Source organism: Pleuronectes platessa, chromosome 11 (genome assembly GCF_947347685.1).
Source record: "Pleuronectes platessa chromosome 11, fPlePla1.1, whole genome shotgun sequence".
NCBI classification, from domain to species: Eukaryota; Metazoa; Chordata; class Actinopteri; order Pleuronectiformes; family Pleuronectidae; genus Pleuronectes; species Pleuronectes platessa.
In genome coordinates this window covers 12,069,291-12,213,469 of record NC_070636.1, presented here as the reverse complement: position 1 = coordinate 12,213,469, position 144,179 = coordinate 12,069,291, and the positions used below count along the sequence as shown (strand labels likewise).

The window sequence follows — 144,179 nt, the reverse complement described above, 5'->3', positions numbered from 1 at the left end:
GACAGATGTCAGAGTGAGGTTTAGTAGCTGAGCAGTTTGAGGATTTCAAGCTGGTCGGCCTTGACACTGCCTGACTCACCGATAAGTCTGATGCGTCCAGAGGAGAGCAATTCTGGCTCGTCAGCCTGCACGTTTTTTATCGACATTTGAATCAGTTCATCTATGTGCTCGATACCAACCACTCTTCCACTGGGTCCTATCTACACACATAGAAACAATTTGAAAAATGAAGTAGTTGCACTCAGTCATATATTTTGTGTCAACTCATGTGATGGCAAATCGATTAAATAATACACTGAATTTAACAAACATGTCACGTTTCGGTAGCACTCACCATTCTTGCAAAGCAGGCAGTGAGGTATCCACTTCCTGATCCCACATCCAGAGCTGACGCCCCTTCTGTTAGTTTGTCACTTAACAGCTCTAAAGCGTGAGCGTGCTGTCAAACCAGGACCAATGGGAAATATTCAATTATTCATGTCTGGGTTTAAGGGAATTATTTTGTCATCTTAATTTTCTTCTGAGACTGTTTGACTCACCATGTGTGGTGCACTGATAGTCGCTCTGTAACCTGTGATAATAAAAAACACCATAACACAGTCACATCTGTGCTCATTACTTTACAGCACAATGCAGCAACTCATACAGTCCAGCAGGAGTGTTTCTGTGTTTACAGAGTGATTTGAATTGTTACCTATGGACTGAGGGGAGTCTGCATAAGGATAGTCCCGAGAGTAGAGTCCTCTGTCTGTGGCCAGCATGGCATCAAACACTCTGTCGCTGCGGATCACACCGTGATCTACAGGAGAGAAGAAGAGGAAACGACACTGAACATAAACAAATTTAAAAAAAGACACATCTCTGCACTTTTAAGATGAAAAAAAATGTACAATAATTTGAATCAGACGTGTGAAATCCAAGCTGACGTCCTGAGTCCTTTACCCCTGAGCCTGCTGATGAGCTCTGGATGCGTCTTGCCGCTGGACATCCACGCCATGGTCCGGGACAGCAGCAGCCCCATAGGGAAAGCCACGACTGCCAGGCGCAGGGCCAGTCGCATCTCCTACCCTGGGTCTACCTGCAGCGATATGATGGTCAGATTTTTTCGTTTGTGCAGGACATGACATTTAATAATCTGACTATTTCCTCCATGTGATGATGCCAGAGACAGATCTGATCGTTTGTAACAGGGTTGTTGCTCGTTTACCAGCAGGCTGAAGCAGAATTATTGAAATGGTTCAGGTAGCCAACTTTTAAAAACAAGTTCTAAACCAATTCAAATCTCTGAACGGCTACAGATGCACACATCGCTTCTTAAAACACTCGTGAACAATGTAATTCTGCAGAGGTCAGGGAGCGTGTTTACCTTCGCCACCGCTTCTTCCTTCCCGCTGACACTTCCTGGTCCCATCCTCAGCAACCGACCAATAAAATGCTAACGTTTTCGTAGTAATGCGTTCTGAGCCAATCATATCGCAATGCTTGTTGACAGACGGATGTAATGTTCAATCACGTGCATCCTAAATACGGAACTGGGCTGTCGCTCCGTGAAGCTTGTGTATGATGGACTCAGTTAGCTAGCGAGGCTAAATCTTCGACTCCATACATCAGTGGATTTAACAGTTTATCCCTCGATTGTTTTACTCAGGTGAGATGGGGAGAAAATGAAAGGTGGAGATGAGAAGATGTGTTTTTAATTAACTGCAGTGAGCGATCGTGAATAACATGTGAAATGCATAAACCATTGTACAAAGCAGACTGGACACCAGTTAGCTACAGTCTGTTGATGTAGCCTGAATTAAGCTCAGGTCCTGGTTTCTCTTGTTGTTGTGAAATATGCATAGTTTCCATTCCCGTCTTTTTTATCAAAACATTTGGAGATCGTGGCTGTTTTTAATGCTACTGGGAGGCTGCAGATGGAAACATGCTAACGCTAAGCTGATGTTGACATCTGTGTTTCCCAGAATGAGCGACGTCTTCGAAAGTCAGGAGGTCCGGTCCAGCGGGGAGCTGTGGACCGAGATCTGCTCCACTCTGCTGGGGCAGCAGCCGGAGGCCGCTCCGGAGGACGAGAGGAACAACAACATCGAGTTCAATGACTCCTTCCAGCCAGCTGCAACAGTCCCAGGGCAGGGCAATGGTCACATAAACGGGACAGGCATCAGCTCCTCCGGTGCCATATGGGAACCCATGGAGGATTCTGAGATCTACATAGCTAGTTTAGGTAATGTCCTGCTTCCCCCTGTATCTTTGAATGGCTTTATTACATCCATCCACCCGATCAGGGCATCCCTCATACATCCTTCATCATTCAAGATGGGAGATGATTCTTCAATAGCAGCAGATCTGCACCAATACACCACGTTTTCTCCCTTATTTTACATGAGCAGTTTTTATGCCCTCATAAGAGGTTATTCTCAGTTTACCCACATGCAGTTCCAATTGTTAATGTTATATATTGACGTATTTAAACTCAGCACAAATAGTAGTCAAACAAAACAACAATTGTAGTTTTTTTAAATGAAATTCAACTTCAATTCTCACCGTATTAAATATACAACTAAACATATATATTATATATATGTGCTAAATAACATCTTGCAACTTAACTTAATCTTTTTTTATTTTAACACTAACGATTGTTGACCTTACATCTGTTGTAATTCATATATCACATTGTAATTGCAACCTCCCATATCACTGTATTAGAGGCCGAATAGTAGAAAATGTTGAAAGCAACATTTTATATTGTGGCATGTGTTATTAATATCTGTGCCTTTTGATGGATTTGTGTTGAACTGCTTTGCACCTTGTTGTGCTTGCACTCTGAATGTTGGAAATGAGTTATTGCTCATTCAACGATGTGAAGAAAGAAAGAAGTGTAATTTTATTGTCAAATATTAAAAAGTTTTGCCGTGTCCACATTTTGCTGCAGAGAATCGTCTGAAGAAGTTAAAGGGCCAATCCAGTGACGTGACCTCCAGGGACATGTTGCGCTCGTTGTCTCAGGCTAAGAAAGAATGTTGGGATAGATTCCTGCACGACGCCCAGACATCAGAGCTTTTTCAAGGTGGTGACTTGGATCAGAAGTAAGACATTGACTTTATGAGTATTTTGCTATGTGACTTTCTACTGCTCTATTAAATCCAATAAACTGCATGATAAATACTGTAATGCAGCTGCTCACTGGTCTAGATGACATAAGTAGTTCATATTTTTTTTGTTGAAAGGATAATAAAGTCCTTCCAGGCAGTAGAGAGGTTTAGATAGACCTCCAGTCTTCTTAACACCCTTGACTTTTTGTGCACCTCCCTTCTCCAGTGCCCTTGAACACTTTAAGAGGTGGTTGGTCCCTGAGAAAGTGGCCATCAGCGCAGAGGAGCTGGAATATCTTCTTAGACCATCCCATAATAACGAGCCAGCCGGACCAAACCCAACTCAAAACGCAGAGGAGACAGAGGAGGAGACACACAACTCTGAGGAAGATGACGCTCATAGTCCAGAGAAATGAGTGCTTTCCAAACAGAAGAACTAATCTGGATTGTATAAAGCAAGGATGAGCCTGTGTTATGTCATATTGCTGTTTTTGGCCCAGGCTTTTATTTGTGGCCAAAGAGGTAATTACAGACATTTATCATCCTCTGTATCCCCAGCAACTGTATTATACAGTCATGTCCTTTCTTTTCTTTTCTATTCATCCCTTCGACTTGTAATCAAGCAGCACATTTAACATCTCGTCTGTGTAATGACTCTACTACTTTACTTCTCACAGGAATAGCTCGCTACCTGAAACAGACATGCAAACATTTCAGTATCATGTTGTAAATAAGACTCGTGTGACAGAAGCAGTGCATTATCTTCCAGCGACAATATTTTCTGTGTCTAAACTGTGACAGCTAAAGTAGGAATACTCTTGTGATATGATCCTGAATCTATTGTAACATATCGTGTAACATTTTTGCCATTGATTTTACATAATGACGTTTTACCCATGCCTCAATAAAAACAAGTACAACTGATTAGTTTGTCTGTTTGATTGTTGTGAGCATGAACAAGGGCACTGTTATATTTACCCCAATGGCTCAAGTACAGCTGAAATGCAAAAAAACTAGAATATTCTTAGACACAGAATTTTGTGTGTGCATGTGTGTACTTATCTATTCTAGTGAGGCCCAAATTGAGATTGAGACTACGTGGATAAGGACATGTTGGCCATGTATGAACAGTTGGATAGATAATGAGACTGAGGTGGTTCAGAGTCAGAATCAGAAATACCTTATTGAGGTGGCAGCAAAGAACCCTATTTTATTCACCTACAGTGTTGTAGATAACTATCCCACAAATTGGTCAGAAAATAATGTAAATACCCTCCAAAAAAGAATAACCCATTAAATGTAATACTTCATGTAATACACTCTTTCAAAGGCTGAAAATATTGACAATAAAATGAGAAGGATGTGCTAGTTGGGAAGTGAATTTCCAATTCCCTCATTGAAATGTCATTGATTTGCTGTTTTTAGTGATACTGATTTAAAAAGAGGATGGCCAAAATATTAGTACCCTGCCTCCTGCTTATTGTCAGCTGGGATTGGCTCCAGCTCCCCCGACAACCCTCAAAGGATAATTGGTACGGATAATGAATGCAGGACACCCCTCTGTATGATGTGATACAGTTCAATACAATCACAAACTAAAACATTGAATTGACATCTCATTCTAACAGTTTTAACAAGAAAAGGCAACATTTATTGCACAGTTGTTGTATTGGGCTCCAATAGTTGTAACTGAATGTAACTCATGAATTGGCGTGTATAATTGGAGTGTTTGAATTGAATGTAATAATGAAATCAATTTGGTGCAGCCAAATCATCTCAGTTCAGGCTTATATGAATCACAGCAGCCACGGCTTCATTGTGTTCATCAATTTTAATTGCGGTCCTTGACATGAAGACCTCTGGAGACCTTCTGATTAACGTCCTGTCGATCTATCGGTACAAGGACTTTTAGCGTGAAATCAAATTAGTGCAGCGAAACGGAAAGTGTTCGTCATTTTCCCTTCTAGTGGACAACACATTCTACCAGACTCTATACAGAGGGCCGTTTTTCTATATATTCTGTCTTGATTACAGTTACTATTTCTGCCAGAGTAGTAATTGATTTGCCATCTCTCTCTCTCACACACAGAGCCCTGCCTTGTGATAATAGATTGGACTGGGATCACAGATAATAGTGTGAGACCCTGAATGACAGGAAATTAAAATTTGATTGGCACTGATTCTCGTTTAACATTTAATCCCCATCTCCGGAAGGTGTTAATGAAGAAATCCACCAGTGATGTCCCCTGATAAAAAAAAAATCATCTCTCAGGGAAAAAAAGATAAATTATTTAACTTAAAATCATAATAGAATATTACCAAGTGACTCCTTCTAATTTAGCATCTTTTTGTATTTATGGAGTTCCAAAAATAAATGATATATTTATCAATACTTTCAACAAAAAATTATAAATAAGAGCACTAAGACTGGTTCCCTTTACAAGCAGGCAGGCAGGAAAGAAGAGAGAATGAAAGAGAGAAAGGAGAAAAGACATCCATGTTAATGGTTGTGGGCGGGAACCTAACCAAAAATGTAAAGTTGAAAATTTATTTATGCTATAAAAACTGTTGAAAATGTCATGATTGACAGCTGAGACTGATTCGTGATGGTTGAGTGTATATCTGTGAAACCTCGATATTGTGGCTCCAGTCCACAATCTCTATATTATGCAATCAAAGGCACAAAATGGCAGCCCCAGTATCAGGACATTTTGGCTCCATTTTGGTACGATGGGAGGAAGTAGAGACATGTTTACATACAGGCTATATTTAATGCATTGACGCGACTATTATTTGTTTTAAACTTGAACTGTGAATATAAACTTATGATAAAATAGTTTTATTATCCTTAAATATTTGCTACCAAGTTCATGCAAATCTGTATTACCCTAACTTCCCATTGGGTAACCCTATGCTGATGAATCTTGCCCTGGTTCCACATTTGCAGACACTCAATTGATGAATCACATGGACACTCTGCTTTTGGGCAGGTCTGGCAACAAGACTGAACATTTCCAAATTAAGGGTATCTCTATGAATATTCAAGATGTGTACCGCTGGAGAACGAACATGGCTCGTCCCTTAATAGCTCAATTTCTGCTCCGCTCCCTGGTGCTGGTTTCTTGGTGTGTTTGTAAACAAAGTCGATGCAATGTGAAAAACCTCACAGCAGGAAATGTGACATTCAAAACAATTCAGAGAAGGTGAGGAAACACGCACTTCAAGATAATCGCTTGGGATATTTCTCCCGCATCATTTGACATTTTGTCAAAGTCACTTGAGAGACCTGCTTTAAGATGAATTTGGAGAGATAATATCATAAAATGTGTCAGCATTACTATAAATTGACTACATTAAACCACAGTCTCATTACAAGTCCCAACAGGGGAATTACAGTGAGTCCAGCCATAAAACAGGACAAGGTCTTTATCAATTCACTATTTATTACCAGAGAGTCACTGAAGTGCCCAAGAGGATTATCATGGGAGATGATAATGATTGTTCATTGGGGAGATACGTGAGACTGACATGACAAGACAGACCAGGTTACTTTCTTTTTGGCTAACTGTACTGGAGGTGACTCACTCATACATGTGGTGTTCGAGAGAGGGAGGGGGAGAGAGAGAGAGAGAGAGAGACAGAGAGAGAGAGAGAGAGAGAGAGAGCACATCTCTTTATTCTGAAGCAGAGCGAGCTGTTGTGAAGACGTGAGGCTGCACATCAGTCAGGCTCCTTGTGGACAGTAGACATTAACAGGGGCTTGACTGTCTGGCAATTTGCGAAAATCGAAGAGACGTCTGATTCCCGTAAGAGGTACTTTTTTTTCCAATGATACTTGATAATTTATAACTAAAAACTAGCATTTGACAATTTTGCATGATATTCATTCGAGACCAAAACTGTTCCTGTAATAAGTTTAAATTTGGAAAATATAATTGTCAGGGAATTTGTTACTTATACAGGGTTTAATGCCTTTAATATAGTAATACACAATATCAAATGTATCAAAGGGGAGTAACTAACAAATTCACTCACAATATTAGAACCTATTTTTTTACCTCAGTGGATGAGTCGTAGTTGTTTGAGGTTTTTAATTTCCTCATTGGTGTGGATTCCAAGTATAATTTCACTGAATCAACAAGTCGGTTTATTCTCAGATAATTTATTAAAAGAAATAACATAATGACAAATAATGAGGTCGGGAGGTCCCGTTTAGCTGAAGTAATTAATTATTAAGCAGCTACTCTACAATAGGTCAAGGACCCTTTTCATTTTGAGGGGAATTTGGCTAATCAGGCTGAATATTTCATGTATATACCGATTACTTTCCTCTTGCTGTGTGTTTTTTTAATTTGATAGTTTTGTAGACACAGTGTGATTCATTGCTTTTTTATGAATGAAACGGACAAAACGAGAATACACTGTAGCCATGAGTGATTAAATGATGCCAACAATAATAATAATTATTATTATTATCCTCTTATTTCTTGCAAATTTAGAGAGCCGTTCAAGTGCTCTCGCTGCTTTGAGCTTTTTCAATTAATGAATGAAATGTTCAGAGTCACAAAGGCCGTGGGGAAAACAAAACTCTTTAAAACCTCTCAGCAAAATGTGGAGTGATTCCCTTTTTTCTGATCATATGTTTGTACAGTTCCAGCCAAAAAACCAAGATCAGTGGAGATTACATGCACAGATATGTAGAATAGACCCTAAAAATATTGCTGTTTATGAATGTACGTCAAAGTGAATCTCAGTGGATCTGTTGTTAAGCAGTAAACAAACCAGAAACCAACATGAGGGAGTCATGACAAATCATTATTAATCTCCAGCGGTACACATCGTTTATATTCATGACACTAAATACAAAGATGAGACAGAGAACAGATGAGACGGATGAAAGTGGATGTGTTTGTACTGAGAGCGAGACACTCGCCCGTCATCACCTTTTTAATCAGACTGATTCACTGTTGACAGTTTTGAAGCTGGTCACTAATTGGTCAGTTCAGATGGGACTCACCTTTTCGGTCTTAATCTAGGTCATCGTGTTAATACCACTTTGGACTCATCAAACTTTGTTCAGTGAAGGATGCGAACGTGCCCTTATCTATGATGGAACATTTGGTATGACATATTTGAATTATGCAGCAGGTAATTTGATACGATGTCATAACAAATTGTTATCTCTTCTGATTTCTGCAGCTATGGACTGGGTGAAGTTCCTGAACCAATCCACGGATACCTCACCTACCCCTTCTTCATCCCCAGCCATGCCTGACACCTCTTCCTCCTCTTGCTGCAACTCCTCCAGACCCCTCTTCTCCACCTCCCTGTTCTCACCTCCTATCTTTTCCGGCCTGGACTTCCTGTTCAACCTGAAGCTCCTCTTCATCCCGCTCTACTCTGCTGTGGTCCTGATCGCCTTTACCGGCAACCTCCTCCTTCTATTCCTCATGTGGCACAACAAGAAAAGGCACAACACCACAAACTTCCTAATCAGCAACCTGGCCTTCGTGGACCTGGTCATGTGCATCTTCTGTGTCCCTTTGACGGCATCCTATGCTTTTGACAAGCGTGGATGGGTATTTGGACCGTGCATGTGTCATTTTGTTACCATCATGCAGTCTGTAGCAGTCTACGCAGCGGTCTTGTCCCTCATGGCCATTGCAGTCGATAGATACGTTGTTGTGGCTTACCCCATTCGCAGAAGAGCAGGTGGCCTGTTCTGCTGGGGTCTGGTGGTCCTAATCTGGCTGTCCTCTCTGGCTTTATCAATACCTACAGCGCTGCACGTCGTCTACCTGGACCTGCGGGCTGCAGGCCTGCAGATGGCCGTGTGTGAGGAATTCTGGGATGGCCAGGAGAGAGGTCGCCTTATCTACTCCTGTTTCAGTCTCTTCTTCTCCTACTTTGTCCCACTGGCTGCTGTTTCTACTTCTTACTGTGCCATATCCTATCAGCTTAAGCGGAGGACCACATCTAGCTTGACAGCATGTCCCGAGCTGAGATCTGCGCGGGCAGCATGGAGTAAACGTCGAAGGAAGACCTTCTGCCTGCTGCTGGTGTCCGTCCTCTGTTTCGCCTTTTCATGGCTCCCATTACAGGTACACCAGTTGAATGAGAGATTTACACCCACTCACTTTTCTGCCAAGAGTTAGAAGAAAACATTTATACCACTCACATATCTGTAGCTAAATATGCACCACTAACTCGAACCAGCACTGAATTAGCATAGCTTAGCATTAACATGGGTAGCCTTGTTTTGTCCAGAGGTACCAGCCTATCCGCAGCTCTTAAGCTCACAAATTAACATGTTTTATGTCTTTGTCTTCTTGGTCAGACCGTGGTATCGAGGTCCCACCGATACATGTGCTGAACCAATCAGAAGTCAGTCTCAACTGTCACTTATGCTGTTTCACCCCATTTTTATAACATTAAATAACTAACTGTGTGGAACAATGGCATCTTATCTGTGTGATAAGAACTACCTCAAATGACAGAAACCATGAGTCTTTAGTGTGGTCCATGTCCCATCCACTGACATGGAGGAGGCAGGACTTATCCCCTGTGCAGCAGACAGCCAACAGGTGTCGATCAAGACATTTTGCCTCCACTTTAGAGGAGCTGGCTAGTCATCTATAGAGTTTATGGTGGAAACAACCAGCCCGGCTATTAGACCTTTAATTTATTGTTCTGATTTCTTCATGTCCTTTAGGAATGAATCTTAAATAATAAAACTTCACAGTGAACTAACTATACCAACTCACCACTGTTACTGACTTAATTAGTAGCTTTTCACTAACTTTAGCATTGTTGTTAGCTCATATGTTATTATAGCTTAAACAATGAAACCACAAAAAACTATTGCAAATCCGGATTTATGAGTGCGGTAACACAGATGATCTTTGCAGGTGGTGAATCTGATCCGTGACCTGGACACAGACTTCTCCATTTTGGGGAAGAACTACGTAAACGTCATCCAGGTGTCGAGTCACCTGTTTGCCATGAGCTCCGCCTGCTACAATCCTTTTATTTACGCCTCACTACACGACAAGTTCCTGTCGTACCTGTGTAGCCACTTCCTTTTCTGGAGGAGGGGTTATGGAAATGAGCAGGGTCAAGGGTCGAGCATCCTGAAAATGTCTAAAGTTCCACGTCTTCACACCTCCACCATTGTGGCAGATTTACCATGTGCAAGTAACATTGTTCCTCAAGACAACTACGCTTAAGAATCTACTTCACTTGAAATTTAATATGAATGTGGCCAATCGTCTTTTCGACAGATAAGTGGAGGGAAAAGATCATTTATCTAAAGTGAAATTCTGAAAAGCACACGTGGAGTTGCAAATCCTCACATGTGGCTCTCTCTGAGGCGTCTATGTTAAATTATTGTACATATTCATATTCTTTCCATTTGTAATTCCCTGTGTCAACTGTCTGTATATAAAATGTGCCCTTTTTATGTACTGTTTACTCCAATTTCCTTACACTTTTACTGACAGAGTATTTAGTTAATTGTTCATCATGTCTAATATAAGATCTATCTTGTTGCATTCCACTTCATATACGAATTCATAATAATAATTTGAATTCACTTTACCAATAAGGGTGCACGGATTAAAATGTGTTTCTGTTTTTCATTTTGGCATTTGCTTATGAAATGATATCTTTCTGCTGCAGCTGTGACATTCGATAAAACAATACAAGTCTGCAGAGTTGTGTGTCAAATGTCAACCAATCATAATCATCAAAACCCATCATCTGTACTATTTAATATGTAAAAATGGAGTGAATAAACCTGAGAGGAAGTTTAATGCATAAATAAATAAAAAGGTTTATGACCCCAATGACTTCAAGGGGCTTGTGTTGAATTTTAATTGCAGATTTGCAGTAAGAGAGGCAGAAGTTTGCAAACAAAACTTCAAAAGTTAGGTTTAAAAATTCTGCTGATAGACTTTTTCAAATGGATTGATTCAATCTTTTTTCTGGTCAACTAAAATGAGAAGTTTTAATTTGTATTTATCATGCACAAGTTAGAACACAGGGTCAAGGGGACATTGAAAGGTGTTGGACGAGAGGTAACAGATCAGCTCAATAGTGAAATAATTTAATAAATAAATAAATGAAAGTAAGGTAGAAAGAGCTTAAAATACAAATACAATAGGTCAGATACAATACAATATTTAAAACTGTTTATATTCAGAGGTGCAGTGTGACATTCAAGGAAACAAATGTAGCAATAACTTTTTAATGATGTTGTGTGCCTTCCGCAGACAGAGGACCTCACTAGTAAAACTATAGTCAAGATTATGAATGAAACTAGTCAGGTCAATAATGCAGCACTAGTGTGACTAGTGGATATTTTGTCCTTTTCTTTAAAAATACGATATAATAGAAAATGTATTACTAACTGAAGTAAAACCATATATGATTTTGAACAAATAGACTGAAATCAAAGCTGACAAAATATAAAATCAGGGTGTGCTGGTTGAGATTTTGTCCATAAACTCACTATTATTGATTCAACATGAGAGATAAAGAGATTATGATTTCACCTCTGTCCGTTTGTTTGTTTGTTTGCTTGTAAGCACGATTGCATAAAACCACTGAATGGATTTCCGAAAAACTTGGTGGAAGTATGGGACATGTGCTGAGGAAGAATCCATAAAATGTTGGTGCAAATCCTAGATCTGCACCAAACTAGAATCTAAAATCAGGCATGTTTAGTGGGGCTAATATTTAGGAGTGTGCAATTTGGTGCAGCCTTCAAGTTAAATCCCGCATTTAAAATCCCAGGAATATCATACAGCCTTATACATTTCCCAAAGTCCTGCATATCAGGCAAACCCTCATGGAGTTAACATCATCAAGGTTGAAAAACACTAGTCTTACTCATCAGCTCAATCGTTTTTCAAGTAATTACTATTGCTTATGAAAGATGACAAGCGTTTAAAATACATCTTTCATTGGGGCTCCGGGGGAAAAAGAACAACCAGACTATTCAATCTGTTGATGCACCACTGATTCCCATTAATGTGCAATTACATCAAAGTATGTTGCAGTTAATTACATGGGTTGATATCTGCAAAAGGAACACTTGATCAAGAAAGCCTCTTTGTTTGTGTGCAGAGATGTCAATTTGTTTACTTTTAATCAAGAAGTTAAAAAGCTAAGTGGTGTCTTTTGAGAGTTTTCCGCTGCTTCCCATTAAGAATTGTTTTCCTTGATCTAATTTTCTCAGACTTAACCTCACAAGAAAGTTGCATCTGAAAGGCTGCTCATATTTTACAAACCTAAAACTCACAGAGAGTAAAGCACATTATTATAGCCTTTGGACGAGCTGCAGTGTGAATACTTACGATAAGGAGAGACTGCTTGTTGAATATCATATCAGGGGGGCACCATTATTTTCACTGCTGCTAATGAGAGCATGGAATAATACAAAGACATTATATCGTACACACTTCTACTCATGCATCCCGCTGCTCTCATGTCTGATTGTGTCGCAAACGTCCTTTATGAAAATGAAAATGCAAATTCAGACGGGCTTATCAAAGTCTTCAGATGCAAATGTCAGTAATCTCTACATAGTGAGCGGCGGTAGGTGCGTGCTGTGTTTGTAGATTCAGCAGAGATGATGGTCCTCTTTAATTCTGAAGATGTTCAGAGTACTGCTCCGAACGCTGTATGGTGTTGTTGTGATGTCAATTCTAAATGTCTGACGATATATACAAAAAATCAAGTAACAGATAAGGATTGTCTTTCAGGTAACTTTTAGTTGAAGATAACAATTCACAGGCGACTATTTTGCTGTTATTCACTATTGTACAGTCTTTTTCTCTCTCTATGCTCGCAAGGCAATTAGAAATAATAATTAAAAACTCCCATGGAGTCGTAACTTTACCCACAGGGCTGACTATTGCTTCTTCTACCTGCATGAAAATAGCGAGTGCGGTGAGGTGTATTCATTTGGTTCCAGCATGCTACTTTAACACTAAATACTACACACTGTACTTTTAAATTGAGCAGAAAAAAAACCTTACTTTGAATCACTTCAGTAATTTGAAACTTCCCAAATGATTGAGCCACTGCATCTGTGATCCTGTGCATTTCTGTATGCAGCCACACTGGGGACAGGAGAAGTTAATAAGAGAGGAGAATGGTGCAAAATTGGACTGAGTCAGTCCGTGAAAAGTCTTGCAAGTGTGTAATTGCAGCACCTCAGGACCTCTGCTGAAATACACGTTTCTCAGCAGAACTTGTGCAGCTGTCTTGTACGACAAGAGAGAGTCCCATTTGAGGCCGTTCTGACACATTCTCTTTGGTCAGAGAGGCAGCTGGTTAGAAGAGCAGTTCTTTGAAGCAGACAATCATTTGATGGCTTCTTTTTACCCGTGAAAGGATAATAAAACGCAGCGGTTGCCTGACATATGTCTATCAAATACCCATTTCCATGTTAGAAATATGTTTTACTTTATTTGTTTTACCATTTATATAAAACTAATACTTACAACTTTTTCAACTCCAACCCTCAAAGTCTTTGTATATATATAAATAAAAATAAAATAAACAACATGTACCTGTGAATGTCATTCTGAATATAGATACAAGATGCATGGCTCTGATCGATTGCTACAGAATTGGATTTTAAATATGTCACTTGTTTTCTACTTAACATCATTGTGAATCATCGAGTGTGTGAATTATTTTGGTGATGAAAATAGTCTTGACGCTTTGGGTCTGTACACATCACCGACAACTGAGAGGGACAAAAATAAAATGTTATTAGATTTCAATTAAATTTCAACTGCTGCCTGTTATTATCCATCAATACTTACATAACCCCTGGTGTGTAACACATAAATCCTGCACTGAGTCTCATCGCAGAAAACGTTTTCATAAACACACTTCACGGTTCAATCATTGAGCATGCACCCATGCATTGTCACACGACTAAATACTTAGGAGCAGCTGAATACTCTCTCATCCCGCACCATGGTCGCTGTCTCAGATGCAAATGATTTACCTGCTCATGCCACTAAAATCATCATAATATTATTGAGTAGTGCTAGAGGCCTCATACATTTTCATTAGAGGCCTGATTATTGATGTTGGATGATTAAATCTCCTGCTTTCAAGATGCTCTTGTCTCTCCTGTCATGATCCACCCACTGCCCCTGATAAATTATCATTTCAGGTGTAAAGAGTTGAATGAATTATTAAAGCAGGAACAAGAGGGGAAAGGCTGGAGGAGATGAAAAGAAAACAGGGATTTTGATTGATGCAGACCCATCTTTGTTTTCCTCTTTAAATTCATATAAAAATCTAAATAAAATATAAAAGGTTGTTTTTATTTAGCAGGAAATTATTGTTTCTTTAAATTCCTGCAGGAAAAAGGGTTATTGTCAGCACAGGAATGACAAAAATTGTATTTGATTATCCACGTAAAATCAACAGACAATAAGCATTTCCCTAACTGAGGGAAACAGTTAAAATCAATTTTGTTTTATTGTTGATTGACTGAATCGATTCAGCTTTCTGCTTTTCTGCCTGTTTCCTGAAAGCCTGTAGTCGATTATTATTGACTACAAATGTCAATATTGTCTTTTAAATATAGTCTTTCCGGTGCTGCATGAAGCTTTTCCGTAAAGAAACTGTGCTCATACAATACTTAACACATCAATATGGAGATAATTCTTCAAAAACACCTCTCAGAGCTGCGATCTCTGTGTTTGATGAAAGCAGATCAGATACAAATATTGGCAGAGAGAGCCACCACCTGGGCAGCAACCATTACTACAGTCAACAATGTCCGCCATAAAGAAATCTCTCAAACACATGTTCAAACTCATATATTATTTATTACAATTAAATATTTTTTCTTATATTACAGAGGTCCATTTGAAACCATACAAATAATCTGTGCTGTGATTAATAGTTCCAAGATTTCCAAAACGCCATGCAAAGAATACGAACATAAAATTCACATAAGAACTAAAGTTTAGGTTTTTGTACACCTGGGAATGAAGTTAAATTCATGTATCCCTCCTCTTTCACCCTCTCTTTCACCCTCTCTCTCTCTCGCTCTCTCTCTCTCTCTCTGTTTTTGGTGAAGACATTTCTTTGTGGTGATTCAAGATCAGACCAGTATCATCATCTGACAAAAATGAAAGGCATTCGTAAGGTGAATAAAAACGACAGCAAATGCTCGTCCTTCTCTTCATGGAAAACGCTTGGAATATATTTATATATACGGGTTAATGGGAACAGGCACAGAGGACCAGCTAAGACATAAGTATCACACATCTTGATTAAACCTCATTAGTTTGCTGAATGATTCCTGTAAGGCCATAATACACAGATCAGCAGATCAACATGTTTTTTAACGTAGTCGAGCCAAACAATTGAAACCTGAACATAAGTTTTAAATCATAAATTAGTGATGGCTCCTATTTAACTCTTTCAAATCAGTCCATGATATACACTGATGTGCCATCAAAGTAAAGCCAGTTATTTGTATAAATACTGTGACTGAGTGCTGTATTGTGCATGGTTCCTAACCCTGATCCTGGAACACAGAGTGGGACTTAAAAACTAAAATGGAACCCAATATAGTTTGGTTTGTATAATTGTGCCATGTGGGCTTGAATATGTCCATTAAAAAGGAATATTCAGTCAAATCTTGTGCCCAGTGGAGAGGTCTTTAAAACACACTGATTCCCTGTGGTTTATCCTGAAAAGCAGATTGAAACACCAGGTTCAGTTCGCTCCGTTTGAGCCCGCTGAATTTAATTAACCAATAATTATAATTTAATTCAAGGCAACTTGTTTGAAAGTCAAATACTAATCCATTAAATAATTATAGCGAATAATATTTTTGTAAAATTAACACACAAAATGAATCTATGCCACCGGATGTACAGGGACTACAGCACCGCCCACATCCAGTCTAGTTTTGTGCTCTCTGGCACCAGCTAGCAACACGTTGGATACTACAGTAAGTATTTAAATGCTGACAAGTGCAAAGCAGAGCAAAAGACTGAAACGTCTCAAATACTCCTGTATTATATATCATCAGTGTTGTGCTAACACCATCCAATGAGCTTGGCCAAATAGTCTTTGTTAATATATCAAAAAATGGGACTGTTTGGAACATGAGCATCCAGATGGACAGATAAGAGCTGGATTATGTAGAAGGGAGTCGCGGATTTTCTTTGGACGTTTTGATGCTTTTTTGTTTTTACCAAACTGAGGAAAATTAACTGTTACAAATCAAACTACAACCAAAGAAAGGAAACGTTTGACATCTCTGGGAGAAAAAATGCCTTCTTGTAGAGAATTAGATGAAAAGATCAAGACCACCCTTATCTCTCTAATGCTGCTTTCACACTGAACTCCATACATGTCCCTCATTTTACATGAGAACGGAAATGTCCGAGACATTTTATGGTTCTTTATTTGAGAAAGTTCGCAAATAATCCGGAGGCTCTCACTTGGACATTTACGTTCACACAAGAACCTCGTCCAGAGAAAATACGAAGGTTTTGTGAAGTTCATGTCTGAAAGCAGCATTATCTTCGTGCGAAGACAGGAAGCAGTAGTCTCTATTTTTACAGATAATGAAGATATAACAAGTTTATTAGTGAGGTTTGTAGGTGCTGGTTGGTGGATTTAGTTGCCTTGTCTGACAGGATCAAGCCTCTGTCTTCCCCTGCTGAGCTAATGCTAAGCTAAGCGAGTGCTAGCTATATCTTCATACTTATTGTAAACATAGGAGAGTGGCATCAATCCTCCCAACACTCTGCAAGAATTCACGTTTTTTCAAGATGTCAAACTATTCTTTTAACAACCATTTTGTCCTCAGGAGAGATTAAATAAAACATATGCAGACATGTGTTAGAGTGAGAATTGATTAAGGGTCAGTTTTACGTTTCTGATCAGATGTATGAGACGGACCTGAGATGCCTTTCAAGCATCGAGGAATCAAGATCAGCACACTAACAGGTTTCATAACCCCAAGCTGAGATTGGTACACACTTCTAAATGAAAGGCTGGGAATGTTCTATAAGGCAGCAGGATCAAGGGCACAGGCTAATGGCAGGGTACGTTTTAAATCAACGTAGCATTCAGCAATTTAAAGGTGAGGAGGCAAAGCTTCATCATCAGAGGAGACGTGAAAAGGAGACTATGACAGGAAGCTGGGACAGGGGCAAACATAAAGGTTTTTGGTCCTGCATGTTTGAGCATCAAACATCACATGTTAACAGGTGTCCTTCAAACTGTATCTGATATCCTTCCAGATCCTCCAGGTGTGTCCTTGAATCTGCCTGGAGGACCTTAAACATCTCTACGCAACATTTCACAGGCTTCTATTGGGAGAGCAATCAGTCGCAGGAACTCTACTGCGAACGACATACACGCTTTTCATCTTCGACAGTGCAGCTAATGACGAGACGACCTTGACCTGCTCTCTATCAGGAATGAAAGCCACTCCTCTAAAACTCTATTCTTTAAAATTATCTTCTGAAAATAATTTATATTTTCTCAGTACAGAAATAAATACATATCTTCTCTCAAACATAGGAATGAATCATCATCACAGATCTAAATGCTACACTGAATTCATTACTGAGCATCTCATCGGTGAAGAAACGAGAATATAGGTGACTAACTGTTGCCATCTGCCAGAAACAAGCGCTCTTCCAAACGTATAAATGCAAATATACAGTTCGCTGACACCAGAGTCAAATCACAAAGTAAAGTATTCCTCAGCATTGGCATAACACGAACCCCCTCAATGCTCGGCTCGTTGGACGTCTTCACACCGCGAGACCGAACAAACTCACCTGTGCGTTCTTTGTAGAGTGCACGTCTGTGTTACAGTGACAACTCACCCCAACTCACCATTTCAGGGCTACAGATATGTCATAAAACCTATAATTATCTTAGAGACTCACAACCGATGTCGCCAAACTGCTTCCACTTTTCATTTGTGGCCGTGCACAAAACTGATCAGTGAGTATATTTAACCGAATCGCCTTTCTTCGCAGCTTTGTCCGGAGTTCACTATATAGACCTACAAGTCAATCACACTCACATGAAAATGGAAATGTTAGATAAAAGATTATTTGAAACTGTGGGAGATACGCTAAGCTACTTTCTCGCTGAGATTTATGTCTGCCTGAGCAAACAGCTAAATATCTTAGCTCAACATAAAGACTGGAAATAGGGGAACAGCTAGCCCGGCTCTTTCCAAAAAAAGACTGTAGATAAATATAAAAGACCTAACTGTTTCACAAAAATGAAGCCAAAATGTCTCGTTTGCTGGCTGCGGTAAAGGTATAAGGAGGCAGGATAATAAAAAGTATCCTTCCTCCTCCATGTTATTGGATGGGACATGGACCAAAATAATACAGGTAAACATCAAATAAAATGGTAAAAGATAGTTTATGTTAATAGGTAGTTCTTATCACACTAATGTTTGTTCAAGGGTTCATTTTCCGATAGGCTTGGTACGATAAAAACGGGATGAAACGATGATTTAAAGCTGACACTGTGATTGGTCGAGTGCATCGACGGGACCTCGCTACTGATGGTCAATCCCCCAATTGTTTCCAGTATTTATGCTGAGCTTTGCTAAATGCTGCCGGCAGCAGCTTTATATTCACTGACCTCAGATTGGATCAACTCAAAGAATTTCTGGCAACAAAGTGAATCGATACATTTACCCAAACTTTAAGACACAAGTTTGCGTCTTACTCTGAAACCTCGGTCTGAATTGTCTCTGGGAAAAGGGAATTCTAATGATGAGCATGATCTTTATCTATGACGTATAACTGATACTTTGTGTGTCTGATATCTGCAGGCAGATGGTAACATGGTTCACATGTAACATCAACTTCTCCTTATATATATATCAAGTGTCACATTTCTAAGAGCTACAGTAGCATTTTCTACAGCAGAGTACATTCCAGGGTTTTCACACAGCTGCTACAACACCAGAGAGCCATGTATGATGAAGCCCAATTACACTGCCATAACGACTCTTCTACAACACCGTATGTCAGACCAGGACTCTCACTAAATAAACATGTGGCGCGTTGAGTATGAATTTCAAATAAAGATAAGCTTGTGTCTCCTTCATCCTAAATGTCCAGTTCCTCTCTCACAGAGGCAGCAGGTAGTTTTGTAGTTAAACAAAGTTGTAGAGGATGAAACCAGAGAAACATTAGCTCGAGTCCCACAGTCATGGCATACATCACATGCTACTGCAGGTTTTTGAGCAGGCGACCGAAGCGGAAGTCGTAGACGTGTCGGCTGAAGAACACCAGTTCTGGGTTGATGTCATCGGGCACACAGTGGTGGGTGGGCATGGCGTTGCCAGCAATGGGTGGCACCACGAGGGAGGCGGCACTGTCGTGTACACCTTCCCTTCGGCGTGTTACCAAGGCACAAAATCTGAACACAGCACAGATCACAGGACATCAAGTTCAATCAGTTTCCAAATAAAATTCAGTAAAACAATAAAAATGTTTAAGTGAAATTGCTTTCTTTCTTACCGACAATACTGTGCCAATGTTAGGACATAGCATTTGTCTTCAATACAGGCCACACTGTTCACATCCTGGTGACGAGACGCAAAGATCTCATTCTGGAAGAAAAAGAGTTGTATTTTATTCATTGGCTCGAAACAAAAGGTGCCATCTGAGCCTCATCAGGATTTGCAGCTCGTACACATAACCCGAGATTGAATTGGAGCTCAAACATCTGTCTGTGTTGTACACAAACACTCCAGTCTAACCTTCACTTGTAAAGACGGATTCATAAAAGAAAGATGTTTCACTTCTTCCTCTGAGCCAGAGCCGTGTTACTGTCCTCCCGCGGCTGCTCTGAAGTGTCGGCTGTGTGCAGCCAGTGCAGCTGGGAAATGACAGACTTTATGTGGGTCATTGTTTCTGGAGATTGAATAAAAAGGCAATTTGTTCCTTTTGGGAGATTAGCGACGACAGGAAGTGAGCACAAACAGAAGCTGTGCGTTTGTGTCCGCCTGTGTGTGTTGCGCTGTCTTCCCTTTGAAACACATTAGCAGTGACTGTAGAAATCCAGCCTTTTCTTGAATCCTGATTGGTTCATTTTCACGACCAAGAGGCATTAAAACCCTAAAATGTGCTTCCAAAGTTTGAAGCATAGAAAACCTTGTGATCTTTAAAATTATAGTAATTTACAAGACAAATGGTCAAGATCAATGTGGAAAAACACCAGTGACTACGTTTACTTGGACAATAATATTCCGACTACTGATGTTCTTCTGATTAAGACATTTCACTAAGATGTTTACATGAGTTGCTAATTGCTAATTACATTAATATTCCTGTTTAAATAGCCCAATTATAACACGTCATTACGTCCAATGTTATTCCGCAAGTTTTAAAATCATTTCATGTATAATGCTACCGATACCATTTTGCGTGTTTTCGCTCTCATCTTGCAAAAGCTTCAGCTCTCCATGTGAACATAGTCATGTTCTTACAAAGAAATTATACCTTTAACTGTGTTAATATTCTAAGATTTTCTAGTTAACATATTAAGAACCCTGGAAAAGTCCATAATCCCCACGTCCCAACTCCATTTTTGTCATTTAAAAATCTGTTTGAGACACAAATTTTAGATAAAGGGTAAGTGATTTAAGAAGGTGTAGTTTCACTGCAGCTTTCATCAAATGTTACTCATAAGGAAACCCGACGAGCCAGATGGTTTGTTACACAGAACAATCTGGGAAGGCTTTCTTGGAAACTGGGCTTGGCAGATGATTGGATGAGCCATCTGTCCATCACCATCAATCATGGTTCCTGACGTTAGTGAGGAGAAGCAGGAAAACACCTTTTCCATCAAGAGAAGCGTTTAGTGCTTTATTTGCTTTTCTTTCACACTGACGCTGATTGGTCCAAACCAGGAGCGAAGAGCTTGAAGCCTGGCAAGATGGATTCTCCTCGTGAGAAATCCAGCTGCCTCGCAAGGTTATAAAAGAAGAACCAATTGTGCCCTTTTAGGGGATTTATTCATATTTGCTGCTCTATTAAGTATTTACCTCAGCAGGACTTACTCTACGACGCACGCAGACACATGTGGAGAGTGTAGGCACAGATGCATGCGTGTGCTTATATGCATATGTCAATCAAGGCATGTTCCACACGGGCGCACTAGAAAACATGACTGCTACCTCCCGACAGCAGGAAGTGCAGCTCCTATGTTCTACATATTTCGATTTGTTCATTAATGCTGATTTTACATATGAAAAGTTTCAGTTTCAAACGATTTTAACGTACCCGCCCACATACTTACATGCACCCTTTACGTTGCCATGGTGGTTAAGCAATACATCCACTAGAGTCGAGAGGTTCTGAACAACAGACATGGCAACGGTGGAGGAGGTTGTGATAATATACCTCTTAAGAAAGAGGGTAAAGAGAAGTTTTTGGATCAGTGATGATCTGTGAGGCCATCAAATGTTGATGGAGAATTTTTTTCACTGATAAATTTCTTCTCCGACGTGTCGCCCCACGATTTCTGGTGGTACTGTTCGCTGTCATCTGTCAGTCCCTATCAATAAGCTTTCAGGTGATGTTCACAAATACGGACCTAAGAGTCAGTTTCCTTATACGCATCTAATGTTGAGCATAAATAAGCCTTAAGAGGTTGTGCATGAATACTCGGGCGCACTGATTTACATACAATTTGCACATTTGATTGGAGCTACAGGATGTTAACAAGCCTCTGCTGAAACAAAACCATTTTATTCCTGGAGCCATGGTTTCAAAGGATTTGTTCCTCACCTCACAATGTAAGCTGGGGTTGCGTCCCCCCTGCGTGTGTTCTGGACGGTAGTACCAAAACAAACTCATCATCAGCTCTCCTGAGGAGAAGAAACACACAGATCACGTCAGTGCTGGAGGCAGTTATTACGGCATTACCACAGCTTCTCCTGTGGTGTAAATAAACACTGTGTATAGTGGGTGTCCTACCTGACTCTGGCTCTTCCCACAGTGCTGAGATCTTGGCCACGTAAGGCAGAGACTTCTTCTTGGGCCCAGATTTCAGCAGAACAGTGTCTCTGACCCGAATCAGCTCCCCGTCCCTCTGGATGCCCTCAAAGCACTTCCTCAGCACAGGAGCCTCCTCTCCCTGGGAACACAGGCAGCAGGAAAATACTGACTCTTCCAGCAGTTACACACTGATAAGCTGCAAGAGCCTGTGGAGTAAAATGCTGTAGGATGCATTTTGTACTGAATGATTCTGTGTCTTGGAAGAAATGTGGAGGATGAACTACAGAGTGAATGGGCATGAAGCATGTGTGATAAATCATCCTGAAGTCTCTTTGTAAAAGCTAAATTACACCAGATTTAATTACAAATGGCCCCATAATGGCTGCATCAAAAGGCACCAGCAGGACGTTCTCTACATACCACAGAGAAAACCTCCCTCTGAAAGGGCAGGCCAACTGCCCGCCAGCCGTTGGTGGTTTTCTGGCGGCAGTTCTTCGGCTGCTTGGCAACCGACCGCTCTTTGACACTGGGAGAGCTGGGCTTCTGTTTCTTGTCCCTGTTGAGAGGGCAGACAGCTGAGCCGATGGTGCCGTTGCCGCGACCGCCAGACCTCGACCCGCTAGGCGGCTTGGCACTCTGCGGACACTCCTTTGCCACCTGCAGCGGTGGCTGGGGTTGGCTGGGGTCGGACAGCGGAGTCTGAACGTGGGCCACTGATTGGCCGGCTGGAGGCACAGTGGGAACGGGGCAGCCAGTGAGAATTCTGGGGCTGGGGGAGATGGGGATGGAGGAGGGGCTGTGATGGTCGTTGAGGGTTGATGAGTAGTCTTCTGAGGAAGGAGCAGAGATAATGGAGTAGAGTGACAGAGGGAAACATGTGCACACGGAGCAGATACGTTGATCAACAACCTTTAACAAGGTTTTATAATAGAGACATGGACTGCACTCAGTTTTTATTAGTTCCGCTGAAGCAGCAGAAAAAACAAACAGAGGCTCAATTAAGGTAAATTACAGCCTTTAACAGAGCAAACACACACACACACGCACAGACACTTGGCGTCACCATAAAACTGTGCACACTCCAGCTGTGGTGATGACATTAAGGCAAATTAATGGTCAATTTATTTCAGCTTTTATTTGCTCCAGGGAGGAAACATTAACATTTGAATGCGTTTTAAAATCCACGCTTTCACTTTTGAGACGCATAAATTACGACATCATTTCAAAGATTGTTTTCTATCCTCACCCACAAGGCATAATGATTATCTAAGAAAAAACTAGGGCACCTGCATGAAATTTCAAACCTCCTGGCCTGACCCTGCGGGAGATATAGACTTGAAAAGCACAAGTTCTTGTCTTCGAGTGAGAATTATTGACCCAGCCAATAGCAGATAACTGCACATGATACGACTAATTAAAAAGCATCATCGGCTTCTTGGAAAACGTGTGCTCGCTGTCCTCACTCCACCTTCCCGGGGTGAGAACTCAACAGATCATCATGGGGAATACGTCCAATTTGTAGGCATCAAGCGGATGAAAACAAAAGGGTACCAAGTGTCCCACAGGAAAAAACATTTGGTTGGTGGAGTCGCCATTGTTTAGTTTCTTGTTGGTGTACGATGCCTGTAGATCTGAATGAATTACACTGAACTTTTGTGCTCAAGGTTTCTTTAAAATGAGAAGTTGACTTGTGGAGAGTCTTCTCAGGTAAATTTATTTACAGATTGAGTTTAAGATTTTAGCGTAAGGATTAATTTAGCCTACAGTACAGTTCATAAAGTTGTAAAATATAACAAGCATATAGCATTAAATGGATAAGATTTAACATGAAACTGCTGATTTATTGACCAGCTGGGGGCAGCAAAAACATGACATTATATTTATTCATTTGGCAGAAGCTTGATTTATCCTAAGTGACTTACTTGAGCACAATATTTACACACAACGACAGACAGTGTCAACAGTGTCTTGCTCAAGGACACTTCAACACACTCTGGAGGAACCTGGGATTATATCAGGATCCTCCTGGTCACTTCACGATTACTCTACCTCCTGAGCCGTGCTGCTCCTGATGAAACAACGTGTAATACATACACAGTTCTGGCAGTTATTGACACCCATGCTTCTCTTGTCTAATGTGACATGTCAAACTGTCCTCAGTGAAAAAGATCTGTTTGTAAAAAGATGACAAGATTCTCAACTCTCATGCTGACCTGGATTTATCTGCTGGAGACCACAGAGAGAGCGAGAAAGAGAGACACGTGAAGAGACAGAGAGCGAGAGAGAGAGAAAGAGAGCGAGAGAGAGGGTCAGAGAGACAAGTGAAGAGACAGAGAGAAAGGGAGAGGTGGAGAGAGAGAGAGATAGATGTTTAGAGAGAGGTTGAGAGGTTGAGAGAGAGAGAGAGAGGGGTGTAGAGAGAGAGAGAGATAGAGAGAGGTGTAGAGACAGAGAGAGACGGGTGTAGTGACAGAGAGAGACAGGGAGAGACACACGCACACACTCACGCACACACTCACACACACACTAGTTTTCCTGTCCTGATTCATGTCTCTGACTTTACATTTAGCTCATTAGTATTTTAACCGCTCAGGCTTCATGTTCCCTGTCCAGTGACAAACTGAGACAAAATAGGTCAGGCCCTATTACTTGTTACCTCCCACTTAAGAGACATTTCAAAATAGGAAACGAGAAATAAAGCTATTCTCCGCACATTGATCTGTGTAGGCAGCCAGATTAAAGAGGACAGTGTGAACAACATAATCTTAGAACCAAAGAAAGTAATAAACTCTTATTAGGAAAACCTGCTATGTTTCCTTAAGCAACCTCTGATTGAACACATGAAGTTCAGTTTGCTCATCATGGGGAGAACTAATCAACCTGTGGAAGTAAGCCTGATGAGGGATTATATAAATTCAAACTTATTAAACTATAAATTTGTTTAGAAAAAAAATCATTGTTATAAACTGAGGGTATGACGTTTGAAAAACGTGGGTATTTATTGGCGTGGGGAAGTCTAACAAAAGATACCACTGAGTTGCATGATGGGAAATACATACAATAGAATCTGGTACTTTTGAACTTGACTTCTTTTAGGGAATAATAACAATAATTTTGAACATTATTGGTTTATAATCTGTCTCTTGCAAACCTCCGGAACGGCTCAACACTAAATTTGCACCATTCAATCAGATCTCTGTTCTACACCAGCGAACATAACCATTTGTACATAATTTGCACTTACGATAAAATCACACCTTGTTTCATAAGATGACACAAATCTTACCCCCAACAAGCTTTTTTTTTTCTTCATTTATACCGATCAGAATGGATACCTGTGTATTAAATCCACTGCTCTGCCAGAAACAATCAAAAAGAAAAACCTTGTCCTATAATCCTCCTGTCCACTCACCTCTCTTGATGCCACGGTTACAGTTTGTGCAGTCTGCGGGGCCAAAGGAGCACCCCCCTCTGGTGATAGCTGGAATCACACTGCTGTACGCTGCGTAGCTGTTGATCCTGCAGGGCTCTCCGTAGCAAGCTTCCACCGAGGTGCAGCAGTACACCGGATGGCTGATCCCTGAGGGCTGCGGACTTGTGCTTGGGCGTAACTTGGGTCTCTTGCCACTCCTTGGGCATAAAGTGAGGGGCGTCCCGGGTGAGGGGGAGGGGTCCGGGTGGCTGAAGTGGACGTAGTAGCCAGGGAAACAGGTGTAAGTGTGCGGGCTGATGGTTATGGGTGCTGGGTGGGCGACAGAATGAGGAGGCTGCAGATGGTGATGGTGGTGATGATGGTGGTGATGATGGTGGTGGAACACGTCGGCCAGCGAGCCGTCCTCGGGTTCCTTGAAGGTCTTGTCCTCCAGGAAGAGGGCCAGTCTGTGACAGTACTCGACACACCTCTCCTGGGAGCAGCAGTAGCAGGAGGACACCTTTGTCTCCACCTGCTCCTCTTTGATTGTTTTTAAGGAAAATCCCAGAGCGGAGCCACAATGGAGTGCGTGCCTGAGACACTCCTGCCCCCCTGTGGCGTCTTTCCACTCGGGATCCAAAGCTTCTGTCTTACATAAACTGCAGCATCCCTGGATGTTGGGGTCCAGCTGGGAATGAACCGGATCCCCTGTACCCTGTTGTCTGTGCTTTAGTTGCTCCTCATGCTCGGGATGCATTGTTCTTTTGGTCTGCGTTGCCCCTTTACACAACGGTTTACCGCTAACCTCAACCTGAGTCGTAGCTGCTGCGGCTTTAACGCCACTCCCTGGCTTGGCCTCTGACTTCTTCTGCCGTTTGGTTCCGTAATGGGCACTAGTGAGTTTGAGCAGAGTTGCGGCGGTGAGACCTGCTTTACGCCGAGGGGTTGGCGTGAGCAAGCTCAGCCAGTCAATGTCAAGCGCTTCCAATGACGACCGCTTCTGTTTTTTAGGTTTTTCTTTTAGTGTCGCTTTCCCTCCTGATGAAACCTTTTTGGTTTTATGATCTCTGTGTTCAGTTTTAGCGAGACTATCTCTAGCTGGATCTTCAGTAGAAGCCTGCGGTTTCTTCATGACATTTGACGTTGCAGGGCTGCCTCTGTAGAGCAGCAGGCTGTTGACAGCCTCGGCATTGAGAGAGGCCATCCTCCGCCTGCGGGGCTCAAGGACAGATGTGGGCAACATGAATAAGGCGTCAGATTGGTTGCTTTTTGGTTCCAGTGCTTGTTGATTGGCTGTGGATGTTTTCTTTAGTCCAGATTTGGTCCTTCTTTGAATGGAGCTGGAGTGCAGCTTCTTCATGCTTTTATCGCTCCTTTGTTTCCCAGATTTTGGTGCATACTTTTCTTTGCCCACAACTGCTTTCTCCTCCAGACGGGTGAGCAGGACGCAACAGTCCAGTGCATCTCCATCGCCTACAACCAGCGTCTTCCTCCTACTCCTGTGAGACTCTTTCTTATCGTTCTTTTTCTTCCCTTTCAGCTCAATCTTTCTTTCTTTCCCCTTCGGCACACCACCTCCCTTTACCTTGCGTCCCTTCTCCTTCTGGCGCTGTCCGCATTTCAATGACTGGCTCCGCTGAGCTTTCACCATGGTCTCAGCGTCCGTGAGCAGATACACTGCCTTCTCCTCTTCATCCACAGGGTCCTGCGACGGTGTGCTTCAGCTCAGAAAAGGCCTTCACTGAACCTCATCATGGATCATCAGATGAGTCCATACAATCTCTAGGGAGGGAGACATAGATCAGACCTTGAACCACACAGATTTCACTTTTGCAGAATCTGAGAGTGACTTAATGTAAAAGACAGGATCTTCTGATGCATTATTTAACAACCGGTTTTACTTAGTTTGCTGTCAATTTCCAGATCCCCCGAGAATAAGACCAGTTAGACAACCCTTCTCCTTAACATGCAAAGTAGACACAGGAAGCAAGAGAAACTCTGTTAAAGAGCACATTATAGTTTTTTATGTTGTAGACTATAGGATCACATGCACTTCAGCTTCTTTCTCATTTTGAATGACTGTCTTAGATCCTGAAAAAATGATTTGTGCTGTAGCTTCTCCATGCTTTGATTTAAGATTGCAACAAAAAATATAAAAAACCTATAGATTTTCCATCCTTTGTATCAATAAAGACAATTGTCAGCTTCTTGAACCCATGGAGAAGCACATCACTGACTCATACAATCCACCACGAGCCAAACATTACAACCCACTCACAGCAAAAACACACAGGCACCAAACAAGAACGGGCATTCAGGTCATTTTATCATGCCTGATATGATGAATTCTTTCAGAACAGATTTGAATCTCAAATTCACAATGCCACACCAGTTTCATTTTTACCAAAGGCTTCAATGCCGCCTGCAGCTAATTTCCACAAGTACTGCTGAGCTTCGCAAAGAGATGGCAATTAGATTAAACATGACAAGACTGAAGACCGTTTGACCTCAAGGGAGAAAATACTGTGTCTTCACAAGGTATTTAGACAGTATTGCTATGTAGTATTTTAGAGAGAAAAAACCTACATGATAGTCATTCAAAAATAATCCATTTCAATCAACAATTATGACAAAGTGGAAACCCGTCGCTAAGTCATTGACTTGTTTGTGGACTGAGTTTGCCATTTTGTCCAGCGACTTGAAACTAGCGGTTGAGACCACAAACTCCTAATGAACATATTTACAGACACTTTCGCAAGGGCTTCATCTTCCAGACCCGGAGTCTACGTCCATTTTTATATAAAGTCTTTTCTTAAGACCAATTATAAATGAGTGGCAGGGAATTTTTTCTGCAGAGAATATGTCTGTATCTTCTCAGTTTCTCCTTATTTTGCTGTCTTAGGGACATGTTTGAGCTACAGCCTTTGGGCAGTGGGCGTGAAGTTCCCAGGCAATAATAGTGCATAGGCTTGTGACTTTTTAATACCAGGTTATGTTATAGGGCCATTATTGTAGCAAAACTATTGACAAATGTGAGTCTCAATCCGTATGTGTGTAATCTCCAAATGTGTATTGAGATCTATAAATGTGTATTCTGAATACCTATTTTTAGATATTTATTTACACATGTACACATACAATAACGCACACACAGACTCTGTAAACATATTTGGGGATTTGCTTTGTACATATTTGAAAATCTGATAACGCTCACATACACACACAGATTTTAAGATTTGGGATTTTTATACATTTTAAAATCTATTTAGACACACACACATTCTAAATACAGATTTGCAGATCCATGTACACCTTCACAAATCTCATTACACATTTGGAGATTATTTTACACATTCACAATTCTGATTACTAACAGACGGATTGGAAAAAATGGCCCCATAGTAATATTGCTGCCTGTGACTTTCCTCTGCTCTGTCATGGATGTAAAAAGATGTTCAAAGGAGGGCAGGGCTCAGTTATACACACACTCACACACACACACACACACACGAAGAAGTGTGCACTTTGGCTGCATTCACACAAAATCCTGCACCTTTGGCGCCTTCCTAAAGGGTTGTGTGAAGGTTCAGGAGGTGTACGTTCCTCTGATTCACTGCTTTGTTCTTGCTTACGCCGCAACCTCTCGTCAGCCGGGGAGAAGGTGAAATGAATGGATGGTGTCTTTATAAGCCATCCTGCATGGTGTACATTTAATTTGAGATGGATAAAGTCGTCCTTTTTGGCCCATCGATCTAAAATAAAAGATGTTGTTCGAAATTTTTGCTAATGTATTAAAAGCTAAAAACAGACTCTCATTTATAACAGTATTCAGCCCTCTTGCTTGTGGCAACTTGGGTCAGGTGCATCCTGCTTCACCTGGGACCAACTGAATTGATTAGACGGAGTTTAGGAAGGCACACACCTGTGCAACGAAATTTTCGTAATTCACACTGGACGTCTGCAAAAAGTAAGCCATGAAGAAAAAAGAAACTCTCTGTAGACCTCAGTGATAAATGGGGAAGAGGCTTAGATCAGGGCAAAGGCATAAGGAGAGGTCCTTGAAGAAAACCTGCTCTGACATCCAAACGACATGAAATTGAGGCAGCACGGCGACGACATGAAGCATACATAGACTTGGGGACAAGTCATCGACCTTATTAATACCAGCTACTGAATCAAGTGTGGTAATATTGAACACTTTTGTTTGTCAATTAAAGATTTAAATGTTTGATTGTTGAAAAAAAAAAAAATCATAAACATGTCTAGAGTGTTGATCATAAAGATGGACGACGCATCTCTACTTCCTCCAACTATCCAGAAATGAAGCCATGGTATCCTGAAAACGAGTGCTGCCATCTTGTATATTTTGAGACAGACTCTACACAACAGAGATCGGGGGAAGGAGCCGTGGTAGGAAGCTCCCACTGATACACAAGCCTTTAAATCCAAACTTACCAACAACATTAACCCTGTGAACAAACATCCCTTGATTAGAATTACCTGAAATGACAGCCAATTTATTTGACTTGTACTTTTTTGTTTGGTCTATGCTGAATCCATCAACATGGGGGAGGCAGGAATCATGACCTGTACTGCAGCCAGCGACCAGCGACTTAGACGTTTTGGCTTCACTTTTAAAAAGCTGTCTTGTCGTCCATCTTTATATACAGTATATGGAAAATGCTAGTTTTATGCTATTTCTTAATTATGTGTTTTTTAATTAATTAAATGTGCAAAAAATATAAAGGGGTCTTAAGCTTATATTCGTTTGTCTATGAGGTCGAAGAGGCAACAGACATTTTAAAATGAGCTGACTTCTAATCTGATCTGGGTTTCACCGTAACTAGAGGCAGAAACAAACCATGTCAACAAGCTGGCACAGAGTGAATCAACAGCATCCATATCATAAGAGAAGTAAATAAGATTGACCGTCTGCACTTCACAGGTGTCCACTTCTCCGCACTCTCAACACAGAAAACCCACCTCACTGAGAGAAAAAACCTTTAGAGGAACTGATGAATCAACTGCCCGTGACCTTTATGCAATGACACTCCTGCGTAGAGCATGAAAAGATGGATCATCGTCCTTCTCGCTGCAGCTCGACTGAAACACAATTACGCCACTTGACCTCCAAGAAATAAGTGAACACGAGCCATTTTTATATATTAAGTACCTCTTGAGCCGGAAAAAACCCTCCAGCTTTCACAAGCACTCCCTCAAATATTAGTTGGTTGCAATAATGACTGATGCAAAATGTGCAAGATCAATAAGGTAACTAATTCCTTTAACGCACTGCTTACATGTATATTCCTATCTGCCCAGGTTGGTATAATAATATCTCTTTGTCCATTTTCAAGGGAAAAACTTCCAGCCTCTCATGGCTTATTTTTGTCAAATCTTTCTACTACAGCAAATGGCTCCACTTTAAGTCTATGAAGCAATCCATACAACTCCTGACGCTGTTGTAGGCAATATTACAATATAATGCAAACAGCATTTAGTGTGTTATTTAAATATTGTTTAAGCTGCAAATTGTTGCATCTAGCTTTTAATTGTCGAAAAATTGTGCAAATGACTCTCACACTTTCTTAGAGCCTTGAAGTTACATGTTTAAATGTTTTGTTTAGTCCATGTTAAGGTCAAGTCATCCAGTACTCAACTGCTTTAAGACACTGACTCAAGTACACAGTATACATATAAGACAATAGGAAGGTAACACCACAGAAATAAATGATACGATCCACAAGTGCAGAGCTTTAGCGGGAAGAGTTTGTGGGAACCATTCACCAGTTCTATGGTTTTATTTTGAAGGAAATGCAATAGTATTTTGATCCATGGGAGTCCTGATAGTGAGAAACATACAGTTATATATTCCATGGGTTAGGGTTAGGAGTTGATTGCAACATGTGACACATCCACCCACCCAACTAACCACCCAACCATACATCCATCCATCCATCCATCCACACATCCATCCAGGATGTTTATCCTGTCAGCGTTGTGGGAGGGACAGAGTCAATCCCGTCTGACTTTGAGTGAGAGAAACCTGCGCATGGAAGCAAAAAACATACCATACAAAAACACACAGAAGCCACAGCAGACCATCAGGTTCAAACCTTTAACGCCTGCTCATATATACCTATAACACAAATGATGTTCTTGCCCTTACCGATTCTTCTTTTTATAAATCACATCACGTCATGTGTAAATGTCATCTGTGTTTATCAGTGAGCCACTTATAGCTGCGACTGGGCTTTAGGTGATTATAGACGAGCAGTAAATGGGAGTGTATGTACATGTCTACCTGTGTAGATGTGTGTGTTTGTTCTAATTTTGGTAGCATCTTTAGGACATGTTCCAACACAAACACTGACCCTGTCAAGACCAGTAGACCTCATGGGGACCAACACTTTTTGGTCATTTCTGAGGTCTCGGTTTAGATTGTGGTAAGATGTGAATTGTGGTTAGGCTAAGGTTAGAGTTAGGCGTTAATTGATTATGGTTAAGTTTAGGGATATGGATTTGGTTACAAGGCCACAATGAATGGAAGTCAATGCAAAGTCCTGATAGTTTGGCTGTGCAACCCTGTGTGTGTGCATAATTTTGCGTAAAATCTTTTTACACTCTATCATAAGTTGCCTCTATCCCCACAGTGTGATACTGTTAACAGTCATAAAACTGTATTTTAAATAAGTCAAGAGACAATGATAAATAGTTATGACTCAATAAAACACACAATCTCAAGTATAATATTTAGCACAGTTAAATAACAGATTCACTAAACAGCTATGACAACCTGTTATGATGTAACATTTAATGAGGGGCTGTAAAACCAAAACTTACTGTGGGTTTTCTTACAGTGCTTCAACTACTAGGAGCAAACAGAGCCAGTTTTATTTTCTTACATTTTTCCTGTCTTTCAGTAACAATAATTGAATCTGCCTAAAGTAAAATGACTGTGAAGCTTGTCCAGGATATTTCTAAAGCCTGAATATAACTATGTGTCTCTATTGAAGCATTTTAATGCGCTCTTAAAACAACTGAGAACACAGCGGGAGTTGAATGGAACTAAAAATACAAACGCAGCTCGACTCTGGAGTGGACGCAGCGATCTGACTGGACATTTTCAAACCATCTCAGTCTGCCCTAACTGCCGAAGGACTCGGTGAACCTTGAAATGCAATCCATGAGAGAGAAATTTAATTTCCAGATAACGAGAGGACAGAAGGAGCCTCACATTGAGCTCCTGTCTGCAGATATCAAATCAAGTTGCTTCATTTGAATAAGACAAGCATGCAGGACGGAAAAGACAAGAGCTCGTTGAGGAGCGTCATGATTTCCACGCGGCTGGACACTCACCACGATGAGACCACAAACTCAGGAGGGATTTTTTGGTTAAAATTCATTGTTAAGAAAATCAACTGTAAACAGGGCTCTAGTTCAGGAGCACTACACCCTTATGCAAAGCCGCACACACACCAGCACAAATACAGGTTCTTAAAAGCTCCAACATTTATTGTATATTTAAACATTTGTATCATGAGTGAATAAAACTTCTAGGGACAACCTCTGATTACTGGTTAAAAGCATAATTTGACTGATTATTTTTTAGATGATAAAGCTCAAAAAGTGGAACTTGGCTCATATATATATGTTCACTGTACTTAAACTTAAAGAGCAGCTCCAGCACAGGCGTGTTAAAGAATGGTAAAAGATGTCATCTCTGAGGCATCATTTTGTTTGTAGATGGTTAAGTGTTGAAATCGTTGCATCACAAAACTCTTTCTGATAAGACAGAATCAGAAGCATGTTTCTCCCTTTCAGACTTTTGCTGAATAATTCACTTTGCCCTTCTGAAATACTTGATGAATTAACTTTTTCGGGCCTTCAGGAGCTGTACATGTGCACACGGGCAACAGGACCTGCTTGTGTTTCTTGACGTTTCCCAGAAGCCTCTTGTATGAGAGGTGAATGGACTTTAAGCAACACAAGTCCAGTTAGTTATGTGCTCATGTGAAACTCCTGAAGGTTTCATGACCTGAATGACTGAGACACTGACATCACATAATCTTCTGTTATTTATCACTGATCCTGTTAGCAGCATTTATTTCTTACAGCTTGTTAGCCTGGAGCTAATTTGAGTTATTTCATACACTATACAATAATGAATCAAATTTTGAAAGTGTATTAAATGTATTGTGTCGAATCTTAGTCTGCAAAGTAACTATAGCTAAATATAACTAAATATATATAAAATACGTAAACACAATTTTGTTTAACAGGTTTGTTCTTCGGGCTGAGAGGATGGTTAAAAATATAAAGCTTAAAAACGAAGGACAAGAAAGACAAACACTAGATTATTGTTAATGTGTTAAATAATGAATAAACCTCTTAAACAATGAATAAGCAATATATCCATGGATTTAAAACTAACTCCAAAACATGTGTAGAGCATATAAACAACATTGAATTGTTCGCACTTAGTTAAATTAACCAGAACTATATACAATCGTTTGAATGATATCCATGTCAACCAGAAAAAACATTGAACGGCTGTTCCTCTGTTAATATATAATATTAAACACATAATATCAGATGACATGAGCTGTAAAGACCGACAAGGCATATTGTTTTATTGCCCAGTAGTTGCTCTTTTTTCTGATGTGTGCTTTTAATTATCCCTTCTTAGTGCCGTGACACTCGTGTTGGGAACCAATGAGAAGATAATTCTTGTCCTTAATTTACAGGGAGTAAAAACACACTTACTTAAACGTAATGCAAAGTAAATGGAGCAGAACTGACACATAAAAGCTACTTGGTGATAATTCGGGCAGTCTCTGTCTCTTCTCCTGATGGCACCTTAACTGACTGCAGTTCCGTATGCATCAGGCCTTATATGGACATTTATATCAAGATTTTAAAATTTCATATTAGTCTATATCGATAATTTTCATGATAAATGTCAACTTAATGTTTCTTTTGAGTTACAAAAACCCCGTTGTTTTGCTCCTGGGTAAAGTTTATGGTTTCACACTCTTCTTTATGAACAGAGAAAGACAAACAACCAAGAATTTACGAAATTTGAGGTAGATCAATCATGTATTATACCTCCTCACAATAAGCATTAAATCAATATATTGCTTGTATTTGCTAAAGAAGAAAATTATACTGTGATAGTTATTAGTTTTATTGTCCAACGCAATTATTTGTAGGCTTTAAATATTCATGTGAGGCTTCAGATTTATCCTGTGACCCGTTCAAGGGTCCTGACACTCACGGTGGGAGCTGGGGAGAAGATGAAATGGAAAGACGTGTTGTAAACGTAATGCAACCCAAAGTAAATGGAGCTGACTGACACACAAAAGCTACTTAGAGAGAGATTAATCCATGACCCAAAATTATCACCCTCTCCTGCTGATGGCATGTTAACTGACTGTGGCGTGTATGAGGAGCAGGACAGAGGAAGAGGAGGAGGAAGAGGGGGAGGTTGCCTGACTGTCACACACACGCACACAAACACACACTTATCGAGAAGAAGGACATGGTGTGGAGCTGTCATCATGACACACACACACACCAGGGGAAGTAAGCCCTGAGGCAGCTGGTGTGCAGCTTCAGATAATAGTGCATATCACCAACTCCACTTTCCTGGAGCAAACCAGCAGCTCAACAGTCCTAACACCACCAACACCAACCATCATCCACCACCAACACCACCTCCCTGCTCCACCTCCATGCACACACAAGCGCAAACACACACGCACTCCTCTGGATGTGGAGGATTTCAGATATAAACGCAGTTAAAGGCAGATGTGTGTGTGTGGAAGCAGGCGTGTGGTGGAGCTTGTAGTTGGCCATGGTGGTGGCGGTGGTGGAGGAGGACAGTGTGGATGTGACAGCGCGCAGCCTGCGATACACGAGAAGTGGAGGAAAAGCTCCACAGCGGGGAAACGAGTCTGAAACACCCGGACATCCTCGATCAATGTCGGCGTGCGTGTCCGCGCGGAGCCGCTGGTTGATATCAATAACAACCATCGTGGATCATTATTGTGATCATCATTATTTTTGAGTAAAGGCTACAGCCCGAGTAGTTACACGCAGGCTACACGCACCGACCCCCCCACCCTCCTTCCCGTCTCTCCAACTGTGACGGGAGCCACAGCCGCGGATCGTCGTTACCTTTCCGTGCGGGTCCGAATCCGGGGGGCGGGGGGGGGAGAGAAAAGCATCGGCGTCCGCGTCCTGAGTCGCTTCCCTCGGTCAGTTTCCACGCGGCGGGGCGGCGGAGCTGCAGAGGGATCCGCGGAGCGAGGAGCCCACGGTAGCTGGAGACATGGTGAACAAATCGGTGAGCGGTGACCTACTTCCGAAGTGGCATGCTGGAGATAATATCCATGCGCTGCCTGCATTCACATGCACCGGGACATCCCTGCGTGATACTCCTGCAGGGACTAAACTCGGTCTCTACTCGAACACTTCGCAGGATTCGTGAATATCCAGCGTTTCCTGCAGCGTGTCCTAAAATATCGATATATGATCAATTATTGGAATATCTGGGGTTTATTTTGGCAGCCAGGGGCCAAAAACAAACTCCTCCCAATAAGACCACTTCTTCAAAATAGAGACATCAACTGAACCTTACAGTGATAGAGTGAGGAAGATGTATTTTCTACGGATTTTATCCTAAAATATGTTCAGAACTTAACAGACCCAAGGAGAAATGGGTGTGAGATGATCAACAACACATCGGTTGCCTTCTATAAAATGTAGAGCTATATTGTATTAGGATACAACTGTAAAATAAATTTAAACCGTCCAATTACTATGAGCCCATACAGTAGCATTCACAACCATAGACTAAAGTACTTCATTATTTTCATCTTAATAAAGAGGCAAACAAGGAGAGAATATAGAAAATAAGCTGAAACTATGATGAAATATAGAAACACAGGTTGTCTACTGTATAAAGTAGAGCTACATTATATCAAAAATACTACAGTAAAATAACATTAATCACTCCATATTGACACATAACAGAAGTAACACCAGTCACTGTGCATACAATGAGCCTTGTATAGAAAATAAGCTGTACACTAAGATGAATAATACACTTGTTGCCTGCTATACAAAGTAGAGCTCCTGTGGGAGTCATATTACGGTAAACTAACTTTAAACTCCTTGAATTCCTTGTTGAAATATAACAGAAGTATGTCTGTGCATAAAACACACTCTAATGAGCCATAACAGTCAACCCTCTAATGACTGAATTATAAAAACAATCAAAGGATAAATAACATCATATTCTTCTCTTAATAGAGAGGAAAATAAATAAACTAAGCATCAAACTCCTATGAATAAAACACAGATAACTTAGATGAAGGGAAGCCAACCGGGTCCTTGGGGACAATTATAGCAGGCGATTGCACGCCCACTTAGACTCACTATATTATAATCCATATGGTGATATTGCAGTAATAAGATCATTATAAATTCACTGTGTAATAGCACACTTAAGTCCCTCTATGTGCAGTCAACACTATCATTGGCACTATTATGATATTACACTGAATATCTTTCGATTTTGGACACGCAAAGATGTCTCATTGGTCTTTTGTTACTACTTGATGACATTTTAATCAAGAAACCTATAGATTAATCAATAGTGAAAATGGAAGCTGTAGCCCTAGAATTAACACTATAAAATGTGATTGACTACATCATAAAGTCATGGAGCACACGGAGTCCCATTGCAACAGCCACATAAATGTTATTAAGTATACGATCACTGTCAAGTCACTAATGAGCCCTATATCAAATATATGAATCCCTAAAGGAATATTCCACTGTTTTTTTCCCTCATCAGATTAATGACAGCAGAAAATAGAAGCATGTATCCCACTTAATTAGTCTCATTTACTGTATCCTTTTCTCTTAATGACACATGCAATCTAATAATATGGATGAGCGATCTGTCCCAGCTTCTCATTTATAAGCCTGCTGCTGATAAGATTGGCCTGTTGTGACACACGTGCACAAAAAACACACGCACACACACACACACGCGCGCGTTCACGCAGTCGATGGAGACCGCTCAGCTCCATGGACTCCCTCAGTGGGTGTTCAATTTACAAGAAAACTTCAATATCTGCTCAAAGCAGCAGTTTCCGCCTTTTAACAACAAACCGATTTGGAGAGGCACCAGGTTATCAATTTAGTGGGAAGTCAGAATCAAGCTTTACTGGAATAAAATGCGGATTGTCCTCACCGCCGTCAGCTTTACACTGTGTAATTAACAGCTGTAAACGAGCCGAGTGTGTTGAGTTAATGAGGCATGAGCAGTGAACCAAGCTGAGGGAGTGTAGACTGCTGAGAGCTGACCTGCTCTGCAATAAACACACTCTGCAACGCACTGCAGAGAGACGACCGTGACGACTGAACGCCTCCCGCAAGCAGGAAGCACTCAACCACTCACCGATACCTCTTATACACCAAAATTAGTGAGTAGACAGCGGTCTTTTTTGTATGTTGGCCCATCCGCTAAAAAAGGATGATTGACCCCTTTCCAATTGCCCGGTGCCTCACGTTCAACATCACCAGAAGCTCAGCTGCTCATGTTCACCCGTTTGTAATTTCTCCATCACTGCCGCTTAAAGCCAGAGCCGATAAAAACCTGAGTAGAGCAGAGTCCTTTGACCCGGAGTGAATGCTGATTGTGTCCGTTCCCACTGCAGACAAAAGCCAGATGTTGGTGGGTGTTAGTGGCTTTTTTTGACCAGTGGAAAAATGGCTTCACCCACTTACTCACTCCCTCACCCACTCAGGCTACATCCACACTTCTGTGTTTTCATTTGAAAGACATCAGCTCTATGACAGATACGCCTGGCGTCCACACTGCCCCAGAGATTTAGAGCCACTAAAACAGAAAAGATTGGAAGCTCTGTTTTACTTTGAAAACCCTGGGGCCGCGTTGTAGTCTGAATGGGCAGAAATGTTTAGAAACAATGACGGAGACATTCAAGACCGCAGCCATGACGTAGCCTTCGCTGATTCGTCAGGCTCCTATCACATGACCGCGTACCAGAAGAAAACACCCAAGCATTTTCCTTGGCTTCATATACAGAACGCAACATGGATAATTTCAAGAGTTGCTGACCTTGCTGGGTTTGCTATTGTGCAGTTAAATGCTGAAGCAACTGCTCACATGCAAAGGAGACGAGCTTCTATTCGAGGAATCTGTGCACGCATGTCCAGTGTATGTGAGCGGTCATGTGATATATGTGTTTTCAGTTAGAGAGCCAAAGTACTTGTGTGGAAAGAGATGGTTTAATCATAGTATGGATGTGACTTACTGACTCACTCAGTCACTCACGCTACAGACATAGAGCAGATGTGTAAAATTGCTGTGCGCTCACATGTTCATTGTGCGCTCACATGTTCATTTTGTCCTCACTACTGGAGATATTCAATACGTCCTTCATCCAGCGTTAAAACAACTTTTTATATTCAACCTGAGGGGATCAGAAAAAGCTGTGAACACAAACACAACACTTCCAAGTGTATACGTCCAACTTGTTAGCAAAAATGTTGCTCATTATACGTATGCCAGACACAGAACATACATAAACACTCATTTGAAGTTGTGCTTCTGGAAACCTGTCCAACATCCGCTCTCCCTTTGGCTCTGGTTCTCGTCTCTACCAGCTTCGTACCAACATTACACTGGGAGAGCGGTGAGACAGAGCCAAGGCATGAACAGTGGCGTTGGTTACCTTCAACAAGGAGGTTTGTCAGGTCATTTATTTTGTCAGCATGATAACCCACAAACTAAAGAACGGATTTCCATGAAATTAGGTGGAAGGATGGGACATGGGCCAAGAAATAACTTTTTGGCCAAAGAAAGGATTTTTTTTTTTTTATCACCATCTTTGAAATTACAGTATTTTCTTGCCAAAGTTTCCCCTTTTCATGGAATGAATGGATCTGGATGATGAAAAATGAGGCATATTTATGGGACAGATATCTATTAGTGTGTGCAATCTGGTGCAGCTTGACTGAATATAAGGCAACTTTGGGGCCTTTGCGGTGGGATGTGCTCCATCGAATACCAGGTAATTATCAGCAAAGACTGAGGGAGGCAAAATGAAAGGAACACTGAAGTAGGCTAGAAGTATATCAGAGAAAACACAACATCACAAATTTGACCCACAGTTTCCTTGATGAGGATCAGGTAGATGAGGGAAAGTTAACCTGTTTAATCCCTCAGGGAGACCTCAATGTCCTGGTTTAAGAGATGTAATATGACAGCATCACTTAAGAGTTGTGGTCGTTTGTATTGTCTTAGTTTGCTCTCGACCATCTTCATCACAGATTCCTCCAAACTTACCACATTTGGTCCTTTGTCTTGCCCCAGAAAGCCTCACATCAGGGAGTTATTCACTGTGGATGATGAATTTGTCCTTCTGAAGGTAGAGAGACGGCATCATTGCAAGTGAAATAACACAGTGATACTTTATTGATCCCTTCCTCCACTTGCCCCTGCCTGAAAAGTCACAGCTCAGATTGTGCTACAGACCAGCCGCCCACGAGCTGCCAGGGCATCAGTGCACTGTAAACAAAAAGTTTACAAAAATATCCACTGCACGCTCTCGAACTGAGAGATTATTTATAGGAAGAGGTAACAGCTATGATGTAAAGTCGGCTCTGTCACTTTTAAAGAAGTTTGTAGCACAGCACTCGATAGATTTACATTTTCTCAAGGCTATGACTACTTAAAAGAAAAAACAAAACCATTCCTCCTCTTGCAAATAAAACATTGATTGCATAAGAAGTTACAATTTGCCTCATTTTAATCAACTTCCTAAAAGGGAGCCTAAAGTAACCTGGTTTGGCGGCTGGCTGTATTAAGGTAAAAAATTCTGCATTCTGGTAGTTCTCATCATACTGATGCTTTTCCCGGTGTTCGTATTTTCCTCGGTAAGTTTATTTAAAATTTGTTATTTGATAGTTTAAAGATAGACAGATTGACAGATGAGAGTGACTCAACATTGGTGGAGCCCATGTGTAGGCGGGACCACACTGCCGTGTCTCCAAACCTAGAAAATACAGGTCTTAGTGAAGCCAGTGCACAGAATTTATTTTATTTATTGTTTCATAATGTAGTCTTCAGTTTTATAGTGGCCACTTTTGAAATGGTACAGTGGAAACAACATGAAGAGTTCAGGAGCTTTACAAAAAAAGTTTCAGCTCAATGTTCTTGCTGTCAGACTCTCTCACTGCTCTAAAAAACAAAACACTTTGCAAAACCTGCTTAAATCCGAACAGCAGAAGGACACAATTAGTGACGAGATGTTGAACAGAGTGAAGCATTTAGCAGCTGAGGAGCCAGATCCTCCCTGAGGATTTGGGAGAATCTAAAGTGGAGCGCTAAAGGGGGGGAATATTGGTCTTAAATTCTCCAGAATGTACAAAAAAGCAAATGTCTGTAAAAAATATATCAGCTCAAGGGACACATATTATTCTCATTTTCAGGTCCATAATTAGAATTTGTGCTATTACTTGAAAAATGTTACATGCTCTAATGTTCAGAAAACACATTGCTGTCACTCAAACTGTCATTCGCTGCGGCTCCTCTTTTCAGCCTCTGTCTAAAACACTTGCTTTTGGCTCCTGTCTCTTTAAGGCCCATCTCACGAAAAAGCCCAGCCTGCTTTGATTGGCCGGCTGGCCCACTCTATAGTGCTTGGTCAACGTGTAGGAAACGTCGGCCTTCTCTCTGTCTTTCCCTGGCTTTTATAGGTGGGGTGCCAGACTAGCTACACAGAGAGCATTATGTAAATGTCGGGCGTGCTATGGGCGAGGTGTTTAAGGAACTTCCTAAAGGTGACCTTTGGGATTTTTTAACCTGTTAGATCTTTCACAGATACAAGGGCCATCAGTCCCCCTATGAAACCACATTTAAATGTACTAGATCTGTGTTTGTGTGTGGATCTGCAGCAAATTAGACATGTTCATTAATATCAGTCCCCTAAACACGCCAGATTTTTTTTATCACAATCCAGTAAAAAAAACATTGTTAAAGAAAACGAGGGGTTCTTGCATCCTTCCACCGATAATTAGTCATTCCTGCAATGCTCGGATCTGACTTCCCCTCAATGGACTCAGCACCTACAGGGCCGGCCGCAGCCTCAAGTACAGGAAGACAAGAGGTTTCACTTTAGTCAGGCTCCAAACCTTTGGGATTTCCCTCCTCGTCGTCGCCAACATCATCTGCAGATACAGCCAATAACAATAGTAACAATGTAAATCGGCCTCTTGTGAACAATACCCCCCCTGGCTGCTGTGCTTGTGGTTAAACAAAACAACAATGTGTTAGTGCACCAAAAATGCAACAAACATCCATTAAACCACTGTGGTTTACTTAGCCACATAAAGGACAGCGGCAAGTAGCTCGGCAGCGAATGTTTACTGTCAATTTCCCAATCCAGAGGGAGAGGACGCGGAGTGTAGTTAGCTTCCTTAAATTGATATTTATGATTTTAGCGTGATTATTCCTAAATAATAAGTATTCCAGTGAAGTGATTGGTAAGGCCTGAAAACATGTGTATTTTGACCAAAGCCGTTTAAAACACAGTGTGACACAGAGAAGATTTTGTGTCGTGCATGGCTAATGGAAACAGTGTGATTCATGACTGAATGGGCTGTTTGTGCGACAATTGTATTCACACAACATAGTGTTTGTGTGGGTTAAACAACATTTGAAGGAAGAAAGTGTATAAATTGAAGACTGCATTTTTTTTTTTTATCCCAGAGCCACAGCATCGGAGAACACATGAGGGATTTTCCAGGGGAAATGCATGAAAACAAAAAGGACGCATAGCGATGACTCAGCCGTGAAACAAACGAGACAGTGAAAAAGTGGGTAAGGTCGATAAAATCAACAAATAACGGCCAAAAAGACAAAAAGCATATTGCTTACACAAACCCTTTTAAAAAGGTTTGCGACTAGCAGAGCAAGTAGTAGGCTGTTATTCCTCATCGTCAGTGTGCAGCCTCCAGATGTAAAGATTAGAGTTAACCAGCACAAAGCAGATACTGGACAGGTAGTGTGATTATCTGCTTCTACTGTTCCTCTTCAAAGAGATGAGGCGAGGTGCCAGGCTGCCTGATGGGCAAAAAACGACAGCGGAGGGGAGGAAGAAAAAGAGAGAGAGAAGGGAGTCAGACAGAGAGAGATGGTGATGAAGACTGAAGTCGGAAAGATCGAAGCAAGAGCACGAGAGCGGAGGGGAGAGGCGGAGGGTGGAGAGGGGGATCTCACACCTCACATCTCAAAGACAGAAGAAAAAAACTTTTTTTTCGACGTGCGCCCTTCTGCTTTTCCTCGCTCGACAGTTCCTCTGAGATACAGTCGTTCGACTCAGACTTTCTGAGAGAGCAGGAGCGAGAGAGGGAACAAGAGGGAAGACGTCGATGGAGGGCAGGAGGGGGCAGGAGGGGGGCGGAATGAAAAGACAAGAGAGTGATGGATTGAAATAGCACAGAGAACGGAGACAGAGAGAGATTGTCGTCCTCCTCATGAACAATGAGTCTCTGATGGGGGAGGCCTCTCGCTGGATCTTCAGCCCAGCTGAGGAAGGAGCGACGGGGAGGGGGCCAGCCGCTCGCTCCCCCCCCGCCCCCCTCCCACCTGCCAGGGACTCAGTCATGCTTTTAGCGTCTGCCAAACTGAAGGACTCTTGGTGCTGTGTGCTTTTCACTGAAGGAGCCTGACGTTTGTCAATCACACTGAGGGCTTCTGTTCTGCTGTGTTCGGCCTCAGCCAAACAGGCTTTAACGCCTCCCTCTCCACCAACACACACTCTTTCTCTCCCGTGTAAACAATCCCAGTGTGTGTGAGAAGTGAGCGAGGACCCCGGCTCTGAAAGCTCCAACATCCAGTGCAGCTGTGGGCCGGCCGACAGCTGACGCCAGGCTGCGGGTCTCTGCTCGGTTTTCTCCTTCCTTTCCACACCAGCTCTGCCTCCTCCTCCTCCTCCTCCTCCTCCTCTTCTTCTTCTTTCCATGAAACAGACCTGTAATTTTCACAGCTGTGTCTTGGGCAGGGAGCCAGGGTGAGCGAGGGAAAGAGAGGAGGAGAGACAGAAAGAGGGAGAGAAGGAGAGAGAGGTGGTGGCTAATGGCTTTTAGAGGAATACAGGCCCCAGCTTTGCGTTGCTAATCCTGAGCCACTCACAACGCACTGTTCATTCAAACCAGACAAATACTCGGACAATCAAAAAAGATCAACCTATAGAGCTCATTAACATTGTAATACGTACACATCCAAAGTGAAATTCATGTTCTCCCCCCCCCACACACAGAGGTAATAACACATTATTTTACATCTTCATCAAATTTTTTTGTGGTTTTTCTTGGTTATAATGAAACCATTATCAGCAAAGTGTCGTCTGGAATCTGAGAACATCGCCCCTCCAAAGATCAGTAGACAGGTGGTAATGAGGTCAACAGCGTTGCCTGATTAACCCTTTCACTCGGAGGTGAAACAAAAAAGCGATTGCGCCCAAACTGAAGGCAACAACCCTAATTTGAGGGAAAGCTATTTGGAATAAAAACGTAGTAAGTACAGTAGGTCGAAGTGGAGCCAGGAAGTCAGGCGGTCAACTGGGATACTTGTTGAAAAAACTTTACCATTCCCCTTAATTTTCTCCTCCAAATAAGAAAGAATAATACTAATAATACTTTTAGAAAGGTCGCCACTTTCCCAGATCTCAGCTGAGGCCGGATTACCCACAGGGCATAGCAGGCATCTGTTCTCCGGTGTTCAGTGGTTTGGACTAATTTTAATAAATATTTCCACAGAAATATGAATCATTAAAATACAATGCAGTAAATAACAAGATATTGGATTTTTTGGTGTGTCCTGCTTCATTTGCTATGTTGCAATGTCTCATTGGATGTGTTCAGGTGCAGTAATGGGGGGTGGACATCCTGCACTTTAGCGACACATCCACTGCAGTTATGTATAACAGAGGAAAATACACTGGAAGCATAAAAATATGCTTCACGCTGCATTTATATGAGTAAAAGGCAACCAATGCATCATGGATTTTTTGAAATATCTGTGAAAAAACATATCTGTCCTGTCGGATGTGTGTGGGTCACGCTGTTAAACTGCTTCCAACCCCAACAACAAACACCAGCAAGGCAAAGAAACCTGAGAGGCTAAACCTGGGGTGAGAAAACCCTTAAAGCATTTGCCTTACCACTTGTTTCTATTGGTTAATCTGGTTGCTTTCAGCGCACACTTCCTAGAGGAGGACAACTCAGATCAGTGTTCCCAGTGGAAATTACACTCTGGACTTCATCATTACAGATTACATGTTGCATATTCCTGAGTGGTAGTGGGAGAAAATAGGGTTTCTAATTGGGAGCCTCACAGTTAAGGTTTTCCAAGGAGTACAGGGGCCCTTAAGGAAAAAACACACACAAGAAAGAAAGCCCAAACATTCAGGGAAGCGTGCTCCAAGTGTCAGGAATCTACAAATATATGTTGTCCTTGTTTGTAGAGCTGCTTTCAAACATAAACTAACATTTTCCAGAGGGGCTGCAAGTGAGAACGCAAATGTCCAAGTTTCTCCTGACACTTCCCGGAACTTTTTCTGCCCTCCCCCTAAATTGTTTATGGTCGGTAAATGTCCGACTGAGCCCAGGTGAGAATACAGCTGGATGAAGGTCACAGCGAGCGAGTGGGAGAAACTGAAAGACTTTAAATATCTCAGGATGAAAGAGAGGTGCATAGACATAGAGGAGGAAGATGTCGTCTTGGACAGACAACAAGATTTAAGATCTTTGGTTGATGAGTTGTAAACAAAAACACTGATTTCCGCATCAGAATTTATATTTCATGTCCGGGAACTACTAGTTCGCGCAGGAACTACCCCCTTCGCCGGAGTGTTACTGAAATGTTCCTGTTGTTTCGAACGTGGCTGTCCCACACAATCTCCTGCTGTCTTCAGGAGTGATAAAGGCTTATCTGGCTTTTGTTGCATTAGTTGTATTTCAGATAGATACAGATAGATACATTTATTTATCCCAAACACATGCTAAGTCACACGACATGCAGATGAGGGAAATTTGTCCTCTGCTTTTGACCCATCTGGTGAACATCGCAGGAGACACAGAGCAGTGGGCAGCCATGCACGGCGCCCGGGGAGCAGATGTTGGGGGAGTAAGGTGCCTTGCTCAGGGGCACTTAGACAGTGGGGGTAGGGAGAGTGCTCTTTGGACTTTGGAACAGATCCAGGTGTTGTCCATCAGGTATGTTGTATTGTCACTGCGAGGAGTCGAACCAGAGACCTCCCAGTCCGATGTCCGTAACTTTCTGCCCATAGTCCAATTTTTCTGCCACTAGTCCAACGCCTCTTCAGGATTTGGAGCCGGTTCCCTTTAATGTTTGTGCTTTCAGTCTCGCATTTACAATATGACAACACAGCTGTTTTCAGACATGGACTCTGGGGAATGTCCACACAACGGGGTCCAGACTTTCTCTGGAGTTGAACAACGCAACAGGAGATTCTTCGCTCAGACGCGATCACAACAACACAGAAACCTCCGGGCGACCTCAGGCGAGGGGCAGTGCAGCATTGAGGAGGCAAAACGACACCTATGAATTCCTAATGCAGCGATCAGAATACCCATAATTTCTATTAGCGGGTCGGCAGCAGAACATTTAACCAGAGTGTCTGAAAGCAGCTTCAAGGCGGTGGAGAGGCGGTGGACTAGTGGCAGAAACTTGGACTATGGGCAGAAAAGATCTCTGGTTCGTCTCTGGTTCGACTTCACGGAGAAACAACAAAAAGACGAACCTGGATTGATCTGTCCAGAAATCCAAGAGGATTCTCCCTACCCTGTCTAGTGCCCCTGAGCAAGGCACCTTACTCCCCCAACATCTGCTCCCCGGGCGCCGTACATGGCTGCTCACTGCTCTGTGTGTCCTGCACCAGATGGGTTAAAAGCAGAGGTTAAATTTCCCTACCTGCATGAGTGTGCCTGTGCATGTCTGTGCATGTGTTTGGGATAAATAAATGTATCTTAATCTTAATCTTAATCTGTACATACAGTTCCAAAAAAACATGCAAACCCAGTTCAAATCCACATATCAACGACTGACCGCAGTAGTTGGAAAAGCTACATAAAAGAAGACACTTTGTACTGAGAGGCATCCAAACAAATCAAACCCAATGAGCTGCTGACTTCCTGTTAGATAATATTTAACATCACTCTGAGGAGCGCTATGCTGTGACGACGACAAGATAAACGGGACATTCCCTGTTTTCGTTCATAGTTAACTATACTTTTATGTGTTATATTGCAGGATGAGAAGAATAAACCACATTTAGTTGGTCACATATCTGGTTGTAGTATAGACCCTGCTGGAGTTTCTTGTACCCACATGTGGCCTGTATCTGAGCAGGAAGTGTTTGTCTCCTCTGGGACAGCAGGGAGGAGGAGGACGCTGTGTTTTGGTGACATGACGCACATTCCCCTCCTCTTCCTCCTCTGCCTCCTCCTCCTCCTCCTCTCACTTCTTCAGAAATAATAGGATTATGCGCAGGATTGATATTCAGCTTCACGGCTCGCGTGTGGCCGCTGCGCCTCTATTTAACACGCTGCCATGACAGGCGTGTCAAGGTGGGCTGTGAACTGACTGGACACAAATACAACCACGACCTCCACACACTGAGGCTCTATTGTCGGGCCTCTCTGTTCACATGAGGATTTTAACAAACACCATTATCCCGAGGAACTCACCGGGCAACTTGTATTCCATGTGCGTTATAGCGCCAGGGTCATGTCAGAGTCTGTGCTTTCCAGGAGCAGACGAGTAACCTTTACACAAATATGAGGTTTAAGCTTTTAATCCAAATACGACTGTGAATAAAAATCTATTTTCTAGTCGAGTATCATACAAAGTTTGTCCAACACAGGTTTATATATTGTTTATTTTGTCGGAAAACGTCATGACTGCCTTTACCAGAGTGAAAATATTAGGAAAAGTCCTGCATTCAAAGTCTCACTTAAGTTAAAGTGCAGACATTTGACTTGATTAAATCTTCCCCAACCTGCTTTTAAAAGAAGTGAAAAACTGCTTTGTTTTACAGCGACTTCACAAAATCACTAAATTCTGCATGTATTTCGACATTATTTATAGTTTGAGCATTTATATTGTTTTCTATAGTTTTTAACGCTTCTGATCTACACTTTTATCCTTCTTTTACTTCTGGGAAGCACAATGAATGATCTGTGTGTATATCCTTATGCGCTATAAACATGTATTTGCCTTGATCAAAAGGCAAAGTAGTCTTTAAGCTGATGGCTCATTTAAAACTAATATGCTGTGTTTGCATTCATTGCCAAATATTCTCTTAATAAATATATTGGGCGATATATCGGTATAAGAAATTTTGTACTTCCTTATATTGAAATCAACCCGCAAAAATCCATATCAGTCCACATCGGCTTTATTTGTTATTATATATTAGCAGATTATCAGATTTTTTTTATAGATCTGGTTAACAAGGAGCTAATTCTAATGATTTTATATAGCTCTGGTATCAATGCAATGTCATTAACAATATCTCTCTCTAAAAGAAGTGGATTGACAGTATCAAGTAACAACACTGGTAAATAAACAATATCAATACTTCCATAAACAGCTAAATCACAAAAGTCCAATATATATTGATCAGTAGATTGCTAATAGATTGTGAGGAGATATAACACATAATGATCTTCAGCTCAGATATGTACACATGTTGGTTTTAAAACTACAATCTTCACTCAGGAGCAAAAAACTGTCTTTAAACTTAAAACAAACAATAATGAGACATTGGCCGTGATAATTACCAACATACACCGATATGAAAAATGATCTCGATCTCATTTTGGGTCCATGTTGTGCAGCCCTCACGTGCAGGCTGCTGCCAGTAACTCTAGCCCCCAACAGAACAAACAAGCATCCATCACACAGAGTCGCTCCTCAGCAGAGTGGAGCCTCGAACTCACTCACACAGAAGCTGCTCGTGGGACATTTTCCACGACCACGAGCTGAGTGTGAGCTCGATTTCCACCTGCACGAGACTGGACACACGCGCGCACACACACGTACACCCACGTACACTCACACACACACACACATAGAGCTGACATATCCTCGTGTTATTACAGATCAGCAGCAGAAGTTACAGGATCTGTGTATGTGTGTGTGTGTTTGAGTATGTGTGTGTGTGTGTGTGTGTGTGTGTGCGTGTGCGTGTGTGTGCGCGCACGCGTGTGTGCCACATTGTTCCAGCAGCTGCAGCCCCATCGCTCGATCCTGACACTTTCAGTTTTACACGGTGGGAGTTCAAGGCAGAACCAGACTCTTACCTTCCTGGAGCCCCGAACACGAGCCGGGGGTCGATGGTTCTGAGGGAAGAGGGATCACTTCCACAGGACGAGGGGGAGATGCGTCAGGTGTACACTTCCCTCGAGTGGAGGAGGAAAACCCAGTGGAAGCAGACTCATGTTGAGTTGATCGACCGAAGCCCTTTTCCTCTCGGTTTTCACTCCGAGCTGCGCAGCTCCGTGCACCGCGCGTAAAAACCCACTTTAATCCACGATCCGGGCGCGAGGGATGAGGAGAGGCGTCCTCCCGCAAACTACCAGCGACTTCAGCGTGTTTTTACATAACAGCATCATCCGCTTTTTATGTTGACGCATCAAGTAGCGAAAACATGGAGTTTCTTAAAGGGCCACGGACGCGCCGTCCACATGTCACCGTGGGCCGGCAGCAGGGCCGCCCCTGCTGTGCCTGACAGATGGCTTTCACCTCGTTAATGACTCTAAGCCCCCTGCCTCTCACACTTGTGTTCCCCCCGGTACGGACACACACGGCCCCTGCTCTGCTGCTCCTCTGCTCCGGCCTCAGCGAGCTGGTCTGCGGGGAGAAGCTGGAGCTCCGAGCTAAAACCTGCTCTGACATGTGACTGAGGAGCTGTCTGCTGCACGAGCACTTTGTTGTTGGTCTGTTTAAAGTCGACTCACTTTCACACTCACACGTGCTGAGGGGTGGAAATAAGGATTTTTGATGTGATGGACTTAGATTGTTCAGTATTCAGTTTAGTAGCAGGAAGTGGTCATCACATATTAGCTGCCATGATTACACACTCCTGTCCTGGTTAGACTAAACCATACTAAACTATACTATACTAACATAACACAATATTATAATATAATATGATAGTATAAAATAATTATAATAATAAGTTATAATACATGTACGATATGAGAGGTGCGTATAGAGCACATGTATTAATTATTGGTCAATATTCTAATAAGCAATTACTAAGCAGAAATAAAATAACGTGTGTGCCGTGAAGCCACATTTCCATGATGCATTTTCTCTGTTTACCTCCTGTCCGAACCTGATTTGAGTTATTACACTTTATTAATCATCCTCACTGGCTGTTCGACTCCCTGACCTTGTGAGACAAGGTCACGCAGCATCCAACAAACATCAGCGTTTGGTGTAAATGACGCACATGAACTTGAGACTTGATGCTTACTGTAAAATGGAAAACCTCCAGTTGACAATGAGGCATTCAGTTTGAACCTCTCCCCTAAAGGGAGGAGTACTTCCTGCTTAATATAGAGCCAAACAGCCGAACAGCCACACACACACGCACACGCCGAACACACACACACACATACACACACACGCCGAACATACACACACACACACAGCAGCTTCACTCACTCACATGTGAATGCAAAATCTGGAAACCCACAAATTATTTGCCCTGTAATCACTTATAATATATCACTTAAATAAATGATCCCCCTGTAGAAAGTGGTGAATGGTTAATTAAAAAAAACTGAATTCTACATAAATAAATACACATAATGGACGTAATTTTTCACCAAGTGGTACTTCAGCCTTGGATTAGAAGTCGACCCCCTATGTGTATTTTTACATTGTGTAGCTGTAGAGTTCTATTGTTCAGATAAGAGGCAAAAAGAAAGAAATATGCTCAGTTCTGTTTGACGTCTGTATAAAGTGAGTGCTGAGCCACAGGTGCTGCGATGCTCTGCAGTGTGATCCTTCATCTTGTCGTGTTGTCGATGAGTGAATGAGCCACCTGCCTCTTCAGATCAGGAGGCTGACAGACGTCTCCGAAAACATCTGAGGTGTTGAGACAAGTGGACACATACATTTGCCATTTTGCTCGATGTCAGTGTCAAGAAAAGAGGGAAGATAAAAAGAGGGAAGTTCTGTCTGTTTAATCAGTTTACATTTGTTTCTTTTGCTTGGTAATGACTTTTTTTTTTATAGAAAACAGCCATGAAATTATATTCCTCCAAGCTGCACCAATTTTACACGCTCATAGAAATCAGTTCCCTAAATATAACAGATTGTTTTCATCAAGATCCATTAATTATTACTTGAGATCACAGTGAAAATGGTGAAAATCTCACAATGTTAAAGAAAATGAAAACAAAAATAATCCTGGACCGACCCCCTGATCACGATCGGCGCCAAACTATAATGGGTTCTTCCAAAATGTACCACATCTGTTGAGCAGTTTTTTTGTTATCTTGTTTACAAACTAACTAACAAATGAACGGTGGTGAAAACATAACCTCCTTGCCCGAGAAACAAATTGGAAAAAATATATCACTAACATCAAGACCATTAAGTTTTAACCCCTCCGAACTTTGGACAAATCTTCAATCTTGAGCACCCATTATAACATGAGGTATTTTCTGTCACTGCAGCTTGAGCTTTCAACTTTATCTCTTGGTCTTCATCAGCAGATAATTGCAGATTTTCATCGTCACTGAAGATTAAGACAGAGGTTGTGTCTCAATGAAACTGATCCCTCTTCAGATATACAAATCTCATCTGCTGTGGAAGGCCGAGAGAGAGAATTGAAAGTTCTGGACAAATACTGTCGTACTTTTTTACAAATGTTCAAGAAGTTTGTAACACACCGCCACAATCAGTTCTGGAAAGTGTCTCAGAATTTCAGTAGAGATTGAAGGCTTGGTCATGGCGGCTATGGTTCAGGAGGTAGACAGGGTCGTCCACTCACCATACTGACCAGACGCTCTTCCAGTCTGCCCAAGTGTCCTTGGGCGAGAAACTGAAGCCCAACGTGCCCCTAATGATTGTGCTGACAGTGTATGAACAGTGTGTGATACTGTATAAAGAATTGCCGTGCGCGTGAAAACCATTTGTACTGTAAAATTCACCCATTATCCACTCACCACTATGCCGATGGAGGAGTGGGTGAATAGAATCACTAAATGCCTCCATACTGCTCCTGTGGTGTCATCCCAGTGTCTGTAAGTCCCAACAATCAAATTGACCCCTTGTTTTTAGCCTAAATGTCCTCTTCTCAGTTACTGCTGCAGTTCTCGCTTGGGTGAGCTATCCCTTTAATGCGACCGTTGTAATAACACATGTTTCATTATAATAATAAATGTGAAGCATTCAGGTTGGAATTACATGCGACTGCGATGTCACAGGATAAAGACTGACCTTCTTAACAATAACATTTGTCTTCAGACAGATTAAGCAGTTAGCTCACAGTGGTGGAGACATGAATGTTTTAAACCAGACTTATTTCCTGTTAAGGGAAAAACCCACCCTGAAACAGAACTCCCATGTATTATTCAAATGTAGTGGGATGGTTCAGTGTGAGCGACTGTCTCCCCTCTGGCCTCCCAGGAAACAATCAGCTCTATGTTGAGTGGATACAGAGGGACTGTAGAAAACTGAGTGCTGTGTTTACAGAGATTTCCCTCTATCTTTATTTTTTGTCATTTTTTTAATCAGAGGATACAGTGTGACTATAAATGCACCCACATCTCAGCGTGAGCTCAGTGGTCTGTGATTACACCGAAGAGAGCAGACCCACTGTCGTTTAGGTCTTCAGCAGGGAGCCCATGAGGGTCTTCAGATCTGGAACGCCGGTCTTTTCATCCCCACTGGGGGAGGTTAAGCATTGAAACAACATGAGAGTAATGGGAATCCTTTGGAACAGTGCAGTGATTTTATCACACAGAGGAGCAGTGACCGAGTCCCACCAAACTATTTTCTGCTCTCCAATCATTCTGAGTCACCGAGAGGGAACTAACAAAAACACATTTTTAAAGAAGTTGTCAGATTCCGTGAGATTTAGACCTTGTTCACTAGACACTTGTCTGTTTTATGTCCACATTTCAGTTTACGACCCAAGCTTGTAGTTAGAAACTGGTGTTTGATTAACGGCTGAATAGTGTTGCTCATGTCTAGTAAAGTCATCTCTACGCGTGAAACCAGCAGTGCTCGCTTTACTTTCAGTTTGATCATGAATCAGAGCAGATTTAATTCAGATAAATGCAGCTTTATTTCTTAAAATATGAAGCAAACACTTTAAAAGAAATCTGCATGTGGGATATGATTCTTTAGGCTTGAAAATAAAAGACTGCAGTCAAGAAATAAAAATGCTTTATTTCTATTCATTGGAAACAAGTCGTATATATAATCATACATGTTAAAACTGTACAGCTACTGGTTGTTAAAAATCAAAGTCTTTTACAGAGAAGACCAACAAGTCTCACAGCATCTGAGGGGGATTGGTTTACATCATCATAAAAATCATGAGTTACACTGATTCAGCAGAGAACTCCCAGACGTCGAATGATCCTGTTTAATGATCAGAAACAATCCAGTTTGCATTGAAATCGTTGAAAGGACTTTAATTTACATCTATGTTACAAACATTAACTCACATTTACTCTGAACGATCACAGTAAAATCTGGAGACTTTTTTCATTTTAACTGTAGTGATGATGATCGGTAAGTTAATAGAGAATAATATTTTTAGGTTCTAACCAAGGAACAGTGACCTGCCAACGTGTCCTGGAGCAACACCGAGCCCCTGGCATCCATTTTCCTCACAATAAATAATACAACATTCACAATCCACTTCTTTCTCCGCAGCAGTTCTCAAGGTCTGGAAGAGTGTTCAAGAGAAAACTAAAATAATCCTGACAAGAAGCCATGTTTCGGAATCCATTTTCATCTCAAAAAAGGAAAATCTGTGACACTGTTTGTTTGCATGGTTCCATTACTGCAATATTTGTATTTCAGTGGTTATTAATCAACATTAACAACAACAACCTAATATTTATTAAAAATAATACATGAAGGCCACTTCAGACACTAAACTAACATTTCATTTGCTCTGTCTGTTGTTGTAACATCACTGTCCACTGACACTTCCTGCTGCAGATGAATGAAAATCCCTGGTAAAGCTAACTCTAAAAACCCACAACATCCAAACAGCAGCATCAGCTAATTCGGTGTTAAGGCCCTGGGTGTGAGTAACTGTTCATCATTCTGTCCTTCTGTACTCAGCGCTCGCTCTTCCTCAATTCAGCTTATTTGAACATGGAGTTGAAGCTTCGTCCGATGATGAGCCGGCGGATTTCACTTGTGCCTGCCCCGATTTCATACAGCTTCGCGTCGCGTAGGTATCGTCCCATTGGGTAGTCGTTGATGTAGCCGTTCCCCCCTGTTGACAAGTAACGTGCAGGTTAAAGACAGTGTGTCACATCTGTCTGAATCAAAGTCATGTGAAGAGGTCAAACTATTGGTTTTCTTATTCGACGTACAAACCGTTCCCCTGTGTCGCTTTTGAGTGCACATACATTCATGTCAAGTCAGTTTCTCATATTGCATGATTACATCATGTACATCAGTATGCACGGCTTGATAACCCACGTGTGTTAGTCCCTGAAGAATGATTTGAATAACAAATCATATTTTACCAAGAGGCTAATTCATTTACATACATAATGCAACTTGATAAACACATTATCAGCTGCAGTATGTAAATCTCTAAATATTTGAAATAAAGACTTAAAAGCAAAATAAGAAACAGAATCCTTCACAATTAACTAAACATGTTCATTTCTTTGCATCAATTAATCCATTCTGTGTACTTAATACTGCATACTAGGGTACACAGTATTACAACATTATGTTGTCCAGTAAACTGTCCGTGTACTGGGCAAAATAGGGTAATAAAATATGATGTGCTCATATGTCAAGTGTAAATGGAATCATGAATATTAAGAGGCAATATATCAGTTGATAATTTTCATTAAAATGAAGTTTCAACACAGTTTAGTGGGAGAGTTGACTAAACTCTTTTTACTTTGCACCCTCTTTCATTACGCCTGCACCACAACGTCAGGCTAACCTGTGTGTGTGATGCTATCTCACTGGAGCTACCACGAGCAAATCTTTCTACAGTCAGTTGGTTTTGGATAATGGTCATTTCATTTCATTATAAATGATATTCATATTTAGCTGAGACAGAAGAACATGGACACAGAGAGAGAGAGAGAGAGAGAGAGAGGGCACCAGGCAACCCAGTGCCTGTCTATTAACTTATTGACAGAATTATTAATATATTAAAAGACTTACCCAAACACTGAATACCATCCAGGGCAACCTGAGTGGCATTCTCAGCACAATACAGAATGACTCCAGCACAATCCTGCAACGAAAACACAAACCAACACAGTCACGATGTGCAGGTGTGGTGAGGGAATCAATTTGGAAAAGGAACAACAACATGCTGAGGGAACATCTGCCTTAAGCAATGTCCTACAAAGGAAGCATTTTTCAACCTTCCTTCAATCGGAGGAAGGTTAAGTTTCAAGATAGAATAAACTACACAATATTTTAATACAATATGAAAAGTTGAGCACATTGACAAAACCTGACATTTACAGACAGATGATGAAAAAGAAAAGTTTCCACAAACCTACAAATTCTTATCTGCCATTACAATCAGTGTTTTTTAATCACACTGAACATTAAAAGGGAGAAATATTCCAAATAATTTGCAATACTTTTAATACAATGATTAATACCAAATTAACACAACAATATAGCTTTCAAGCTAAAAGACCTTAAATTAACATTAATAACACGTTTACAAAGTTTATTAAGAAGAAAAAAGCCTACGAATAAAAATGAATCAATCTTCCAAATGCATTTCAACATTTGTAACTTTTGAGGGCAAATTTTACATGAATCTTTCATGTTCTTAAAAGTGTTCTGCAGGAGCAGATGAGTGAATAGAAATCCTCTCACCATTGAACTGAAATGTCCTTTGTCACAAGCGCGGGCAACGTTGTAGACATACTGTCGACAGGAGCTCAGTCTGGTGTACATGTCGGCCATCTTTCCTTGCATCAGCTGTTAAACAGATAAACACGCACACACAGTTTCAAACAGGTTATTTGAAACTTTCAAATTCTTCGCTGCCAAATTCAAAACCTGAGAATTTATCTATAATAAAGTGAGTCTATATATTTGACTGTTAAAAATGTACAACATTGTAATAAAGTGGATGCTGAAAGTCAAACCTGAAATTCCCCAATCTTCTGTCCGAAAGCTTCTCTGACATGTAGGTAGGGAATGGAAAAGTCCAGAACTGACTGCATGATGCTGCAAAGTAATAACGGTATGATAAACAATTCAGTCTCATTTACTCGAATATTTGATAAAAAGTCCCATAACGTAAAATACAAGAAGCCAAAAACAAAAACGTATCCGATGTCTGTCATGAGCTGATTTAGACGGGCACTCAACTTTTTTCAACGGTTTCAAGGAATTGTTTTGAAGGGACAATTGGTGAGAACACAATCTAGTTCAGTTACTCCGAACATTTTACAGAACTTGTCCTGCCAGTCTCCCAGTAACAGGTCAGAGTGAGCCCATGTGAGAATCCAGCAAGAAAATGTGCAGAAAATTACGAGAGTCAAAAGCTTTTGGCAATTAAGCACCGGCACCGCCATGTTTTCGAAAAAATCACTTATTTAAATCAAGAGTGATGAAACAGAGATTACCCACAACACATCATGTTTCATGTGTGATTTTAAAAACGTACCCAATAGGTCCCGCTGCGAGCACCAGCCTCTCCAGATCTAAGCCGCTCATCATCACATAAACACCTTTATTCAGCGGACCCAGGATGTTTTTCTCTACAACAAACAGGGGGGAAAAAACATTAGCTGTGAAGAAATGAGCCAAAACAAAAACTGATCTCTGATTCTAGAGTTTTACACAAATTGACACAAGGCAGCGTTGGCATTTTAACACCCACCTGGGACTTTACAGTCTTCAAAGACCAGCTCGCAGGTGTTTGATCCTCTCATGCCGAGTTTGTCGAGCTTCTGTGCTGTAGAGAATCCCGGCATTCCCTAAAAAACACACAGATTCATATATGAACAAACACTGATTATAGTTCTATGATTCCTGTCACTACCTAACTATTTTACACCACTACATGTTGTAACAACGACTGTTTGGGATACGATTTGCTCGGCTGGTGCTCAGAGCCCTTTTTGAACAGAAGAAGTTATCTGCAGTAACTAAGTCGTGGTAACTTAAGATAAACTAAGTGAGGAAGTGTCAAAACTGCAGCATAAAGAGTTGTTTGCCTGTTTATAGTTTGACGAAGCTCGACTCATTATGCAGAACCCCAAACTCAAGAAGCTGTTTTCGTTGCGGTAGTGAACGCCGTGGTTGTTGCTGTCATTTACATTAATGAGCCCCAGCCTAAAGATGTGGAGAGTTGTCCACTAACCAGGAATTTCAACACCTGGCGCCTCCAGTCTACATTTCCTGGCCAGACACTGAATGGTGTGTGAATGGACGGAAAGGTGCTGTATAAATATAGTCCATTACCCTTATTAGCCCATTAATAAAAAAATTATTAAAACTAAGTGTTTCACATGTCCAAGTTGCACCACTGCAAATCCTTGGACCGACAACAACACAACTGCCAAGTTCAATGGATGAACAGTTTTTGGGACAGGCAAATTACATACATACATATACAGTAGAGATTCCTCACATTAGTTATTTGTACAACAATATACAAGGCTAATCAGCAGAAGAGAGGACAACATGTAAAACTCATTACATCCTGAGCTACAAGTGAGTCCTGGCTCAAAGAATAACTCCATACTGTACTTCACTGCATTTACCTTTTCAATAATGAAAGCGGTGATGCCTTTTTGATGGGCCTCTGGATTAGTCTTGGCATAAACTATAAGGACGTCAGCATCTGGACCATTGGTGATCCAGAACTTGTTGCCATTCAGGACATAGTAGTCGCCTTAAAAATACACAGAGTCAAAGGAGAGTTCAACAACAGCGTTAAGAGAACAAACATACCATTATTACTCAAAGGTGAAGGAGAGGAGACGTGGCTAGAGCCTGTGATTTTGGTTATTTAATATGCAACTACTCAAACTATTTTAAGCCTTCCCATTTGCAGACAGTTAAACAATAAATCATCTCATTCTGGAAACATCTCAGTCTCTCTTATTAGACCAGCACTGCACTACCGTTAACCTCGGTATGAACAACAGCTTGAAAATTAGTATTTACGAGGCATGAACTGAGGTGTGGCCACTGAGGATCACTTCCTCACTGGTTCACTGTGGAAGCACAGCAGCACATTTTCATCTCTGTGAATATGTGCACCCCCACCCACACAAAAGTTCCTTTTTTGTAGCTTGTAACACTGACAACTTCGTCCTCTACAGCCTACCAATGCTGTTCATCTACCTTTTCCCTTGTGTTAAATTTATTCACAGTTTTCTTGTTCAGGAGATCATTTGAAACTCATGTTTATATATTTGCATCCATTGTTTCCATTGGCTTTGGGCCATTTAGTTGCTTTATAGCAGTTCTGTCCGTTTATTGGTATTTTGGCTCACACTCACTCCACTGAGTGCAGCAGTATGTGGAAATCACTGAGTCAGTTTTTTTATGGGAAAATACAAATTACTGATCTCATTTGATTCAAATCAGACAAACCTGGTGAAGTCCTTCAGAGGAATGTGCGCTTCAAAAACCAAACATTACTTGACAATGTTCTTCAGGGACTCCATTATCAAGCTCTGGTAATAAAATGTTTCAGCGCACATGTGGGTTTCACTGTATACAGAGCAGCGGTTTCGATATCCTACCTTCCTTCTTGGCCCGGAGTCTCATTGATACGACATCTGATCCAGCGTTGGACTCACTCATGGCCAGCGCGCCGACATGCTCTCCTGTCATTAACTGACAACAAGAGACGCCAGAGGGGAATGAGGCATTACTTAATTTTCTTTAATCAATTCGTGCTTTTTATAACAGTATGAACTGTTTTGGTTCTGACCTTTGACATGTATTTTTCCTTCTGCTCTTCGTTTGCGTGGCGCACCATCTGGTTGACACAAAGGTTTGAGTGGGCGCCGTAACTTAGAGCAATGGCTGCTGACACTCGCGACATTTCCTCCATGACAATGACATGATCTAGGTAGCCCAGTCCCGTGCCCCCGTATTCCACTGAAAGAGATGAGCAGAGGAAATAAATGCTTAATGTTAAATGTTCAAACAGCAACAAAAAGAGAGAAATCATCGGGCCGTGCTTTGATTACAAAAGTGAATAGGATTCATCCCAAGCCATTAACTTGATATTTGTTACCTACACCCAAATTAGGTATAGGTCAGTGTAATGCAACAACTTCCAAAGACAGTATATTGTAGAATCATACCTGGAGCAGTGATCCCAAGGAGCCCCATCTCCCCCATGTCTTTCCAGAAGTCCTGGAGAAAAAACAATGCAAGGAAAGTTACCAATACAGAAATCCGGCTCCACGAGTCCAGGTGTGGGTATTGATTAGTTTTTGAAAGAGATTACAGGAGGTTATAGGTGCACTTAATCAGTTTCAACTCACCCGCATTCCTGCAAATTCATTTTTCTTGTCGATCTCATCCGCTTGAGGTGCGAGCTTCTCTGCGAGGAATTTACGCACCGTCTGTCTGAGCTGTGCAAAACACACAAAGCAAATTAACTATGACATGTCCTAAAAACACAAGCACACCGTATACTGATGCATTCATTTTGGCAGCGCAGTAGTACACCTATTATACCTTCCTCTTGACGGATCCAATATGCATTGGGGAAATATTTATGAGGGCTGGGTTCGATTCCATTTGATTTGTTCGAATATCTATTTAGTTAACGATATTTCAGTAAACAATAATTTTGCCTGGATATGAAAGAAATTCTCAGAGAACTAGAGCTGTAAACTGTGCAAGGGAAAAACTCTAAGTTAGTGCAGTCTTATAAATATTATGGAAGGCCCTTCACAATAACCAATGGTGCTCTTGTTCCTCCCATCTTCAACGTGTCTCATAAACTCTTGAGCGAATCGAACAAACACAAAGTAAACTTCAGGACTGTTCAGGTTCCAATAACCTATGATCTGTGTCTGTGTTTATTGATAGAGTGTAAAGTGAGCCCAGGTCATACCGTTTTAAACAGGGAACTTTATAATAACAGTATATTCTGTGTATCTTCTGTTATAAGTAAAGCAGTTCTAAACAACAACAACATGAATGTAAGTGGAGTTCTCCTTTCCTAACTCGTCACGTTTTCTCCTTCACGTTTCCTTGACCTCGTCAAGAACTTATATCGGGCTCAATGACTAGTGGTCAGACAAGGAAACTTTTTGCACTTCACGAAAGCAGCCATTGTTTACGTTAGCAAGCTAGCCCTTGTTAGCAAAGACAACGTAGTGGTAAAACGTCCACAGTTAGCTAGCACGTAGGTTAGCTTGCATGAAGGACTGCTAGCTAACGTTATGTCACCACGTCAGGAGCCCCCTGTGATTGAATAACCCTCCGTCAAAACGCCATGAAACCCTCCTGTGATGTAGCTCAGTAGTGAGCGACCTCTCTGTGGTTGTTTCTACAGCAAGTGTCTCCTCTGCACCATTATCTGCACTGTTTGTTTCGTGCCTGGTCCTGCCAGTGTGACGAACCTGGATCTGATCGTCGGTGAGTCCGTTCACCACGTCGTCCACCGGGATGGTGGAGCCGGCGCATCCTCTCCTCGCCAACGCGGACACGGACAGCCTGGACCCGAGGCGGAGGGCGCTTCTGACGGCGAACATAGCGTCTGTTGTGGGAAAGCGAGAGTCAGAGGAGAGCAAAGTACATGAAGAGTAAATGGCCTCAAGACACTCAGGGGTTAGCTTCACCACAGAGGGAGAGAGGACTCACTCTGCCGCCAGTGGTATGTAGTACCGCCACCTACTGGACTGGAGGGTGGCCCAACAACCAGCTCAGTACAGCTGACAGATTGATGAAGATTTCGTTGAAAGGGATCTATTGGCAGAAATCAACAGAGGTTGATTTCTGGGCCGTATAACCGTATTTCTATTCACTGTACATATTATGTACACAATATATTTCTTTAAACTGTATATACCGGTTTAATAACATTTATATTTTTTATATATATTGTTGTATAATTCTATTTCTTTATATTCCTTCACCCAAGTACTGCATGTTACTTATGTGATGTCCTCTGCTGCTGTAACTTTGCAAATTTCCACATTGCGGGACTAATAAAGGACTTCTTTTCTTAACTTATCTTATCTTCATTTTATGAATTGTTGTTTACTTTACCCTAGAATGGACCCTTTGGATTGAAATACTTATATTTACATCAGGCACGGGTCCACTATATGGAGGCTGCCATGTTTATTTACTGTAGCCCAGACAGAACAACCTAAACACCTTTGAGTTTTTATAACAACTGTAGGCTGGCATAGGTTCTCGCTCATGTTTGGTGGGGGTATTCAGATGCAACATGCAACTTCACCACTAGATGTCACTAAATTTTGAACCTTTAAACAAGGGTTACATTTAGCATTTTTTTCTGTCCTGGAACCATTTAGTTAAGAGTATGCAACATCGTCAAAATGTAGGTTTTAGAGCTACATGTTGGCTTAAATATACCCAAGACATGGCCTCAAGGTGAAGAGATAGAGACCATGCTGAGACCATGCTGTCATATCATACTTTATTGGTAAACAAATACGGAAAAATGAATATACTCAGTAATGCAAATGTTCTACGTAAAAGGCATAAATTCAACATTTGTTTCAGGTCCAGACCTTAGTAGACTGATTAAAGGCCCAAACCCAGGGTCACTTTACACCATAGACTGATAAAGACCACGCGTCTCCACTACCATTATCCAGAAAGGAAGCCAAAATATATTGGATGCGAACGCAACCGTCTGGCTCATTTAAAACATAAATGTGTAAATATGTACTATAACCATGCCAACATCTTCATTTGTTTATTTATATATTTTGTATTATATCTATTGTTGCTGAACTTGATGTTCTCTTTCAATTTCTATCTTTCATTTGATTCTTTGATTGACTTTAATATTGTATTTGTTCTTTGGAAACACATGGCAGTGTCATGCCAATAAAGGTTATTAAACTGAAAAAAAAAATGAGAGAGAGAGAGAGAGAGAGAGAGAGAGAGAGAGAGAGAGAGAGAGAGAGAGAGAGTTAGACAGAGTGAGAAAGACAGACAGAGTGAGAAAGATAGCCAGATAGAGAGAGCCCGGGGTAGATAGCGAGAGAGAGAGAGAGAGAGAGAGAGAGAGAGAGAGAGAGACAGACAGACAGACAGACAGACAGACAGCGTGATATAGATAGAGAGAGATAGAGAGAGAGAGAGAGAGAAAGAGAGAGCGCGAGAGAAAGGGGTTCCCCTGTGCGTCATTTCGCACAGAACAGACATTGGTATTTCATGTGTGAAGCCGCGGACATCAACGAGGAAGTAGAGCAAAGCAGCGTCGGAACAACAACATAAAGTCTGAACTCTGTCAAAGTGACATGATCAGATTTAAAGGCTGGAGCGTCTGAAGAGTTGCACTTCTTGCTGTGCGCCCGCACGGTGGATCCAGCTCGCCAATGCCCAAAGAGTGCAGGAGAAAGAGCTCCAAGGACTCCGGGCTCCCAGGGACTGGAATAAACGAGGGTCCCCGCTCAGAGCGAAGAACTGCCGCCGCGAAGTCCCCGCAGCTCTGCGATGATCTCCTCCACAGAGCCGCTCAAATCTCACCCTCGTCCGCAACCGGTGCGCCGCCGACTGCAGTGATGGATCAGCGCCGGGTACCGCAGGTCACCATCACCCCGGAGGGAGGCGGCTGCTCCCGGGAGATGCGGCAGGAGGACTGGGATGACGAGGTGGTCGGTAACTTGCGGAGGAAGCTGTCCAACTCCTCCATCTCCTCCACGGGCTCCTCTGCCGTGGAGTCCGAAGATGACTTACTGAGTGACAACGAGAGCAAAAGCAAAGGCATCATCGCTCTGGAGCATCTGGTGGACACTGGAGAGGTGAGTGAGCAACGTACAGACAATGATCTGGTTACTGTGGACTTTGAGAAGTGGTTTACAAGCGCATATATCCGCTGTAGTTTGTGGTAGCCTGTTTTATAACATGTAAAATACAACTCTCTCTGTCCCCTGCTGTCATATACAACCATGCATGACTAGGTCAACCACAGAAAAAGTCTTGTCTATATCCTGGGACAAACACAGCACCACGCTTGACCTCCCCCGTGTGCAACTTTGCAAATCAGCATCCTTTATAGAATTACAGTAAACAGCTGAGGTTTCAAAAAGAAGAAACAACAGCCAGCAGAGTATACTTCCTCTCAGGAGACCTCTGGGATCGGTTTGACTGCAGAGAGGCGAGACATTTACAGGCTGATGATACTTTTCAATTCAAGTCAGTTCAGTTTTATTCATTTAGTGCAAAATCTCAATATTACAGAGAGCCAAAAGTTCCCACAACAAGCAAACACATATAGGCGACTGTGGAGAGGAAAACCAACCCCTCAGAGGGGAGAGAGGCCGGGAACAGTTGTGTAACTCAGATTTAAGTTTGGTCTGACTGGTTAATCCAATGGAAATATCATAATGTTTGAGTAGTGTCAGATATACCTAGATATAGTCAGAGATACCTGCAGAATGCTTTCTTACAGTGAGCTCTTGGGAAGGATATTCCATAGCGAGTAAATCACTTTATTATTACAGCATATATGTTTGTATCTGTCCCTTGATTATATGTGTTGTTTAAGACAAGGAAAGATATGAGTTCTTTGAGTTCATGTAAAACAGACGGACTAAACAGCCTTTGAGATCCCTGCCAGAGAGCACGCAGGAAGATCGCCAGGAAATGTGATTGTCCCCATTGAAATCATGTTACGTCTCCTCATGTTTAATGGCTTATCAAAACCTCTCACATCACCTTAATGATCCCGCGGTGTGTGAACTGAAACCAACACGGTGTGTATTGCTGATGAAAAGCCAGATCCCCTTTGTTGTGTGCCGAGCGTCTGGAATGCCTCTGACACAGTTATGCTTTTATTGCACATAGTTTTATCTATCGTCCACGACTTGACTTCCCATTGCACACGTTGAAGATAAAAACATCGCTGCTTTCATGATTTATTTTGTATATGATTCTTTCTCTGTGGCCTCTATTAAACCACCCTTTTTTTTTTTTTTTGCTGATGTCTGTCCTGCAAATGACACACATTAATGTGCTTGAGTCGCATGTGTTGCATGTTAAATGTCAGATCAACAAGTCGTTAAATGCTCATGTTTTGGCACTGCAAGCCCTGACCTTAAACAGAGAGTGTGCGTCCCGCCCTCAGCACACAGGCCAGTGGAGAAGCATTGGCCTTTAGTTCAATAAACGCTGAGGCTGCTATTTGTTTGCCTTTGACATTCTTGGCTGATACAGTTTTACTCTTGTCCCGATGAGTCGCCTCGGTCCCATTGAACACGCTCGCGCACACTGTGTTGTCATGTGCCTTTCAGAAGCATCAATTCAGATTTTCTACGTTTAGAGTTGAACAGAACAGCACATGCAGCTTTTACACAGTCATCGTCCGTCCATGTGAGCTGTAGGGAAGTTGAGTGTGCTCATAGTGAGTCACCTCCATGTTTCAGCCCTTTTTACTCTACAACATAATCTGCTTTTTGTCTCAACTGTCATCACATCACCAAGACTCAGATTCAGACTTCATTGTGTGTGCTTGTCTGTGTGTTTTATGTTTCTACAACTTCTCCTTCCCGTCTCGATACAAGGTCTGTAGCTGTCACTCTGTTTGAAACAAACTGCAAACACATTTTCTGTTAGGCCTGTGTGTTCATAATGTGTGTGTGTCACGTTTGTGTTACCTCTTTATGACATTTTCCAGCATGAACACTGACCTTTTCAGGACCAGTGGACCTCAAGCTTGGTCGTAATGAGGCAACACATAATTTCAGAGGTCCTGGTTAATGTTAGGAGTAAGATGTGAATTATGGTTAGGGTAAGGTTATAGGATTGGGCATGAATTTGTCAAGGTGAATGTTAGGGTTAGGGTTAAGAGGGTAAGGGATAGGGTTTCAGAGAGGTAGTTCACAATGAATAGAAGTCAATGCAAAGTCCGAATAAGGATGGCTGTACAAACACTGGTGTGTGTGTTTGTGTGTGTGTGTGTTTGTGTGTGTGTGTGTGTATGTGTGTGTGTGTGTGTGTGAGAGACTGTGTGTGTGTGTGTGTGTGTGTCAGAGCTCTATCGGTCATAGAAACACAAAATGGAAAGATGTTGATTGTTCCACATCTGAAAATAGGCCCTTTTCTATGCTCTTGCCCATTCAACCCCCACACACACACCCACACATACACCCACGCACACACAAATATTTCAGCACAGGCTAAAATGTCACTGTTATAATGTTTTTCGTGGTCAGGAGCTAATGTCAGCCTTGACTTTTGACATTTAACAAAGGAACCACTTCAGAAAGTAAGAAACATTTCTTTATCAGGCCCTGTTTCAGGCCTTATAGTGTATATTACAGATCCAACCTGTGTGAACAGGGTGAAGAGAGTTTAAATGGAAAACACAACAGAGCAGAGTGAAAACAGACAGAGGCAGCTGGACAAACTGGCTCATCACAGCAGTGAGATATATCTGAAAACCAGTGTGTCACCCACACCACAGGCCCGGTGTTGGAAATGAGGCATCTGAAAACAAGTACTGACACCTTGCCTATGGTCCTAATCAGCTTATTCTAAGTTGCGTGAGTCAATCAAACTTAAGTTTGAGTAATACTTGAGTATTCATTCAAGTACTTTCAAGTAGGTGTTTTCTTAAAATTTAAAAGAGCATATGTAAATTTAATTTAACTAGTGTGTCCCCCCCCCCCCCAAGGAAATCCGAGATAGATAGAACCAGCGTAATATTTTTTTCTTTCCTGGGCCTATGAATTGACTTACAGCAACTCAGATTTGCCTTATGATTCTGTAGACGCCTGTTGTTCTATATGATGGGAACCGATGAATGAATACCTAAGCAAAGCATTTGAAAACCACTTCCACCGCTGCAGCTTTTGATACACTCCCTATGTTACATAAGTCAACTTTTAGCAAACCTGTTATGTCAAGTCCTGACTTGACAGTGAAACCAGTATGTGTTATCAGTTCAAACTCATCAAGGCTGGCTAGGGGAGCAGGGTCTGAAGAGCATGACGTTTCCAAATCAGGCTTTGTGTGGAATATAAATATTGTCCAGAGGGCTTCAGGGTCATTGTATTCACATCACAACTCCAGGGTTCGAAAGGGCGGTGTAGGGATACCAGAAATGTACACATACTTGTCCTTGAATGGCAAATACCCCATGCTCTTCATTATGTAACTGTCCAAAAGTCAACAAAAATAACAATCCAATTATTAGCTTCTCTTGTTAAATAGTGAAGATGATTCAAAAGAAATGTGCAATACATAAATTCATATAGATTGCCTTCATTTACAATATGGGAGAACCCTTTTAACAACTGCTGGAGGGAAGACTCAGAATGATAGATATTTGGGACACATTTTTAAGCAGGAAAGAATGATGTCATATAATGAGATTTCTGCAGTATTTACATTAGAAATCTATATTGCAAAAATGTATGTCACGGTATCTTCGCCACAGATAAAAATATGGATAATAAACAAAACCGGATGTAACAAATAGAGGTACAGTATCCAAACTTTATAAACTTGTATTACTCTCCTTCTGCAATGACATAGATAAAATCAAATCCAGTGGGAACTTGATCAGGTGAAACACCTACCACTGGAACAATGGGACACCATAATAAGACGCACATATTATCTCTCAAAATACATTCGAAACAAACTAATACAGTTGAGTATTTAATACAGAGCATATATATACCCCACAGAAGGTGAACAAAATGAATCCTAATACGCCGGATTATGTTGGCACGGTCGTGGTAAAAAGGGATCACTGACATATATTTTATTGCACTTCCTAGAAGTATGGGAGTTACAAATATGCAGAGTTCTATAATAAATGAAGACGTATCCCCAGAAGTATGCTGGGAAATAAAATGAATGGTTTACATTCCTATCTGTAAAAGGAATCATACTTATGAACTGGAGAGTGAGAAATCCTAATTAAATAATCGGCTGAAGGACTTCATAGAACAGAACAGCCTCGGCCCTGCAGGACCATTACAGAGACAATGATTTACAAGGGCCATGGACACTTCTAAAAGAATACATCATTAAGAGACATTTAGTTTAAGGCTATGTTTTATTTTGATTATAGATCAAATAGATATTAACCCTGTAGGTAGAGCAGAGAAGCACTGTTATGAAGGACTGACTGATGCAGTGTACTCCAAGCAAATAACTATGTTTCATTTGACTGTATATATTTTGTGTGTAACCTCTTTGTGTTGTACAGTCGAGATGAGTGTATCTGTTCTTTGTCTTGTCTATTTCCGAACAAAATGTCAAGGAAAAAAACAACCTCAGAGCCCGGATCTTAGTTTCCATCCTCTCTCAGTCTGTGGATAATGCATTTCAGTTCAACATGAATCCAGACGCCTGTTTGTTTCTGTGACAATGTGATCAGGCACAAAAACAGTGTGTGTCTGCATTAAATGACGAGCAAGACAAGAGAAGACTTGCAGCTATGAGGCAAATGTTGGTTTGTGATAGTGCGATACCTTCATAACGTGATAGGGTCAGTAAACATTAGCACTAAGTGAAGCATATCACTTGACATTTAAGAGAGGCCGGGCTGACCACTGCGGAGTTCTGCTATTAGTGAGCCATGTGAACAGTGAGACACTCGAGTGTTTCACTAACACAAGAGTCCCTCTTTCATTTCCCCTTTCGCTCTGAGCACACAAAGTGACATGATGTGACCAAGGCCTGAAGTTGGGATTTAAATACATGTACGTTCTAAGTTTTCCTGTCAGCGCTGAAGAAAGTTATTTTTTCCCTTCCTTATATTGATTAGAAATGTAGAAATGTCAGCGTTAAAGTATCTGGTGAGATCTGGTCATCTCTCTCGGAGGGAATAAAACAGACCGTCCCCTGTAAGTGAGAAGCACCACTGTGTCTGTGAAATCTGCAAGCTGTCACAGTGTGTCCCTCAGTGTGTGTGTTTGTGTGTGTGTGTGTGTGTGTGTGTGTGTGTGTGTGTGTGTGTGTGTGTGTGTGGTGAGTCCTGAGAGACAAAAAGAAGGTGAAACCAGGGATGGCAGGAGATGAGCCCTTAAACAAACAACCATAAAAAATTAAAATAGAAACTTTACTTTATTAAAAGGTCCTGACCCGAACCCCAATAGATATGCAAAAATGAAAGCTATCGCTGTGAAAGGCAGGCAGACCAGCAACCCGATTGCAATACACCTGCATGCTAATGTGTAGTGTGGGTGTAAGAGTGAGTGGGATGTGAGAGGCCAACCACATGGCTGGTGTTTATTTGGTATTAAAACCTTTCCCCTTAAATATATAATAATTTAATCAAAGATGTCAAGTGCAAGATGTTTCCTCTTCAACCTTAAATTATCTGTAGCTGTAAATTCACACTCCTGATGATAAATAGCCGGTTTAGGGGGATTTACTCTGTGAATCAAAGTTGTGAGTCCATCGCCACAACAGACTGGAGATGCTGAATAGAGATGTAGAGAGCAGATATGAGTTTCTACCGAAATGGCATTTAACTGACCCAGATCGTAGGCAGTGGAAAACCAAAAGGCCTGGCATCAGATATACTGGCTCAAACTGCTTATGTGATCGGATTTCTACCCAGTCGCTGTATTCTAGACCAAAGTCAGCAAGTTTACAGCTCTTCTTGCTGTTATCAGGTCGTCGATGTGAACAAAGACACACAAACCTCAAACCATCGCTCGATTCTACACAATTGTATTCTGATCTGTTGTAATCTTTTTTCCATCTGTTTTCTCATGTCTTCTCCAGAGCAAGCCGTGGTGGAAGTTAAAGGCGATCGTTCAATGGCCGTTCAGCGTGAGCCAGAGGAGAAAACTGAACTGGGTTCAGCTCGCTGGGCATAAAGGTATGACCTGTTAAGATTGTATCACAGACTACCCAGACCATCAGACACTGTGTGTGACACTGTGGGTCCTCGATGGTAAAAATCTGATATCCTCGCCTCCTCCACTGTCAGTATGTGGTGTGCAAGCTTAGACTGGTTTCTTTTTGGTATTGTGTCATTTTTGGTGTGTGGGAACTCTATGATAAAAAAAAAAAAAAATGGGAGTATATGAGGTCACCACATCCGGGATGGGGATTAGAACAGACACAGCAGTTGCCAAATGTGCACTTTAACATTCCCATACACAGGTACTGTAAGTACTGTATTTCCATTGACAGTTATATTCAGAGGCCGTATATCTTAAATGCCTGTTCCTCCTGCTTGGGAAAGTTGGAATGTTGTTCTGCGTCTGACTCCAGGTAACTTCAAAGCAGCAGATGAGGGCTCGATTCTGAAGAAGTTCTCAGAAAACGAGATGCAGTGTTTTGAGAAGCTGCGGGACGACGCGCTGCTCGCTTTCGTTCCTGCTTACCATGGCGTCGTGGAGAAGGACGGGGAGTCTTTCCTCCATATGACCGACCTGCTGGCAAACTTTGAACTTCCCAATGTCATGGATTGTAAGATGGGAGTCAGGTAAGGGAGTAAGATTTCATTTATGTACAAGTAGCAGATATTTTGTCATTATTTCTATTACTTTTAATTATATAAAAGCAACAACACACACATGTTTGTTTTAATCTCATTTCTGCCAATTTAAGAAGATAATACCATATCATTTTTCTATATGCATCTGTTTTTATTTTAGTTAATCGTGTTGTGTTGAAATAGATGAATGAGATCAGTGCAGTCTGGTGACAGTACGTGCTGCCTGAAGCATTTTTGCTCTACAAGGGAACACCTGCTGTAACTGCAGGCTATATGCTTGGCTTCCTGCCACAATGGGCGTAGTGCCTTGCTGAATTGTGTGCACAAGCACAAATACACACACACACACACACACACACACACACACACACACACACACACACACACACACACACACATGCACACACACACACCTGCAGGGTTGGACACCCATCCCTGTGCGAGCTGAACTGAGTTAAGCTTACGCAAACAAACAGACATGCACATACAGGTTTTATTTAATGTAAACTTAATATTTCTGTGTGTGTTTGTGTTATCAAGGCTGCACATATGCCACATTTACATGCTCAGGGTGTCCCTGGAGACTCCCCTTTGTCGAAGATTCTCAACCACAAAGTTACAAAACCGCTTACTTGCAAAAAGTCACACTCAGACTTTTAGAGTTAAACGCTGCACGCTGGAGTCTCCTCTCAGCTTCCCTCCGCAGCACAGAGGAAGTGTGGCTGACAAACTGAAACTGAAATCCACATCTGTTTGCACATGATCGCCTGGTACGAATGCGACAAGAGTAAATGTGTTGCTGCACATAGCTGTGCAGTTCTGTAATGGAATTATAAGCCATTTTTGCAGCAGTCTTCACTTTTGTATGAGATAATAATATTATAAATATGTCAATATCAGCAACATGTTCATTTATTTCTCAAATTATTCAAAATAATTAATGGATCTAGAGGGGAAAAAAACAGACATGTTTTAGGAGACTGATATTTATGAGTGTGTGAAATTTGGTGCAGCTCCACATAATAATTCAAATGTGGTTTTACCTGTTGGACATGTACAGAAATGTATCAGCCATCTTCCTTCTTAGTAACTTGGTTATACAAACCCTTAAAGTAAATAGTAGTGGTATTAAATAATGGTAGTGTGTAAACAAACGGCTCCTGCACCTCAAGGATTATTCTTTCCTGCTGTTTCAGGACGTACTTGGAGGAGGAGCTTGTTCGAGCACGGGAGCGGCCCAAGCCGAGGGAGGACCTGTACAAGAAGATGGTGGAGGTGGACAGCGGAGGGCCGACTCCCCAGGAGCACGCCCAACGAGGGGTCACCAAGCCGCGCTACATGCAGTGGAGAGAGACCATGAGCTCCACCAACACCCTGGGCTTCAGGATCGAAGGGATCAAGGTAGAGGGAGTGATACGTCCATATATTATTATCATGATTAACATTAACAGGTTAATCATAGTGCTCAAGGAAGATGAGAGGATTTCTGGGGTGAATTTCCAAACCAGCCTGGAGATGACTAAATAAGAACACGCGTGTATAGTTTTGTGAATGCAGTGTGTGCATTAAACATTAAGGAAGAATTAAATCTAGTTATAATAAATCTAAACTTAAAGTATCATAGTGCCGAACGAGAGGGACACTATTAGAGAACAATCCTCCACCAAGGCTGATGACATGTTAAAGAAATTGAAAGAAAATAACCCCTGGATCCTCTCGATTAATCCAGATCTGCTCCGGAGATTGAACAGGTTCTTACTCAGGTCATGCCCCACAACTCTACTCACTTCCACCGAATTTGATTCAGTAGTTTCTGAGTAATCCTGCCAAATCCTGTAAAACGAAAGGCATTGAATACAATAGAAGGGCACATACCTCCGCCAAGGCTTATTGGGAACCAAAATTACATTGACATGTTGGGGCAAGTCCCCTGGCACTGTGGAGTCTTCCAACACCAGCCAGACAACAGGCGCTCACCGGCACCAGACTCTCAATCCCTGAGATCGACACTTCAAAGATAAATTCAGTACCTTAAACATTAATCTGCCCTCTACACATCTTCTCACTGGGCCGTCTCATTACAGTGTCCCCTGGCAGCTCAGCCCTCTGTCTTCTCCCTGTCATCTGTCTCTATTCGTTTGTGGCAACTCTCTCGCTGCCACAGATAAAGCAGGGGAGCGATTGTCTAACTGGAGTCAGCTGTAGTAAACCCTCTTGCTGAAGCCTGAGCCCCCTCAACACCAGGCCCCTCCCACACGAATAACACCCGTAAACACAATAAACAATAAACACAGACAAAATATGAACTGAATAAAGGTCACGTTTCTAAAAAGACCTATTTTGCTTCACAAAATCGAGATCACTATCTAGATCCACACAAAATTCCTCTCGTTCACAGACGTTAGCATCCTACAGATGTCAGATTTTTTTCATAAAGAAAGAAATTCAATGGAGAAAAAAAATGGAGGAGAATGACCTTTGTCACAATATTAGGATCCAGTCACACATACCGGCAAATGTTTAAATGGGGAGAGAAATGCTTTGGTTCCTGTGGCGAGGTGAATCACAGTGTGGCTTTGCATTGGTGAACTTTGACCCGCTATATTTGCATTGGCCAATATTTTCAAATATGTGACCGCGCCCTTAAAGAATGCTGCCCTGCCCGTAATCCTGAGATTTCCCACCTTGCCAACCAAGTCAGCTGCTCCTTATCAGCTCTTCTCACCTATTGCCTGGTTTTACCTGCTACCAACCTCTGCTGTCAAGCTCAGTGTCGAGTATTGACTTTTCCTACACGTCATTGTGTTCTAGTTTTCAGTGACTGTTTAATTTCTTTTCATTCTTAAATTGAGGCTTTTCTCTCTCTTTAGAAATGTGACGGTACCTGTCAAACTGACTTCAAGAAAACCAGATCGAAGCAGGACGTCATCCATGTGTTCGCCGACTTTGTTGGCGGGAACGTTAACGTCATGGTACGTGCACACATATATCATATATACACACATGTAATGACACCAAGATATGCTTAGCTATGCATATACAGTACTGACAGCATTAGACATTCAACACTTCAAAAACTACGAACACCCATATATAAATATTTTTGTACACCCAGTCCTTACACATCATTCAATGATAAATGAAAACAACCTTCACAGTGTTTGAACTGCGAGAGCAAGCCACAGAGTAAACTAATCCACAAAGCACAAAGTAAATATTCACGCTGTGGTTATGTTTGAGTTTTCTGTCATGCTGGGGTTTCCCAAATATACACTGTGCCTACACCCATGTTAATATTTTATGAAACGCCCTTACTATTGTTTTCTTGAAATACAGAAGTCTTACCTGAGCAGACTGACGGAGATCCGGCAGGCCCTAAAGACATCAGAGTTCTTCAGACGTCACGAGGTGCTGATTCTTCTGAAGACGAATGCTAAATTAAAGAAAAACAAACATGCAGTTCCATATGTGATCTCATATGAGGCTGAAATATATTGTATATCAACTGAAACTACACTGGTTGGTGGAGGCATAGGCATTAACTGCAGGGCATTATCTGTAATTTATCAAATAAACTGGTAACGATTCAATGTTGCATGAAGAGATCAGAAGTCATTCATTATTCAAGTTTATCCTTTGTCACCATTTTTGTGATAACAATGAGCAGGAGAAAGAAATGCAAATGTTAATGAATGATAAACCCTCCGTCTTGTTCACAGGTCATTGGCAGCTCTCTCCTCTTCATCCATGACCACAAGGGCAATGCACAGGTCTGGATTATTGACTTTGGAAAGACCACAGCTTTGCCAGAGGGCCAGATGTTAAACCACGATATTCCCTGGAAGGAAGGCAACCGTGAGGACGGTTACCTGTGGGGGCTGGAGAACCTCATCCACACACTGGAGACTGTGAGCCTCAGGGGGAACGGTGACCAAACCTGTTGCTCAGTTACCAAAGAAAATAACCAGATGGTAGAAACAGATGGCCTGTGACCTTTGACCTATGAACGCATGCAAAAAACTCAAACTATTTTAATGGACATCAAATAGAGAAAATCCGCCCCCCCAATACCTTTCAGGGGGGGTTTCAACATATGTCAATATAATTTGAGGTCTCTGTATGAGTTTTGTTAAGCAATTACGATGAGCTCCTGCAGTAATCCAAGGATCTGGCTTTTACCAGTTCAGGTAATAGGGGACCATATTGGGCACTGAAAGGTTTGGTACTAACACTGACAAAAAAATACACTGAACTGAGAGGAGCCCGAGAATTTGTCGCTAGTTTGTGCAAATGAACTGACACTAATTCAGCTTCCTGCAACGTGAGCAGAGGTGAAAGTGAAGCATTTTTGTGACCTGGTTAGAGAGATGGAATTTGCTTCAGTCAAGGTAAAAATTCAGAAAATGATATCAAGGAGTAAATCACAAACTCAGGGACACCTCGGATCATAGATTGTATTATTAAGATGGACGGCATGTCCCAACTTTCTCCCACTATTCAGAAATGAAGCCAAAATATCCCAGTTACTTTTTAAGTTTAGTTCATGTCCCTAACATGGATAAGGTGAGTATGGCTTCACTTTCTGGGAGCTGTAACGTTGTCCATCTTTATATAAAGTCTAGGATTTATACTGTCAACCTTCATGTTACAAACCTGGGTGTGGTATCCAAGCACAATTTATTTTCTGTAGAGACTGGGTCATAGCTCGTATAATCATACAACTACAACATTATAACACATTGTCAGTATAAGACTGTATTATCAGTGTCACTGTTTTGTTCAACTGTTATGTATTCAACTGTAATTGATTGCCTATCAATTCATATTTCTGTTATTGATTTTATTCATGTAATCAAACTTTGTGTTGCTGCAGATACACTGCACTGTTTGTAACAGCCCATTCTATTGGTTAATCGGTATATTAGAAGAAATGTGCAAATTAAATTAATGGAAATACACACAGAATGAAAAGGGACATTATTTGATAAAGATTAAAAAAAATGTCAATAGTAAAACACTATTTTCAAGTATTTTATACATTAGTCGGGACTGAGTTTGCACCTGTAACTGTTACCAGTACAAAACTGTGGGTAAATAATGAAACTTACACAGTTGAGATAAATATATGATGATTTATTTGGGGCACATTAAGGTAAAAGATTAAAGTGTGAAAGACCGTATATTGCATAGAATGTCTTTGCACTGTTGGTTGAGGTTTAACACAGTTGGCTACTTAAAGAATAAAGAAATCAATCCACCAGGCCTTAAAAAAAATATATACACTGTGAGCAAGAGGTGCTTGTAAAATAAATTCCACTGAAATCAATATTTGTTGTTGTTGCAGAAATTTCTCACTAGATAACAAACCAAATATAGGGTTAGGAAATCGATGGCAGCCAGGTAAGTGAACATTTCTGAATATGTTATTTTCAAGTGGACCGTTGAGCAACTGCGATAACAATTCACTTATATCAGCAAGCCAGAACATTAAAAAAAACACATTCTATAAGCTAATGAAACCCTTATATACTGTAAATGTTACCGTTCATTCAACGATGTAAAAAATAATCTATCAACATGTTTAAGCAAAAAAAAAGACACATACTAGAGTACAACTTAATAAATCGATTAAATAAGAATAACCTGAAAATATAAAATACAGAACAGAGACTGAGATACCTGCAGCAGCATGTTTGGTATTTCAGAACTGAACACCTCCCCCTGCTGAGTAAAACAACCGCAGCAGCAGATGCAGTGTCGTGTTCCGAATGGCAGTGATTAACTACGGGTACAGATTCATCACAAACAATAAATGAATACAAATGTCAAATCAATGACAAAATGGCTACAAATGCAACAGGTTAGTCCAGTGTAAGGAAGTGAGTACAAAAATAGCGATAGCGATATTTTCACAGCTGCATGGTCATCATCAAATTCTATAAGTTTGTACATTTATGAAACGTCAATACAAGGACAAAAATCAAATAAAAATAATAAAAATGTATGTAGTTTCTGAAAAAAAAATATATAGGTCATCGGCAATTTACTAGAGTTGCCTGCTAGCCTGTAAAACTCAAGAGTAAACATGTGACACCATGTTTATTTTAGTTGTTTAAAATCGTGAGGTTTTAGACGCTCAACGTTTTTAATTTCCTTTTTGTACAGAATGAAAAAATGTATAACGTCTTAAATAATGCATCTTAAACAGGTGCTGGTAGGTATTTAATAAATGGTTACATTTGTTTCCTCCTGTTAACTGGTTCCCCCATAGCCAGCGTTCAGTTAGCTTAGCTTAGCACAAAGACCAAAAACAGGGGGAAGCCGTTAGCCTGGCCTGCTAGCCTGTAAAGCTTGCTAATAAAATTTGTAACAAATCAAAACACCAAACTTGTTTTTAATTTAGTTTTTTTTTAGATTGAAACAACTGTGTAACGTGCAAATGAATGTGTCTAAAAAAGTTGCTGGTAAGTATTTTTTAACTGGTTCCCCTTGTTTCCAGTCGCTAGCTTGGCAAAGTGGCTGCTGGTTGTAACTTCATATTTACAGTACTGGCATGATCTTCTCACCAACACGACCCGTGAGACTGAATGAAAGAAGGAAACAGGCAACGACAGCTAGCTGTGAGGGCCAAGCCAGCGTCGCTCACAGCATCGATCCAGACGTTCCACAAAGCAGTCAGAGAAAGATAAAGGAGGCCATGTCCGTCAACAATCATTCCACGAACGTCTACAATCACATTACTAAAATTCCATCTCGGGCAACGTGAAAAGAAACTCAGCCAGCTCCATGACAACTGAGCAAACTCAACTTAACAGGAAGTCCGAGAGATGAGGCCAGCAGCTTTGAAAACACCTCTGAAGTGGACATTGTGTCGACAGCTTTGGTTTCAAAGATCATGAATTCACCTCCAGGCACAGGTTTGTGGAAAAAACTGACAATTACAGGAAACATGTTATTGCAGTAGCTTTGGGATCATCTGTCTTCACATTATTTGGGATGAAAGCAAATCAGATTCTCGTTACTAGCACTACAACTTCCTGTACGCATGAATGACAATACAAATTAAACAAAATCGTAACTCCATACTTCCTATTCTACAAAAGCTATGTCTAATTTGAGATGAAAACGATCCCCTCCCAAATAGCTGATGTATTTTTTGGCTTGTTTTTGTTAATATACATCTGAATACAACACATTTTCCATAATACTTTTGCCAAAGCTATTGTAACAAAGGATATAGCAAATAAAAACACAGGAGTCTGACTAAGACAGTCCTCACCAACAATGTGGAGAAAGTGCAGGTCTGTGTGTCATCCAGTGTTTGAGCTTCAGTGTTCAGCTACCAGTGTATCAGAGGCAAAGGAAAAAAGTCAGGCACTGGCTCTAAGTATCACAGTGCAGTTGAGTGTTTGTGTGTGTGTAAGGGTTCCAGTGTGTTTTCCAGCATTCCAGGAGCTCTGAGGATTCGCTGTGGTGTCTGTGGCCGTTTCCTCGTGGTCATGCTTTCTGTTCCAGAAATCCAGAGCTTTACTTTTAGTGTGTGAGAGATGGGGCTCCTGGTGAAATTGTAGCTTAATAAAAATCCAGATCCCTGTTATTATGAGCTGTTTCTCAGATTGGGGTAACGCTGAGGTCTTCGGACAGAGAAAAACCTGAGTCACGGTCACGTGTGGGTTTCTCAGCTTTGGTGTGTCTCCTCACGTCCTCGTGGCCATAGCTGGCGTGACGCTTGAGCAGCAGTTTGGGCACACAAGAGGAGGGGGCATGGAGGCTAAACGTCAGTCCCAGGCTGGTCCCTGAGGAGACACCCGGGGCTGAGCTGGTGTTTGCGACGGCTTCTGAGGCTTTGGGTATAACAAGGGGCAGGCTCTCTGCCTCATAGCTTTGCTCGTCATAGGCATAGTTGACATTACCACAGGGGAAACTCTGGAGCTTAGCCAGGTCCATGCCAGCTTTCATGGTCCCACCTACTGGGGTCTTATTTGAGGATGAACTCTGGGCAACTTGGGGCTGGCAAGAAGGGGATGAAGTTGAGGAAGTGCAGAGGCTGGAAGGGCTGAGGTGGGAGCTGCTGGTGCTTTCACACTCAGCCTCGTTGCTCTCTAAAGCTGGGCTGCAGGAGGTGTTGGTGGACGTGGAGCTGGAGAGTGGCATAGACTGAGTATGAGCCAGTGTTTTCTTCCCTCTTAAGTTTTCCAAAACCCAGGAGCTGTATGTGGGGTTCCACAGGTTTTTGGTCTTGTTCTTCAGCCTCTGGCTCCCTGAAGAGGAGCTGTTCCTGGAACAAGGTCGGTGGTGCGGAGGCTCAGGGTGGAGCCAGTGGCTTCCTGCTGCTGCTGCTGCTGACAAACCAGGGGCAGGAACAGGCTCAGCCCAGGACGGCTGCAGCGCCTCCCGGTATGATGTCACCTCCTGGTGGACAGGTTGGATTCTCTGGAGGAGTAGACGAGGTTTGGTGGGCTGTGGAGGGAGGGGAGTCTGGCCTAGGCCCAGAGAGGAGAGCCCCAGCTGGGAGGGGGTATCCTGGGTAAGAGGGTGGGACACGAGGAGCGGTGTGAGGCTGCTGGAGGTGAGGTCAGAGGGACGGATTATTTTGCAGCTATCATCGTCTGTGTTGGGGCCATATTCCACTGGCAGGGGTGTGTTGATCACGTCTGGGTCCTGATAAAGACAATTTAATGAAATGAAAATGATGAGAATCAACAATTGCGGATTACAATGCAGGAAAATAAGAAGAAAATATATAGGGGAAGAAAAAAATCTATTTGAAAAATGTATTATCATATAATTATGAATTAAGTTAATGTGATGTAAAGACCAGGATACCTGAGTGCAGTAGTTGATTCTCTCCAGGATAGTGGAAAAGTTTGGTCGGTGTTCGGGAACGTGCTGCCAACACTGGGTCATGATCCGATAGCTGCACAGAAACCCACAAAACCCACATATTGTTAACATGTATGTTATATAGACTGCATTGTTAATGTAATACAGTTGGACAAATGGTTCTGTGGTAATATAATAATAAATGTCCGTGTCCCCACGTAGTCATCACTTTGGAGAGAGAAGAGAAGCAAAGAAAACTTCTGACATTTCCATATCAAAGGTGGTCGATGAAAGGGATTCAGTGCCGTCATCTCTTAAGACTTTTGGCTAAAAAAATAAGGCTTGCAGTTTTTCTAAAGTTGTATATTTTAGAAAGCTTTTATCCTGAGTGGAGTTGAGATCCCAACTTAATCCCAAATTCTGAAGGGAAATATGACGTCCTAAGTGTGAGTGTTTGGCTTGAATGTAGAAAAGAGACGCTGCAGTAATCGCATCACATAAAGTCTTTCAAACTCAAATTGTTTATAATTATCAATGATAAACATCAGAACAAAAGATAATTAGTTTGTACAACTGTAGTTGATTAAGTTGGCCTCACAAATCTGGTGCAGTAAACAGAAACTTTGAGTTTTCCTAACTTTCCATAGTTTTGTCTCTCAAGTGAAGTCCGCTCAAATTTTTACTCCACAAACTAAGTTTTTTTTAAATTTGCAGGAATTTAATGAAACATTTACACTGAGAAAACCTCGCCTGCCACTGTGAAGAATTGCAAATCCAGGCAGCTCAAGTCGAAGTAAAGCGATTTCAGTTCTCTGCTCTGCTTAGAATTTAAATCCAGGCTGGAGCAGTTTGATGTATTTGCTGTGGGTACTCACACAGGTCCTGGACAGCCTTTGGGAGGATCCATTCTCCCTCCGCTGGTGACAAACTCTAGCACCTCCTGGTTGGTTTTACAAGGATAGGGCATGTAGCCCAGGGAGAGGATCTCCCACAGCAGCACTCCAAATGACCTGCAGGGGGAGACACAGATCAACAACTGACTGGTCTCGATCACTGACAGAAAATCGAGAGGGGGGACATGCCAAACATTTCTGCTTTCATGGGCTTCAGTTAATACCAATTCTCAGTACAACACAAAAAACTGGAGATGTCGTCTCATCTTGGCCGAAGCTAAAATTCACCACATCTTCATCGAACTACAAAGCTCCAGGGTCATTCATCCTTAGTCTGGTCTTCCTCTAATTTATGTTTGTTTCCTGCAGTGTAATTACAGTGTCACAGTGTTACAGAGTCCCACTTCTTTCTGATCAACAATTACAGCCTGGTATTTTTATCATGTTTAGTCCGATTGCACTTCCTGGAAGTTTCTGAATCACCAAAACAGAAAACGCTAATAGAAAACCAATTGTCTTTTAGTTCAATTATATTGCTTGCAATAGATTAGATAATAAACATAAACAAGCCATTTATATTTACTTGAGCATAAATTGAATCTAGAGAGTTTCCATTGTGAACACTTGTTTATGAGTTCTTGTATTTTCTAGCACTGTGTTTGAACCTCGCAGATGGTGAAGTGTGATGTGACGTATTTCTCCAGTGTTGTTCCCTGGGGTTGAGCTCTGGTAAGTGGACGAGAAGCTGCACAAGCTTGTACTTGTTTTGTTCATTGGTTGCGGATAAAAATCTGGCTGGAAAACCTTTGCTCTTCCAAACAGCTTGAAGCAACAGTGTCCCTCTGCTGAGTTCAGCGTTACTTTTTTGTGGTCAAAGCAAAGCTGATCCTCGGCACAATTTCACCACTGTGCTTGACAGCGCTGCCCAACGTCCCCGCATTCAAACTCTGATTGAAACTATTAACTTCAGACTGTTTGCGGAGTTCATCTGAAAACAAACCTTCCTTTCAGTTTTCTAAAGGAAAAGTTTGATTGTTTCTGAGTTTCTGACGTGGTTTTGCCGTGTTTGGTTTGAATTTCTGACGTGTTACTGACGTGTATAGAGAAGTGGTTTGGTTTGGACACTGCTCAGCTGGCTCTGTGCTTGAATACTGATGCCTCTCTATCTTGTGAAGATCTACGGCTCTTTAGATGCTGAACTTGCTGTAGGTCTGTTTAGAAGTAAAATGATGTGATTTTTGAAAAATCTCTTCAGCAGGACTACGAGAATGCTTTGAAATTAACTGGAATTAAGAGCTGGGGAACTTTCTACCACACACAAGAGAAACAACGTAGAAAGTTTTCACACAAAACCGATGAGGATGCTTGAATGATGTAATATTATTCATCTTTTATGAAAGGCTTCAAATTTATGCCAGTTATGAATAATACATTCATTTATTAAAAGGTCTTACACCACACTAGAAGTACCGCCCCTAGGTTGTATGCCTCCCCTTATTAGTGCAGTGTCAGTATAAATATGTTTTTTTTGCAGACATGAGGTCACAGTGAACTTCAACCTTTAACTACTGAAATCAAATCAGTTAATCTTTGTCTAAGCGACAACTGGTCATAATGCATCATGACAAGTACTGAAATCAATATTTTAAATGTATTAATTTCCACTGGCTGATGATGTTGTTGTTGTTGTACGTCATAATCTAGAAAATGCACCAAGTATTGTCTGCAAGCATTTCTTTTCTTTCCCAGATGAGCTGACTATATAGTTCTCAATACAGAAGGCACTATGTAGTAAAGTAGGGAATAGTGAGTGAGTGGATGATTTTGGACACAGCATAAGTGAACATTTGAAAATACAATTTGAACAAATTTTGAAAAGATTATCTTCACATTCACAAGGCAAAAAAAACGAGTTATGTTAGTTCACAGTGAAGTGAAGAGTGGAGGCATAAAATATTTAAACTGTACCCACTTTAAATTGAGAACATATCCTCTTTTTCTGTGTATTTAATCTGGATCCTCCCTGTAGATATCATGTGTTTCTATCATATGTTTCATGTTTATACCATGTATCCGTCTTGCAGGTGAAGATTCCCTCCATAAAGGCCTCCGGTGGCATCCATTTAACCGGAAGCATGGCACGACCCCCTTTCCTGTAATAGCTGGCTCTAGGAGAGGAAAAGCACTGTCAGATGTGGAAATGTCCATTTATCATCGGTTTACAAGAGAAGGTAAGTACGCCAACGACAGGAAGTCTTAGTATATATGAGAGACTGGTCCCATGGGGGAAAATAGATCTCCTTGAACTGGTCACCAAAATGCTGCCTGGACTCTGGCTCCCCTGAGACACATCATCTTTAATCATCCAGCATGCTTTGCTTTGAGGACTTTAAAAGGTGCAGATTCATTGTACAGACCTGTAAATATCCCGTGCCATGCCAAAGTCTCCAATTTTAGCCACTCTGTCCGGTCCAGGGTAAGTAAGCAGGCAGTTTCTGGCAGCAATGTCTCTGAAAAACACAGGAAATCATGTTTTTTCCCATCATTCTAGCAGCTAGATCCGGGCCTGTTGACCATGACAACTAAATGCCTGTCTCTCTCTCTCAGCAGTTATAATGGCATGTGAATAAACACCTGTGAATAAAGTGGTTCTCCTCCAGGTAGCGACAGCCACAGGCGATGTCTTTGGCGATCCGCAGCAGCTCCCGCATAGTGAGAGAAGAGGTCTGGCCCTGGACACAGCACAGTTTGATTTAGTGTACAACACACACAGATACACACACATGTACATGCACAGAAAGAAACGGTAGAGACGTACAGCTCGTGGCCTGTTCTGCCTCAGAAAACTCTTCATGTCTCCTCCGGTCATCAGCTCCAGCAGGATGAAGCGAGGCAAGATGTTGAGACTGACGCCGATGCAGCGCACAATGTTCTCATGGCTGAACTTGCTGCAAGAACAACAGTGAACAACACTTAGATTAACATGCCTGAGGCTGTGTGTATAAAAAAGGATATGCAAAAAAAACAACGTTGACTTTCCAAAATTGGACCAGATGTAGGGACATTGAGCACTACATCTGTGACCTTGACCTTTAGAGCTCCAGGCACCAAAATGTAATCAGACCATTTTTGAGTCTAAGTGAATGTTTGTTCCATATATGAAGACATTTCCTTAAGCTGATCTTAAAATATCATGTTCAAGAAAAACATAAATATATGTTGTGAGGCCACTGTGACCTTGACCTATGATCTTTGGCTACCAAAATCCAGTTCATCCTTGAGTCCAAGTTAATATTTATACCAAATTTGAAGAAATAGACATCGTGTTCACAAAAATGTGATGCAATTTGAATGGCTCCACACCAGGGTCATTGTTGTGCCTCTAGGACGAACAAAGTAGTCCTTGTCGTGGTTTAAAGTCTAACAACTAAAAGATGTTTTGTGTCTGCTGTTTATTTAGTCATTAAGTAACTTCCGCGTTGTTTTTGATTTGAGTGATCATGTGTGATTGGATCTAAATTCAGAGTCTCTTTGATCAACATCATCTCTTATGACACAAAAATCCCACACAGATGTTTAAGAATGAGAATAATTACACACATTAAACAATTAACGTCATCCGGGTCACAACGTAGAGATAAATGAGCTATATTATAGTTACTTTCCTCAGATCACATCATTGTCCTCTAGACTTTAACCAACTGTCCTCATTTATCTTTCACTGACACCAGTTAGATGCCTGAGAGGCCAGTACGTGTGCCACGTTACAGCGGCGGTCTCAGTTCCGAATGGGTGACTCATCGAGTGATCCACTGCAGTGTGGAGTACCTCATTATAAGCGCCTCCATCAGGAAATCCATTTCATCTTGTTCGGAGCAGATTTCTGGAAGAGTCTGTGGAGCAGAGAGCACGAGAGACTGTGTCTTAGTGACCGTTATCTATAACACTCATGCTTTGAGGTCATGGAGGTGGGCTGGAGCCAATCAGTCGACATTGGCCGGGAGGCAGGGTATGGACAGGTCATCAGCGTATTGCATTCACACATGTATGGGAAATGTTTGCATTAGAAATGAAGCTAAGCTGTGTGACTTATGAAGATGGAGCAGAGAAAGAGAAACCCCACACATAGAAAGGCCTAATCAGAAGACGTGCCCTTTCTAAATGGGCAGTTTGTTTGGCCTTTCCTTCTCAAACTGTAGATGTGAAGTGAAACTGCACTCAGTCCACAGAACCCTGAAGCTGTAACGCTGCTGCTGCATATAGATCTTGTCTCAGCACACAGAGCCCTGAAATGGAGGATCACTGCTGTTGTGATCGACAACATCACGTTGATGAGTCCCAGACGCGGCTGCTACAGAGCGTCTGGATGTCTGTTTATTCAGTTTATTAGTATGAAACGTATATCGTGTTTCCAAATTGCACAAAAGTCAACACTGCACTACATTGAGCCCTGAACTATACACATGGTAAGTGAGAAGTCCGCTCATGAGATATGTGACCACATAGACAGACAGACAGAGATAGATGGAGTATAAACCTGATAATTCAAATGTTATATTCATTTGATTCTGATGAGCATGATCAGGGCAGTAGGATGTTGTTGCTTTATTATAACAGCCAGTGAGGGGCTATCATCTGGCATTAAGGTGCCTCACAGAGCATGATCTTACCTTTATAGCCACCTGCATTGGACTGTTGTCACCGCTCATCCCCAGAAGCTGTCCTTCATAGACTTCACCAAATGCACCGTGGCCGAGAGCTCTGAAAAATAATACAAAATAAAATGCAATGGAAAAGCATTGATTAGATGATAAGAACTCTATGTACTGACAGCCTTTGACAGTGTGTCCTTCTTGTCCTACCTGAGTAGCGTGATGTTTTTGCGCGGCACTTCCTTCAGTTCACTGAGGGACGCAGCCTTACCCGCAAAACAGTAGTTGGGGTTGTAGTCCGTCATGATGGTGGACGAGCGGATCTTGCTCAGCTTGTACTCCGGACTCTGCAGACGCCCCCTCACTGCATGCAGGTCGTTCTTTCTGCGGTACCACACTGCAGACAGAGATGAGGGACAAACACGGTAGTTTTACAAATGAAAAGACATCAGAACCCTGACTGTCCCCAGGACCCCACACTTTGTATGTGAGGGGCAAGAAGCAACCTCCTGACATTCTGCTAAAGATAGGAGCGGTAACACAAGGAGGGGTCAAGCCGCATCTCAGTGGTTCATGGTGGTTTGTGGCCAGTGGAAAAACAGTTTAAGATAAAAGTGAGACCTATAATTCTCAGGCATTGATTTTGTTTTAAAAAAAGGACTCCACCCAATTTTAAGATTCCTAATAAAGAGTTAGAAATGATCTTCATTTCCCCGCATTGTGCTGACTGATCTGAAACTACCCATAATGCGATGACAGCTGTAACCTCATTTTGGTATTTGCTAATGTAACCTTCAGTTGCGAGCCTCAAGCCGTCTATAGAGGTCACACAAATACGAATGAGAAGCGAATATCAAATGTTAAAGTTCACCGAAGTTGAACTCCACCCAAAGCCGGGCTATGATCTGCCTCCCCACAGGAAGAAAATATTTGATTCACTGCTTCATTCGCACAGATTGGAAGTGAACCAGGAGACGAAGGTTCTCCATTGATGCATCCCCGTGTGACCGGGCCTACCTCACCTCTGTCTCACTGCCCCCCACTAGACTGTGAGACTTCTTGAGCCCCAACCAACGCTGCTTCATGTGACACCACCTGAGGCAGAGATTTCAAATTGGAGCCACAAGATACTTTACTCTACTTGTATTTACCTGAGCCAAGAAGGTTATGGTTTTTTAATCTGTTATTTAGCAGGATGCACTCCTGAGACAATTTCGACAAAAGGAAGGATGCAGTATGAGTCAGAGAGAGACCCATTCAATTTTGGTGTGGATCCGCATCAGCAGGCAGATCCAAGATTTTCTCTTCACCTTCTTTAACATTCTGAGATAAAGCATTTTTAGAGATGATTTTTACTTATTTCTCAGCGAATAATTCATGGTGTTCGAAGGAAAAACGGAAAATGTAAAATCGGTGGAGTCCCCTTATAAAGAAGAAGTTTTGTGGGATGCGTGTGCGATGTCCTCTCCTTCTTTACTGCTCCTACACTGTCTGTGCCAGTGAGTTTGGACTCACCCGCCGCGGAGGCAGCCCCGATGCAGGTTGGTAGTCTGCCAGGGAGGGGGTGTTGCGTGCAGGTAAGAGGTGCCGTCGAGCCATCGCCCGGTGCAGGTGCTAGGGACTCAGGGGGGTCGGGAATAGGAGGGGATGAGGGGGGATGAAGAGGGGATGAGGAGGAGGAGGAGGAGGAGGGGGTGGAGGAGATGGGACGCCCAGGGAATAGACTACCTCCCTGCATGGGGGAGAGCTTAGGTGAAGAGACACCGTTAAGCTGGAAGTGCATGTGTGTGTTTGTGTGAGTGTGAGTGTGTTTCGCTTTTTTTCTAAACCCCTCCTGGTAAAAAACAGTTTCCTTCTAAAAAAGCAAAGCAAACGTCTCACACACTTCGTCGCCCTTTGTTTTAACACTTGATTTATTCACTTGCAAATGCAAAGACTTACACACAATGCAGTTAGTTAGAAATCACTAATCCATTTTTCATTCAAAAAGAGGTTTGTTCCTGCTTGTTGGGCCCAGTTTGTCTGATTAATACAGAACACATTCATGCAGTTACACACCACTGCAACTATCTTGTCATTATTATAGCTACTATCAGACATGCATTGAACTCTGGGGATTCTCAGCACTTTCTGCGTAGAAGGTGCATGAATGAACGCAAATGTCTCTTTTCTGAATAATGTGGAAGGTTTTGTGCCGTTGTGAACGCGTCTCTGTGCAGAAAATCTCATGCTGTGTTGTGCATGTGGTCCATAGGTCCTGTCTGAAAAAACCTCATCTATTTTGACAGAATAACTATATGTTTAGCTGAACCTGACCGAAAACACTCACTCTAAAATCTTTTCAGTTTTTCTCTGTTCAGTTAAGAGCATTTATCTGATGACTAATCTCTGCGGACCTGGCTGACCATAACCTTCACCAGGCTGCCTTCCTAAATTCAATTTCCATTCTTCTCAAACATGTTTCTGTTGCAACAACATTGTCGACCATTTCCCCAAACCTCCCATCTCCTGAAAGCGCAGAGCTCCACTTTTACATAAGAACCATCACATTACATCTCTTGATCACATTCTGCAGCTTGTGCAGCTGAAAAGAAAAGAAAATTGTGCATTTCACACACATGCACAACCAATAACAATATCCTGTCGTACCACGCTCGGTCACGAGGACGTCTTCGTAACGAGTGAAATGACAGTGGTGCAGTTGGTTTTTTGATGATGCCATTTCATTTCCTTCGAGCTTGTTGAGATCTTAAGAGTCGCTGATAAGAAAAATCAACTCCATATTATTCCTTTAATCCATCAGCTTTACTTCATCTCACTTCCCTCACAGGAGGTCTATTTTATGTAACTGCCCTCGTTGCGCCTGATTTCTCTTTTCAGTTCGCCTTCGAGCGCAAACAGCTTGAAATGTGACATGTTTTCCGGCGGGAAGTCGAAGTTGTGCGGATCCCTCCGGAGGCCCTTAACACAAAGTTTAGATCCACCGAAAAACCCGCTTTGGGAAAAGAAAGCACGAAAGCGGGAAAAAATCAAATATAGTCTTCCACGGTTGAACTTCTCTTAATATTCAGGCCTGTTGGAGAGTTTAAGGAGAGGACAGACGGAGAGGAAAAGAAGCTGCTATATTCTAACGCCGCTTGGTGAAGGATTAACGTGTCAAGGATTCCCTTCCTCGCAAGGTGACAAAGGTGCAAAAAGAGTATAACTAGCTGTTTAATCCCTCAAGGTCCTATCTGGAATGACTGCATATGTTATTGTTAATACTGCACGGAAAAAAAAGTTTCTATATAAAGTGTCTGTGGTCCACGACACAAGGATTAGAATATAAGTCCACATTTAACAGTAAATATCGCATAGCAGCTCTTAAGACTAAGTTAAATACAAATGCAACAAACCTTAATGTTAGAATTCAGATATTATACGTGTCTCTTTATCCCTCACTCTTTTTTCTTTCCTAGAGCATTAATCCTGGTGTTAATTGTCAGGTTCCCTAATTATTCCCATTGGAAGCAGTTTGCATGTGCGAGAATCTACAGCAAAGCATTTTACATCACGTCAGTCCCATCGTGTCAGATGAACCGAAAAACCTGCAACCGACAAAGCAAATCTTATATATTCAGTTCTTTGTTCAGGCGCAGATGCTCATAGCTCATAGTGCTCTGTGTAAAAAGCACTCAGCTGTATCCCAGCTGAAGATTTTCTGCTATATACAGGACTCTTCTCATAGAAGGTCAATGCCCATGAGTTCAGAGATATGCTTCTCAATTTGTCTGAACCTTTTATCACACCTCTCTGGTCTCTAGCTTTCTTCATTATCGTTTACATGATTTCCAATTTTCCAGGTTTGTCTGAATCCTTACATCCGACATTTACCGCAAACTGATCTCAGCGTGCACGTCTCTGATTGGAGGGGGTGGGATGTGTCGGTTGCAAAGGGCAGCCGGGTGTCGATAGCTTCGCCAGGATTACTTACCCTAGCTTTAGAGTCACTCGTTGAGATCAGTTCACGGCACAGCTTTACTGTTTCATGCTTCCATTAGAGAAGTCGTAGGGACTAAACGCAAAACATTATTTCTTCCTTAAATGCAAATCACCCCCTTAATCTCACTTCTCACCTGCAGTATAATCTGGTTTCACAATCTTTAGCCTTTGACACACAGCCAGAGAAGGAGTGAAACAAGTGCTTCCAAGCAACCTAAAAGTCCGCCCCACACCTTCCCTAACTCGGCACACAGCCAGGGGACACTTCGAAACCAACACTTATCAGAGGTGTTCCTGTTTCTGCGTGTCCAGCTGTGCTCACAGCCGGTGGAAGGTGGTGGGCACCGACTGCACACAGAGCTGCAGGAGTCTCTTACTGAGGATGACGCTGGCGCAGATCAGCGCGACGCCACTCGCGACGGTGGAGACCACGACCGCCAGGATCAGCAGCGTCGACATCTGGCCCTGCGGAGCTGGACCCTGAGGAGCTGCTGGAGGAGAGAGAGAGATGAAGAGCCTTCATTGATAGGCCTCAAGTGTAAATGTAATTTTAGCTTCCGCCAAGGACCATATATTTTCAGCCCTGTTGGTTGTTTGTAAACAGGATTAAACCGAAACCACTAGACACATTTTACTGAAACTTAATGGAAGGATGAGGTATGGATCAGGGAAGAACCCTGGATGTGGATCTGGATCAGGAGGCGGATCACGGAACTTTTTTTAAACTTCTTTAACATTGTGAGATATGTGTTTTTCCACATCTTTACACTGATTTCTAAAAGGATAAATTGATGGATCTAGATGGAAAAAAGTCTGGCTCTAATGAAATTAAAATAAACAAGGGGGCTGAGTGACATTCTAGTCATAAAATGGGTTATGATTAGATGTTCATCCAACTGTCTCTTGTATCCTCTTGTTTAAATTTGTTATTGCACAATGTATTATCAGTTTTTCTGTCTGTCAAGGGGCAGGCACAATCACCTACCTACAGTACCGACACACGTGACATTGTCTGTGGCCAGGACCTCGTCTTCGTCGCAGAGGCAGAGGATGAGGTGAGTGTCTTCATCCCGTTTGCAGCTCTGCGTCTGACAGTGGCTGCAGTTCAGCTGCACCTTGATCTCACACTCGCCGTGACTCTCCATCGCTAGAGGGAAGAATCATAAACGCACACAAAGACACACACATACGCACACAATGAAAACACAAAGACCAATAACAAGCAATTTGTTTTAGGAGAGCATTACGTTTTGCTGGAGCCTCCAACAAGGCTTAGTGATATTGAATTCCTTTCTTTTCAGTTAACACAATGACGGGGCCAAACCAAACAGAGAACTGATCTGACTAGCAAGTTCAGTCCGGGCTGCCAAAGTCTGAAATGAGAGCTTCACTTGTTGTCCAAAAAACTAATAAAACCACATGAACGGCGGACATGTTTGTTTATGGTCTGGAACATGGACACTGAAGTTTATTCTGAGTGGGTTTCACATCCCACCACAGCGGGAAATAGACCCTGAACAAATGGATTATTTTCTCTTGTTAGAGTAAATTGTGCTAAACATGACAGAGCCGGGCTGTTCTTTTTTTACATGAAAGTGTGTTTGCGACTTCTCTTCAAAGATTTATGTCTTCAGTGGGCATGAATGGGAAAGAGACCAGAAGCCAAACACTCGCTGGAGAAGTCAGAGAGTTTAAAGAGACAGATTTACGCTGACGCTTTAATGAAATCTACTGACAAAATTAAATATCATATAAATATTTATATAAATATTACGTTTTCCATCTTGTGCTCAGATACTAGATCAACATTATCTTCTATTTCTGATATAGATAACGAAACAGGTCTCCTCTCGTAGCATAAATATGAGGAGATGTGGGCCTGTACCGTGTATGTCATTAAATTAAACCTCACCCTTCACTTATAGATGAGAAGATGTTTTATTACATTACAGAAAAACATTATTGTCTTTCAAACTCAATCACGATAACATCTCTTTTTGTCAGATCCCCTTTGAACGCGTTTCATGTCGCGGAGACGCTCATTGTGTTGTGGGAGCGATGAGTGGCAGCGCACGCAGCCGCAAAACAAAAAGCCCTTTCACATGAGAATGGATGTCTGTGTGCTGGCGCCGAGGGCAAGCGGCTCCGTGAGGCTGTGAATTAGTCGAGCGCCTTCCTCCTTCCTCCCGCTGAATAATTAGAATCAGATGGCTGTTGGTCTCACACACACACAACAAAAACAAAAATACCAACTCTACATACAGTATGGGGATATGTGTGTGTGTGGGGGGTCTGTGCCAAACTATATGTTTATAGTTTGGCACAGACTCACACACACACACACACACACAGACACCCTGATTGGATCAACTGCTCGGAGAACTAAGCGACCAGAGTCCCAGGAACTCAGGATGCAATCTTCACACCACCAGCGTCTCTGTGCTTTTGGATCAGACGTGTTAACACTGTCTGATACTGTGAGAGGGACTCAAAGACATCGTCCACCTTTATGTTATATAGCTCGGACTATGTGTTTTCATATGAATACATGTGTAGAGTGGCGTCTTTTTATATAACAGTGCGTCTGTTCATTGAGCCAATCGTCCTCCTTCATCAGATTACACTCACCACAGATCAATTTTCCTATCAGACTGCTCATTATTTCACATTACTTCTACTTATTCGTGCTATCATCATCTAATGATCAATGTTCTATTCATTGATCAAATTATTTTATTAAAGTTCTTTCTAGTAAAGTTATATTGGTCGGATTATCTCTGCCAAGGTGGTTTAGTTTTTGTCTGTAGTCTGTCTGCTAGTCTGTAGTCTGTCTGTATTTTACCAGGAAACTTGGTTGAAGGATGTGTTACGGCTCAGGGAAGAAGACATTCAATTTTGGTGTGGATTCAGATCAGAGAGCGGATCTAGGAACTTTTTATTAATTCGATTTTTCATTACACTCCGCCTCGCATTACTCTACTCTCACCTGGACTGGTCTCCATCTTCATCACCATTATTGTCTTGATATGATCATGATATGATGTGTTGTGTTTTGTCAGACGGAGTCTCACCTGCCAGAGGCTGCAGGAAGATCTCTCCCATTGGATGAATGAACGAGACGCCGTTCTGACCGTCGGCTGTGATCTCGTCCGTCAGCGCCGCGTCACCTCCTGTCACAGAATCCATGCTGTGAACTCTGCAGTTTCATGAATCATCTACACCCCACTGATTCTATTATGACATTTTATGTTTGCTATATATTTTTATTTATTTATCCTTTACTGCCCCGCGGAGATACAATATCTCTTCTGCCAGGGAGTCTGGTCCGGGTCTATTATAAAGTCAGGCAGGGACAAGGAAACACAAACTACAACACGTCAAACAGATTCAAACCAGGAACACAAAAACACACCGGAATCGATTTCAAAAATGAATAATTGAAAATAAATAAACAGCACATGTTAAAAAGCAATGACTTCTATGAAAACATGCCAAGAGAGGGTAATTATTCCAAGCATGTGGTTCAAGAAAGCAAATGGCTTTTGTCAGTTTGTCGCTACTTTTAACAGTTTATTCGACAAAGCAAAGTCAGGACGCTGGAGGTGAGGCCTGAAGAGCCCCCGACTGGTGAGAGACAGCAACTGCAACTGCAAAGATGTTTTTAAAGTGTTCACTAATATGTCGAGAGCAGTAAAGCATTCATTATATATTTGGTTTCATTCGAGAACCTTCAGTTTATTTTCCGTGGAGATTTGATGCACACATGTGGTGAACTTGGTGTGAGCTGAAAGGTGGATTTTAGTTGGTAATAGTTAAAAATAAAATTCGAGCGAGTCAGATGAGAGGAACAGAAACAAAGGTTATTTGTTTTTTTTAGTGCAGGTGTAGAAAATTGGCAAAGTAGCATAAAATACTGTTACCTCTGTACCCTCCTCCACCACCTCCAGCCGTGCAGGCTCCACCTCCACCTCCAAAACCCCCGAAGGTGGACCAGCTGAGCTTGGACAGGGCAAGTGGACACGAGGAGCCCCCCTCGGCGCCCTCGACCAGAGACTTGCCAGCTCGCACGTTAGGACTGGGATCGTCTTTCCAACCTCCACCTCCACCTTCAAGGAAACAAACATGAACGCTGTATCAAACTTGATCACATCCACCATTAAAAGCCTCTAACGGCAGCGTTACTGTTACCATTTGGGATTTGTTTAAATAAGAGAGATAAGATGTGCAGGTTGAACGCTAGATTTTTCACTGATGAACGTCTTTAATGGATTAAACTAAACTGCAGGTTCGTGCTTCAGCTGCAATGTGACTGAGGGAGCAGTTGATGCTATGTCAGGGGACTCACAAGAGTCAATTACAAAAATGGGTATAATCAATGTCAGCTCAGTTCTAAGTACGGGTCTAGCTAAAAACTTGCTGGTATTTTGTCAGATATGTACAAAGGCAAAGCACTAAATCTGATAATTGGTGGATTTTACTGACAGAACTGCCAAAGGTTGTTCAATATTATTGTTATATTATTTTGTGTACACCAAGCCAACAGTCACCTGCTGTAGAGCATCTGTCTCAACATGGTAAGATGTATAGATGTTTTGGATGTTTTCAGCAAATCGGGTGCCGCTCCGGAGAGGGCTGCAGAGAGAAGTCTCAGTTTGCCAAGGACAGAGCTCAGGCTCGTTGAGATTGCTTTCGAAAAGTTGGAATGACGTCCAGCTAGAGATTTGAATGAAGTAGCCACAGGAATAAGTGGTGAAGGATTGAGATGTTCTGCTGTTCTCAGGGAGCCGGTGGGCGGAGGTTCAACAGCAGAGCTCCCCTGCCAGTCAGTCTCCCACAAGAACAAAACAACACACAGAACCACAGGTTTCTGTTTCCTTTTGTGTAACATCCTTCAACATCCCCACACGCAACCACTTACATGTAATTACGTTGCTGACGGCCACAGGCAATCAGCGCAGCACAGTAGCTTTTTTCTATTTATGTATAAAGCTGAATTTACTTAATTTCCTCTATCTTGTCACAGCTATATAAGAGCTGTGGGCAGCACAGGACAACTTAACAATGTCCATGTATCAGAACAAAACATCTCTAGCTTCAGCAAGGATGCTTGGAGGAGCTGGGAATTGAACAACAGACCTTCTGGTTAATGGACAACCCGCTGATTAACCAACGAAAAGTATTCTATGAACCAACCGGTTCAATCACGGACAGATGGGGACATCCGATCGACACAGATGAGCAGATAAAAGCATGAATCCTGTTATTCATGATAATGACACACTGCAGGTCCAGTCTCATGTGACGGCGCGACAACTGGGTACGTACCGTTCAAATCTACCCTTTAACAGACACACACACACACACACAGCTCCTGTACACAGTACTAAGAGCTTCAAACTTCCTCTGACACTCAGATCTTTATCTAAACAATCCCACAGACGTTTCAATAAGATGAGGCAATACTGTAAAAGGGCCGAGTTGAGACTCTGCTGCTCAGGGGGGATTTACTGAGAATGTTCCAGCAGGAGCTTCCCTGCAGCAGAGAGACGCTTCTTCCCCACATGTCCTGCTTCAAAGGTAAAAGACGTGTCAGGAATGTCAAGATTCAATCCCAGTACATCCCACTATCCACAGACCAAACACATTCTGCAGTGTGAGGACACACGTGGTCCAGAATGCGCTGTTTGGAGTGCATGTGCACACGGGAGGAAAGGATTTGACCTTTTAGAAAAACAGTTGGAGTTCACTCAGTTTCAAGGTGAACAGCCTGTCGTCATCTGAGGCTCACACTGCAGATCATCAGCTCATCTTTTCACGAGAACACTTAAGCACCGAGATCATAAAGTTTAGAACCTGAGTCTGCAGACAGCCTTCCCATTTATCACGAATGATAATAAGTACTGTTTTTAACCTCATATTAATCTATACAGTGTCATGTTTCTCTTCTAAAAAACCTGGCACCTGATACTGCAACTATCTTCATGAATATATGCCTCTCCAGGTCAATGACGAGATGAGGAGCTTTTAAACAAACACCCTGTATTGTATAGTAAGATAACTTTTATTAATCATAGACTGTATATAATAATGGACCCAAAAATGAACCCCCAAATCTGCCGGAGACAAATGCTGCCATCTTGCGCCACCATCTCACCAGCACCGATGCATGCGCTCGACCATTCACAATTCAGTCTCAGCTGTCAATCATGTTTGCTCACTCTGTTTTAATAGCATCAAATAAATAATTAAAACCAAAGCTACTAACATTAACCCTTGAACCCACATCTATGTGATAAGAAAGGCTAAAATGACAGAAACCATCTTTGAGGAAAAAAATCATTAAATGTGAACTTCATGACCTATGCCGCAGCCAACCAGCAGGTGGCAATCAAGACACTCTGGCTTCACTTTTGGGGAACAGACTTATTGTCATTGTCTATGGTTTTAGCCCACCTGCAGCACCAGTTCGTCCATTGCTGCTGGGTCGTATGGTGCTGTTTTCATACTGCTCCAGTGGTATCTGGTCCAAACTGGACTCCGGGTCCTCCAGATAAGCGTTTCCTCCTCCACCAGCTGCAATCAGCAACGGAATGAGCTCGCCACTCTCCATCTGACAAAACAGGAACATCTAATTGAGAACTCTTCAACGTTGAAGCTGAGTGATGCACATGAATGTATTTGCATTTTAAAACATTGTCAGACAAAGCATCAATCTCAGCAGAGCAGCAAATGGAACAGGACCAGGGGAACCCTTCAGACGGGAGCTCACAGTAGATGTGACAAATGATCCACAAAGTAAACGAGCTGTCACCTTAAAGATGTAGGTAGATCCGCCTCCTCCCCCTCCCCCTCCAGCCCACTCAGCGCCAGCCTCTCCTCTGAGGTCGTCTTCGATCACCGACCACTCGCCCAGGCAAATCTTCTGAGTGTGAGGATTCCTCTGCACCGAGGGGAGAGAGAGAGAGAGACATTTTATTTTCAGAGAAAATCCATCAGGCGAGAATCTTCCATAAATATCCCGGTGGGACACTGCACAAGCAACTGAATCCTCCCAGCTCGATTACACTGCCTCCAATACTCACCCCCGGGCATGCGTCCTCTCCCTGGTGGCCCACCAGGATGTAGAGTACATCTCCTTTCTCCAGAGGAAATATGGCGGAAATGAAGACGCCGTGGTTGCGTTTGTTGTGGTTTTTGGCTCCTTTCCCTCCTGCGGCCCCGTAGGCAGAGATCCTAGGGGAGATCATTACACCAAGACGGCATCAACTGCTGTTAAACAAACTGCTTCCAGGCTAAATGGTATATATCATATAAAACACCTGAGAAAACTGCTCTACATCTCCCTCATTATTTCCTCTTATAAACGCACACTCTAATGATCTTGGCAGAAAGTGCAGCTGTGTATAATTTAGCCTGAGTAATTCAACACCCTGTAAATCCTTTGATTATCCTGAAATTTTATAAGAGAGCCTCATTTCATGTGGTGATTGTGGGGGTGAGGTCACATGAACCGCTGTGCACAGACAATCAAACAGCTTCGAGTTTTGATCTCGGGCATGGCCAGAACAATTTAGCTCCGTCACACCTCTAAATTGTCACTTAGCCCGGCTCTGTGAGTCATGCCACCAGGCTAACACATGGTTTCTCTGCTCGGTGAGTAAGCTCTGAAAAATGAAACGACGTGTAAACACTACAGAAAGTCTTTTAGGTTATCCTGCATTGCACAAAACACTGCTTTTAAAAAACGATTATGTCTTAAATTATAGTTGCAGTCAACAACTACACCAACAACAAGTTAGTCCATTAAGTCAGAGTGAGGACATGCATCTTAAATATACAGGTCACACATACGTATGTTAAAGAAAAAAATTGAATTATTGTACGTTCTTGACAAATCGTGTTCACAAGGATGCTACAGACAGACGAAAACCCCCAAAGCATGTCTCTGATGACGGTTGTCACTGCCGTGGAGGCAGAAAAACACATGTCACAAACATGTGTTTAGAGATAAAGCGAAAACAGATTTTTACCTTGTGCAGTTCTCTGCTTCAGATTCAGTAGAAGAATAACAAGGACAACAAGAGAGTGCACGTTGACCAGATTAAAATTAATCAGAGCGCTGCGGTTCAACAATAACAGACCTTGTCACCCGGTGCAACGCTGAGACTCATTAATGTGAAGCAGTCAAATCTACAGCATAAAGTATACTTGATAATGCACACACAGAAAATACTGGGTTGAAATATATTCTTCACAAATATTGATTCAGATTAACTCAAAAGTTGGGTTCACTCTACCTCATAAAACAGGTTGTTATGATTTTCATGCTTTCTTATAATAACATCTTTGCTCTGTAAGTCACAGTCATCTCTTCTATCTCACCTCAGAGCTGATCCAATCACTTAACCAACAAAAGGTAATATATAACTCCAAAAAGGCCCAACAGGCTCGACCCCATGTTCAAATTCACCTGGAATCTTTCTGTGAATATTTAACTGTTGGTTTGGGATTTTAAAGGAAAATAAGAAATCACCTTGATGCTCAGATGAATGAGCCTCCCACCTGTCTCCTTTATAACTTACAGGTATCTGTTGGTAGCAGGTACTCTCCACATTTGGACTCCTCTCAGCGGCCCCTCCTTCCCCACGGTGACACTGACGTTTTTGTTCCTATAGGTGCTGTCGCACTGGGCCTGGGTCGGGCCCTGCGGACCACTGGCACCGCACGAGTTAAACCACCACGTCATCAGAGAAACTTCTAGAAAAATGGAGACAAAGAGGAATAGGTGGTATGGGTCAGGGAAGAACCCATTAAATTGAGGTATGGATCACGATCAGGGGGCTTGATCCAGGAATCGTAATTTTAACTTTCCAAAAATATTGTGACAGGAAAAATATTTGAGATTTTTTGTAGAAGGCTATTATATTATAGGTGAAGTTTGTTGTGGATCAGGATAATGATTCAGATTTTGTCAATTAAAATAATTATTTTTAGGTGAGGAGATATTTATCCAGCTTCTGTGTGATAACAAATCAAAGGGTTAAGGTTCATTCAATTATTTCAATTATATCAGAGTGGATATTTTGCCTGTGTTTAATATGAGCAGTTTGCAGGACATTTCTGTGCACAATGTTCAATGTGATGATAAAGTGGCCAATCAGCCTTTGCGGCGGAGGAATTACCTTCCCTCAGTGGACACATGCCATCTCTCTTTGGATATGAACCTTGCCTCCCCTTTCTGGATTTTGAAACCTTGCCCGCTCTTCGACTGTTTCAGACGGTCTTCTGTATATGATACTTTGGACTCTGCACTCGCCTGCTCTGCATAGCTTTGCTTGATTGGATTTCCCTCTCTGCTTTTGGCCTTTTGCCTGCTTCACCTCCTTGCAGCCAGTTGGCCTCTTCTTTCTAGTTTGTCACAACTGCGTTTGGGTCTTTTCCCTGTCACTGCACCTAGTGTTGCAATACTGATGTTTTCACTATACAATACTCCCCCTGGTGTGTCACTTCTGCATGCAGAGTGGATTTAAAATGACTCATCGGACAAACAAAACTTAAAAAGCTGCACGCTACCTGAGGCTGAGGGCTCTGGAAGGGGGCTGAAGAGATCCTCCAGGCCTGTCAAGGGCAGCAGAGAGTTGACATCTGAGGAGAGGGGAAGAAAAAGAGAAAAGGTTTTACGGTTACAGATTCCATTTGACTTTTTTACAGTATTTTTCTCAGCCCACAGCAGCCGTCCAGTTCCCTTTCCTTTGCCAGGTCCTTTCCTAAAAGTAATCCGATATGGCTGAACTCACTTAAGCAACAACAGTGTCCACGGATCAGTCTCTACATCAAAACAACATGCAAGTCTCTTAAGCACAACACGGTCCCAGCACAGAGTGAGGTCATGACTGTAATAAGGAGAAACATCAAGCTAAATCATGGGCTTGCTATAGATAATCTGGGATCTCGACCATGATATCAGTCAGAAAATGTCCCAGTCTTGCTTCACAGGATCTGAGCATCATAATTGTGTTTCCACTCAGGTTGTAAACCAGCTGTCGCTTAAATCATGGCCAAACAAAAACACACTTATCCCTTCAATCAAATCCCAGTGCTGCCAAATTTCTAATCTACTCTCGCACCAGGCTGAATGGTAAAAATACATCCAGCAACATAGAGAGAGAGAGAGAGAGAGAGAGAGAGAGAGAGAGAGAGAGAGAGAGAGAGAGAGAGAGAGAGAGAGAGAGAGAGAGAGAGCAAGCAAGCAGAGTCAGGAGGGGCTGAATGAATGTCATGTTTGCAACAGCTCACCTGATTCGAAGCAGGTCGCTCCAATTGCAATGTCATCGAGAGCAACATCAGCATTGGAGCCTTGTCCCCACACAGCTGTCACCTTCACATGGAACCTGCAGCCGTACACAAAACATGTTATTATTAATGTGATGTTCATGTGACAGGCAACAGGACACCAAAAACAAGCTGATAGTAAAGAACTAATCTTGAAAATGGTTTAGATGGATGCAGCAATTTTCTATCTCTCTAATTATTAATCTAAAGTATTGCGTGTACTCGTTGTAGACTCTAAATAAAGATGGACGACATATGACCACCGCCATCTTGTGCCTTTGACATCTCAGCCCGTTTGTACACCATCAAACTATCTGGAAAAACTGTGTGATGAGAACTACCAAATATTACAGAAAATATCTTCGAGAAAAAAATGATTAGACGTGTATCATTATATTTTAGTTTGACCAATTCGCCCCTCATGGCTGGTAAGATGAGGGAGGGGCTTATGATTGATATTGCAGCCAGCCACCAGGGGGCAATCAAAATGCTTTGGCTTCACATTTGAATCAGTTTAAAAAAAGATAAGTTAAATAATAGGGGTAACATTTATACAAAATAAACTATGCCTGATTCATTGATTGTGCATTTCAAGGTTACATAATCAACTGCTCTACAATTCTATTGATTTTATTTTACCCACCCATGATGGAGGCCAGTCAACTGCAGGGCAACATCTTCCCAGTCGTCTGCCCGCTGACCATTTCTCTCCCAGACCAGCGGTGCGGTGCTGGTCCCGTTCTCCTCTATAGCCACCAGCAGTGAACCATTAAAATCCCCATACATATACAGAGAGAAGCGCAGCTGCACAGAGACACAGGGGATCAGCAGAGATTTAGCAAAATGCTGTTCATGTGACTGCAGCTCGAGAGCAGTCTCAAGGACGAGGTAAACAAAAAAATACTGGAATTGAATAATTCAACAAGTGCATCAGTCTCAATCACTGACCTGGCAGGGAGCAGAGGAGACTGGAGGAGGGAAAGATGAGCTCTGAACGGAAGCCTCGCGAAGGGAATTACTGTCTCTTACCTGCAGAAACAAGAAGTGACCTGCGGACACACACAATACATGTGACACAGTAGTTATCAATTATCAATTTTTGTTGCATTTCTAAAGCTACAATTAAACTTCTTGTAATTGCTTAAATAGGACAAGTAGCCTAAAGAAAGATAAGTGGTTAGTAGCACTGGGTTAAATATAAATACTTTTTTACTCTGTTAGCACAAATATATTTTGCAGATGGTTTTAAATGATCTGTATGAAGTGTGTGATGCTATTCATCTCACGACACATTCTGATACAAACAACAATAAAGCAAAAAGCAAAAAGCTAAAATATGTGACTCATGTGGACAAAAGTGAAGTTAAATATGATCATTTAAACCTCCACCTCTCGAGGATACAAAAACTTGAGATGAGATGTTACTACACAGATCACACACACATAAACACACACCTGGTGTACTCTGCAGAGTGACACCCTGCATGTCCTCCTTGTCCAGAAGCTCGTCTCCAGCGACCCTCCTCCAGGCTGACAGCTGTTTGGACACAGACCAGCCACATGCGTCCTGCTCGAACGAGCAGTATGAGCCAGACGGAAGAGCACCTGGGGAAGAGGCAGATTCTTATCACATGTTTCATTAATCTCCCTGTGCAGTTCTCCTCACCCTGCACATACAATCTGCCTGGGAAGAGGCCATATTTCTTAATGTATATATGGGTCGGCTGTAGCTCAGGAGGGAGAGCGGCACTAACCAGGACGTCAGTGGTTAGATCCCTAGCATCTTGCCCTGGCAAGATACCGAATCCCAAATTGACCAAATTGCAGTATGTGAATTTTGTGCGATGGAAAATGTGCTTGGTATAGAATTTATGTTAATGGCTTTGAGCGGCTGATAAAAACTTTAAAAGCAATTTATAATTATAGTCCAATCCATTCCATTTGTTGTTAAATTGTTATTTGTCTCTATATGTCAACCCTGAAATAAGCTGAGATAGATAGATAGATAGATAGATAGATAGATAGATAGATAGATAGATAGATAGATAGATAGATAGATGGATGGTGGTGTGAAGTTGCAGGAAATGTGTTTTAAATTACACACATGCATTTAAATGTATATACATTATCCCTGCCCTGTGGAGACCGCTGATGATGTCAGCGGCTGTTGTTTGCTTCACAGTTCTCACATTACTTCTATCATCAGCTGCTGCTGCTGCTGCTGCTGCTGCTGCTGCTGTTGTTGTCCTTGGCTGACCTGTTTGATGTCTGTTGCGCGTACACAAGTAGCTCCTTTCTTTACCAGGACATCACAAATTGTTGTGTTGGCTACGCTTAATGTTTGTGTAATGGCTCTGATCAATTTCCCCTTTTTACTCTGCTGAAAAATGGCTTTCCTCCAATACAAATTTCTCTGAATACAGTCAGCACAGGGAAATGTGAGGCTAAAAGCAACAGTAGAGACAGTTGTTTATTCAATCTGTCAGAGAGGTAGCACCTCGGTAACAGTAACACATCTCAGACACATATTCCTGTATTTTTGCTCTCTTGTAAAAGGGCTAACTTAAAAAAAGAAAAGCTCACATTCTGAACTCTTGTCTCATTTTCTTATCCTAAAATCAAATGTCCTCCACCGAGGAAGTTATGTTTTTAACCCTGTCTGTCTTTTTGTTTGTTTGTTTGTTTGTTGGCTTGCTTGTTTGTCAGCAGGATCATGCAAAAACCATTAAACACATTTCCACAACTCCTGGTGGGAGGATAGCACATGAGGGAAGAAAGCAGTAATTCTAAGAGACGTATCCGAGCATTTATGTTCACTTTAACAATTCAACAAATTTTTAAATTTTCAGAAAAATTCATAATTTTTTATTAGAAAAATCTGACATCTTTACGGGACTAATATTTGTGAGTGTGTGAAACTTTGTGCAGATTAAAATTTTAACCTGGGACTAGCAGATTTAAATGTGGGGACTGTTGGGAGTTGGTGGAGTTGTGCGCTCTAATGAGTGCCTTTCTATTTCATGTCCTCGAACAGCTGAGACTGGGAAGTGGAGGAATATACATGATATTGATAGAAGACGCTAAAATCAATCTTTTTTCTGAAGCATATTTTTTATCTGAAATTTCAAAACATTAACTGATCCATTTGGATTTATCATGAAATATTATTGACATCTCAATTTAATAATTTGCAGTATATCTTGAAAACATACTTTCACGATAAATCAAATACAGTTTCCAGCTAATTTCAAATTTATGCAATTTAGTTCAAGGACAAAAGCCGCTCAGGCTTCTTACTTCACATAATAGTGACTCTCTGTACTTTAAATATAGTTTGCTGCATTGAGGCACTTAGGAATAATATGTCTCTCCCGGTCAAAGGATTAATAATTTATCATGGATTAAACTTGCTGTAGGACGTCTTTACTAAAAGCGCCCACACGTACACTCTTTGGCTTTTCGTACTGCTTTAATACACCCGCACACTCAGAATCAGATCTGCAGATCAAATCAAACGAATAACTTTTCATCAGCTTAAAACGGGAGAACCTCTAAAACCAACAGCAAAGGTGCATTTAAATAGATTACTTATACAAATTCAAGACCACAGTTGAATCGAATGCAAAATCCACTTCTGCATCTTGTTTTATTTTTGTAAAGAATAAATAAATCTTACCACAAATGAAGCCCTCGTCCTCGCCGTACGGACAGTCAGTGTGGAAGTTACACACGAGGCTCGGGTCGATGCAGTCTTCAGAGTGAACACAGTGGTAAAAGTCTCCACACACAGCATCCTGGTGGTCTGCAGCCCAGAAACCACACAACAAACACAATGTTTACCGGTCACAGCATTTGTTTATGTTTCGGGAACGCTTTCTTTCGGCCTAACTATCCAATAGGATGCGAGCACCTTCATGTAACATGGAGGATAGCAATTATAGCCACCTCTGTGGAATCTCTCCAAACATGTGCAGCTCACTTCAGTTCAGTTCACCTGCTGCAGGACATGATGGACTCACCTGATTCACAGTCTATGAGCTCCAGAGAGTCCAGAGCCACAGTGTTGCCGCCCTCCCGCAGAGAGGAAGTGTAGAGCAGGGTCACCTCGAAGGGCTCGTCCACCTGGCCAATCACGCTCTCCACAACCACCCACTCAGCCCTGTATCAGCCAATGACAGGGAAGAATACTACAAAGTGCTCTGTCGGGAATTCATCACTTCCTTTGTAAATATTCTGGATTCAAAACCCATAAGTAATATCTGGTAATATCTCTGGTAATATCGTATATGTTCATGTAGTTGTAGGACGACAGTCACCTGCTGCCAATAACCGAGTAAACACGGTTAATAGCATTAGGTAATGTCATTAGCAAATCGAAAAATAAAAAGGTTATGATGCATGTAAGGCGCAGTTCGCTGAACCTCAGGTGGTTTATCATGACATTCACCATTTACTGCATCATCATGAGTCCTGTAAAAAAAAATTTTTTGAAAATGTGTTCCTCTGCTTGGAAAGGTTATTTAAGGAAATTTCCATTTATACTTAAAAAAGAATTAAGCTTCCCTTATATCCGCTGGAAGATATTATACAAAGTCACCTCCCAGGGGAAAAGTGTTGGTCGCATTTGAAATGGTAATTTGAATATGTAGCCCCCGGAAAATAGAGGAACTTGTCAACGAGTCGTCTTGTGAGTTCTTTAAATTGATCACGGACAAAATAAAATACATTTGAACACAACAATCAACGTTATTGTCATACTAAACTGAAACATATAATCATGACAATTTGCACATCACAGTCTAAACACGTGTTAACCTTTATTCCATTGACACCTGGTATTAAAATGCATTTTGTATCCAGATTTCTATCTCGGTATGATCTTGACCTGATTACGTTTGCTCCTGGTGCTAATAGGTGTCTGCAGGGAACTGATCGCTTTGTTCAGCTCATGTCACATCTGCCTCTCATTTGAACGGCTCCAAAAAAAACTAAAGAAGATAGAAGAAGAATAGAGGAAGACTCAAGTGGACTTGTCCTCCCTCCATCCACAGTCTTGAATAATGTGAGCACTGAGAATAGGTCTGATTTGTGTGGTTGTGCTGCCTAAAGACTGATCATCCCACCTCACTGGTTTAGAACAGTCTTAGTATGTGTATTGTAGGTGCATTAACACTTGTTTTCACAAGGTTTTGTATAAATACTTTAAACATTGATTCACTTCTCTATTTATGTTGGACACTCTCTTATCTCATGAATGTTGTAAATATTGTTATTTTGCTCTGTGACCTGTGGAATCTATTGCACACCTGTCCGTCCCGGGAGAGCGACCCCTCACATGTGACTCTCTCTCTGCGGTCTCTATGTTCTTTTTTCTTCTTCTTCTATGTTGTTTTGCTAGTTTTTCCTCACTCTTGCTCAGGATATCAGTTCTCAGATATCAGCCTCTGTTTTTTGGGGTCTTCAGATCAATAAATTCCACCCATTGACTTTTTTATCAAACATTACCACCACCGGTCAGAAACAGCTAACACAACACTGCTGCAGTACTTACGAGTGCAATATGTGTGTGTCTTCAGGCTCATGCAGGACCCACAAAAGCTCATCAAATCATCTTTCCGCTGCACTGCTCATGGCCCAGATCTTGATGAATAGCACATTCCCTCAGTCTCTTTGTTATTTTTGTTTTTTTCACACGTGTCACATTCGATCTTTCAACCCACAAGTTTCTCAAGCTGTGAAGCAACTGCTAAGCTTATGCACTGGCTGAATATGAACTATTTTGTTTAACATCTGAGTTTAAATGGAGGAATCTCTGTCTTTCTGTCTGTCTCTGTCTGTCTCTGTCTGTCTCTGTATGTCTCTGTCTCTGTCTGTCCGTCCGTGTGCCTGTCTGTCTGTCTGTCTGTGTCTGTCTCTTTCCTTTGATTTCTTTGTCTGTCTGCCACGTTGAATATTTGATGGCATCTTCACTGAGCTTCACGTCCCACGTTACATATCCACCTCTGTAAGTGCAGCACTGAAAAAAACCCATGTGCCATGACAGCCAGAGAAAGGAAGATACCACAGACACTCAAGAAGCCATTTCCCAGTCCATCAAACCTCGGTTTTGAAGGGAAAATGATTGATTAGAGCAGCGATTGACTTCTGAGAAAACTCAAAAATATTGGACAAACCCACACACAGAGAAGACGTGCCACACCCGGTGCTTTAAAAGGAGGAGTGTGCTCTGAAGTTGCTCGACCTATAATCTTCAGGTTGGTATGAAGAGCTGTTTGTCTCCTAATGGAAAGGCTCAGTCCATTACTGCGCAGAAACGAACAAAGCTGATGTACAAACTTAATGCATTCGCCCGTCCATCCTTCTTCTGTCCAAACCCATTATATATAAATTCATTTCCAGAGTCTGCATTTAGAAATCAAGAGTGCTTTTCACTGCTCTCAAGATAACTGCACTTTTAGTTCAATGGGAAAAAACGTCCCCATTTTGCAAACAATACATGGGGGCTGCGGTCCCCACACACATAATTCTATAGTTATGTCCCACATGTAAGAAAATTATTATTTAACTTCAGTGCCCCATGAGTAAAATGTATTGCTTTCTGTGCCCTTGCACTGTCCAGTGTCACCTTCCATTGCAGGAAATCTGAGCTCCCTTTGATTCTTTTTACAGGCTGGACCTCAACTTGACAAGCACTTCAATCAGAGGAGATGCAGGGTTTCGCTTTTTGACACTAATTAAATGGGCATGCCGTGCTGCATAAAGCATGAGGGAATCACTCTGCACAAGCAGCATTGCAGAAGCAGCTTGTTCTCGAGCGTGTTTGCTGACCTGCGGTCGTCTCGGCTCTCGCGGTTGACGGCAACAGAGTGGACAGGCGCGTCTGAGAGAACTGGTTGGATCAGCAGCGTCAGGTTCCCCGAGGCTGGATGGGACTCATACAGAGCCACCTGCAGGGTGCAGTGCTTGCTGCTACCTGACAAGACCGGGCTGGTTAAGTGGTACTCGCTTCTCCCAGAGGCCTCAGCAGTCGAGGAGGAGCTCAGGAGCAGGAAGTGCCCTAGAGTAATAAAACAGAGGGAAAATGTCATGTTTGACAGTTTAATGGCTGCCCACGGGTCCCATAAATCATTTGACAAAGTATTTTAGGTGCATGCGGAAATCTTTAAAATGGACTTTATGTTTTGGTAACATTTACTTTTAGTGCATCTCTTTTCACCCTCTGTCTGAGAAGCTCTACTTCAGCTTTGGACCCACTTCCCAAAAAGCTCTGTCTGCTCTGATTGGTCAACTACTCTGATATCTCAGAGGTTTCCTGATTAGCTATATGAACACTGTAGCCATGGTATCTGTGATTTTGGTACGGCCAAACCAATTTGAGCCAAACTAGCTGGAAGGCAAGCATGTTAAATATTATCGTAGAACATATAAATATGTGACCGCAAAGTATGGGTCTCCACCTGGTGGCTGGCAGCAGTGTAGCTCATAAACCCCACCTCCTCCATGTTAGCAGATGGGACTTGGGCCAAAATTTAAAAACAAAATATTTGTTTACAAATAATGGTTTCTGTAATTTCAGGACTTCTTATCACACTGATGTGTTCATGTTCCTGATACGATCATGATACCTTCAGGAACAGAGTTTTTCTGTGGGAGAGAAGGGCCTTTACTGCAGACTTTGTCATAGACTTTGTCACAAATTCATACATTTGGATTTGTTCTGAGACGCATGTTGCGAGTTGAGTTGAGTTTCCTAATGAACTGAAAGTATTTTTACGCTTCTCAGAGTTTCCCATACACTAACTAATTTTTGGCCACCCCCACAGTATCAACATTAACCTCCACATATTGATTTTCTAAAAAAAAAAAAATCTTCAAAAGAGAAAAATCCTATTTCACAGCAGAGCTCAACGCAGCACATTGATTCGCTCAGCCTCCCTCTCACACCGACACACAAACACATTTGGAACAAACACATCTGTCATAGTCACAGTGGCTTAAAACAACCTCATTTGATCTTTGCACAATGGGATGACATACTTGTATTTTTGCTTATAGAACAGAGAAGCGAGTTCCGATCACATGTGGTCACCCGAGATGTTTTACGATGTCAGGTGTGAACTGACGCCCTCTGAGCTGTGATCGGATCCCTTGAGAAGGATGTAAACAGCCGCCCTGAACAGGTACGACTGTCTATTTATCAAACAATAAGAAATCAGCCTGGGGCTCCGAGTGAGTCACTGCGCTCTTACCGTCAGAGCTTCCCTCTGAGTGGTCGGTCCCAGGCATCACCCCAACCTGTGCCTTTTCCGGTTGCTGTGGCGACACCACTGACCAGTCACTTTGGTCGCTGTGATTTGATAAAGTCCAGAGACAGAGCGACTCAAAATCACAGGAGGTAACTGCAGGGGGGAAAAAGACCAGGGTGCAACAGTTAACTCAGTGTTTTCTGGTTAGTATGGGACTTTTGATAGTGATATTGATTTTTTTTTTCAAACTTGTATATCTTGAACTGCACAAGAAGCAAAAAAGAGGTGCATCTATCTTTAACCGTCACACAGCATACTACAATATTTTATTCTATTTTAATCAAATGTGTCTGCTGTAAGATGCTTTGATAAAAATATATTATATTATTACACAAAATAATGAGATCACATCAATGACATTTAACAATCAGATTGTTTTCTTGAGCAAACAAAATCCTGAAAATGTAAATAAATTTAAAAAAAACAAAATTCACAAGGCCACTTACCAAGGCTGCAAAACTTTCAAAATGTTTATTTTCAATAAATGATAATACTGAGGAATAAAAAAAAGAAACTTCTACGGCATTGAAATATAAACGGTGCTTTACAATCATGACATAAATAGCGATGCCAATTATACATCAATTTGTAATATTTTTTGTTTATAATTACGTACCCCTAGGTTCACTTTTGGGGGACCCTTCCTTATATGGTTGTGCTTTGCGCTTCATAAGCTCCCTCTCTATTGTTGTACTTCATATGACATTTTGGTTGTTCAAAGTTTCGCTCACCTCTCTGTTATTATGTTTGTATGTTTACTTGATGATTAAAGTCATGGTGTAATATGCTAACATATTTCGGATTTTCAAAATTAGCAAGAAGACTTTAAATAAACTGAGACAGCCTCCAAAGACTTTCATGGTCCGGTTCTCTCCATCAATGCACCCAACACTCAACTTCACCAGTTACACACAAATACCAGATGCTTTCCAGTTATAGTTAGAATGTGCTGTTGTAAGGGGAAAAAAACATCATCACGTTGCTAAATAAAGATTTCAAAAGTGGAGTCAGAGACTAATCATATCTTTGGATCATGGTCCAAATTTTTCACTAAATTTAACTGATACCCAAATTGTGTTGAATAGTCAAACAGACAGAGTCTTTGTAAATTTGTAGTGATTGTGTGTGTCCTCGTTGTTGGGGGTTGATGAACAGGATGAGAAAGGAGGAGGCGAGTGAGACGTCATGTGATAAGGAGAGGAAACTGAAAATATAGCTAATATGGCAAATGGACATAGGAATCCCTCTGGGGATATAGGACAGATATAGATGTATCATTAATTCATTCTTTCTTTCTTTCTTTTGGACTATTTTTACTTTTTAGGTTGGGTGCCAAACTTTTTTCCTGGGGTCACCATGTTGTTTGTTAGCGGCTTTGTTTTGTTTCAGGTATCTCAATAAATTCAAGGCTGTTGCACCTCAAGTCAAAGTTACACCTGAAATTCATAGTGAGTAGTTTTCTTTTTAGCACAGATCAAGTTTCGCATTGTGGATAAATATCGATAGTTGATCTTTAAACAGTCTAAAGGCCCTTATTTGGCGTCTGTGTGCACGCAGCTCTTACTTGGGCTGTCGTCGTCTGGGTTCAGGTGGCGAGGGAACATCTGGTCGGAGTTCTCCTCCTGGAATCTGTCCAACAGTGCGTGACAGGTGCTGCTAACTGAGGACAGACAGATGGAGAAAGAGGGTGTTTACAATACTTGTTTTGTGTAGGATTGCAAATACTGGTGTAATGATTCGGAAACCACAGGGCGAAGGAACCTTGATACCCCAACCAGCCTCATTACTTTATTACTGTAATAAAAATACATTTTCAAGTAGCACAATAACACTACCACAGATACTAATTATATACCTTTAGTATCAGATACTATTCTAATTTTAACGTCCAATTTCACGTGACTATTTTGGTCCTATCATAATTGAGTGATTCAGGTCAATATGGACAATAACACACACACACGCCATTCCATTGATTTGAAGAATCGTTACACCGCCATACTGCACACACTTCATGTATAATGTATTTCACAGTCAGTCAACCTGTATGACTTATAACTGCAGTTCCCTCTGGGCAACACTCCCTCTGAAAACAAGACAGTGTTGTGTTTTGTTGAAGAAATAAATAAAAGCCTGGGTGGTGCTCCGACCAGAGCAGCTTGGTTCCAGTGAGTATGCTTGGACAGTGCATGGCTATTGAACCCTGCTGAAGATGACATGGGGAGAAAACAACAACACAGCCCGCAGGTGGTGGAGACCCGGCCGAGTCGAATGGAGACATTTTCACTGTGAGCGTGGATCATCGTCTGTCCAATCAGCCCAGTGATGGACGAGACCTCAGAGACAATCTGTGCTAGCGGCTGATTATGAACTATAGTAGCAATGAATTGTCTGTTCTCATGTGGAACTAATAGTTTGTGCTGTTTCTTTTTATCCATGACACTTCCTCAACCTTAAGCATGTTTTTATTATCATTACCACGACAAGAAACTCCTTCCAGTGCCTAAGGAAATACTTGTTTAAGAACAGACCAAGTTCTGTTCTTAAACATCAAAGCAGATTTTGTGCCTTGAAAACAAACCAAACATGACCATTCCACATTGTTGCCCTTCTACGGATAGGTCGACCAAAGTGTACGCTGCTTCAACTCTAACAGGAATTAGGATAACATGGGATCCAGCGTGGAAGATGTTAAATGTCTAAATCAAACAAACTACACAATTTCCACAACATCATCTCCATTTTTGTTTTGAGGAAACCCTAAAACCTGAGTAGAACAAAGCAGGATTTTGACACAACTCCACCAACTAACAAAGAAAATGCAGCAAATGAAAGCAAGAGTAATGTTTCTAATATAAACCAACACATCTTAATAGTCTATGAATATAATAACTTCTGTTATGTTATGTAACATAGCCAACACGACTGACTTCCCCTCAGTGTGTTTATATTCTTTACTTTTTAATTTTTGTGATTCAAATATTGAAAACAAAATGATCAAAGATAATTAATTTTGCAAAGATTATTATGTTGAGTATAAAGTTGTTGTTTTAAACAACAAGCTTCAAAATAAAACAGGAAACGTAGAGGGCAAGCACACCGAACACAAATCCAAACACAAATAAAACAAGGTAACATTCATAATAGAAAAAGTTCATACAACCGAAAATCTTAGGTCCAAAACAGTCTTTCAGTAGTTCACAAAAGTTCACAAGAAGTCAGAATCCTGACAATTTCTTCCTTCTGAGTTGAATAAAATCCTGACACTTGCTCGTCCCTTTTAAAATTTTTTACCACTTATTCATGGAAGTGAGCTCCGTGAGCAGCACAAATGCTTTGTGGAGTTTTCTTTCCCCAGAATTTGCTTCTACGGGAACATGGTGACCTAAATCTGTAGTTGGTCTGTGTCTGTGATCTCAGCAGCCTGAGAGGAACAGGAGGATCTGCAGATGCTGCTTAGGGCTCAAACAGGACTAAGAATCGACAGCTTGTAGCTTGTGGCTCCAGGAGAGGCTGTTTTGGGGGTTTGAGCTAAATGCTTATATGACATGCTGGCAGGGACAATGAGATCTTGGTTGGTATGTTTACCATGTTAGCCATCATAGATTGGCTTGATGTGATTCGTTTTGCTGGCCTTTAAAACAAACTATTGTACAAAACAAAATGTTGGTCTGAGAGTGGCGCTATACATGAAAAGTTAAGGCATCACCAAAGTAGGTACATCTTATTTAAAAGCGAATATTAGGGATCACCAAATATATTGACCAACCTATATATAAGGTCAAATCATTTAATAATATCCCCAGATTCATCAGACCTCTCCATATCAGTGGCAGCCATGTTAGTTGTGCTAATTGTAATCATCATACCTGCCACTATAATAACCAGTTTAATCACAGTGTGTTACCTGATGAATCACAATATAAAAGTAGGAAATAGCACTAGCATATCACCCATCAGCTCCTAATGACCAAACCTACACTCTTATCTGTTTCTATTTCTATCAAAGGTGTCCAGTGATGCTGAGAAGAGACGTGTGAACGGCAGGCTCAAACCAGAAATAGGATCAAACATCGAACAAACCACCAGCAGACAACAGTGTTATTTTGGAGAAAGTCTCTGGACATGGAGGAGAGAGGGACGTTACACGTGACACGACATTCAACAGGCTAACTGGTGTGACCGCGAGACAATGACAGAGTTGATCATATCTCAGTGGGTCATCGCAACTTAACCTCTGCAATCGCCCGCGAACAGCGACACGGCTGTTCCGCCATGCCCGGGAGGCGAGGTCAAACAGGTCAAGAAGGAAAAATTGAATTATTAAAAGGACAGTTTATTAAAAGCAGTTGGTGATGATAATGACGTTAGGGCGAGGGGGTTCATGTAGTTGAATGGCAGCACTGCTATTCATCGGTAATTATGGAATAAAAGCAGCTATGGATAGAATCCTGTGTGCAGACACCAGAAAAATGTATTAGCTGAAAAAAAAGAGGGGGATTCATCAGAAAGAAAAAACATTATTAGACTGACTATTATTAACAAACGGCTTTTTTTCCTGAGGGGGAGTTACCCTCAAATTCAAACTTCCTTTCACTTCCTCCAACTTTTCTTTTTTTTGGCTGGTCCAGATTTACTTTCTGAAAGATGAGGGAATAACAATGAAGACAGTCTTTATTGAAAAACAGAGGATGGAAAAAGAAATGAATGATCTGCCTCATCATTAGATAGCAGAGCAGCTAACTACTTTGAGGAAAATCCAGGATACTGGCTGCGCTGTTGGAGGACCACAGACTTTGAACGTAGAAACTTCTGAATGCTATCAGTTCTATCGAGAGAGAAGGCTCGGGTTAGTTTCTGAGGGCAGAGATGAAATAAGGCATCTGTCGTGTTGGAGAGGTTGAAAGTGGTTTTGTGGTGAAAGCTGCAGATCCTGAGTAGCTAAGAAAAGTTATGTTGTACTCGAAAAGAAAAGGCTGACCTGTCTCCTCTGCTCCTCATCTCCGAGCTACCTCGTGCCGCCACCTCTTTCCCTGCGGAGGATTTAGTTCACCGAGCGGTAATACGGGTGACAGCAGAGGAATCTGGGCATGTTTACAAAGCCGTCTGGAGTATTGTTGTGTGAATATTGGCTGCTTGTCAGGTCAAATAACCCTGAAACGCCGCAGCGACAGAAGGTCTCAGATCAGTATAATGATGACAAGGCCCTGCATCTTACACTTTTGATAACTCGTACAGAACATGAGCTATTTTTGCATTACTTTTGGCAATTGAAAAGAAACAACACATCTTCTTTTCCTGTGCTCGTGCAGGTAGCATGCTGAAAAAAATGACTGAAAATCTAAATAAGAGTTTGCAGCCATGACGCTGTGGGAGGACCAAGGCCTCTGCACACCAGGCACATTTTATTCTTGCGTATACTTTGCACATTATCAATATTTTTCAAATCTGTAACCAGTCAATTCAAACTTTCACATCACCTAGTAACAAAATAACTTGACAGCGCCAACCAGCTGGTGTTTAGCAGCAGTAGTTGTACTAGTCGCGGCTAATGTAGCCTCGAGCTGCTAATATATATTTCACATAAAAAGCCTGTGAACAGACTTTGATTCATGGGTGTTTTGGGGTAATCCATCAAAAGGGGAACCTGAATGTTTTACAAACAATAAACAAAATACAGACATTTGGGTGAAAAAACAGAAAAGTCAACCTCACATGTGGCACAAACACAAACACTTTAGTTAGTAATTTGTACAAAGTTCCACTAATAAATGTTTCAGTCTGGACCAAAGATCAACGTGTTTATGTCAACGATCAAAAAGGACTATTGTATAATTAACACTCATTTAAGTTTCCTTTACAACAGCACCACAGCTCACTTCTGGAAACATTTACCAAGATGACGAATGCTGCTATAAAAAAAAAAAGCACAGTGAAAGTCTGAAAGGCCAAGAATCCATCTCCAAGTTCTTTATACTGGGTTGTCGTGTGCTGAGAGTGAAGCTTCATCTCTTTCCAACTCCTTAACGAAATCCTGATCCCCCTAAAATCCCTCATCATTCCCTCCCAGGTCTTATCCTTCAGTCCCGCCGGGAAGACACACAAAGTCATCCGATCTGATATGTAGATCTAGAGCTGTGATCTAAAACAAAGAAACTGTGTAGCATCAAGTGTGAAGACAGATGGTGGCTTAGAGGGAGATAAAGTGACAAGCTAAAAAAGAGATGAGCTTTATACTTCCAATACCCATTGAGGGCTTCAGCAAAAGTGGGATATTGACACATTGCTTTGCTTGGCCTGAGAACCATCCATGTATACAAATGCAAACATCCATCCATCCATACATACAAACATATTTATTTTATTTATTTATTTTCGCGACTACATTATTATTAATGATTATTTTAAAGTAATCATTACAATGATGTGGTTTAAGGTCAAAGGCACCTTTCATTGTATATGTATCATTTAATTATGTATTTATTTCTTAAAAACTTGATTATTAGATATTGCAGTATAATTAATTGGACTGTTGTACCCTTTTTTTAACAGTAGTAATATCAAATCTCCATAAGTGATCATCTAAAAGATTGTCTTAATTCAAATACACTGTAGCTCAGTGTCCCATGTTAACAGACCAGCTCTCCCATTAAACCTGAGAATCCTGAATAAACGTTATATTAACACATTGTATCATTTCACAAAGACCTGAATAATATGAGTGAATATTTCTTACAGTTGTTGTTGGCCCAGGTCCTTTGCCATAAAGAGGTCTACTTGTTCCAAACCCCACTCTTATAAAAGTACTCTTTGGCTGCCATAGAACAAAATGGACAGAATGTGAATGAATAGACTGCTATATAGTGCCTGTTATATATGAGAGGAGCTACTTCTGTGAAGCTTACTCACTTCAAGTAGCTCATGATGAAACCAGCACCTGTGAAGTTATGCCACTGTTAGCATAATCTATTCAGTGTGCTGGAGCCTTTGAAATCACTTGAAAGTGAGCGCTTATGAGCACATTCACGTGTCTCCGAGAGCAGAGCGGGATCAAAGCACAGAGTCGCAGATAAACAGGTGGGTCTTAATGTTGTTGTCACTTAATTAAATCCGTGGCAGATGTATACTCAATCGGGTGTCAGAGAAAAGGCCGGGGAAGCTTCCAGCTAAGGAACACCTTGTTATTACAGAGGATGACAGTGTTTTCTAAAGAGACGGATGGTGCAACAGTGACATCGACTACCTTTACATGGAAGCCAATTTCCGACACTGTTTTGATTATGATTTTTACACGACTTGCTGATAGGATATTCAATTCACTATCCCGTTTACCAGATACAGAGCATAATCTGATTATGATGTCAAAATACAGCGAGTGGTACAATAGGATGTTATAATGAGATTAAGATGTCTACATGTCTACATAATGCTGCTCAGAACAGAATACTGAACATGTCTTAATTCGATTATGCTTATTCAGAGAATGACCCTATTTAGTTTACGGTCATCGGGAAATGCCGTTTACATCACACTGTCTTCTTATGTGTGCAGTAATGCATTGCATTGCACATATATTATGAATTTAATTTAATTTAAGTAGACAAATTATATAAAGCATTACATCTTCTAGATCTTCTATCTTTAATTTGGCGTAACATTATACAAATGACTGTCCCTATACACAAAGCCACTGAGGTGAAAGTGGTAAAAGTGGCTAGGAAAGTGCTGCCATCCATCTTTGCCACTTACTGGGGCTACTGAGGTAGGAGGAGCACATACAGTGTAGATGTTGCACCTGTAGCACAGTGACTCATGTCTGTGCAGCACATTGTTAGGAGCTGTTGTGTTCAGCCACAAGACAATTTACAGACTGCAATTGTCTCGTATATAGACAATATATGGTGTGGAAAAGACAATTTATACAATCACCCTGGAGTTTCAGATGGTTCTATTTGTATGGTGAAATGTTTGAAATGTAAAGACGTCTGATGACGCTGGCAAAGCAAATAAACAGGCAAAGCTTGTTATGCTAAATGAAGAAGTAAAGAACAGCACATGTCAGAAAAATGAGGAATGTTGCTATCTCCATTTATTAGACAAATTATATAATTAAATAATGCGTGTCTAACAGCTTGAGGGGCTCATCCTTTAGCTGCTTGAAGTGAATAAGTAGTATAGAATATCTCCTCCTCTGAATTATAATGGACCCCACACCAGTCATTTAATCCACATTCTGTACATTAAGCTATATCAAGCGAAACATGGAGTTCTCTTGTGCTCTTGCATAAGGAAACCCACAAAAACGTATGTCTCTGAGAACAACAGGTTCATTCTATATATTCAACAGGAAAGAAAAAGGTTGCAAAGCTGAACCTCAGACAGCTGATATGAAAAGTCGACCCCTTTACGAGGAATAGAACTTTCTTCAATGTGCGTGAATCTTAAATCCAGGTCTGACTCGTAACGTGCAGCTCCAAGCATGTTAATCTTCCTCCCTGAGCAGCGTGTTTATACTGGTGTATGATACATTATCAGTCAGAAGTGATTCATGTGCTGGAGCGTCGACTGTAAAAACATTTGTTTAATAGTTTCAGTTCAGGGTTTATTTTTCCTATTTTGTAGCACAAGCTCCACGTTAAACTCTGAGTTGTTACTTTTCACATTCTGTCTTCCATCTACCCGTCAAACACTGTGAAAACACAGTTGGGCTCGAGCAGTTGCTCAGAGGCCCGGCCAGAATAAGCACACGCTGATATCACCTCCCACTACCTCCTCTATTAAGCTCCAGATACACACACACATCTGGAGACATTTCCACATACCAGCATGACTATAAACCATAAATCGACCTTTTACTCTAATACCATGTCAATCATCTGCATGGTCATTAGGGAAATAGAAGGAGTAGACATTTGGAGGCAAATTCAAAGACCTTTAAGATGTTCTGATTGGATTCGATGTGCTGAGAGGTTTAACGTGGGCAGATAGAAGAATAAATATTGCTAGGAGCAGTAGCTGATCACCTTCATTACTAATTGAAAGTGAAGGAAATCCTCGGCCTTTGTTCAGGGTTACAATCACAGTTGATGACATGTACCGATGCAATAATTGAGTCGTAAAATAAAAGACTTGAAGTTATTATACCATTCATTATAGGATGTTGGATGAACATGCTGCAGCTTGATGAAAGTGGAGTTATTTTTCGCTGTGAGAACGGAAATAGATTCTGGGCGTGAGTGAAAGAATGCTCACAGTTTCACATTAAATCAAAGATATTTTTACACTTTTCAGTGACCACCATATCAACACTTACAGATTGTATCATTGTATTGTTAAATTGGTCAAATCTTTCGTCATAGCAGATCTGCACCAGATTCATTGAGCCCCGCATGACTCTTCTCTCTCGCTCGGTGATTGCATTTAGAGCGGGGAAGTGAGATCTGGTCCCACTTGTGATCTGAAGTCTCCTTGTCAGGCAAACAGAAACGTAACATTAGGAAATTGCGTACGACAATATTGTTTCTGAGGTCATCTCTAAAAACCCAGAATTATCAAAGACCATGTACCAAACAATCAGCACACAACAGCCCTCAGGGAAATTAAAGAATAAAAGCACCTTGAGAGAGATTGCTCATGATTTTATATTTCCTTTTTGCTCGTCACTCTTTCAGAACGTCTCCATTGATATTGTACTCCCTCTGGCAGGCTGTTAAGACAAAAGTGAAGAACTTTAGTGGAAAAGTCTCTAACGATGCTGCTGCAAGTGAAGACATAAGACAATTGTAATCTCTTCAGAGCTAAAGTTTAGAACAGACGTGGAGCTGTGGAAAAAATCTGTCCAGTAAAACACCTTGTTCATAGGGCTATATCGAGAAAACCTTCAAAAAGGAAACAAAAAATGATTCATTTCATTCATTCAGTCTTTCAGTCTGAGTCTAAGAGGTTCATTCTCCCTTTGAGAAGAGGCTTCATTATATCTTTTTATATAACATTACAAAAGTGCGTGTCCGTGTCAAAATACGGGCTTTTATGCATGACATGCTTCTAGTACTCTCACACTACTAAAGACCCAATCATGTGCAGTGAATCAGGTCTTTGGTATTTCCAAAAGAATTAAGTCCAATAACTCAATTTATGATTTAATTGGTTGCAGTTTGGCTTCAGTTAGCTGTAATATTGCGCTGGTATTCAGCTTCTTCTCAGACGTGCCTCTTCCAACAAAAACACACAGACACTCACACAACTCATGTCTGTTCTCCACAACAGAACACGTGATTGTTTTTCCTTTTTTCAATAATCACTTGTTTGGAGTGATGGTGATGGCGAAAAGCTTTCACTGCATTGACGTGATGTGTTTTTGCCAGAACATTTTCATCTTTGTGTGGTGCAGGCTTGTGATGAAAGAGTCGGTCTGTACATGTCAAGCTCAGGCCACAAATATAATGTGGAGGAACCAGTTATAATAATTTAAGCTCTCACTGTCTACATAAAAATCTGCCTATCGATGTGGTTAAATGTTTAATGGACGTCTCATTTACAAAAATCTAGAGTGGTTTCTGGTAAAGAGGAGGAATAATGTATTTAATGAATGTAATCTATGTCATTTGACAATTTTAATTTAAATTTTTCATCCGTAGATATTTATACTTCTTTGTTTTTCCATTTTGCTTTTTTCTGCATATACCTCCTCAGGGATAAAATGTGGAAGATCTCTGGAGTTTGGCGCCTGTCAACAAGCAGCTAAAGTGAGTGAGGAGCCAGGAGTAATGGCCAGAGTCAAACCCAATCCAGCAAAACAGCAGAAATTCAAATAGGCGTCTGCCATATTGAGATAAAAAGCAGAACATTGCTTGTGTGGGTACATGCTCATCTGGAGATCAAGTATGTTCTACACATGCAAAATTTGTGAATCCAACCAACAGACAAACCAAGATTCAACCTTCAAAAACTGTAGAAAAAACTGCCCGAGAGTGAAGCAGCTAAAAATGACCAGTGTTCTCCCCAGGAGCTGGAGGAAAGCAGGTAATGAGTCAGTGTTGTGTTCACAGCTTGTAGTACCTCAAAATGGTGAAATACAATGATCATCTATTAGAATTAAACAAATTCTGTAGGATAATTTATCATTTATTTAAATTAAAAAATGCAATGTATTTTGTCATACTGTGGAGAACTTGTTCCCTAAAGCTCCAAATGATCTCTTGATATTCATTAGGTGCATACTTAATCTGAATTATAAAAATAGAAGAACAAAGCACATCTATTTCTATTTAAATGTATCATATATGTAATTTATAATCCACATATAAATACAGTGAACAAGAGCATTTCAGCAACACTGCAGGCACTGATCCCACAAACTGACAGCGTGTGTACTGTGGTTAACCTGACGTGTCTCGATAACATCCTGAGGAAGCAGAGCTCTGAAGGGACTGAAGCAGCTAGTCTCATCTCCGTCCAAGTCTGACCCCAATCCGTCTGATTGAGATGTTGAGCTTCCCTTCCCCCTCTGAGATCATATCTTAATAATGGTCATAGCAATATCCTGTCATGTGTGGTGTGCAACTGTTTATCCTAAAGTGTATGCATGTTTGAGATTAGTGAAAAGAGCATTGGTCCAGTTTCTCTGACATATCACACTTCTTCTAAACTCTAAACCTACTCTGCTTGACCGAGGAGTCAGGACGCCTCCGTGTGTCTCAGTCACTGCAGCCTTGTCTCGTGAAAGATCCACACGTTCTGTCCTTTTGCTTCCTCTGACAGCGTTTTCCTTCCACGATGTCAAGTTGTTCCTCACCACACGGGGCCTGTGAAATGTGAGATTATTCTTGTCTGAATCGATCTTCACTCCACCCTCTCACATACAGAAATGAAAAAAAGACCGTGGAAGACGTTTGCGCAAATGATAGAAAAACAGAAAACAGATTCTGTTTATCGTTCCAAACTCCTGATTAATGTTCTGTGTCCGGGAAAAAAGTGTGCCCACACAAGTTTTCCGAGTAAAATCACCTGTTTTAGTGTCTCTAAATCTGAACAAAGTAAAGAGACGAGGTGTGAACGAGGAATGCACGTGGCTCAGGAGTGCATAAGCTCCATTGTTTAACAGCAGAACAAACTGTGCCAAGCCTGCCTGCGTGGTGCTAATGAGATATTTATCCCAGGAAGCAGATGTGCTGGTTGGTAAGGACGGATTCGTACTTGAGCAAAACGCATATTGCACAGTGTTTTCAGCTTCACATGAAATCATCATTTTACAGGCTAATAAACGCTTCCATGCCTTTCATCCTCTCTGCAATGACTTCGTCTTGTTGCAAGTTTCCAGCAGCTTAGACTCAAACAGTTAGTTTAACAGTTAACGTAAGGCCGCCCCAACTTGACATTTTAAGTGGAAAATAAACATTTAATAAATAGTGTATGATGTAAGCATTTATAAATGTTAATATATGTGACAACACTGTTGTAACTGTTGTCAGTGGAGAAGCAGAGACAGAGATTTTCTCTCTTCGACAACAGGACTGTGTCAAGCAAGAAAAATCTGGTCCCAAATAAACATGGAGCTCACGTTACAAACAGACGTGTTAACCAAACAGCAGACAATATTAATGTGTGTGTAGAACACACTCCTAGCCTCTGATGAGGATAAATGTAGTCCACAGAGTCAGCTACAAACGTCCCCCCCGGGATTCACCAGAATAAAGAAGTCAACATGGAGGAGGGCGGACAGCCAAGCAGCTCCACTGGACAGGGGAGGGGGGAGGCCGAGCACCTGCTGAGGGAACACAGCACCCTGCAGCAGCCTGGGTAGGGTGGACATCTAGGGGCCGTAATTGGCGGGTAGGGGCAGGGGAGGACGGAGGGCCAGTCCAATGGGTCGGTCCAAATCCGGGTCAGTCGGTTCAAGGCTTTCCATGGAAACATACTACAGCTTGATATCTACGTGTTTGGACATGTAACAGGACTTTTTTTTTATTTTCATTGCAGAAAACAAGTTATCACTGTCTTGAAATGCTTTTCGTATATTACTCTTTAGTTTTTTTTTTTCTAAACATATTGTCTCTTAAGACGGATCCAATTGTCTCAGGGGCTGTATACGGCCCAGAGTCCGGAGGTTCCACACTCGTGCTCTAACTGAAGCCCCATGACAGTCATTCTGAAAGTCTGCACATTCTGGTTTGGCAGAGTGGTCAGCTGGGTGAAGTCAGTCCCAGTTGGATGGTGCTTACGATTACCAAGGAGAGGCTGTCAGTGACAAGGTCTGCCTGGCCAGTAACACACCGTGCTGTGGTAAAAGGAGAGCAGCTGAAATATGTCTCAGAGGCTTAGTCTATGTGTGTGTGTGTGTGTGTGTGTGTGTGTGTGTGTGTGTGTACATGCTCATCTGGAGATTATGTAATTTCATGCTAAATAGGTAAACCCAACCAAACCGATCATCAATATCTTTGCTGTTCACTTTATATTGTCAATCAAATGGTTCACTGATCAACTACCACAGTATTTTCACCTCTATTGTTCAGTAATCTACATCATTATTTCAATAGAAACAGTATTTATTAACCTTAAATAAAGTTGTTATTCTCAAAGTTCCTGCTGCTGGTTAAAATTTCAACACAGACAAATAAAGATGAAATATCATCATCCTCCGTGTTTAATAATTCTTAATAAATAAACCAGTGTTTAATACTAAATACAACCTCAGGATGTGAGCACATTTTCTCATGAGGACCGCTTGTTTGTTAAATGTTTCCAATATTATCATTCTCCAAGATGATATCACTGACTTCCTCCCTGCAGAAACACCATCACACATTTGTCCTTGATTAAATCTCAGAAAAGAAACGTCCTTCAATCTGCTCTTTCCACAAGAAGCATTGCTCACCAAGCAGATTCATATCACCTGACGAAAGCCAGCGTTTAAGAACTGACTGACTGGCACAACCTCAGCTCCAACATGCTCCAGATAATTTTCTCCCCAAAAGGTGGTTTGGCAATTCAGTGCGATCTCACTGATCGTATCTGACTGGGAGTCAAATATTTTCATCATTTACCGTCAATTTCTTCAGCATTTATTCAGAAAACCGTGGTCCACCAGAGTCTGGAGCTGATTAACTGCATGGCCACAGAGCTTCAGGTGCCAAAGATTAATTTGAAAAACTCACAAGCTTTTTTACTCTGAACTTTTTCCAGAGTAAACACCCACAGGATTTTTAGTCTGTGTAGTTAGCCCTTGTTGTTTAGGAGAAGATTGAAGTCAGCACAAACACAAGTCTCTACAAACAATCTTTCTGGTTTTTCCTCTGTGGTTGTTGTTGCTGTAATAACGTACATGACTTAGTGGAATTAGGTGGTAGCAAAGAGGAAAGATTCAGTTTTTATTCTATTTCATCTGTAAAAAATGTTTGATGTGCAACCCTGAAACTAGGGCTGACATGTTTAGCCATATCGTCCAGTCTTACCTCAAACTTTCAAATGAATGAAATCAGAGCTAAAAGATCCATCAACCCAACCAACCAACCAACCAACCAACCAACCAACCAACCAACCAACAACCCACGCACCAACCAACCAACCAACCAGCCAAACAACCAGCCAACCAAACAACCAACAAACCAACCAACCAACCAACCAACCAACCAACTCACCAACCAACCAACCAACCAGCCAAACAACCAGCCAACCAAACAACCAACCAACCAACCCACGCACCAACCAACCAACCAACCAGCCAAACAACCAGCCAACCAAACAACCAACCAACCAACCAACCCACGCACCAACCAACCAACCAACCAACCAAACAACCAACCAGCCAAACAACCAGCCAACCAAACAACCAACCAACCAACCAACCAACCAACCAACCAACCAGCCAACCAACAAACCAACCAACCAACCAATCCTCCATCCTTCCATCAATCCATCCATCCATTCATCCACCAGAAAAACATCCATCCATCCACCCAGTGCTACACTGCTTATCCTTTGAGGTCGGTGGTGGGAACTGCAGCCAATGCCAGCTGATAGTGGTCGAGATGCAGGGAACACTCTGGACATGTCCCCAGTGTATCACAGTGTGTCTCTACATATAGAAACAACCACCATTCACGTTCACATTTACAGCTACAGTCAATCAACCTAGCTCTTATCCGCATGTGTGTGCAATACGTTTTAATTTTTCAAAAATTTTAGAGAAACATTCATCATTATTGAAACATCAGTTGCAGCCATAAATTAAACCCTCACACATTTTATGTTTATTCCCAACATTTAAAATTTCTAACCAGCTGTCAACTCGAAATACAAATTTTCACCTTTCATGTTGCCTCCATTTTTAAAGACAACAAGAAGAAAACACTTTTAACAACATTAGACAGGTTTCGCATTGGTCTCCGGGTTGGCATTGGATGTGAGCTACACAGCTGGCTGCTCATCTGTATGTTATGCAGCCAGTGGAGCGACGGCCCCGAGGCACGGCTTTGATCTGCCATATCTCTCTCTCTTTTACCTGCCGGTAAAAGACATCATTACAGTGTACGTACGACACCTGAGCAGCAGACACTACACCCTCACCCAGTAACTTTATCCCAAGGACACAGGAGGAAACACTTTCTTGTGTTTTGTGTTACAGAATGCTGCCGCTGGTGCTGGAGGTGGAAAGCAATAAACACAGAGACAGACACGATTCCCAAAACATGAAGTCTGTCCTGAAACGTCTGCCAGAGAAATTCTGGAGGGAGGCAGAACAAGGACGTGAGTCATTTTCTAGGGAAAATAATTAAAAAAATATATACAGACACAAAAGTGATTATGTCTGCACCACTGGGAAAATGCTGAGCTGAGTGATCACATTCAGACGATCCACCAGCAAGACGGCTGACTCCTGAAATATGACAGTGAAAAATATATTTTATTCCCAGCCACGTTGAAGGCTTCAGCTAATTTACATACTAACTCAGCTCCTCTCGGGTCAAGGTAGTCAACTTTTAACTTTTCACGATGGATTCATCTCAGGGGGAAACAAATCACATTACTATTAATAATAGATTAAAACAGCAGAATGAGTCTAACTCAATGCTGGTAACTAGTGTAATAGAGTCTGTCAGTTTTCCCAAAGTTCCAATGAATTTGGCAGAACACAAATTATACAGTCAGAAGAGGTTTAACACTCGATGATGCCTCCTCCTTGTTTCAAGGCAGGAACAGTGTCACATTCGATCATTCCTCTCCTGCCTAGGATGTAGAACCTCAAACTCTTCCACAAGCCGCCTCTCACATGCTCTGGTTTCGTGATTGTAACATACTTTTGACATTAATGAGAAAAGTAAACTTCTGCACCTTGTCTCTGCTCCGTTTATAAACTTTTGGAAAACTGGCCCGTGTTGGGAGACTTTGACTGATCCCAGGCCAGTACAGAGAGAGCACACTCCTAGTGGCTGTTCCACTATACGCAGCTGAAAGCCTGAATCAATTGCAGAAAATCCAAACGGAATCGTCTCTGTTAATTTTAAACAACTTAAAAAAAGGAATTGTTTACAAAGTAGAACGATAAACACAATGACAAGTGTGTGAGTTGTCGTGCGCGTATGAAGCGTCTGTTGGTCGGGGCTCAGGACAGAGAGTCTCCATCCAAAATGTGTCTTAATGTTCTGCGATGAGACTCAACAATCAACAATTGTTTGTCTGGAAACGTATCCACCCCGAAGTTACACTGAATCTTTCGAGTTACGATGATAGTGTGCGCTGTCAGTAACAAAGTTCAAACCCTGCTGATTAAGTGCAGATCATCTTTTTTCCAAAGATTCTTGGAAACATCTGGGGACTGAGAGGGGCAATATAAAGACGGATGTTTACTTCAAGAGGATCATTAAACCTGCACGTGCACACACCTCCACAGATGCATACACACAGACACAAGCACACATAGCATTAGGCTCCGCAACCATTACCTGAATCACTGTGTTTTTTTTAAACCAGATATAGGTTTAGTTTCTATAAAAACAGTAACAGTCTAATCAAAACTAAACGGACATGTTTGTGTGTAATTCATCTGTTCTTCACTCTAGAGGGAGCAGCAAACTGAAAAAGGCAATAAGGAAAAAGGCTCAGAATAACAGGGTGGGATTGCATGTTTTAAATTCTTTCAAGATAACAAAAGCGAGGTAGCAATTATGGCACGAGAAAACGAGCACTCTATCTGAAAGACTAATGGCAGAGGACCATTTTTGGCCACGCTCCCCTCTGTGCCATTTTAGAAGATGAAACTTGGCGTCTGGCGGAGATGTAAGAGGAGGAGAGGCGGGAGGGAGCAGAGTGTCTGAACCAGTGATGTTAATCCCTCCAGAGTTTCTACTGTAAAACATCCAGCTGCAGCTCAAGGTAAACGAGGAGCCAGAAACAGAGCTGCCCTCTTAAAATGACTGCAATGCATTAATTCAATCTTTATAATATGAAAAGACCCCGATCGAAGAACAAGCACCGACTACTAAGACGCCACTTTTTAAAAAACAACACATACTTTATAATGTACAAGCATCTTGCCAACATCTTGCACTGCAGCAAAGACAAACATTATTGACTTTGCATAATGGAAACAGACTGACTTCATTTGAAAATACCAACTTCAGACAATTAATTCAAACCATATATTCAAAATAATCACTCCGCTTTATACATTTTAGCTCCTATTTTGTCCTGTTGTGTACTTTATGTATATTATTCTACTATATAACTATAATTTAACTACCCTGCCATAAAGGTAGCGTTTTATAATACAGCTTTTAATTTACAGTTTAATTTCCTTGTATGAATCATATGAATCTTATCGTAATTCACCTTCCGTCTCTGTTGATGTTGATTAAAGGTGGACACAGATCCATCAGACAACAACAGTGCATATTGACTATAAGTAACACAAAGTAGTATTAGTAAAAAAAATGTAGCATCCGCTTTTGTGATATCGAAAAAATGTAAACTTGGATGGATTTTTACTGAACTTAGTGGGGTTAAAAATTAGAAGGGTATTGAGCAAATCAGTCAAAGGTCAGGCTCAGGGTCAACAAAAATATGGTCCTAGGAGAGACTATGTGAAATTCGTATCAAGCAGAGAACTATTCCTGTTCATGGTATAACATGATAAGTGAGGTCCTTAAAATTAAAAAAAATCTGAAATTACGTCACGCATAGTTCAAGCAATGTTTTTGTAAAGACGTCTGTGCATCCTTTAGGACTTAGACAACAGGACGCTTAAATAGATTTTGTCATTTGTTATGTTTCCTGTGAACCAACCCTGTCTTTTATTCTAATTATCCAACCATTATCTATAAGGGTTCACATTGTGCGAGAAACAAACAACCGTTTACTCTCACATTCGATTTAATCACCACTAAGTGAGGCAGAGAGCTGGAAAACAACCCACAGGCAGAGCATCATGATCCGCACAGGGAGGCAGGGGTTACACAGTGTTCAGAACTCACCCACTGTGCATTTTTTAAAAGGACAAATACCCCTTCATGTATCAGTGGTAGAGCCCACCTTAATCAAATTAAAATGAAAAACTCCCCTATCGGATGCTACAATCTTTATCATGTGACGAGAGGAGAGCGAACAACAACAAGACGGAGGATTTGATGTCAAAGCAAATGACAAAAAGCGCCTATTTGGCAACATTTTGGATTTAACCTGAATGCAAGGAGGGGACCTTGTCACAGCGTCTGGTCGTGAGACTTCAGCATGTGCACAGCGAGCGTGAGGCCGCCCACAGTTAAGAGTAACACGAAGAGATGAAAGTGAGCGCGGTGCAGATACACTGAGCTGACACATGTCGTCTCTTGTAAAAATGTCCCAGGTTTCATCCCAACTTCACAACCTGGTGGGAAAATGTATCCAACCCAGAATCCCAATTGGCATTTATAGAATATGATCATTTCTTTCTTCTACTTTCCATAAAATTGAGATGAATGATTTAGTTAACTGTAAAACACATTTGCTGCTGCAAATTAGAAGTATTCATATATGTAAATATACATGATTTCTAACGTGGAGAACTGCCCTTTCCTCGCTTCTCGGTTAAAACTGCTCCCGGCTGAATATGACTCAGAGAGCAGACAGGGAGGGAGGGAGGTCTGATTAGAATACTGTGAGTTTTGGCAGAGCTCACCCGTGTTTTCTTCTGTCACTGGGACTGACTGCAGTAAGAGCCACTGACTGATCCAGCCACTGTGGCTCCCAACGCCTCAGAGGGGTACAGGCCGAGAGACTTGCTCCTCCTGTGTCTGACGTTTGGGAAAGGAAATAGAAGCGAAGCGAGCTATCCCCCAGCTCCTGACACGACACGTCAAGTGCACATGAACGTCCGGCAGACCGTGAGTGCAGAGAATATTAGAGGGGAGAAGAGGAAGCCCTGTTTGAAACAGTAGAAACTATATAGAGAAATATTTTCTGGAACAAACAAGCAGTGATAAGTGAAATTTCGTTTGGTGATCCAAATCTGGCCTTGACATGTGAAAGGTGAATGAATGTGCTCCGTGGGAACATTGAAAGCCAGATGGAGTCACAGTGACACTAATAAGCATGCTCTTGTAGATCCAAGTAAGCTCGTTATAATTGATATGCCCACATGACATGCCTCTGCTGGCCCTGAACACTCACCCCATTCATATGACACAGTCTGATCAGCTCTGGTTGGCAAGGAGCACAAAATAAACACTTTTCCCTCCTCAAAAACCACAGAAAGTGAATCGAGACAGAGCCTGAGAATCATTCAACCTTTTTAATGTGCTGATAACTGTCTGCAAGGTTGTTTTTCTATGAAGAAGTCAAGAAGGCACGTCTGGATGAACCAGCCTCAGTGATGTATCACCTTGAAATCATTTTTGAAGAGAAATGTCAAAATCTCCTGCGTTGTTTGCTCCACAATGAACCGTGGAACCAAACAGCACATGATATTTTGTAACTGGAAGGCCACTGAGCGTAATGAGAGCTGTTGCAGAGCTCGGGTCCTGCCAAGTGTTGTCGTGCTGCACTGTAAATGAAGATAAATCCAATTCCCTGAAAGTGTGTTTCAGGGGAATATGACAGCTGGACTGGTGCTGTTTTTCACAGAGGGACGTAAAAGTCCCTTTGCATGACAGAGAGAGAGAGAGAGAGAGAGAGAGAGAGAGAGAGAGAGAGAGAGAGAGAGAGAGAGAGAGAGAGAGAGAGAGAGAGAGAGAGAGAGAGAGATTGCATTTGCACAGGCACAAATCAAACTGCAACAGGCTCTGTCTAAATACTGGAGCAAGGAGACAAACCTGAGGTGAGCAGCAGCTCGTTTATTTCACACGCTGATGGAAAATCCATTCAACCATTTGGAGAAGAGAAATAAATGATAACAGGCAGACGAGAGAAAGTTGAAGGGTGCTTGTTAAAGCACCGCATCGAGGAAAAAGTCCCTAATTGATGTAAAAGCCACTTATTCCACTCACCTATCAGAATGACGATGGAGAGATACATGTGTTGCTTTCTTATATAATCCATGGCTCCTCAGAGAGTCGGCGTGGTGTTTGGCACCTTCAGGTCCTCATGGACACGCTGAAGAGAAACGCAACACAACTCCGGATGCAGGGGACACACGCACCGAACACACCAATGCGCACACACAGAGAGAGAGAGGCGCGCTCCTCCGGACAGTTGTTTCTCCAAGTTGCGCACTGTTACTCATTCCAGTGATGATGCTGATGCTGCTGCAGCTCCCGGTGACGACACTCCCCTCCACTCCCTCTCCCTCCCTCACTCTGAATTAGTCACCAGTCAGAACAGCTCTTCTTCTTTCTTTTTCTTTACAGGCTTCACTCCGCCTGCTTCTTTTCCTCTATTTTTTTGTATTCTCAGACGTTATCCAGATTGTTTTTCCAGAGGGTCTTTATGTGAGAACACAAGTGTTTGAGAGTCAGTTACTCCGGACATTTTCTGGAACTTTTCCAGCACCCCTTTGGAAATGTCCGGAGAAAGTCCCGGAGTGGGCCTATGTAAGAATAAAGCAGGAAAATGTCCGGAAAATGTCCCTGTATGATCCCAATGGGAGAATAAAGCAGGATAATGTACGAAAATCATGTGTTTTGACGACCTTTTTTAGCATGCTACAGAGCAAAAAAAATAATACAACATCACTTACACATAGAAAAAGAGGTCGTTTTAAAAAAACGAGACTGTAGAGCTTTTGGTGGTGAAAGTTGATTAAGTAGGTTATTATTAGTAGGTCGATTATTAGGTGGATTTAACGCGTTATGTTCTGGCGTCTGTCACTCATATGGATATTCTTCTGTTATTAAAGGTGTCAGACCCAAATTATCTCCTGTTGAGATCACGTCTGAATAAAGGATTTCATAAAATTTTATGGATTTTAAATTATCTGTGTCTTTCAACATATCTCAGTGTACACTTCCCCTAGATTAATGAATTTGGTAGGCAGATATGTTATGCAAACTAAATCCAACAGGAAACCCACATTTTTGATTTTGGGTGAAATTTCTATGCAAATATAGGGTCTGTTCTCTAAGAAACGTCCAGCAGAGGGCAGTGTTCCTGGAGAGACCAACGGTTATTTCCTAATGACAGAAGATCTTGTTTTCAAGTAAAAGAAGATATAATATAGATTGTGTGACATATGTCCTTTAATTTTAATGGTGCATGGAAAAGTAAAATATTCTTACAGGAGCTTCAGGGTGATGGTGTTATATATTCTACACTCTACACTCATTTGCCAGTTTAGTAGGTACACTTAGCTAAAATTATGTGGCTTTTAGAGTGAATATTATACTGGTGTTATCAAAGTGGCATTTTAATAATTGTTCGGTTAAGTAAGATCAGATGATGTCCATATGCAGTAATCACCTGAGCAAAACCAGAAAAACTAAGTTTTATTGGTAATGTTCTGTTCTGTAACTGGCAAAGTGAATGCAGAAATAAAGCTGCAATGCTATATTTTGGATAAGGTTTGAAGGAGTTTACTGTGTATCCATTATGTTATATTTCTAAACATTACTATGCCATCTCAACTACTTATCATATCTGAATTGTTTTTAAACAATTGACTGCGCAAATCCACACAAAACAAGCTGACAGGTTTCCAAAAAAAACAATAAATGTTTCTGCTGCTTTTAATAAGATTATATTTGATTTCATTCTCTTGTGTTTTTGTTGAGAACATTTGTCTCGACACGACTGGTGTTGATGGATGTCATCTTTGTGTGCGTCAGACTATGATCATCTGTGAACCTGTCAGTCAATGTCAGTTTGAGGAAAATATTTCAAGGTCCTAAACTGCACGGCACGTCACACTCCTGATGTACTAAGTGAGGAGTTGGAGGAAATTGGCTTCAGGATAAGAACATGGACCAATTACAGGAGAGTGGTAACATCTTCTTTCAATGGTTACAAATGGCACTGATGTCACTGCAGTGATAAAAGCACCACAGGATATTTCAGATCTCAACACTGTCAAAGAAACATGAAACACCTAACAACCCGGCTTTCCAGCCAATCACAGCCATGTGAACAACCCACCATGCTGGGGAGAAACAGTTAACAGGTAAATAGGTGTAAAAACATAAGCCTGTAGTTTACAAGAATTGCTTTCAGCCACTGATGTCCAGACATTTCCCTGAAAGAATAAATCTGTTTTCTATTGCCACTGTGTTCAGCTTGTTTAGGACAGGAAATCAGGCATCAACGTCAGTGAGACAGGATGAAGTTAGGACTGTACAGATAAGCCCTCAAATCAAATTAGTTTTAAAGATGTTGTATTAGCCACAATCATTCATCTTCAAGATATATTTTGATGTTGTATGTTATACATTTTGTTGACTTCTGTAATTTCCAACAATGTTCAAATCCAGAAAAATCCCCAATTTCATTGAAGGTAACAGGATGTTTCATTTTGGACGCCTTTTAATTGCCTAATAGCTTTTTACCTGTGTCTTTGCCCGTGTCTGCAATCATTTTCTGGGCAAGCAACGTATGATGGAGGTAAAACACACTGTTGGCCACTTTGCCAGTCGGCTGTTTTCTACCCATGGTTTGTTTTGGTCACTCATCAAACAAGGTCTGTTGATAATGTTTTGATTGAGAGACCCCTAGTGGCATGATGTGTGTTCGGCGTTTGCTCTAATCAGAATGATAAATACTTTATTGATTCCCGAAGAGATATTTAGTTTTTTGCAGTTGCTCCAGCTTTGAGAAATGATAAGAAAAAGATAGCAATGTAGAGAGTGTGTAAAAATCTGCACGTTGGAGTGCAGGCGCAGAGCTGCAATGTACATTTTCAAGTGGATATTATTTGCATATAACGGTTAAAGATGTAAATGTTAAGATAAAAGTCATGGCTGAGGTCTTGCTCATGTCCCACCCTTAGAAACCCCCGTATTTAAGATCTCCTACTGAAGAGCCGGTCTTAAAGCATGGGAAATGTAAAGACGGAAGAACACCTATATGACCCCATGTGCTCTGAACCATTAAAATAAATTAAGATGTTAAATGGCTTCATGGGGACTTGGTCGACTTTACCTGGAACCATATGTCAGCTGTAAAGTGACAGATGCAAGGGTTCCCCTCCATAGAGGCAAATTCATGGTGTTCTTATACAACTTTATCTGAGGAAGAATGTATAACGTTGCTACAAACTGTGATTAAATATACAGACAAGGGAAGAAACTAGTCTAGGCGTTTTGAAATGTAAAATGATGGATATATCTGTGAGAGGGGATAAAGGAGAGCTCCCTGACTGCTGCGGTTTTCAGGTTATCAGGGCTCAATCAGTATAAAGCTCTGATTGTGACTGATTCTTGTTCTCCAGAGACGTATCTATCAAACCGACTGTTAGAGCTTCAGTCAGACCTGACCAAAGAATAACCTCAGACGTCTGCTGTTCTGAAGGAGAGCTCCTCTTGTTCGCAGTATGGAAGACAGTCGTAATTGCCTCTCAGCACCCAGCCTCTCCGTACTTTTTATTAGATCTTTGAATCTACATCCAACGTAAACACCACTGGACTTCTTCTCATGCTTCTAGCTTCACTGCTTCCATTCAGAAGTGAAGCCTAACGAGGTTGAAAATAAAAAACAAGTAGAATAAAAACAAATAGGTGTCAGATTTGATCGAAGAGACGGTTCCTGCAGCTGCTTCTTCAAAAAGACTGAACACACGCAGCAACTCGGCTGAGATCAAGGTGAGATTTTCGTTTCTCCACTTTGGTCAAAACTTTTTTTATTTGACAGCTATTGTGGGTGAAGCTGCGTAAACAGCGCACAAGTTAGAGTTAAACACGTAAAAACACCATCAACATTTTCTGGCAGAGAAAAGCCAAATATATTAAAGATGTTATCCTCCCTTTTTTAGATTTCTGCATCATTTAGTTAGTAGGCTTCATCGACCAAGAACCAGATGCAGCAGGAAAACATTATTCCAGTGATTCAATGCAGTCTATAGGGAAAATGTTATTAATATTTAGACGATATTTATGAATCCAAAGAGAAGCTGCAAATAAAGAATTTCATCTATGACATAGAGCAGGAGCTCATTGGCTTTCAAGTCAGTAACACAGTAACCCACAAGGTCGGTGGTTTGATCCCCATCAAAATTGCAGTATATGAACGCTGTTTAATAAATAAATAAAACGCTGCAAGTAAACGCGCTGTAGGAATGTCTGTGTGACTTTGTGAGTGTGACTTTTACTGTAATTGTTGTTTTCATTTTCTATTTGTCTGCCACTTATTTTCTCATCTAATTGATTCTTCTGGTCTTTAAAAAGTTGATAAATATAATCTACACTTCCCATACTCCGACAAACCATAAAAATCATTTGCACACATTTTCAGATCATCTGAAAATGTAGCGAATAAATAAAGTGTCCTATTGTCATTCAAGGACGGACCCAGCCATAGAACATACTGTTCTTTATTGTGTAAAATCCACACATAAGTAAACAGACAGACACACACAGGGATGGCACATTACAGGCAAATCACACAAGAAGCAGAAGTCAGACCAACAAACCAGCGGGAGGAAAATAAAACACAGGCCCAGAAAAAGGGCACAATCCCAGTAATAGAGAGCAAATAATAATAATGGACATATTACATTGACACCGAAGAGGGAACCATTCTAAGTGGCTCTGTTTCCTGGGGTTGTCGCGGTTGAATATCATCAATAATGAAAACCGCAAAACACTGTTGCAGAACACGTTGTCTTTACTCAAACAGAGCATCGGCAGAGATTCCCCACACACAGTAGTGTACAAAGAGAGGCCTGTCCTTACAGTTGAGCTGACACTAACCCACAAGAGATTTACAGCCAATGTCCCAGTCTTAAATACCCATGGAATACCCCCATGATGCTGGAGAGAACACAAACACTCGCTAATACTGCAAAACGTTACACATTATTCACATACCGCTATCTTGTGTTCATTTATCATACATAAAGAACAATTATATAAAGACCTTATATAAGGATATTTTCCAAATCTAATGAAAAAATGCTTTCACTCTGGCCAACATCCATACGGCATGTGAGCAGTGCACGACACCACCTCGCTGTTGAGGCTGAGGTTCGTGTTGTTTCTGTGGTAACCTTGGATACAGACAAAACAGATCGCAGCAGATCCAGCGTGGCTTCACTGACATTCGATATCGGAATTAGCTCCAAAGTAAAAACAACTGTATCCAGAATCGTAAGTTTCAGTTTTTGCGAATCTGCATTTCTCTTCCGGGCCCAGTGGAGCAAAACCTAACAGAGCGCAACTCTCTCTGTCTGTGAAAATGAATAACATGCACACACATGTCATGTGAACGTCTGACTACAGGTCACTGCTACATTGCTGCAGTTCAACTTCATCAGGGCCCAACAACAGTTTTCAGTTTTGGCTTGTGACGTAATGATATGATAACTTAGTCTGCATGTCACTTATCTAAACAAGGTTGCAAAGTGCTTCAAAAATGTTTGGGGTCTTTTCTGCTTTGGATCTTCCTGATCCTGTCTAATTATATAAGATGTAATAATAGTAATCACTGAATCAATTGACTTTGATTAATCTGTTGGTCACTGTGACAAACACACAAACAATTATCTCCCGCTCTGCAGATCTTTTAAATTGAGCTCATTGTTTCTGGGCCACAACTGAAGCCTGGTGTCTTGACTCATTAACTGCTTTCATGTGTCATTTATTGCTGAATAAGGCAGCTGTTTATTCTGAAGGAGAAGATCCCATAAACTCACTGCATTCTATACGTCCAGCACCGGGGCAATATAAGTGGCTAGCTGGTGAGTCCAGTTGAGCAGAATTGAAGCCAAATATCCTGGATATGAAAAGCAGGCATCTTGCGCATTTTAAGTCTTTACTGTAGCAATCTGGGATGGAGCCACTTTAGCGAGGTCCTGCTGATACATGTGCTTGACCAATTGTGAGTGAGTCAATCACCTCATGTTTTATCTTCAAATTATCAAAACAACCACGAGAGAAACCACCTTTGAGAAAATCTTATTCTCAGTTGTACTTGACTGTTAAGTTTGGTCCATGTCCCATCCACTAACATGGATGAGGCAGGATTTATGATGCAATGTCTTCACTTTTGAAGAGCTGTCATTTTGTTCAGTGGGATGTTCGATGTCAGACTGGACCTGTAGAAACGGTATTTGATTGGTTATCGCCTGCGCTGGAATATTTGCATAAACACAATTTAATTGGCTGGCGGCACTGCAGCATGAAAAGTGGAGCTTCTACCAAACACGATGCAAGCAAGTCAAAGCAACAGAACCACAATGCAGTGTTTCCTGAGAAGCCTCCAACATGGTCATGTGAGTGCTCCGAGCCCAGCTCCTCATCTCAGGAGTTCTCTTAACGGATAACACGCTTTGCAAATAACTACATTATAAGCAGTATTAACTGTGAAGGGAAATTCTTCAAAAACCTCATGATTCTGAGAGTTTTCTCAGTTTTATCAGATGGAGCAGAGTTTTGTATCAGGAAGCTTCATGACTTCTGCCTCTGGAGTGTTTCTCTGGAGTCTCTTACTGCACTTCCCTGAACTACAGTCTTGTTTTGAGTCTTGAACCTTTTTATTAAGGAGAGCTTTATCAGGTCTCGCTCCAACATCTGGTTGTGGTCTTGATGCTCGCTGTGAGGCATATCTGGGGTCTTCTGCTCAGATCACTGAGATTACCTACTGCAGGCATTTCAGGCTCTACCACCTACAACATGCATCCTGTCTTACATTTCTTACTAATGTAACAGTGAGTGAGCTGAGGTCATCACGGGCTCAGGGACCCAGCAGCCATCTCTCTCTCACCATGTTCCCCTGACTTTTGTTTGAGTGCATATACCGTCTCTCAGGATGAACTCTAATCCAATCATGTAATTCAATTACAAGAACCTCATTACTTTGAAACTCCGGCAGAAGTCCAGCTTTGTGTCAGCTCATTGCATGACATTTCCACTTCCCTGAATGCAGCGTGGATTGTACGCAGCAGGATGGGTGACGGAGGATGAGATGGAGAATTATAAAAATGGGCTTCTTCATTCATTCATTATTTTGGTTGTTTCACTCGTGTTAATTCACAACACAGAAAAACGTGATTCACAATCAAAACTTATGGTAAAATCGTATTATTATTGCCCCATTCTTGAAACATGGATTACCGACACTAATAGATGGGCAGTCAATTGCAGTTAGGGTCCATACTGTGAGTCTGGAAAATGAAGAATCAATGTGCGATATAGCATAAATCCCCATAATAAACAAAGCAATAACTTAAAATATTCAAATTTTCAAATGTTTCTTTTATATATGTTTTTTTACTTTACTCGTTAAGATCCATATTATGTTGTTTTTACACAGTCTTAGTTTACAGATGCATTTGAAGACACTATGTCTGTGTGTAGGCGTGAGCTGGAGAGAAAGACAGAGACAGTCAGGATGAACTGAATGAATGAATGAATATATATATACATATATATATCGCCACACAGACCAACCGAGGATGGACTCTGCCAATATCGTTGATGGATGATATTCGTCCAAACACAGCCCTAGAAGTGAATTCCACAGTGTGACGACTGCCAACGAAACACACATCTGCTTTAATGCATCTGTGCACAATGATAATTTAAATGAAATTTTCTTCCATGGTCCTCATCCTCTGAACCAAATATAAACAACTTTTGGAGATGTTCTGGTACGTAACTCAAACAGTCTGTTGCTCTCTGGAGTCCACGCCATTGAATAATTCTTACTGCTCTTTCTCTCGAGAAATCCACGTCACAAATAGTTCTTTTAAGATTCGTCTGACAGCTTCACATCATAACAAAGGAAGAAAGATATAGATTTTTTTCCCAATATTCCCTTTGAAATTATGTTGAAGCTCATAATGATCTGTTTGTGACCTGACTCCGTGAGAAGATCTTCTCTTTTTTTCAAACAGTTTGTACATGTTATTGTTTAAAAGTTGCTTTCACTTTAAAAAAATCACTGTGAAACAAACGACAACAACTTGTGTTTGTGTTTTCATTTGATGCAAATGCGCACTGGCCTAGTGAGTGGTCTAAAAATTGTCTGAGTCAAATCTGTTTAGCCCGAAGAACAATGATGTACCAGGTTTTTCTGGTTATTCCAAATAACTCGATGTTTTAACAAAATTTCTGGAAATGGTGCTTGACGTATCGGAAAGATCTGACCCTCTGTTTGCGTTCGATCACTCGCCAGTGAAACCAAGAAACCCAGATTGAAAGAGGCTCTTTCTGTTTACAGCCTTGGTTTGAAAACTCAGCCTGAAAAAACCCTGTTAATATTTTATTGCCTGCAGTGTATTTTTCTTTTTACATACCATCCTTTTGCACATATGTCAAAGTTCTGGGTCAACTGTGCGTTCTGTGGAGCTGGACACTTGAAACCCGCGGATTCATTCGATCACGTAAATATCTTGATCCTTTGAATGCAGCGCTGCAGCCCCATCCCTGTGCACTCAGCTACATCTGGTTAATTTTATGTGGCATTAGGTGGAATATCAGTGCCAGACTTTTTACATTAATCCTGACCTGAGCGGAATTACTCTCCACTAGTGCAGATGATTTTGCAGATTGCTTTAAACATTTACTATTTATGAAGTTATTTCCACATTCAGAAACGTTTATGCAGCTGATGACTGAGCACAGCTGCCCCAGAAAGACGAAGCATCTGGGGAATGAGTCCTCATGTTCTATTATTGAATTGACTTGAGCTGAATTATTTCCCTTGTGCCTATCAACTTATATATGTATATATATTTCCTTTATACAGGATCCACACAGTGATGTTTAACTTCTGTTTTAAAACAAATTTCAGGGGCTGAAAGACCTGGGATGCCTTTAAAACTGCAGTAAATTCCTGATTTATTGACACATGTGTTTCCCATTCACTTACCGCAGGTTTTTTGCCTCCTTTAAAACAATTACAATAGACTAAACATCACTGTATCCATCACTTTTAACTTTATTAGCTAACAGATAGATGCATTGACAGATGTTGTCATGCAGCGGTGAGCGTGTTGTTTACCCCCAGAGTCGGCAGGAAGCAACTCGCTCTTGATGTCTAATGTAATAAATGTGAAATACAAAGCTGTCTGGGTCTATTAGGAAGAGTATCCTGCATTGCTAGGTGGTGTGTGTGTGTGTTTTCCTCTTATCCGGGGGCCATCGGGAAGTGTCTCCCAATTTACTGTGTCCCAGTCACTGTAAACAACTCTCCCCGGGCCTCGTAAACTTGTGCTGTTAAACAAAGTCCTCCGCAGAGATTTGACATGACAGCTAATGAACCAAAACGCATCCCTTGTATCATCTTCCTGTTACTCAACAAATGGGACCTGAACCATTGCTTCCATCTGTCTTTACTGGTTCTGTCTCATTGGGTCAAACTGTCTGACATGTTGACGCAGTAAAGACCAAGAAGCTCACATTCCTTGTCAGTGCCGGCTTGCACAGGAACCTCATTTAAGGCAATAAATATCACATTTCCTGCTTGATTTTGTGCACTTTTGCTCAAGGCCAGTTGATTTAAACTCCTGTGGGGACATATAAGTCAGTGTGTGTGTGTGTGTGTGTGTGTGTGTGTGTGTGTGTGTGTGTGTGTGTGTGTGTGTGTGTGTGTGTGCGTGTGTGTGTGTGAGGGAGAGAAAGAGATTAAGGCAGATTTATTTAAACGAAACCAAACAAAAACTAAAAAGTTACAATTCTCTGGACAATTGTTGTTCGTTTTGCTGTAGGAAATTTGGAGGCAGACATCAGATCTTGGCTTGAGAGGTAAAATCTTTGGCTGGATTTAATTTCGTCCCCTGTGGCAAAACACCAATGCCTGAAGAAAAATTCTTAAATAGTTGGAAGTGCCGTTGGAAGAACCTGATGCAGAACAAATAACGAGGTTATGCTCTGCACAAGAAGGAAAGTTTGGCGAAAAACAAGTCAAGGGGAGTTGAAATAACTGGAGATGGGCGAAGAAGAGAAGATTGGAAATGACGAAGAAAACAGCAAAGTAGGACTGTCTTGAGCCTAACTCAGAAATAACCAGTAAGATCGGATTTCCGAGACCTGTGTCACCAGCTTGGCTTTTGCTGTCACCCAGGCTTTTCAACAAATGAACCATTAGCTGTTAAGCATCAGATGTTTTGATCATCTCCTTGAAAAACAGTGGGTCACGGAAGCGCAATGATTCCTGGGATAGGTTATCCAGAGAAGGATTTTTAAAAAAGGATGTTGGAGGAGCCTGTGAAATGAGACAGGCGCGTTGTACCGCAGCCGGTGTTCCAAGCTAGCCTCCGAATGATGGGGCCCCTGAATTTGGACACAGGCATAGAGATAGCAAAGAGAGGAAGGGTAAACTAATAGAATAGTTTCATAAACAGACAGACGCCAGGATTGAACCCTGTCATCTGATTCTCCTTAAGAAAAGAAATTAGCCCCAAAAAACCCCAAAGTTGAACTCCTGATTCTGTTTGTACGAGGCTGGAATGAACCACTGGGGCAGAAAGTTATTTGAGTGTGTGTTCCACTGTTTATCAATGGTCAAGTCCAGGACCGCAATCAGATCTCTGGCTGCCGGCTCTTCCATGCTGCTAATCAGACTAACCACAACCGTCTGAGGAGGGAGAAATGGATTTTTGATAGCAGAAAGAGGTAATCAAGTTTGATGAGTCAGAGCAGCAATGGTCTTCTTCTTGTCTGCCTGGTAATCAGTTAAGTCCTATCTCTACACTCTGTGTATTTGCAGAGCCGGATAGAGTCCCAGAGTTGGAAACAGCTCATATCTCCATTTCTATTAGATGTGAAGGTCTTGGCTCCGACGTGAGCTGCATAAAGTAAAATTCATTATGATGTGTATGTGAGAGGAATATACAACATCAAATTGCATGAGTACATTTATTACCCATATTTAGACTACAGGCCTCTCAAAACTAAATAGTTTTTCCCAGCATAGCGTCCTCTGCAGAATTCCACATGATAGCCGTGTAATCACAGGGAGGTGTTGACCTTTGAGCTCACAGGAAATAACAGGTCATCTCTTCCCATCAGATACTCTGATACCAGAGCAATTTAACAGAAGGGTCTGTTATCACACAATAGTCATTTTAAATCTCTCCTCACAGTGTAAAACATGATGAAAAAGCCATGAAGGTTTCCATGTGTTTGCTGTGGCTGCACCAAAACTAAAGACCAACGTTTTCAAAAGCTTTGTTTTTAAGTGCTGCTAATTTGACAGATTTGTTTCAGCATAATTATTAAAAGTGACATTTCAGAGCGTAACTTCCGATTAGATGAGTGTATAATGTTTTCTCTGCTGTGAAAAACACTGGTTAGAATTTCATGATCTGATTTAGCAACTTTCCAACCATAAACACAAGGGACAGGCTGGTTTTAAGTCAGAGGAATAAGAAATAAGATAAAAATGTGAGACAATGACTTACTGCTCCGTGTAAAGCTGAACAACGTTACTTCTCAAAATGTTAAATAAAAATATTTAACATTTGGAAAAGAAAAATAATATAGAAGACTCACACGTCTGTCATGGTGGTTCCCTCTGGCTCTATACCTGTTTGTCACTGTCAGGGGGAACATGCTGTTGTCGAGTCATCGCTGACAAGCATCATGGCGACTGTCAAGAGAAGCAGATGCAAAGTGTCTCAGAAAATGTGACAAATAATTATAACTATTACTATTATTCCTATTTTGAGGTAAGTGTCAAGCCAGCGTGTAAGGCTTCATAAGAACTGGAAAAATGAAGCGAATCTTGATGATTTGCGTGATCAAATGTGGTTGGATTGATGTTCTGATGCCCAAACAGCATCTTTCACAGGAGAGACAATGTCATGCAGGCAAGCTGTGTAGGCAAAGTGATGGCTGAGAAGCAGAAAGCTTATTCATGAGGTTTAATTGTGAGGAAAGTGCCTTGTTGCAGCTGCAGAGCTGCTAAAACCACACAAAATCTAATTTGACAATGTGTGCAAATGCCGCAAAACCCCTTTCTGGCATATGGCAAAAGGTTGGTGGGCATGAAAAGTAAACAAGTGGAGCTAAATACATTTGCAACCCTATTCAATGTCAAATCAGTTGATGTGCCAGACACACAACATGAAATCATTATGACCCAAAGCAACAATCAACTCAAGGCAAAGCACAGCACCAATAAACTGTCCTGAGGTTTTTCCAGTTTTGAGGAGACATGCTCTGAAGTTTGTTTCATTCTCTGGTCCAACATGTTAATGTGAGTGGTTCTGTACAAACCTGATTCCTGCAAAGACTTAATCGTGCTCTAGTGGGGCGGCTGTGGCTGAGGGGTAGAGTGGTCGTCCTCCAACCTGAAGGTCGGCGGTTCGATCCCCAGTCTAACCCATCTGCATGCCGCAGTGTCCTTGGGCAAGATGCTGAACCCCGAATGGCCCCCCCATAGAATAACAAAGTGCTGCGAATAGATGCACTGAATGAATGTGTGTGTGAATGGGTGAATGTAAAACTGTACTGTAAAGCGCTTTGAGTGGTCATCAAGACTACAAAAGTGCTATATAAATACAAAACCATTTACCATTAGTCTGCCTTGGCAAAGAGTTGCAATTCCAGCCACTGCATTGGAGAAGCTGCAGCTATATACTCGATGTATTCAGTAACACAGTAAAGCCTTCAAGGGAGGTTTTCAAATGAATTGCACTTGATAGGAATAAGCTTCTCCACCAGTCCTTCATTGACTAGATAAATAAGCACTTGTTGATAATTCTTAGTACATAGCGTGAGTATCTTATTTTAGCTCCTGCTTTCACATCTCTGCAGTCCTGAATCTGCTGTTTACCAGACGCTTGTGTCAATACTCTGCCTCATGGTCAATGGGAAACTCACAGTCGGCCTTGGACATAATTGCAAATAATTAGAAACTGGTCAAATAAGCTTGCTGACCTGTTCGGGCCTGTGCAATTTGCAACAAACAGCTCCATTAAAACATCGATGGGAAGCCATGCCAGCATTTCACTGCTTCATTAAACCCCACTTCCCCCCACCACCCCAGTGTGGCTTTGACTGTGCGGTAAAAGCTAATATACTTTTCTACCTCAGAGACATGGGACAAAATGCCTGAAAAACAAATGTATTAAAATAAAAGATAATTGTATAGAAGCAGAGATTGTAGTGTGTAGAAATGATTGTTAGTGCCGACACAGGCCATCATACTCGTTGGAGAGGCTGTAAAGCAAATGACAGAGTCAGTTGCTCCCAACATGTTCCAGATCTTTTTCAACCAGGCCTTCAGTCCAATGTCCAAGGGAGCACATGTGAGAATACATGGAAAAAAGTCTGGAAAATTGCAGCTGGACTGAGAAGGTTTGTTGATGACATTTTCGAACACGTAACAGATGTAAAAAATAAAATAAATAGCTAACAAAAGACAAATGTTTCTGGATGAAACAAAGGTGCCATGAACGTATGAGATGTAGACGGAGATGGGAAATTGGAAAGAAAACAAGATACAAGAGCTTCTGTTGATCGGGACTGTCAAATGTATACGTGCTTTCTGCAGTTACATTTAATCATCATGGCCTCATGGATGCATGGATGCTCTGATCACACTTGACTGAAACCCCCAGAGATGTTATTGTGGTTGTTGTTGAACATATTTGTCCCACACATTCTCCTTCTGCCATCTTCACATGGGAAAGGCCAACTCTAGAAATATATAGATATATTAGTCTATTTTTCAAAAAAAAAAAAAATCATTTATAATCATAATAATATCTATTTGGTAATTGCTCAAAGATGGCACAATTTTTTTTTGTGTCAGAAGAGTGGCCTATTATATTTGGGATCACATGAAAGGGCTGAAATGCTTGAAAACGCTGGGTAACCAAAATATAATAAAACAAAAAAGCTTGAAGACAAGCTGCTGTGTTAAGTGTCAGTGTTTAAACATACAAAACAAACTCAACAGAAGAAAAAAAAACATAAACACCATTAATATCCCAACCACTGTGTCATAAAAACATCTACGAGGGCTGCCTAATGTTTCCTCACAGGGGACAGTGGTGATTTATTATCTTGCCTAAAACCTGTAGTCAGCCAATGTGTTTAAATGACTGAAAACAAACAGCCGAAAGGAAAAACATGTTAACAATTAGGCCACTGTTGTTCAAACTAACACACAGTTCACGGGCCACGGCTGCCAACTTCAGAGTTCAGCTCTGAGTGCAGGTTGTTCCCCCGGGGAGGGGGGGGGGGGGGGGGGGGGGGGGGGGGGTCAGGGCGGTGTGGTTCTTGGGGTCTTCAACAAGAAAAAAAAACCAATTGCAACACGAGAAGTGGACGTCCTGTACCAGACAGACTCAATTTGACTGATCACCTTACAAAAATGATTTGTGAAGTAACATTCGAAAATGTGGATTCAATTTTGCTTGGTGATTAGTTTTGGATCAATAATCTGTTATCCATCATGTCCATCGTTAATGCTGACATTCACGCAGGACTCACAGCTTTGTGTTGCGATTTCTGCCTTGATCGTCGTGACGAAAACAACCTTCAACTAGAGGAAGGAAGAAGCCAAGCAAGAAGTCAGTGAGAGGAGGCATGTGTGGAGAGAGGCTGTGAGATCTGGGCCAATTGTCAATGAGTCAGTTGAAAGCATCGGAGTTCTACTGTGAAGGACAATGTGTTGATGAAACACGAAGTTTAGCCAATAGCTTTACGAAATCACTCATATCTTATGTGTGTAATCAACAGGTTCTTTGTGTTCTTCCTGAAAGGCGAAGAATTATCCTGTTTGGCTCTGTCCAAAGGTAAAAAAAAATAAATAATAGCACCATCAAATATTATATATTACGAGTTCTTAATTCCATTGAAACAACAACAACAACAAAACAAAAAGAAAACGGCATTTGTTTTTACAAGGGGTCTTCTTGGGCTGCGCAGTCCAAATGAGACGGTCGGGTCATTGAAGGTTTTCACCAGCTTGTCCTGCTCTTACCGTTCGATTGTCCCTTCTTTGATAAACCCTGATAACTTTGTGAATGAATCCTGGGATAAGCCCGAGAAGCATCCAACAGCTGGATCCTTTGTTGCTCGGGATTGAAACTGCGCTTTTGTCGGTCGCACTTGAAGGAGCCTTTGAATTGGGGAAGCCTACTGGTGCCACTGTGATGGGATCGGTCTTCAAATGCAGCCTGGAAAGGATGCAGCTCCTGAGTTTAAACATAGCTATATTAGCCACTTGCTTTCTATTTACTACACAGACATGAAAGTGGTGTCAATCTGTCCATATTTCCCAAAAGTATCAAACTATTCTCTCACACTTTTTTCCCACTTAGATTTCTATTTAAAATATTGTTCATGTCCATAAAGTTTAATGCAGCAGGATGAACTTGTTTTAGTAAGAAACGTCGCAGTGTAACAAATTTATAAAAGCTGACTGTCGTTTTTCTTTCCATTAAGGGAAATGAGGAGGGAATACGTGATGGCACTGAATGCAGAGAGGGATCTGTTTGTCCTTCACCTCACTAACCTCTCACTCCTTGCCAGGATTTAGCTTTGAACAGAGCAGAAGCAGTAAAGAGCAGTGTATTGCTGCTGAGTCAATACAATGTGTGTGTGTGTGTGTGTGTGAGAGTGCGTGCGTGCGTGCGTGCGTGCGTGCGTGCGTGCGTGCGTGCGTGCGTGCGTTTGTGCGTGCGTGCGTGTGTGTGTGTGTGTGTGTAATTGATGCTTAAAATGTTTGGCACATGTGGTCAGGTTGTGACCAATGTATTTCATGCTCACACAACACTGCATTTGAACTGATGAGCCTAGTCTGCCTCTGTTCCTACTGGATCAATGAACCCCCCCTGAAACCATGACATGTTCAGTCTGACCTATAAACCAAGTCATTCAGGGCAGATGTGTGTTAACTGTTTGTTTTAAGTGACCAGTTTTGAAGAGCGGATGCTGGAAACTGTGAGGTCCAAATTGTGTGAATATTCGTTTATCGTAATTTGTGTATACCTTTCTTAGGTTAAAGCTGATTTGACTTGGAAATATAAGAATCGATACCTTTTTTTATTTAAATCTCCTTAACCCTCAGCTAGAGTGAGGAAAAACTGCCGAAAGAAAATAAAGCATAATCACAAGGGGTAGTCACATGTGAGATACCCCCTCCCAGGAAGGACATGTGATAGATGTCACGTGGAACAGAACACATCTATAAAATATCAATATTTGAAAAAGTCCAACATAACGTAAATTGTAGCAGAATATTCAATTAATGATATTGTAATAAATAGTCATTTTCAAATTGTAAATGCAAGAAATTTGTTTCTGCCTTGCATTGCCAGCTCTCAAACAGAAATGTCCGCTGAGATACATGTCTATTCTGGTTGGGAAATAGCTGCAGCGTGGAAGTGCTACATCCACATTTACGAGTGCCCATTCATGTTACATCCTCCAGTCAATCATCCCATCACACGCGGGACCCAGCCACAGAACCAGTCGTCATTGAACTGAAAGAAACGTTCCGGCAAAAGGAGATGCAACTCGTGTTTCTCCATATGTGATGTACGCACATGTATAACTTAACCAGGCTATCAACAGCCGGAGCTCAATTCCCTCAGTCGTCTCATCCCTCTGGACTCAACGTTTACAGCATTTGCATATCCATTCAGAGCAGAGCCAAACAAATCCCAGGAAATGTATAGTCTATACCCTGCGCCTACAGTAGCTGGTTAATCTGACAGGGACGAGCTATGCAAACATGCAGAATGGAGCATCGGAAAGCCCTGTCTCACTGTGCCAGCTTCATGAAGGGGGGGGGGGGGGGGGGTCCAGGATACATCCAGCACCCTGAGGGACTTATTGAGAGAATGTCTAGGGCTGTTCTTTCTACACGGACCTGACAGTAATGCTACAGCTGGTGTGCATTTCATTGTCTAATGTGTTCTGGAGGAATGATGGACGAGTGCAGTGATGAGCTCAGAACAGTTCTTCAGATCCATCGCTCTCCTCCAAGCTCGGAGTCTGGAGGTCAGGTTTTTTTATTTTTCTGGTGGAGATAATTTATGATGCCTTGGCTTCCCCTCCTCGGGGAGAGCAATAGACATTCCTGCTGAGACGAACTCAAGCCAAACATTTTGTTGGCACGTATAACTTTAAAACAACGTCAGCCATAATTTGTCACCCTATCA

At 41.5% G+C, this 144,179-nt stretch overlaps 7 protein-coding genes across 8 annotated transcripts in view; 3 read left to right on the top strand and 4 right to left on the bottom strand.

Annotated features, from left to right (window-relative positions):
* The window catches only part of pcmtl (l-isoaspartyl protein carboxyl methyltransferase, like), a 2,838-nt gene extending 1,334 nt beyond the window's left edge, over nucleotides 1–1,504 (bottom strand). For both annotated transcript variants that reach the window (XM_053434978.1, XM_053434979.1), the window contains exons 1-6: nucleotides 1,367–1,504; nucleotides 943–1,078; nucleotides 695–799; nucleotides 540–571; nucleotides 335–439; nucleotides 80–200 (exon numbers count right to left, since the gene is read on the bottom strand). In XM_053434978.1, coding sequence (XP_053290953.1) covers nucleotides 80–200; nucleotides 335–439; nucleotides 540–571; nucleotides 695–799; nucleotides 943–1,060 — 481 coding nt within the window. In that variant the 5' untranslated portion in view covers nucleotides 1,061–1,078; nucleotides 1,367–1,504. The remainder of the gene's footprint in view (nucleotides 1–79; nucleotides 201–334; nucleotides 440–539; nucleotides 572–694; nucleotides 800–942; nucleotides 1,079–1,366) is intronic.
* A 5-nt stretch (nucleotides 1,505–1,509) lies between these two features.
* On the top strand, nucleotides 1,510–4,019 carry ccdc32 (coiled-coil domain containing 32). Its single transcript, XM_053434980.1, has 4 exons — nucleotides 1,510–1,648; nucleotides 1,965–2,224; nucleotides 2,936–3,089; nucleotides 3,322–4,019. The coding sequence occupies exons 2-4, from the start codon at nucleotides 1,966–1,968 to the stop codon at nucleotides 3,509–3,511; spliced, it is 603 nt and encodes a 200-aa protein (XP_053290955.1). The 5' UTR covers nucleotides 1,510–1,648; nucleotide 1,965; the 3' UTR covers nucleotides 3,512–4,019.
* A 2,765-nt stretch (nucleotides 4,020–6,784) lies between these two features.
* prlh2r (prolactin releasing hormone 2 receptor) lies at nucleotides 6,785–10,895 on the top strand. The gene is made up of 3 exons (XM_053434970.1): nucleotides 6,785–6,908; nucleotides 8,295–9,196; nucleotides 10,004–10,895. The coding sequence occupies exons 2-3, from the start codon at nucleotides 8,297–8,299 to the stop codon at nucleotides 10,319–10,321; spliced, it is 1,218 nt and encodes a 405-aa protein (XP_053290945.1). The 5' UTR covers nucleotides 6,785–6,908; nucleotides 8,295–8,296; the 3' UTR covers nucleotides 10,322–10,895.
* Nucleotides 10,896–14,933: 4,038 nt separating this feature from the next.
* Nucleotides 14,934–49,320, bottom strand: bahd1 (bromo adjacent homology domain containing 1). The gene is made up of 7 exons (XM_053434847.1): nucleotides 48,975–49,320; nucleotides 25,548–27,329; nucleotides 22,556–22,965; nucleotides 22,115–22,274; nucleotides 21,926–22,005; nucleotides 19,652–19,743; nucleotides 14,934–19,550 (listed from the first exon to the last, which is right to left on the bottom strand). Exons 2-7 carry the CDS (start codon nucleotides 27,196–27,198, stop codon nucleotides 19,358–19,360), a joined length of 2,586 nt encoding a protein of 861 aa, XP_053290822.1. The 5' UTR covers nucleotides 27,199–27,329; nucleotides 48,975–49,320; the 3' UTR covers nucleotides 14,934–19,357.
* Nucleotides 49,321–53,062: 3,742 nt separating this feature from the next.
* ivd (isovaleryl-CoA dehydrogenase) lies at nucleotides 53,063–60,702 on the bottom strand. The gene is made up of 12 exons (XM_053434846.1): nucleotides 60,474–60,702; nucleotides 59,385–59,474; nucleotides 59,202–59,253; nucleotides 58,823–58,992; nucleotides 58,632–58,725; nucleotides 57,642–57,772; nucleotides 56,756–56,852; nucleotides 56,540–56,633; nucleotides 56,016–56,097; nucleotides 55,741–55,845; nucleotides 55,066–55,138; nucleotides 53,063–54,148 (listed from the first exon to the last, which is right to left on the bottom strand). Exons 1-12 carry the CDS (start codon nucleotides 60,603–60,605, stop codon nucleotides 54,015–54,017), a joined length of 1,254 nt encoding a protein of 417 aa, XP_053290821.1. The 5' UTR covers nucleotides 60,606–60,702; the 3' UTR covers nucleotides 53,063–54,014.
* A 1,326-nt stretch (nucleotides 60,703–62,028) lies between these two features.
* Nucleotides 62,029–74,846, top strand: itpka (inositol-trisphosphate 3-kinase A). Its single transcript, XM_053434843.1, has 7 exons — nucleotides 62,029–62,855; nucleotides 68,800–68,896; nucleotides 69,295–69,508; nucleotides 70,717–70,921; nucleotides 72,391–72,492; nucleotides 72,857–72,928; nucleotides 73,240–74,846. The coding sequence occupies exons 1-7, from the start codon at nucleotides 62,430–62,432 to the stop codon at nucleotides 73,510–73,512; spliced, it is 1,389 nt and encodes a 462-aa protein (XP_053290818.1). The 5' UTR covers nucleotides 62,029–62,429; the 3' UTR covers nucleotides 73,513–74,846.
* ltk (leukocyte receptor tyrosine kinase) lies at nucleotides 73,240–127,261 on the bottom strand. The gene is made up of 29 exons (XM_053434845.1): nucleotides 126,964–127,261; nucleotides 108,072–108,167; nucleotides 106,451–106,600; nucleotides 105,030–105,258; nucleotides 102,221–102,360; nucleotides 101,878–102,003; nucleotides 99,657–99,806; nucleotides 99,150–99,250; nucleotides 98,845–99,005; nucleotides 98,166–98,260; nucleotides 97,443–97,514; nucleotides 96,452–96,626; nucleotides 94,952–95,102; nucleotides 94,681–94,809; nucleotides 94,323–94,479; nucleotides 91,790–91,975; nucleotides 90,941–91,039; nucleotides 88,855–89,016; nucleotides 88,247–88,360; nucleotides 84,099–84,285; nucleotides 83,907–83,997; nucleotides 83,065–83,129; nucleotides 82,055–82,184; nucleotides 81,871–81,968; nucleotides 81,654–81,746; nucleotides 81,303–81,404; nucleotides 79,219–79,353; nucleotides 78,347–78,437; nucleotides 73,240–78,181 (listed from the first exon to the last, which is right to left on the bottom strand). The coding sequence occupies exons 1-29, from the start codon at nucleotides 127,013–127,015 to the stop codon at nucleotides 77,132–77,134; spliced, it is 4,587 nt and encodes a 1,528-aa protein (XP_053290820.1). The 5' UTR covers nucleotides 127,016–127,261; the 3' UTR covers nucleotides 73,240–77,131.
* Between the last annotated feature and the right edge of the window lie 16,918 nt (nucleotides 127,262–144,179).

Coding starts and splice junctions, on each gene's coding strand:
- ivd (XM_053434846.1), bottom strand. CDS start 60,605: ATGTTCGCCGTCAGAAGCGCCCTCCGCCTCGGGTCCAGGCTGTCCGTG. Junction 59,254..59,384: donor ATGAATTTGCAGGAATGCGG/GTGAGTTGAAAC, acceptor TTTTTTCTCCAG/GACTTCTGGAAAGACATGGG. Junction 58,726..58,822: donor AGGAAAAATACATGTCAAAG/GTCAGAACCAAA, acceptor TCTTGTTGTCAG/TTAATGACAGGAGAGCATGT.
- bahd1 (XM_053434847.1), bottom strand. CDS start 27,198: ATGGTGAAAGCTCAGCGGAGCCAGTCATTGAAATGCGGACAGCGCCAG. Junction 22,275..22,555: donor AGAGGGAGGTTTTCTCTGTG/GTATGTAGAGAA, acceptor CTGTGTTCCCAG/GGAGAGGAGGCTCCTGTGCT. Junction 22,006..22,114: donor GTGGGAAGAGCCAGAGTCAG/GTAGGACACCCA, acceptor TCTTCTCCTCAG/GAGAGCTGATGATGAGTTTG.
- prlh2r (XM_053434970.1), top strand. CDS start 8,297: ATGGACTGGGTGAAGTTCCTGAACCAATCCACGGATACCTCACCTACC. Junction 9,197..10,003: donor TTTCATGGCTCCCATTACAG/GTACACCAGTTG, acceptor TGATCTTTGCAG/GTGGTGAATCTGATCCGTGA.
- ccdc32 (XM_053434980.1), top strand. CDS start 1,966: ATGAGCGACGTCTTCGAAAGTCAGGAGGTCCGGTCCAGCGGGGAGCTG. Junction 2,225..2,935: donor GATCTACATAGCTAGTTTAG/GTAATGTCCTGC, acceptor ATTTTGCTGCAG/AGAATCGTCTGAAGAAGTTA. Junction 3,090..3,321: donor GGTGGTGACTTGGATCAGAA/GTAAGACATTGA, acceptor TCCCTTCTCCAG/TGCCCTTGAACACTTTAAGA.
- itpka (XM_053434843.1), top strand. CDS start 62,430: ATGCCCAAAGAGTGCAGGAGAAAGAGCTCCAAGGACTCCGGGCTCCCA. Junction 70,922..72,390: donor TCAGGATCGAAGGGATCAAG/GTAGAGGGAGTG, acceptor CTCTCTCTTTAG/AAATGTGACGGTACCTGTCA. Junction 72,929..73,239: donor AGTTCTTCAGACGTCACGAG/GTGCTGATTCTT, acceptor TCTTGTTCACAG/GTCATTGGCAGCTCTCTCCT.
- ltk (XM_053434845.1), bottom strand. CDS start 127,015: ATGGATTATATAAGAAAGCAACACATGTATCTCTCCATCGTCATTCTG. Junction 88,361..88,854: donor CACGTGTGTCGGTACTGTAG/GTAGGTGATTGT, acceptor TCTCTCCTCCAG/CAGCTCCTCAGGGTCCAGCT. Junction 78,182..78,346: donor GAATCAACTACTGCACTCAG/GTATCCTGGTCT, acceptor TGTCTTTATCAG/GACCCAGACGTGATCAACAC.